General features: G+C 49.9%; 5 protein-coding genes and 2 long non-coding RNA genes across 13 annotated transcripts; 4 read left to right on the top strand and 3 right to left on the bottom strand.

Annotated features, from left to right (window-relative positions):
- Positions 1-9,461: 9,461 nt before the first annotated feature.
- On the bottom strand, positions 9,462-15,827 carry LSM4 (LSM4 homolog, U6 small nuclear RNA and mRNA degradation associated). The gene is made up of 5 exons (XM_081896058.1): positions 15,728-15,827; positions 14,023-14,064; positions 12,996-13,094; positions 11,081-11,264; positions 9,462-10,577 (listed from the first exon to the last, which is right to left on the bottom strand). The coding sequence occupies exons 1-5, from the start codon at positions 15,728-15,730 to the stop codon at positions 10,483-10,485; spliced, it is 423 nt and encodes a 140-aa protein (XP_081752184.1). The 5' UTR covers positions 15,731-15,827; the 3' UTR covers positions 9,462-10,482.
- A 4,836-nt stretch (positions 15,828-20,663) lies between these two features.
- Positions 20,664-37,350, top strand: PGPEP1 (pyroglutamyl-peptidase I). The gene is made up of 5 exons (XM_081895928.1): positions 20,664-20,769; positions 26,233-26,285; positions 30,969-31,085; positions 32,238-32,470; positions 33,811-37,350. Exons 1-5 carry the CDS (start codon positions 20,736-20,738, stop codon positions 34,001-34,003), a joined length of 630 nt encoding a protein of 209 aa, XP_081752054.1. The 5' UTR covers positions 20,664-20,735; the 3' UTR covers positions 34,004-37,350.
- A 2,548-nt stretch (positions 37,351-39,898) lies between these two features.
- Positions 39,899-48,943, top strand: REEP6 (receptor accessory protein 6). 2 transcript variants are annotated; one of them, XM_081896070.1, is made up of 6 exons: positions 39,899-40,033; positions 43,905-43,998; positions 44,864-45,002; positions 45,823-45,991; positions 46,357-46,430; positions 47,729-48,943. In XM_081896070.1, exons 1-5 carry the CDS (start codon positions 39,919-39,921, stop codon positions 46,380-46,382), a joined length of 543 nt encoding a protein of 180 aa, XP_081752196.1. In that variant the 5' UTR covers positions 39,899-39,918; the 3' UTR covers positions 46,383-46,430; positions 47,729-48,943. The 2 variants fall into 2 exon arrangements, with proteins under 2 accessions (XP_081752196.1, XP_081752195.1); XM_081896069.1 differs by lacking the exon at positions 46,357-46,430.
- Positions 48,944-52,982: 4,039 nt separating this feature from the next.
- On the bottom strand, positions 52,983-60,494 carry LOC309360923 (retinal homeobox protein Rx1). Its single transcript, XM_081895911.1, has 3 exons — positions 60,388-60,494; positions 54,853-55,108; positions 52,983-53,943 (listed from the first exon to the last, which is right to left on the bottom strand). Exons 2-3 carry the CDS (start codon positions 55,093-55,095, stop codon positions 53,500-53,502), a joined length of 687 nt encoding a protein of 228 aa, XP_081752037.1. The 5' UTR covers positions 55,096-55,108; positions 60,388-60,494; the 3' UTR covers positions 52,983-53,499.
- Positions 60,495-72,244: 11,750 nt separating this feature from the next.
- Positions 72,245-91,769, bottom strand: LOC309361092 (zinc finger RNA-binding protein 2-like). 5 transcript variants are annotated; one of them, XM_081896039.1, is made up of 19 exons: positions 91,705-91,769; positions 91,061-91,295; positions 87,424-87,538; positions 86,204-86,422; positions 85,553-85,830; positions 83,871-84,056; positions 83,340-83,577; positions 82,134-82,294; positions 81,701-81,820; positions 80,932-81,056; positions 79,734-79,875; positions 78,832-79,055; positions 78,347-78,518; positions 77,363-77,504; positions 75,593-75,690; positions 75,205-75,345; positions 74,310-74,421; positions 73,454-73,551; positions 72,245-72,568 (listed from the first exon to the last, which is right to left on the bottom strand). In XM_081896039.1, the coding sequence occupies exons 1-19, from the start codon at positions 91,749-91,751 to the stop codon at positions 72,392-72,394; spliced, it is 3,030 nt and encodes a 1,009-aa protein (XP_081752165.1). In that variant the 5' UTR covers positions 91,752-91,769; the 3' UTR covers positions 72,245-72,391. The 5 variants fall into 5 exon arrangements, with proteins under 5 accessions (XP_081752165.1, XP_081752168.1, XP_081752166.1 ...); XM_081896042.1 differs by having other exon boundaries at positions 75,205-75,300; XM_081896040.1 differs by having other exon boundaries at positions 77,363-77,501.
- A 273-nt stretch (positions 91,770-92,042) lies between these two features.
- LOC309361016 lies at positions 92,043-98,265 on the top strand. Of its 2 annotated transcripts, none has more exons than XR_014164296.1 (3): positions 92,043-92,072; positions 95,273-95,369; positions 97,840-98,265. It is a non-coding gene; the product is annotated as an uncharacterized lncRNA (long non-coding RNA). The 2 variants fall into 2 exon arrangements; XR_014164297.1 differs by lacking the exon at positions 92,043-92,072 and adding an exon at positions 92,672-92,728.
- A 5,751-nt stretch (positions 98,266-104,016) lies between these two features.
- Positions 104,017-104,331, top strand: LOC309361042. The gene is made up of 2 exons (XR_014164327.1): positions 104,017-104,146; positions 104,191-104,331. It is a non-coding gene; the product is annotated as an uncharacterized lncRNA (long non-coding RNA).
- The last annotated feature ends 17,565 nt before the right edge of the window (positions 104,332-121,896 follow it).

The raw sequence follows: 121,896 nt of genomic DNA, 5'->3' as shown, positions 1-121,896 counted from the left end.
TTGCTCCACAAACCCCTGCAGAGGCAGGGGATCAAAGGGAAGTCAGGCTGGGCTGGATTAGCCGCCCTTCCTCCGTCTGGCGCCCTGCGTAGTTCCCATCAGAGCCCGGGCGCCCGGCCACCTTTTACGCTACAGCTCCCATCACAGAACGGAATCACAGAACTGAAGGGACCTCCAGAGTCATCTAGTCCAACCCCCAGCCATGCAAAAATAAAATAAAATCCATGTGCAGTGCTTTCTTTTCTGGGGGCGACGCAGGGGTGCACGTACCCCTCAACATTTTGTGAATCTTTGTACTTTTGTTAATTTACTGTTTTGATTCCCCCGACTTGAACTATGAAATGGTGATTTTCTTGAGTCAAAATGAGACATTTTAAAAGAAAGACAAAAACACTGTCCATGTGATTTGAATCTTCACTCAGCCAGAGAGCTCACCAGGTGCGCTTTGGGCCAGTCCCTGTTTCGAACCAGACTTACATCATAGGAGCCGACACAACACAAAACACCGTTGCTGCAAATAGGTTTTATTTCATTTGTATTTTGGAAATGTACATCCAGGTTTTTTCCCTTTTAATTTTTTTGGGGCCCCCCCCAAGAGAGTGGGGCCCTAAACTAGAGCTTGTTGAGCTTAGACATCAATCCGGCCCTGGCTGCCACCCTTCTTCATAGAGGGAAAGATTTTTCTATGCTGGAGAAATCCCACAGGGAGTCACAGGGCAAAGCTCATTTCGGGGTCAGGAAGCCTGGAAAGGATGTTTTCATTCTTGGTGCCGTTGCAGCAGAGCAGAAAGGAAGGCGGGAACGAGAGAAAAGGGGAAATGGGCACATTTGGCGACTGATCCCTCCCCTTTCCTGCCTCTCCTGGCAAAGGGCTTCCTGTTGCCCACCCACCCACCCTCTGGGGAAACGGGCCCAGCAGGAACCCCCCCAATCCCCCCCCAAACCTGAACCCGAGAAAGTTGCTTATTACTGGCCCAGAGATAGAAAGAAGATAAAGTCCCGGCCAGAGATGAATGACTGACGAAGATGATGGATTACGCCAAAAGGGTGAAAAGGACCGTGAAAATCAGAAACTGGGAAGGAATAAATTTCACAATTTATTTAAGAGAACACGGTAAACAATTAAAAACTTTGGCAGGATTTGAGTAACGCTTGTAATATCTTAAAAACTTAGGTAAAAATGGACTATTTTTTAAAAATAGAGACATTACGTGATGCAGTAGGGAAACTATTCCTATTAGCTGCTGACAGGCTTGTCCTTCCTTGTGAACCTAGGCTTGTCCTTCCCCAGGAACTTAGGCTTGTTCTTCCCTCCAAGCTGACCAGATGCCCCTCCGAAACCCGCCAGGCTATCAGCCCAGCCCTGCATCTCCTTGGGGGAGCCCCTCACATTTCCCTCTCCTTTCTTGGGGGGGCTGCCCCTCCTGGGGAGTCAGACAGAGATTGTCATCTTTCTTTTTTTGCCGCATCTTTCCTCCGGCCTCGACTTGGCAGGGGAGAGGAGCTGGCAGAGGGCTCGGGCTGCTGCCTAAGAAAAACTATTTACACCAGGGGAGAGATTTAAACCGAAAGCAGTGCCAGCAGCGGCCTCCTCTGTGGCGCAGCCGGTTTTTGAAGCAGCTCGGCTTGGGTGCCTGTTAATCTTGGCCTGGTGCTGAGCGCTGAATCACCAGCTTGGCGCATAAATATATTTGCATGCTAGCTGGGAGGGAAGGCAGGCCTGCAGGAGCAGCTGGGAGGGGTGTGGGCTGCTAGCTATGAGCCTGGCCCCCCCTTGTCCCCCCCATTGAGGTCACCAGGGCCTCTGAGCCAAAAGGCCTTAACCCTTTGCGAGCCAGAGAGAAAGCAAACACGCACACACAGAGCTTCAGATCTCTCGCCTTTCTTTTCTAAAAAAATCCTTCCCCCTTTTCTTCCTCATGCAACCCTAATGTCTCAACAAATGAAACTGATCTGTCGAAAATGCAGCTGGAAAAAAGAGACATTGCACATACGTCTAAGCTAAACAGGCTCTAGCTTAGGGCCCCACTCTCTTGGGGCTCCCAAAAAATTTAAAGGCAAAAAAACCCTGGATGTACATTTCTAAAATATAAGATAAAAAATGAATAAAATAAAACCTACAGACAGCAAGTGTTTTGTGTTGTGTAGGCTCCTGTTTGTTATGTGCAAATGGCTTGAGATACCTATTCGGTCCATAAATTACCATATAGCATATATTTAACATAAAAAACAGCGACAGTTTGTTGTTGACAAAGGACAGCTGGACATAGAAAGGTCCCCATTACCTTCAGGAGCTGAGGGCCGCATCAAACCTAAATCCGGCCCTACACATACTTTTGTAAACCAATAAATCTTTAATAATAAAAGGGGGGATCCACAATGAGGTGGTCAGTTAAGCAGATGAAAACATTGGCAGGATTTTAATCTCATTTGCAGCGTAATACTACGGACAAGATGGGTAGACATTAAATACAGTACAGACGTTTTATTACCCTCACATCAACCCTGTGAGGTGGGCTGGGCTGAGAGGCAGTGACTGGTCCGGGTCTCTCTCCTGGGTCCTTGTCCCGCATGCCAACCACTGCTCCACACGGGATTTGGCAAGGATTTTGTGCATGTTACCAGCTGCTGTTCCACCCCAGTCTGCAAAAGACGGTCTTACAAAGTTCAGAGGTGCCCTTGGTGTAAGCGCAGAGGCACTCTTGTCAGGGCCATTGCCGCAGGCCAGTCTGCAGATTGAGTCCCGGCAGGAGGGACATTTCCCCTTTTTAAAAGTCAGCAATGCCTGAGGGGCAGGAAGGGAAAAGATAAAGAGGCCAGCCTGACATTCCTCCCCCTAACAGTCCTCCTGTGTCTTTGAAAGCTGGGTGACAGGCAGATATTCAAAGGGTGAAGTTCTTGCCCATCCACCATGCCGGAAAAAAGCTTCGCCTGGTAGATTTATTCCTTGCTGTTGTTGTTTCACAAATGCCTCAAGTGCATTGCAGCCTGAAGTCGTCAAAGAGGTCTACACAATATAAAAATAAGGTGGAATGAGTCAACATGATTACGGTATTTTCCCGTGTATAAGACTATATTTCCCCCCAAATTTTTTGAGTTAAAAATTAGGGGTGGTCTTATACATGGAATGTTGCAATTATTTGTTTCTTAATGTTGGGCTCAAAAAATAGGGGTTGTCTTATACATGGGGTGTCTTATACACAGAAAAATACAGTATTTATTTTTTAAAGTAGAAAAATCATTTCTAGTACTTTTACATCCTGGCACAGCCAGGCCAGAGGTGTATAAAGAGGGTGGCAAAAAACAAGGAGATGGAATCCAACAGGTGAAGCATTCAGCAGAGACTTCACCTGTTGAACTTCTGCAAACTTAAAAAAGAAGAAAGTAGAGGAGATTACAGTTTGGAAGGGGGCCGGAGGAGGGAAGGATCCTGCGACAGCTGGGGAGTGGTGGGAGATGATCTGTTTTTGCTTTCTTATTCCTCATCTTCCCAGTTTCAAGGAAAAAGAGAAATGACAAACGAAAGGGAGGCGACCGGGCAGGAAGGGGTTAAGGCGGCTGGGCGCGCGTCACGGGCGAGGGGGTGGGGGGAGCGCGTCAGCAGTGACGTCAGGGCCCGGGCTGGTGCGGGGGAGGCGCGCAAGTGAAAGTGTAGCATCGCCCCTTCCTCACTTGAAAGCCCCTTGCATTTCGGTTTCCTCCGCCTTCGGCATTTCGAGACCATCCCAGGCGGGTTCTACTCCCGAGTAAACCCATCCCGCCCCAATGGCTCACTTAGGCCCCCTTAAATTTGCAATGGGCTTCCTCTGGAGTAGCGCTTGATTGGAGGCATTAGCAAATTATTACAGATCTGTGCTTTTTTCCCTAAAAAAATATGGCTCCTCTCATTTTGACTCAAGAAAATCACCATTTTATAGTTCAAATCGGGAGAAATAAATCCAGTAAATGGACGAAAGATTCACCAAAGGTTTAGGGGTCTGCGTACCCCCAGAAAAAAGGCATTTTCCATCTTAGCCAATTATTATTATTATTACTGATTGCATTTATATCTCCCTTAATTTTCCCTGGTGAGTTTTCCCCCTCCTCCTTTAATCCCCACAACAACCTTGTGAGGTAGGCAAGGCTGAGAGTAGTGTTGGGTCTCTTCCAGTCCCAGCCCAGCACTGCTCACCCTGCAGTCCGCAAAAGCCTTTTTCTTTTGGCATAATATTAAAATAAGAACAATACTGCGATAGCTTTTCCAGGGGGCGTGTGATGGCAGTAGGCGGGGCAGCCATTCAAAACATTGCCTTGGGGACACTTCAGGCTTCTTTCTGGCCACATTTGCCAGCCCCTCGCTGTCCTCAGGCAGGCAAGCAAAGGGGGCTGGACTGGATGTCCCTTGGGGGTCCCAACTCTGCAATTCCACGGGGCGTGAGCAGAGCGCAAGGGCTGCCCGTTTGCAGCCAAGGAGAAGCAAGGAAGATGCGAAGGAGGGCTGGCGAGGCGGGTGGCCTGCGAGAGAGAAATTGGGGGGCAGCTTTTGGCCTCCCCACCCCTTTGCTGCATTGGGGGGCAGGTCCCTTCCTTCTAAAAAGTGGGGGCCCTGCAGTTGTGCCCCCAAAGCCCTGCCCTTTCACAGCACCGCTGCCTCGCTGGCTGCCCCTGCCATCCCAGGGGGCTCCTCGCCCACGCAGGAGCAAAGAGACCTGGCCTGCCCTCTGCCAGCCTCACCCCCTGCCAGCAGGGCAGGAACGCCCCACAGCTGGGTGGGGGCGAGAGATTGTATCGCAGTGGGGCTGGCTGGCCGGCCAGTCTGCAGCAGCAGCAGCAGCAGCAGAAACTGGCTTGTATCCCAAGCAGCACATGCCCAGGTTGGAGGGAGGGAAAAACCAGGCGCCAGATGGAAAACAGACCTGTGCCCACCCCAGGGTGAGAGCGGAGGGCAAACCCTCCTTGCGGTTTCACGTGTCACTTGTGAATGCCACCAGGGTAAGGGAAGCTGCCTTGGAAAGGGATTTATTATTATTCCTCTTGAGATCTCCTCTCTCCTCTCAGTCTCCTTTTTTCTGGACTAAACATCCCCAGCTCCTTCGACCGTTCCTCATCAGGCTTCCAGACCCTGGACCATCTCGGTCTCCCTCCTCTGCCCACCTTCCAGCTTCTCAACATCCTCCTTAAATTGTGGTGCCCAGAATTGGACACAGGACTGACCAAGGAAGCAGCTAGCGCCTCTCCTCAGATGGGGGAAGGAGAAACCTTCACCCCTCGCTCCCAGCATGTGTGGAAGCAACACTCGGAGGGTCACAGGTGTCCCCCACATGCCTCCTGTTTTGGGAAGAATTTGCCTGTTGTGGATCACATTTTGGGTTTTGTGAGCAGGCGCCTTGGGCAGCTTTGCTGGGCTCCCAGGAGTTCTCCATTTGCAGAGAGAATGGGGAAGGGAGGGAACCCCAGTCGCCAAAGATGAAGGCGAGGTTTGCTCAAGGCTGTGAGTCTGGGCGGGGCGCCTCGGGTGTTCTCCTCTGGGTCCTCCTTTGCTCCCTCCGCAGAAACCTTTCCCCTTGCAAATCAGATTGGAAACCCTCCCCCTTCCTTGTGGGTCTGGCAGGCCTCCCCCCAGTGAGGGTCTCTTGCAGGGGGTGCCCTCCTGTGGGGCACAAGGAGGGCGTCACGCCCAGCGCAGCCCCAGCCAGAGCCAAGGAGTCCCAGCTTCTAATTTGAGCTCTTTTCAAAGCCCTGCCCACGTTCCATGGAAGACTCCGCCAACCCCGTAATTAGTGGGACGGGACAGGTTTTGCGGCCGGACCGACTGGTTCAGACTTTCCGTGTTGGTGAGACGCTCCTTCTTCGGATTCCGAACCATCAAGCTATCTACGCAGCTTGTGAATTGAAAGGTGACTTTCCTCCACCACAGGCCGCCAACCTAGAAGGGGTCCTCTCTGCCAGACCCTCCAGGTGTCCCCATTTTCCAGGACAGTCCTGGATTTACAAGAGCCTTCCTGGTTCCTGATTTGATCCTGTTTTTCCTTAGGACGTCCCTGTTTTCACTGGAGAAAGGTTGGAGGTATAGGTTTGTCGTCAGCAAAGGTGCTGGATGCGATCCCCCTGCCCAAGGCACAGCAAAGTTGAGAAGATCCATAACTGGGGGAACCCAATTTTGGCCTCACACAGGGCACACCGTATTATGAAAGATGACCAAAGCCCGTCTGTCCCCCGTTAGCAATGTGTTTTGGGAAAGCTCTCTGTGCATGCTCAGAGGCAGGCGCCTTTGTTGTTGCACACTGCATTCAGCCAAAGGGGACAAACGGCTGTGCTTTAGAAATGATTGAAGCAATGGCAACTCTCACACACAGAACAACTCGAGGCTCCCAGCAGACACCCTGGGCCAGGCTTGGGTGGCACTGCGATGGCAGCATTGTCCCTGCGCGGTCAAAGCTAGCTCTGATTCCCAGCGCCCTCAAACTACAGTTCCCAGGATGCGTGGCTGGGCTGTGTGTGTGTCTGGTTCTGCTCAATTTGGTCACAGCCCCTGAAAAAGCCTTCAGCTGGGAGCCTCTCCCCCTTTTGAGTCCCCTCACCTGGCCTGGATCTGGCCCCCTCTTCTGGGGTTGCCCCCCATCTCTTTCCCAGCGGAGGAGGCTGCAAAATTAAAAGCAGCCTTCCAGGGCTTTCTAATCCATCCCAGGCCTCTCTCTGCCTTGGCGCTGTCCCAGGAGGGGGGAGCGAGGGAGAGCAGCCCTTCCCGGCTGGGGACGCAGCCAGAGCCAGCCTTGGCCTAACCCTGCTGGAGAGTGCAGAGGCACCTGGCAATTAAAGAAGGGGGGGGAGCACACACAGCACAGGCGCTCCCTCTCCGCTCCCCCCAGGTGCCCTTGGAAACCAGGGAAGGTGTCCTAGGCAACCGCAGGTTGTGACGCTGTGGCTTCACGCAGGTTTTGCACAGGGATGGAGGCCTCTGCGAATCTCATTTTTAAAAGTACATCGGAGAGGAACAAAACAGAGCAAAACCTGTCAAGGAAGGAAAAGCTTAGTACAGATTTGTTTTTTGGGGGGAAGATGAGGGTCAGGAGATGTCTTACACTTAAGGATGTCGAGTCGGAATCTCACTTGCAACTTGAAGCCACGCTTTGAGTCCAGCCCTCCAGAGCAGGAGAAAACCGACACATGCGCGTCTTCCGTGTGGCAGGACTTGAGATGTCTCTCCTCTCAGGCTCCTCTTTTCCAGGCTAAACACGCCCAGCTCCTTCAACCGTTCCTCATCAGGTTCCCAGACCCTTGATCATCTCGGTCGCTCTTCTCTGCCCACCTTCCAGCTTGTCAACATCCTTCTTAAATTGTGATGCCCAGAACTGGACACAGGATTCCAGATGTGGCCTGACCAGGGCAGAATAGAGGGAGGACTTCCCTTGATCTGGACCCCAGATGTTTAGTGTCCTCTTGATGCGGCCTAGAATAACATTGGCTTTTTTTACTGCTGCATCACACTGTGGACTCGTGTTCAGACCCCTAGATCCTTTTCACATGTCCTGCCAGGTGTCCCCCATCCTATATTTGCACACCTAAGTGCAGAACTTGACATTTGTCCCTATGGAAATCCAGTTTGTTAGCTTGAGCCTGGTTCTCCAATCTGTTAAAGTCATTTCAAATCCCGATTCTGTCTTCTGCGGCATTAGCTACCCCTCCCAGTTTGGTGTCGTCTGCAAATTATACTTGACCCCACCCAGGAACAGCTGTGTCGCAGGATTCCTCAGGGGTCCCTAACAAATGGGCAGATCTGTGGTTCTAGCCCTGACCACTGAGCCTGCTGGCTCTTGTGAGGGTTCAAGTCCACACCTGCAAAGCTACAAGGGAAGAGGAGCTGCCGCTTCTCTGTTTACTCCTGAACATGTCTCTCTTTCCATCCCCCAGTTTGGCCGCTACCATTTTTAATTTTATTTTTTTATTTCCCCCCCCCCAAATTGGGGGGGGGGAATCAGGTCTCCTTCCCTGCATCCCAGCCCAGATTCTTCCAGGGGCCCTCAGAAGCCGTTGACCGTGACATCTCAGGGGAAAAGGAAACCTTAATAAAAAGCATATATAAAGGAGAGGCAACGGTGGGGGGAGCACAGAGATTATTTTTATCCGCTGAGCAAAGGCCTGGAAGCATTTCTTCTGCTCCGCTTGGTGTGCAGCTATTCCGGAGTCGAGTGGCAGGGGCTGCCGTGACTCACGGCTCTGGAAGAGGAGAAGCGCGTCTCCCAGAGGGAGGGGGAGAGAGACACTTTGGCTCCCATGGGTGCTGGCATGAAACACCCGCTTCCACCCCACGGAAAAGGCCGTCTTGCCTGCTCACAAGGGCTGAGGGGAAAGAGCGTTCAGAGATAGTAGCGAGCGAGTTAGGGGGAGAGGGGCAGAGGGCTGTCCTGCCCTCCAGCCTGCAACCAGGAAAGACACGAGATCAAAGGAAAACGGTTCAGGAGGGAAGAGGAAATGCTCAAGCTCATCATGTTCCAGGCCTAGCTAGCTCTGTATTGTCCAGACAGGCAGCAGAGGCTCTCCAGGGTTTCAGGCAGGGATGGGACCCCCTGCATGCACAGCAGATTCTCTTTATCGGCTGCCGCAAGTGAGGAAAGATGCCCTGCATGGGGGATTCGCTTTGGGGGGGCCTGGCTGGCAACTGTGGGGCCACGATGATGGCCTGGGTGAGCCAGCTGCCGCAGGGCTCTTTGGATAATGATAATAATAATAATAATTTCTTATTTATACCCTGCTCATCTGGCTGGGTTTCCCCAGCCGCTCTGTGTGGTTCCCAACATAATATTACTACTGATAATAATAAAGCAATAAAACATCAAACATTAAAAGCTTCCCTAAACAGGGCTGCCTTCAGATGTCTTCTAAAAGTCAGATAGTTGCTTATTTCATTGACATCTGATGGGAGGGTGTTCCACAGGGTGGGAGCCACCACTGAGAAGGCCCTCTGGTTTCCTGTAACCTCACTTCTCGCAGGGAGGGAACCGCCAGAAGGCCCTCAGGAGAGGGACCCCGGTGTCCGGGCTGAATGATGGGAGTGGAGATGCTCCTTCAGGGATACTGGGCCGTTTGGGGCTTTTAAGGTCAGCACTGACCCTTTGAATTGTGCTCAGAAACGTCCTGGGATGTCCTCATCCACTTAAGAAATGTTTCAAAAACAAGCTTTGCCTGGGAATCCAAGCGCCACACCCGCCTCTGGATCCGGCCAGCTTCCAGAACCAAATTTCGCAAAGGGCAAAGTGTTCCAGGGCAGGAGCTGCCTGTGGGTGGAGGGGGCCGAGACAGGCCACTTCCACTAGCAGACTGGCCGCTCCTTGAGCCTGCCAGCCCAGGCGGGGCACTGCCATGATACGGACTTCTGGCAAGATTGTGAAACAGCAAAAGCAGATTGGCAAGCTGTGTTTTGAGAACCGAAGGGGAACGGGAGCTCTCTGGGGCCCCTCCGGCAGAAACGCAGACACCAAACAGCTGATTCCATGTTTATTCTGCTCGTAAACTTAAAACTGGGTTACAAAGCACGTTTTTTTTATTTAAAAAAAAGGAGGAAAGGAAAGAATGGTTGCAGCTCGTTTTTTCTGGCTCCGACCAACTGCTGGTGATATCATGGAGGCGGCTGATGCAGCCTCACGAGAGATTCTCAGAAGGGTCACACAAACGGGATGCTTTAGATCTGAGGCTGAGGCAACAAATTCCACCTGGGAGGGAAATGGGTGTGTGGAGAATTTGGAAGCAGAGATTAGCCCGACTCCCTCCAGATGCTGCTGGATTGGAGTTCCCATCAGCATCCCAGAATATTGGCTGTGCGGATGGGAGTCGGAGTCCGGTAACATCCTGGGGGATGAATGGACGCAGATCACCTCCTGCTCACCAAACATCCCTGGGAAATATCTGGGGGGCAATGGGCTGGGGGGAAGGCTGAACAAGAGAGACAGGAGCAGAGGGAGGCTGGGAGACTAAACTCACAGGTGTGATGAGAGCCCAGGTGGAAGCAGCAGAATTCCCTGGCCCTTTTCATCCAACCCCGCTCCCCAAAAACTGAACCCGGAGCTGAAGTTGCCTTCGACAAGTCCCATTTCCTAATAAAAAGAAAGCTACATCGTTTAATCCTGACACTCTGAGCGGAGAGCCTCGCTCGCCCTCTCCGTTACTGTCGTTCCAAAGTCTGGCAAGGCGTTTCTCTTGCCAAAACGATTCCAAAGAACAAAAAAGGGAAGAGGCGAAGTCGAATCGCCCCTCCAAAAGGTTACCTGGATTCTCAAATTAAGAGCTAAACTGTGTGTATGCGCTCGGGGGAAATGCTTTAAACACTCATTTCTAATAACTGGAACTTAAAAGCAAAAAGAGACCAAAACTTGAGGCCAGTGGCTTCCGTCTCCCCCGAGGCGCATGGAAACAGAGGGACCTAAGAGTTTCTTTTGTGGGTGAAGAGGGACGGCAGACCAGCCTTCCTGGCATGGCACTTGAGTCCGGGGCGCCATCTTCGGCTCCTCACTGCTTGGCTGCCTGACGCCCGGGCTTCTTCTCCTGCTGTCCTCCTCGGCCGCTGCCTGGGATCCCCCCTCGTCCACGGCCACCAAACACACCTGGGGCGGGGGAGAAGAAAAGAGGAAGGGGCTGAGCTCAGGAGAATCCCTTTGCCACTCACCCAGCCACTCTGGGCGGCTCCCAACCGAATATTAAAAACAGCATTAAACCTTAAAAACTCCCCAACACAGGGCTGCCTTCAGATGTCTGCCACGGGGGCCGGATTAAATTGACCGGGGGGCCAGATTAGGCCCCCGATACGGAGTTTGGACAAGACTGTGGCCTCTTTATTCTCTTAGGAGGGATTCAAGGGGTTTTACCAGGAAAATATTAGAAGGCATTTCAGTCGGAAGAAGCCAGACTGAATTGTGTATTTTCTGAAGAAACCCACACGAGTTTGCAACGGGTTTTCTGCTGCGTAAGAAGGGGGATGCACTCTGCAAAGTGGGGAAACTTGCTAGCACGAGTTGGGAAGGATATTAATAAACCACATCTCAAGGCCGGGAGCCCCCTGAAGTGGGAGATTCCCCTGCCGCCCCCCGAGCTCCGGAGAGGGGCTCACCCCTGCCAGTGCCGCCGACTCCACGCCCCTTCTGCTGCTTCTGCTGCGGCATCCCGCCGCGGCCTCTCCCCTTGGACACCACCTCCTCCTTGACCATGTCGATGATCTCGTCCGGGATGCGAAGGTACTTGATGGTGCTTCCGCGGATGTAGCACTCCGGCATCCGCCAGAACTTGTCTCCGTCCTGCTCGAGGGAAAAGGAAGAACGGGGGAAACCAGGACCAAAACAGGTTAAAAAAGAAGAAGACTCAAGACAGAAATAGAATGAAAAGAGCGAGTTCAATAATACAGTGGTATCTTGGTTCCCAAACGCCTTGGTTCTCAAACTCCAAAAACATGGAAGTGTCCTGTTTTTCAAGCGATTTTCAGAAACTGAATGTCCAATGTGGCCGTCAGCTATTGTTTCTGCACCAATCAGAAGCCGCGCCTTGGTTTTCGAACTTTTCGGAAGTCACACAGACTTCCGGAATGGATTAAGTTTGGTGCTTTTGTTTTTGCTCTTTATTTTGTCTTTTTGTTTTTGAGGTGTTTTCGGTTCATTTGTTTTTGTGACTGTGCAGAACCCAGTTCAGCTACTGATTGATTGATTGTGTGACTGTGGAAATGGATAAAAGCCCCCCGCTCCAAACAATGACTGTCATCAGTGCAGGTAAGAAAAAAATAATAATTTTAATTTTTATCATCTACAATACTGTCCTATTTATTTTATAGTACAGTGCATTGATTATTGCTTTCACTTTATGGATCAATGGTCACGTTAAATGGTTGTTTTAGGAGTTGTTTTTTAAAGTCTGGAACGGATTGATCTGTTTTGCATTACTTTCTATGGGAAAGAAGCGCACCTTGGCTTTGGAACGCTTTGGAACGGACTTCCGGAACGGATTAAGTCTGAGACCCAAGGGACCAATGTACTGCTCTCTCCCTATCTTTCTTCCTTTGAACGTTTTCCTGCCCAGCTGGAGGCAATCTCAGGCCGGCTGCCTACAGCCCCTTTGTTTTGGAAGCTTCGTGCTTCTTGTTGCAAAACCGGCTGACACAAACGCTGTCTTTTTAAAGCTGAAGGGGAAACCCCATTTCTAATCCTGCCCCCAGTGTGGTTTCTGCCAACCTGCTTAGCTCTGCGCTAACATTTACCTCCCTCTCTTCCGGAGGAGACTTGAGTTTTGTGCAAAAATGGCTCCTCCCCTGCTGAGCTGAAAAATAAAAGGAGTTTTCCCCGCCCGCTTGCGACTGAAGTCTCGCCAACGCCAGAGCCCGGCCCTCCCATCTCCGAGAAGGTTGGGCTGGAAGGCAGCGCCACCTAATGGACAGCGGGCAAACAGCACCCCACCAAAAGGCAGAAAAGGGATGCTGGTTTGCAAGGCAGTGTGGCACAGGGGTTAGAGAGGGGTTCCCAAATTTGTGAGAGCGCTCCCTGGGATGGCGGGATTATGCTAAGAGGCCCCTAATGGGCTGGCGCCAAAGGTTTGGATGACCCTCAGACTGGGGTTTTTTCTGCTTTTAACTTACTTTATTGAACTTTAAAAAATAACAACACAAAATGAAAATTATCCATAACATCCATTGCCTGCTCTCAAACTTCTGCACCACACTTTGGGAATAAAAATCTGCTTGTGCCACAGTCATTCTCAAAATCATTATTATGGATAAGAAATACATTGGAAAACAAAAGGAGCAGCTCCTAGCTCTGCTTGATTTACAACGTAGAGCACAACTGCGTTATAAAATGGCCATTTGGAAAGTATTAAGCAGTGCAGTGCATCAGTCCCAAAATAAAATTATAAACGAGCCTCTTACATGTGTACCTTAAGGAGGTACACAAGCACAGGGAGAAGTGTGAGCTTGCAGTATCGCTTGAAGCTCTCATTTTGAAGATAATAGTAATAATAATAATAAAAATAGTAATAATGCTCACCCTGGACGTGCAGATGACTTCGCGCAGGTTGATGTTCATCCAGTTGTCACAGCTGACCAGGTGACCATTGTAGGTCTCCCCATTCTTCAGCTCCACCAGCTGGAAAGAGAAGGCGGGAGATTAGATGAAGGAACTGGGCTCCCAGAGCACCAAGATATTGGGGAGGAGGGATGGGGGAAACACCTGGGGCCCTCCAGGGGTCGGGCAACAATCCCCCTCCACATTCCAAAAACACCTCTCCAATCTAAAGAAGCATTTCCCTCCCTCTCTCTCACAGCCCTGGAGGCCTTTTGGGCAGCATTTGACACCCTCACAGCCCTTGCTTTGCCTTCCCAAAGCCCAGGACAGTGGGACCTTGGTTCCTAAATGCCTAAAAAACCCGGAAGTGTTCTGGTTCCTCAACGTTTTTCAGAAGCGGAACATCTGGTGTCAACGATTGTTTCCGAGGCACCTGCGCCAATCAGAACCCGTGCCTTGGTTTCCGAACGGTTTCCGAAAACAAAAATGCAAAATAAAGAGCAAAAACAAAAGTGCCAAACTTAATCCGTTCTGGAAGTCCGTTTGACTTCCAAAATGTTCAAAAACCAAGGTGCGGCTTCTGATTGTTGCAGGCGTCCCGGAAACAAGAGCTGACAGCCGCATCGGATGTTCGGCTTCCAAATTTTTATCAAAAACTGGAAAACTTACTTCTGGGTTTTTGGAGTTTGAGAACCAAGGTCCCACTGTATACCCCGCCTTTCCCTCCCAGGAGTTCAAGGCAGCACTGATAGTTCTCCCCCCTTACAAGGAAGACTAGACCAAGAGGTTTCCCAGGTTTCAGTTCAACACTCTAACGCTACACATCGCTGGCTCTGGTTTGGTTCTAGATTAGTCTCTTCCCCCCAAAAGCCAGTTTTCTGTATGCAGGGATTTAAAAATGAATAAAACTGGAGGCGCATCCAGCCCCAGTCTGAAATTGTACAGCTCAGCAGCCGGTCAGCCTCCTCCTCTGCAGTTTGACTGAAGGCTAGACGCGACCCGGACTCACCATGGGGTGGTTCTGCGCCGTCTTCAGCAAGGAGAGCGGAAGCTGCAAGAGGGGGGCAAATTGGGCAGGTTGAGAAACACACCTGGCAGGTAAAGGAGTCTTCACAGTCGAGCAGACCTTAATTGTTGCCATGCTTTTCAGAACCTAAGCAGAGCCCTGCTGGATCAAACCAAGGGGTCCTGCCCTCACACTGCCCACACAGACACCCCAAAGGGAAGCCCCCCATCAGGACTTGAGCATGCAGCCGCAACTCTCCCCGCTCGAACCGCCCTGAGACCTCCGGGTATAGGGCAGAATATAAATTCAATAAATAAGAATAATTGTGATTCCCAGCTGAACCTAACCCTCAGCTTACCGGGCATCTAGGGAGTGCAGCAGCCCCCCCTTGGAGGGAGGGAAATAAGCCCCCCTTCCATTGCCTTCCTCTAGCAATCTTACCCCAGTAAAATCCACTGAACTCAATGGGGCCGACTGCTGAGCGAATACCTGGAAGATGTGGGGAGCGAACCACCTTGACTGTATCCAAGGGGGAGGCGCACAACCCCCCCCTTCATTGCTTCACACTAATGGCGCAATCTGGTAAATGCTCAATGGGTCTCATCCCTAAAGGAACCGGCTTACCTGGGAGGCGGGGAGGAGCGAACCCCTTTTGCTTGACCCAAGCCCCCTCCCCACGTGAAACCCCCACCTCCTGGTTTGACATTTGCACCGCCATCCGAAGCACATGCCTACTTGGGGCACACTCCATTGAGCTGAATGGGTCCTGCCCCTGAGCAACTCGGCTTGCCTGGGCAGGGGCAGCAAGAGGGAGCCCCCATTGCCTTATCTGGGGCGGGGAGAGAGAGGCTGCTCCATTGCCTTCCTCTGGCCCCCCAGGCACCCACGTCACCCCCTCCCAGGACACTCCATTGAACTGAGTGGGTCCTGCCCCTGAGCGACTCGGCTTGCCTGGGCAGGGGCAGCAAGAGGGAGCCCCCATTGCCTTACCTGGGGCGGGGAGAGAGAGGCTGCTCCATTGCCTTCCTCTGGCCCCCCAGGCACCCACGTCGCCCCCTCCCAGGACACTCCATTGAGCTGAATGGGTCCTGCCCCTGAGCGACTCGGCTCACCTGGGCAGGGGCAGCAAGAGGGAGCCCCCATTGCCTTACCAGCGGTGGGTGGAGAGAGGCCGCTCCATTGCCTTCCTCTAGCCACCCCAGGCTAGAGGATTCCCGCTTTCCCCTTCCCAGGATACTCCATTGAGCTGAGTGGGTCCTGCCTCTGAGTGACTCGGCTCACCTGGGCAGGGGCAGCAAGAGGGAGCCCCCATTGCCTTACCTGGGGCGGGGAGAGAGAGGCTGCTCCATTGCCTTCCTCTGGCCCCCCAGGCTAGAGGATTCCCGCTTTCCCCTTCCCAGGATACTCCATTGAGCTGAGTGGGTCCTGCCTCTGAGTGACTCGGCTCACCTGGGCAGGGGCAGCAAGAGGGAGACCCCATTGCCTTATCTGGGGCGGGGAGAGAGAGGCCGCTCCATTGCCTTCCTCTGGCCCCCCAGGCACCCACGTCGCCCCCTCCCAGGACACTCCATTGAGCTGAGTGGGTCCTGCCCCATAGCCAATCCCCGTGTGAGCCCCCCCTGGTTTGTCCTGGGGCGGAAAGCGCTTCCCCCCCCGGCCTACTCCCGAGTAGACCCTCCCGAGCCCCTCCCCCTTTGCCCGGCCTCACCATCTTCCTTCCCGCTCACGCTGCTGCTCCTGCTGCTGCTGCTCCGCCGCCCCAGCAACGTCGACTTCCGGCTTCCGCCCGCCGAAGGCTTCGGCCTCAGCGCCCGTCCAATGGGGAGCCTCCTGAGCCGCGGCCGTAAAGCGACGTCGGGAGCGGCGGGCGCGACAGTGTCGCAAAAACGCCGCTTTACCCAGCAGGCCCCGCGGCGGAGCAAGGGGCGCCTGGCCCACAATGCAGCGCGGCGGCTGCTTCTGCCTCTGGCAAAGAGGAGAAAATATTAAAGAAATATTCGCCTCCTTTGATTTTGTGGTGCGGGGTTTCTTTAGTAAAAACACAACTAAAATACAAAATAATAAGCAATTTTTTTGTGAGCTCCTACTTGGCATGAGCTCAGCTCATTTTCTTTTCTAAATACTTTTAAACTAAAACCACAATTTCACTTTTTAGTGTGTTGCAAAATGGAAAAAAAATATGCACTACTGCATCATTGTGTGTGTGATTTTCATAGTTGTTTGGCTTTTTTGCAAGCGGCTTCCCATTGTTTTCTGCAGAAAAAGCAGGAAAATCATCATCATTTCTCATTTGTATACCGCCTTTCTATCTTGCAATACTCAAGGCGGTTTACAAGCTGAAGAAACAGAAAATGCACATCTTATCACAATCTAATGCAATACAAAAATGTGATAAAACACCTTTAAAATAGGCAGCCTACATCAAAAAAGTAACATTCATCAATTAGAATAGTATAAAATAATAATATCAACATATAAAAGTGAAACAGAAATCCACTCAACAGTTACAATAATATCTAAACTAGAATCAATAAAACAAGGGCAAGCCGCCCACATGTACATAAAACAATACAATACTCATGGAGAAGCGGGGGGGGGGGGGCAAGGCAGGTGGAAGGAGGCCTTGCCTGAGGGAGTCTCACAAATCACAATATGTATTGAATGTATCTCCCCCTCCTGTTTCAGTAGCAAACAGTGGCTGGCAGGGATGACCTGGGCTTGAGTTCAAGGAAGGCAGCGCAGAATAGACGGAGCGATATCCATCGGCCTTGAGCAGCAAGCAGGCGAGGGAGAGAGGAAAAGGACAAGGCTGACTCATGCTGTCAACAAAAAAAATGCCCTTTTTCCTTATGGGGTTATCCCAGAGCCCATATAGAGTCCTTACATAGGTTCCCTATTGGTAGGAGAAGATAACAGAGGCCAACCAGAGAATATTGAGAAGCAAAGCAGCTAGTAAGCCTGATCTTTATTGATCTGTTGCAACAGGGTGCTCCCCTCACCCGCAGGAGAGAGGAGGAACCCTGAAAAAGGGCGAAAAATGACTTTTGAAATTGCCACCTTGTAGATCAAACCACCCCCAGAAACATCATACGTACATCACAGAAGGGATGTAACCTAAGACCACCCCTCAGATACATGACACCTACATCACAGAAAAGGTGGTCTTAAAACAGAAATTTGAACATTGTTTTTCTCCTGTTGTTGTTTATCTAGAAGGTTACTTGATTGGATTTCCTGGGTAGCCTGGCCAGTCTTTTGTAATGATAAATACTTAGTTCCTGGGCCAGGTCACAGGCTCACACCCTATATATATCTTAAATGTATCCTTAAGACAGGATTTGTGAGGAAAGAGAAAACATTTGCTCAGTTTAGGAATCAAAATGGTTCCAGGTTGGTCTTCCTGTGCTGATCTATGTACGTGCTCGGTTGGTATACTTATGAACATTACCGTATATCTAAGACCATAAAATTCCTATCACACTCACGCCGATTTAATGGCACCCAGAAAAGAACCCCACCTTTGCCGTGGGGCCTGGCACCTGCTGCCTGTCCTCTGCCAAACTGACTCCGCTGCCCTTTCGACTTAAGCAGCTCAGATAGTGGGCAGCAAAGGTCTGCTGCCCTTGTGGTTGAATTATAATATTGACTGGATGAGAACTCTGGCAGCTCCCCTCAGCGGAAGGATGGAAATAATTCTGGATTGGCGTTCTTGTATAGTGGCAGAGGTACCAGCCATAGCTGTCAAGCGTCCCTTATTTGGTGGGACAGTTCCTTATTCCAGGGCCATGTCCCGCTGCTGTCCCTTATTGATGATGTCCCTTAAATAAGCTACTGAAGGTAATGGGGCCCTTTCTATGTCCTGCTGTGCTTTGTCAACAACAAATTGTTGCTGTTTTTTTTCTGTTGAATATATTTTTGCTTGCTTGCTTAGTCGTTTAGTCGTGTCCGACTCTTCGTGACCCCCTGGACCAGAGCACGCCAGGCCCTCTTGTCTTCCACTGCCTCCCGCATTTTGGTCAGACTCATGCTGGTAGCTTCGAGAACACTGTCCCACCATCTCATCCTCCGTCGTCCCCTTCTCCTTGTGCCCTCCATCTTTCCCAACATCAGGGTCTTCTCCAGGGAGTCTTCTCTTCTCATGAGGTGGCCAAAGTCTTGGAGCCTCAGCTTCACAATCTGTCCTTCCAGTGAGCACTCAGGGCTGCTTTCCTTCAGAATGGAGAGGTTGGATCTTCTTGCAGTCCATGGGAGACTCTTGAGTCTCCTCCAGCACCAGAATTCAAAAGCCTCCATTCTTCGGCGATCAGCCTTCTTGATGGTCCAGCTCTCACTTCCACACAGCACTACTGGGAAAACCAGAGCTTTAACTACACGGACCTTTGTTGGCAAGGTGATGTCTCTGCTTTTTAAGATGCTGTCTAGGTTTGCCATCGCCTTTCTCCCAAGGAGCAGGCGTCTCTTAATTTTGTGACTGCTGTCACCATCTGCAGTGATCATGGAGCCCAAGAAAGTAAAATCTGTCACTGCCTCCATTTATTCCCCTTCTATTTGCCAGGAGGTGATGGGACCAGTGGCCATGATCTTCGTTTTTTTGATGTTGAGCTTCAGACCATATTTTGCTCTCTCCTCTTTCACCCTCATTAAAAGGTTCTTTAATTCCTCCTCACTTTCTGCCATCAAGGTTGTGTCATCTGCATATCTGAGGTTGTTGATATTTGTTCCAGCAATCTTAATTCTGGCTAGGGATTCATCCAGCCCAGCCTTTCGCATGATGAATTCTGCATATAAGTTAAATAAGCAGGGAAACAAAATACAGCCTTGCCGTACTCCTTTCCCAATTTTGAACCACCTTTCCCAATTTTGAACCAGTTGAATATATGCTATATGGTAATTTATGGACCTAATAGGTATCTCAAGCCATTTGCACGCAACAAAATATGTATTTTATAAAAGTAATTGTTGATCCCTTATTTTGGCTGCTGATCCCTAATTTTTGAGGCTTCTGGTCTCTTATTTTCAAATCTGTAAGTTGACAGCGATGGACGCAAGGGAGAGGGAGACATGAAAAGGGAAGAGTGACACACGAATGCACACGCCCTCAGACGTAAATAGTGATGGGTTCTGGGTAGGGAAAGGGCTGTAAGGGAGGATAGAGGTAGGAAAAGGGTAGAGGGGTCTCTAATGTAGGAAAGGGGTAGAGCTCTGTGGCCCCTCTGCCCCTTTTCTACTTCTGAGGCCGCTCTACCCTTTTCATAGTTCTGTGGCCCCTCTACCCCTTTCCTGCCTCTGAGGCTCCTCTACCCTTTTCATAGCTCTGTGGCTCCTCTACCCCTCTACGATTTTCATAGCTCTGTGGCCCCTCTACCCCTTTTCTACCTCTGAGACGCCTCTACACTTTCCATAGCTCTGTGGCCCCTCTACCCCATTTCTACCTCTGAAACACCTCTACTCTTTCATAGCTCTGTGGCTCCTCTACCCTTTTCTACCTCTGAGATGCCTCTACACTTTTCATAGCTCTGAGTCCCCTTTACCCCATTCTACCTCTGTGGCCCCTCTACCCTTTTCATAGCTCTATAGCCCCCATTCCTACCTCTGAGACCCCTCTACGCTTTTCATAGCTCTATGGCCCCCCTCTACCCCCATTCTTACCTCTGAGACCCCTCTACCCTTTTCATAGCTCTATGTTCCCCTCCAACCCCATTCTACCTCTGAGACCCCTCTACCCTTTTCATAGCTCTATGCCCCCACCCTGTTCGACCTCTGAGACACCTCTACACTTTTCATAGCTCTATGGCCCCCTTTACCCAATTCGACCTCTGAGATACCTCTACACTTTTCCTAGCTCTATGGCCCCCTTTACCCAATTCGACCTCTGAGATACCTCTACACTTTTCCTAGCTCTATGGCCCCCTTTACCCAATTCGACCTCTGAGATACCTCTATACTTTTCATAGCTCTATGGCCCCCTTTACCTAATTCGACCTCTGAGATACCTCTATACTTTTCATAGCTCTATGGGTAGAGGGGGCCATAGAGCTAGGAAAAGTGTAGAGGTATCTCAGAGGTAGAATTAGGTAAAGGGGGCCATAGAGCTAGGAAAAGTGTAGAGGTATCTCAGAGGTAGAATTGGGGCCATAGAGCTATGAAAAGGGTAGAGGTGTCTCAGAGGTAGAATAGGGTTGGAGAGGAACATAGAGCTATGAAAAGGGTAGAGGGGTCTCAGAGGTAGGAATGGGGGTGGAGGGGCCATAGAGCTAGGAAAAGGGTAGAGAGGTCTCAGAGGAAGAATGGGGGTAGAGAGGCCACAGAGCTATGAAAATGCAGAGGGGCTTCAGAGGTAGGAAAGGGGTAGAGGGGCCATAGAGCTAGGAAAAGGGTAGAGGGGTCTCAGAGGTAGGAGTGGGGGTAGAGGGGCCACAGAGCTATGAAAAGATAATTACAATAAGGCATAAATTTAAAAAGGAAAGATGTCTGGGAGTTGCCGGGAGCCGCTCTGGCCCTCCCCTCTCTATGGCGAGGCCGGAAAGAGGACGCTGGAGGGGAGAGCATCGAGAGGGCGCTCGGGTGCCGCTCTAGGCTTCCCTCTCGCCGCCTCCTCCTTGCGGGGGGCGGTCACGTGCGGGGGCGGGGCCTGGCCCGGGGGCGGGGCTCGCTGGCTGGCTGGCTCAGTCGCCTCAAGTTGGCCGGGCAGGAGGGAGGCCGGCGGGGCAGGAGCCATGGAGAAGCCGCGGCGGCTGGTGGTGGTGACGGGTAAGGGCGGCGGCCTGGAGCCAGAGGAGGGGGCCGGGTTGGGGTTTTATGGGGGGGGCCGAATTCCTGAGGGGGGGAAGCATTTCAGGGCCGAACTTTGTCCCGCCTGGAAATGCGCCCCCCCACCTCCCGCGACCCCCGCCTCTGGTTCCCCCCGCCTCTGGTTCCCCCCCTTCCCAATAAACGAAAGTTCGGACTTGTCACTAACTTGCAACTTGTTTCTGTTTCTCTTCCTCCCCTCCACTTTTTTTAAAAAATTTAAAAAATCCACTCTTGCCTCGTTTAATTAATGCTCAATAATTGGCCCCTCCCTCTTCAGATCCTTCCTCTCTTTTTCCTGGTTTTTTTTTATTATAAACTTGTCTCTTCGGAAAATTCTAAAGAAATGAATAAATGGTGCGCTTTCCCGTTATGTGATTGAAGAAGCAACAGTTTAATTAATGCTAATTAACTGGCCCCTCCCTCTTTTGATCCTTCCTCTCTCTCCTGTTTTTTTAAACTTAACTCTTCTCAAAATCAATAATAAATAAACGCTGTGGTTTCCCGTTATGTGACTGCAGAAGCAAGAGTCAGCCGCACCCAACAGAGCCCTCTAGGATTAAACTCTTCCTTTTCTTCCATCCCCCTTTCTTTCTGCTGCTGCTCCAGCCCTTTTAACTCCCCTCCCCTGAATCATCTCCCTGAAATCATCTCTCCTTCCCTCTTGCTCATTTTCTTTTGACCCTTCCCCTCAATGCCTCCTTCTCTCCTTCCAGCCTTTCCAAAGCTCCTCCTCCTTAACTCCCCCCAATAACTATATTTATCATCGCCTCATTCAAATTGTTACCTACTGAAATTTTAAACCAGATCTTATGGGAAAGTGGCGTGAAGGGTGGTTTTGGGGGGGCAGGAGAAGAAGGTTCCTAGTTGTGCTTTTGTGAAAGGAATCCCTGGGCAATTTAGGGCGATTGTGTGAGAATTATGTTGCATGTGTGGTTGAGCAAAGCTCTTTTCGTTGTGTGTTATTGAGGGGGGGTGTCCTCTTGGCTAACACTCATAAATTATTATTTTTATTAACAATAAAGGCGCAGTGTTACTGACACCATTTTAAGGTGGCATATAAACAGTCAGGTTTTTTTGTTTGTGTGTTGGAAGAAAATCAGATTCCCGTTGTCATGCTCTGTGTTTCAAGGCTAGCTTAACTTGCCCTGGGAAAGTCCCATGGAAATTGGCTCACGGTCTGTTGTTGTGTCTCTTGTCTGAGATGTGGGGGGGGGGGAGGCTGGCTTCTTCGCCAACTCCCCCTCTCTCCGCTTTCTGGGGGCGGACTCCTTTTTCCCTGCAGCTGCAGCTGGAGACCTTGGAATCATATGCAAACTCCGACAAGTGGTTGAATGCACAGCCTCCTCTTAATTCCCCAGATTCTCCCCCCCCCCAAAAAAAACCCAGCTCTGAAATCACGCCTAGGGGAAGACGGGTTGGGGGTGGGGAAGCCAGTGGAGTTGACTTACAAGAAAAGAGTCCAAAAATGTTGCTCCCGGGAGTTTTCCTGCAGTGGGTTATTCGAAACAGCAGAGTTGTGTCAGAGAGGGAGGAGGGGCCGGAGAAAGCTGGGGGGGGTGAGGCACAAAAGGGGGTGGGATCTGGGGGGGGGGGTGAGCAGAGAGATGGGAACGGCCTCTGGACTGGGGGATGGGGCTCAGAGGAGTGACACGCTTCTTCCCACCTGCGCTTCCCCGTCATGGGAGTCAGAGCAGCACCCTCTGGATTCTGTGGCCTGAATTCGAACCCGAGACGCACCCACTTGGCTCCTGGCAGCGAAAGAGGTGCTGGACTTTGGAGCCCCATTGCTGAGATCTCCAGCCGAGCCTGTGAAGCTGTTCTTGCACACCTGTGGAGCACGACTGCCTTGCAGACGTGTTGAAAGTAAAATTGGATTTATTTTTTATTTTTTTGCAGAGGAGACCTTCCTTTTCTTGCCGCAAGAGGAGAGCACTGAGTGCCACAGGCGTCATGTCCACAAGTGCGCTCTCTCTCTCTCTCTCTCTGTGTGTCAAGATAATCTGGCATTTGGGAGCAGCTGGCTTCACGCTAATTAGCCAAGGAGGCCTCTGGTGAGCCCAAGCACCCAGAAGGACTCTGAAACACTCTATTGAATTCTTATCTGATGGCAGGCCTCTCTCCTTGGCTGTGGAAGGAAGAATGGAACACAAAAGGAGCCCTCTGTCTGGGGGGGGGGGAGAAGAGGGAGGGCGGCTGTCTCCCCTGCGCACACAAACACACTCTCTGCAGCTATGTAGCAGGCCGGCACCTGTAGGATTACCAAGCTGAAATTGTGCTCTCGGAGTTATGGCTGTCAGTTTCCTTATTTCTGTAATGAAAAAGGGAGAGGAAAGGTTGACGATGCTTTTCTTGGAACAAATAGGCCCGGTTTTTAGGTTCCCTGTAGGATGACCTTTGGGTGACCGGACTTGGAAATGTTGCTTAAAGTTTGGCTGTCTTTCTCCCTCGTTCTGGGTCAAAAATGGTGGGCAGGCAGATTAGAGCCATGGAACTTCCTGCAGGTCCCTTTTTATGAGTCTGGGGCTGCGTAGGAACTGCCAGTATGAATTGCCTTCCTTGTATCTTAGGTTTCTGAAGAAGTGTGCATGCACACGAAAGCTCATACCAAGAACTAACTTACTTGGTCTCTAAGGTGCTACGGGACAATTTTTTAAACTTTTTTTTATTTCTACTGCGTCAGACCAACACGGCTACCTACCTGAATCTAGGTTTTTTTTATTTTTATTTGGGATATCTCACTCCAGGAAACTGACACTCACCTTAATATCTAGCATCCCTTTCTCCTAAGGGTGCCCAGACCCCCCCCCCCAATTTAATGCTTTCTGTAAATGGGTAGCTGGTCTCCCCTAAACTCAAGATCTTTGTGGGGGATAGGCAAATTCTGGCACTTATGGGCGCACAAAGGAGGCATGCATGTCAACAGAAGCTTACTGCCCGATCTGTGCGGTTTTACCAGCCTTGCAAATAGCAGCTCGCCTATGGTGAGTAGAAACAGGCCTCCAGATGACCAGGTACCAATACTTTGTGCTTGTAATAAAAAATTATTGCCATGTCAGCAAGCTCCTCCAGTACAGTAAGGAAAAATCTGACCTCTCACGGGCCCTGGGCGACTTAACCATTAGCTGGAGTGCAGAATCCAAGACGTTCTCATTCAGTAATTACAATTATGGGTTGCTAGTTAACTGAAGTTACTCATTACTGAGCCAAAGGAGCATTCTTCGCAGAATGCTGTTGTAACCTTTGCGTCTTGGGCCAATTCTTACGTAACGCAGCTTTGTCAAAGGAAATGTTTACTAAGTAAAAAATCTGGTCTGGAGGAAAGAGCGTTGGACTTAAGACCCCATCGACTTGAGTTCAGATTCCACCGGGGGGTAAGAGGTTAGCTGAGAAAGCCAGTCTCTGCCTGCCTGTCCTACCTTCTAGGGTTCTTGTGAAGCCAGAGTGCAGGTGGGCGTTTGCATTCTTGTGTGTGGATTTGAGTGGCAACTGGTACACTCATGCCTGGGCTGGCAGAGCTTGACCACAGCAGCTGCTGACTTCAGGGTTTGATGACTGCAGTCCACTCTCTGTGAGGGTTTGATCCAGAACCTGCAGTTAGTGCAGAATGCTGCAGCATAGTTGCTGACAAGTCCCTGTCTGCAGGAACACCTCTGCATAGGTGTTAATTTTAAGACTGTATATAAAAGTCCATAGCTGCTTATTGCCTTGATCTCTTTGATCTGCTGAGTTGGCAAAGACTTGCTTTTGCAATTCATCATCATCATCACTTTTAATTTGTATGCCGTCTTTCTATCTTGCAATACTCGAGGTGGTTTGCAAGCTGAAGAAACAAAGAATGTACACCGGGGGTCAGCAAACCTTTTCAGCAGGGGGCCAGTCCACTGTCCCTCAAACCATGTGGGGGGCCGGACTATATTTTTTTGGGGGGGGAATGAACGAATTTCTATGCCCCACAAATAACCCAGAGATGCATTTTAAATAAAAGGACACATTCTACTCATGTAAAAACACGCTGATTCCTGGACCTTCCACGGGTCAGATTGAGAAGGCGATGGGGTCAGATCCGGCCCCCAGGCCTTAGTTTGCCTACTGATGCCTTCTAACAATCTAATGCAATATAAAAAAGGAGAATAAAGCATAACTTTAAAATGAGCAACCTACATCAAGAAAGTAACATTCAGCAGTCATTAGAATCATAATATCAGCATATAAAAAGTAAACATAAAATCACTCTTGACAATTACAATAAACAATTTCTAAACTACCATCAATAAAACAACGGCAAGCCACTGTGCATAAAATAATACAATACAAATTGAGAAGCAGAGACTGGAGGGTGGGGCAAGGCAGGTGGAAGAAGGCCCTGCCTGATGAAGTCTCTCCCCTCTTGAAAGAAGTGAATCCCTTGGCGTGGCAGGACCCACACTTTGACTCAGAGGACCATGGAGTTGAGCCGGAAAGGGACCCTGAGGACCATCCAGCCCCTGCAATGCAGCTGTCCCTGACGGGGACCAGACCTGCAACCTGGGCGTCATCAGAACTCCCTGCTTAAAACAGTTTTTCTTTTGGCAAAGACACTCCAGAGCATGTAGAAGTTGAGTTTTCTCTCTTTCAGGACAAAGGTGCTTCTGCTGGTACAATTAACAGTGTTTGTGTCCCCATCACTTGCAAGAGGGAGGGGGGAAGTTAAATCTCTCAACCAGTTTTGAGGGGGTATTTTTGTTTCGTTTGGGGGGGGGCCTGGGGAGGTGGCAGGAAATGTATTTCCAAATAGCGGTGGAAAGTAGTGTGTCCCAGGAGAATATCGAGGTCAACAGTATCAAAAACAATCCAGTGGATCTTACTTCAGAGTAGACCTGCATAGGATGGAGAATTTTAGCATGGTTTAGTGGTTAGGGTGTCACACTAGAGACCAGGGTTCCAATACCCCCATCACTGTCTCCTCTCTCAGTCTAGTCCTCCCTCCAAGGACTGTTGTGAGAATAAAATGGGGAGAATTCTGCTGACTGCCTTGAACTCCTTGAAGTTATGGGTGAGAGATGGGGAGTGGCAGCGCATGATTGGGGGAGACAATCGGTGGCTCTGCCCATGTTGCTGGACTCCAAATCCCAGCAGCCATCACGGCTTGGCGGTGGGATGGTGGGAGTTGGAGTCGTCAAAGATTTGGCACGCCCAGATCCAGGCTGCCAGCCGTGCTGGGATGTGGCCAGTGTGGTCTCGGACCTGGGAGAGACCCGAGTTCAGATCCCCACTCAGCTGTGAGGTGGCCAGGTACCCGGCCAAGCCTCCCTGGCAGGGCTGTTCTGAGGATGGCAGTGGGAAAGGCTGGGGGGAGAGGGGAGTCAGCCTTGCTTGGGGGCGCTCAGACCCGCCAGCGAGCCCAGAGCCACGTCGGTGAAACCTCTGCTTGTGTCGTTCCAGGGTTTGGCCCGTTCGGGGAGCATTCGGTCAATGCCAGCTGGATCGCAGTTCAGGTAAACGGCGCGAGTTCTCAAGTTCTTTGTTCCATAGAAAGTAATGCAAAATGGATCAATCCATTCCAGGCTTTTATAAGCAACTCCTAAAACAAGAATTTAACGTGAATTTTTCTATCCAACGAGACCGTTGACCCATAAAATGAAAGTAATAAACAATGTACTGCAGTCACGCAATCAACCAACCAACCAGTACCTGAACTGGGTTCCGCACAGTCGCAAAAACAAAACAAAAAGAGCCGCAAAAACAAAAACACAAAATAAATAGCAAAAACAGACAGACCTCAGCGTAACGCTCAAAACGGAAGTGTGGCACTCAAATTGGACGCCTAACACTCAAAACGAAGCACATTCGTCCAAGCCCTGGGCCACATAGCAACTGAGATTCTAAGTGAGGCGAATTGCAAAATTGCGCCTGAAAGCCTGGCTCCGAATTTAAGGCACAGCCGACCTGCTGAACGGGAAGTTGGTGCCCCCCCCCACTCCATCCCGGTTGCAGGGTCCCCTCCCCTTCTAAGTCAGGAGCTCTGGGAATATTCCTTTTTCCGAATGCTTTCAAATTAAACTCTGAGCCCGTAATCAATTGCAGCCGACTAATGGACAGCCAGCCAGATGTCTGGGCCATGACTGTGTTCGCATCTCTCTCTCTCCCCCCTCTCCTATTCTGCCCCCTCCCCTCCTTCAAAACCAGCTTCTTGTATTTGGCAAGGCCCTGGGCTGCAGGCGAGACGGATCCTGGCTCCCGGCCTCTGGTGCAGAATGCCTGGGGAAAGGTGTTTTGACACCTGAACTTTGCCTCCTAGCTAGATGTCCAACAATAAGGGGTGGGTGGCCTGGTGGGGGGGCGCGCCAAGAAGAGAACAAATGGTGTTGGGGGGGGCGTTGTTCTTAATCAAGCCTTTGCCATACTGGACATGCGTCCTAGAACTATTCTTTAATGGAATACATCTTGACTTTCGTTTAGAAAAATGGACTTGGAGAGGGCCATCTAGTTAACCCCCCCAGCCTTGCAGGAATCCACCTTTTGCCCAGTGTGGGGCTCAAAGCCATGGCCCCCAGATTAAGAGCCGCCTGCTCTTCCCCAACTGAGTTGCGCCAGCCGGCAGTTCCACAGAAGGGACCAAGGTCTGCCCTCTTAAGGTGATTCAGGCCCTCTGCCTGGTTCCCTGTTCCTGCAGTGAAGGAACCCCCAGAAGGCCCTTGGGAGAGGGACCCCGGTGTCCGGGGTGGAGACGCTCCTTCAGGTCTACTGGGCCAGCTAAAGAGGCGGATTGGCATTTGAGAGTGTGAGCTTGCAAAAGTGGCTCCCTTGAATCCCAGGAAATGGTCTCCAGTGGGAGTGAGTTCCACAGTTCAACTGCGCATGAAGGAGGACTTTCTTTTCTCTCCTCAGTGCCGCAACTTCTGGTGTTAGTTGCGGTGTTAGCCCATGTTCCCCCATTGTCTGCTTTTTAAAATACAGAGCTCAATTTTATCAGCCTAGTTTCTTTGCCCTTGGGGAAACTCTGACAAGTTTTATATTTCAGTAGCGGACACCAATCCTCATGTAGCCAAGTTCCTCGCTGTGTCCTTCAAAACGAGGACATGTTTGTTAAAAGGAAAGGTAAGGAGTCTGTATTTTGAAACTCCTTTTTTATTGTGGATTTGGTTACACACTTGCCTTAAAAGTCACCGTCTGTGTGCATGCAAAGAGGGAGGGTGTCCCCTCTGCTGTGGTTGCCTTAATAATCGGAGAGAAATTGGGTTCAGCTCCCATTGAAAGGCGCCCCTTCCTCATTCCTGCTTCCCAGGTGAACTCAGATGAAGCCATTCTTCGAAATTTGCGCTTCTCAAACATTTTGCAACACAGTTCTTCCCCCCTGTGTTAAGGGGAAGGAAAAACTTGCGTGCCTTGGTATGGTTTACCGTGAAACGTGTGCGTTCGGGAGACAAGAGCGTTCAAAAATGAGCTTCGTTAGGGAAAATTGCTTTGGGAAAAGGGTGCAGACAAACATGTTACCATACTTTTCTGTGTATAAGACTAGAGTTTTTTTACTCCAAAATGATGTTAAAAAAGAGGGGTCGTCTTACACCTGGGGGGGGGTCATCTTCCTCCATTTTCATAAATTTGAGTCCCCAAAAATGTACACACGGAAAAATGTGGTAATTTGGAGGAATCAGCAGTAAAATGTTGACGAATTTTTGGGAGGGCGGTTAATTTTTTAAGCTGAATTTAAGCCTGGGAAAACGAGAAACAGAAACGGAATGCCTGTCCCCCCCATCCCTAAATGTTTATGGCCCCCCCACGGAGAAAAATCCCTGGCTGGTCTTGAGTCTCCAGCACCATCTCAGCCGAAAGTTTTCCCCTGCGTTGAGCTGCGAGGTGGGGGTTTCTTTTGCCTCTTCCCTGTCCCAGCCTGGAGGGGCCCCTGCAAAAAAGAGGCAGCCCACCCCAGGCGGCTTTTGAGCACGTGCAAAGTGGACCTTTGTGTCTGTCTCAGACAGGACTTCATGGAGCTGACTGGACACAAAGACCTGTGTCTGAGTTTCTGAGTTCCAGACGGTGTGATCTGCATTTTAATAGACACAAAAATCAATTAAACAATCTTTGTAAATCCTCCCCCGGCTTTCGGGGGGGGGCATGCTAAGCAGGTTCCTGCTTTAATAAGACTTGGGCGTCCTGCATCCGAAAGCTTTTGAAGGAAAAAAGAACGGAGGGGCGGGGGGGAGAAAGACCCCCCCTCCAATTCCTTTTCTCCTGTTTAAGGGATTTATTTTCCCCCTCCAGGGTTGAATGTGTGTCTCTCACCCCCCCAACCCAGCCTAGAACTGTCCCAACTTGAAAGTGCTCAGTGGATCTTGGGGAGACCCTCAAAGCCCCCCTGCCCCGCCTTGACAGTATTATGATTATGATTGTTTTATAGAATATTTCTGTTGCATTTCCATTTTTTAATATTAAAACACACTTTTATTGTTCACCCTACTTTTTGCTCATATGAGCTTATTGACTTCCCGCCTTCTGGCTTTCAAAACTCATCTTTATATCATAGCAATCGCACACCCTCCCTTTTCCATTTTTTCTGCTTCTGCTGCTCTCAATTTTAAATAAGCGTAAAAAGGTGTCAGTCTTTAACATTGGCAAGACTTCTTACAACCCTGCTAGTGCTGACGGAATTATTAGGAAGCGCCCAGAGCCTGCTTGCTCCTCCAGGCTCTTTTGCCCCATTGAAGACGGATCTTTGCAGAGCGAAGGCGCACAGCTCGCCGTTTGCAAAATCAAAATTCACAAAGGCTTTCACTTTCCCAAGCCGAATCTGCTCTTTTTTGCAGGGACACGCTTTTTGGCAAGCGGGCCGTTTCTTTTAATCTAAAAAGTTGGCCTGTGGTCCAGCAGGTTGCCGGGGGCCCAGGTGTGTCCTGCGGACTGTGAAGATGAGGGGGGGCTCCTGCTCCTCTCATTTTCCAAATCCCTCAGAGGAGGGAGGTCAGAGCAGTGAGTCTCCCCCTCCCTCCTAGACAATCACTGTCAGGACGTCTAGACAGACCAGATAAGGATATTAGATTCGCACAAAGCGGCCCATTGTGGAGAGGTCAGGGAATCGGTCACACACGTGGTTCCCCCTTTCTGCATTTGTCAGGTATGCCCAAGGCAGCGGGGAAGAATGTTTGGTGGCGGGGAATGTGGTCTCTCTCTTTCTCCCCCCTTTTAATAATCCACGCGTGGTTTTAAAAAATAAAATACAAGTGTTGTTCCTTCCAGATTTTGCAGAAAAAAACAGCAGCAACCCAAACCCAGTATATCTTTCAGCAAGGAGTTAGTAAAGTGCACTGGAGAGGAAGCCAAGTGTTCAAACCTGAAGGAGAGACAGAGAGAGGGGGGGAAGGGGGTTGAACTCTAAGCACCCCAGATGGGCTGGTGTTTAAAAAGGAGATCCCCCCCAAAAGATCCAGTTTATTTGATTTCACGAAATTCATATCCCGCTTGTAAAACGCACACCAAAGCAGTTCATGAAAATGCTGAAACAATATAATGATCCCTTAGTAAAGCTTTCCCCAAAAGTTAACGGAGGCTAGGAACAGAACAAATGTCCCGCCAGCTTTCTGAGCATCTGGGAAGAGTTGTCCAAACAGAAATCTGTTCCGTAATCCTGTCCTCACCGTGGCCGACCAGAATTCCCAACGGGAAATTTGCAAGCAGGATTTTGCAGAAGAGCACGTCCCTCTCCTGTGCTTCCCAGCACCTGGGATTCAGCAGCCTTGCTGCCTCCGTGGGGGGGTTGGGGCCCCCTCCTCCTCCATGGACTGGGCTGGCCCTCTCTCAGAGCCAAAGAGCTGCCTCCTGCAGCAGGGAGTTCCATAGTTTAACTCTGCTGTGCAAAGAAGTCCTTTGTCTTTTGTTGTTGTTGTTTAGTCCTTTAGTCACGTCCGACTTGCCTGCCCTGAATTTTCTGGTGTTCGGCTTCAAGTCCCAGCCTCCAAATGTGTTTGGGAGAGGACTGTGTTGACCTTCAGGCAGGGGAGGGCATTCTTGAGGTGCCCCCTCCCCATTTCATCTCCCCACTTGGCACCCTCCTTAAGCCGTGCCTCTTCTTCCCGATAGTGAGTCCTCGGCGTTCCATCTTCCTCGGCAAACAAGCCACGTTTGAGTTTGTTTTTTTCTCTGCTTAAAAATTGCCCCCCCCCCCACGTTGTTCTCCTTTCCAGGAGCTGGAGAAGCTGGGCCTTGGAGACGACGTCGACCTCCACGTCTGCGAAATCCCAGTGGAATACCAGGCTGTGGAGCGGCTCATCCCTGCCTTGTGGAAGAAGCACAGCCCGCAAGTGAGTGAGTGAATGGCCGGGGGGGGAAGAGACGACACAGCAGCCGGGTGCCCACAGGAAGCTGCCTTACAGAGAGTCGTCATCATCATCATCATTTATTATTTATACCCCACACCACTCTGGGCGGCTTCCAACAAGAGATTAAAAATACATTAAAACATCAGTCATTAGAAACTTCCCTAAACAGGGCTGCCTTCAGATGTCTTCTAAAAGTCAGGTAGTTGTTGATTTCTTTGGCATCTTGTGGGAGGGTGTTTCGCAAGGCAGGCGCCACCACCGAGAAGGCCCTCTGCCTGGTTCCCTGTAACCTCGCTTCTTGCAGTGAGGGAACCACCAGAAGGCCCTCGGGAGAGGGACCCTGGTGTCCGGGGTGGAGACGCTCCTTCAGGGATGCTGGGCCATTTAGGACTTTCAAAGTCAGCACCAACCCTTTGAATTGTGCTTGGAAACGTCCTGGGAGCCCAAGCAGGTCTTTCAGGACTGGTGTTATGTGGTCTCCACTCCCAGTCCCCAGTCTGGCTGCCGCATTCTGGATTAGTTGTAGTTTCCGGGTCACCTTCAAAGGGAGCCCCACGGAGAGCACGCTGTAGTAAACCATTGGGCCCACACTGGCTGGCAGCAGTGACTCTCCGTAGGTCCTGACAGGACATCTCTCCAAACCCTGCCGGAAGGTGCTGGAACCCTTTTCCCGTTGTCATGAAGTGTCCTGGGTGCTTTAGCTGAGATTCCAGCATTGCAGAGGGTTGTTGGGGCTCTACAATTTCATAATTCATAACACAGCACCCATTTAAATAAGAATATAGGACGCTGTCTTCTTTGGCCCATCTAGCTCAGACCTGGCAACAGTTCTCTCTCTTTTTCAAATAAGATTTTTCATAATACAGTAAGGTAAAAGAAACTAATCTAAATCAAAACCCAAAGAGAGAAAGAGAGAGAGAGAGAGAGGGAAAACACCAAAGGGAAGGAAAACCAAAAATAGAAAATAAATTTTAAAAGGACATCCAGTTTTCTGCCTGTCAGTTACGTAAAATAAAATATTTGCTGTATGAAAGCCCCCCCCCTTTTCCTTGCATCGGGGGAGGGAGGGATATTCCAAGCCCTGCTGCTGGAGAGGCGGACGATTGGCACAGCGCAGCTCCTGTTCCCTTGCAGCTGGTGGTGCACGTGGGCCTGTCGGGCATGGCCACCACGGTGACGCTGGAAAAGTGCGGCCACAACATCGGCTACCGCGGCCTGGACAACTGCCGCTTCTGCCCGGGCTCCCAGTGCTGCATCGAGGGGGGCCCCGAGTGCATCGACTCCGTCATCGACATGGACGCCGTCTGCAAGAGGGTCTCCACCCTGGGGCTGGACGTCGCCGTGACGATATCGAAGGATGCCGGCAGGTAGGCGGGGCAGAATCCCCGGCTGGCGACAGAAGGAAGCCCCCCTGGCTCAGTGGTAAGGCTGAGCCCCAAACCCTGGAGAGCCTCTGCCCCCCAGGGCAGGTGGAGGGAAGGGTCTGCTCCTTTCGAAAGCAGGTCTCCCTGGTCCTCTGTTGCGGCAGGGAGTTCCGTAGTTGAACAATTAAAATCAGTTAAGCAAAGGCCAAAGCAGCTCAGGACCTCAATGTCTTATGGACCGCCTCTCCCCATGCGAACCGATGCTGACCCTGTGCTTGTCATCCCGGGACGCAGGTGGCACTGGGGTCTCAACCACTGAGCCTCTTGGGCTTGCTGACTGGAAGGTCGGCAGTTCAAATCCCTGCAACGGGGTGAGCTCCCATTGCTCAGTCCCTGCTCCTGCCAACCTACCAGTTCGAAAGCATGCCAGTGCAAGTAAATAAATAGGTACCGCTGCGGTGGGAAGGTAAACGGCGTTTCCGTGCGCTCTGGTTTCCAACACAGTGTCCCGTTGCGCCAGAAGCGGTTTAGTCCTGCTGGCCACATGACCTGGAAAGCCGTCTGCGGACAAAGGCCGGCTCCCTCAGCCTGAAAGTGAGACAAGCGCTGCAACCCCATAGTCGCCTTTGACTGGACTTAACCACCCAGGGGTCCTTTACCCCTTACCCATGCCCCCCACTCCCTGAGAGGTCCAGAGGGCAGCAACACGAGAACAGGGTCTTCTCTGCGTTGGCTCCCCGTCTGTGAGATGCTCTCCCCAGAAAGGCTCACCTGGTTGCCACCATTGCATGTCCTTAGGCAAAACCAGTCCTCTTTACCCATGAAATAATCTATTGCCTATTAAAGCTGGGGGGGGGCTGTTACTATGATTATTTTATTATGCTTTTTGTTGTGTTTTTACTGCTATGAATTCTTAATGTTGCACCCGCCCCCTTGGATCTCTGAATAGAGGGCAGTACGGTCATCCCTTGGTACTCAAACACTGCAAACCTGGAAGGAAGTGTTCCAGTTTGTGAACTTTTTTTGGAAGCCGAACGTGCTCCGCTTTGAGTGCCACACTTCCGTTTTGAGACTGCAGTACATTGTTCACTGCTTTCATTTTATGGATCGATGTAAAATTCATGTTAAATGGCCGTTTTAGGGGTTGTTTTTAAAAGTCTGGAATGGGTTAATCCGTTTTGCATGACTTCCTATGGGAAAGCAGCGCGCCTTGGTTTTGGAACGGACTTCTGGGACCACTGTAAATCAAATTAACGCTAGCGAAGCGAGAAAGCCGTCTCTGCAGAGAGCCAAGTTCTGCCGTTTAGCTCCGAGTTCTAATCCCCGGCTTCTCCTCCCTGCAGGTACCTCTGCGACTTCACCTACTACACCTCGCTGTACCACAGCCACGGCCGCTCGGCCTTCGTCCACGTTCCCCCGCTGGGGAGGCCCTACAGCGCCGAGCAGCTGGGGCGAGCCCTGCAGGCCATCATCGCGGCGATGCTCAGCGACTTGAAACACTCGGACAGCAACATCAATTGCCACAACGAGCACTGAGGCACGAGCCCCGGGTCCCGCCTGCTCCCTCGCTCTTGCACTTCCGGGAAAAAAGAAACTTTTCTCACAGTACCTTGGGGGCGGGGGGGGCGGGTTTTCCTTCCTGATTTTGAGCCGCAGGGCCCTCTCTGTCTGGTGATCAACGATAACTCCCCGAGAACGATTTTGCACCCTCTTTCAATTCTCCAGGTCCCCCCTTTCCAGACACAACTGGAGCAGTTTTTATTTTTGGATCGCCGCGGAGGAGTCGAAGCGTTTGGTTTTTTTTAATTGTGTGTCTAGGATTTTGGAGGGGAGGGGCCTCCTGTGATATCCAAGAATCCAAGCCCCAATTTGTATGAAAATTTTTGAGTCCTCTCTCAACTTGGGTTTTTCAAAAAGGGCGCATACAAAAACGTTGTAGCTTAAAGCAGAGGGCAGCAGAACGTACTCCTGCCCGGGGGAATTTTCTAACCCCTCGTCAAGTGGAGCTTTCCACTCTGCCAGCCCCCAAACGTCTCTGATGCCCTCTTGGCAAATGCTTTGGGGCACGAAAGGGGGAGGGGTGGAGAGAGGCCTCCTTTGCTCTGACCTAGTTTTTTTTGGGGGGGGGGGTTGTTGGAGCAGATGCCTCTTGGGGTCCCCTCCTGTTATTTTTTTAAAGAAAGAACGGACCTCTTTGCATTACTGCCTTTTTCAAACCTGGCAACTACATACCTCTGCATCCGAAGCACATACCTTCTCTTCGGCTGGGTCTTGCTCCAGGAACTGGGGGCTGCCTTCTCCCCCCCCCCCAACACACCCCTGGCCCTCTTTTCCAGTGCCTCAAAAGCTAGATGCTGCTCAGACCCCACCCCAAACACCACTTTGTACCTTAGAATCTCAGCGTGGTACTAGATCCCTTTTCTGAACTTTTTTTGCTGTGTCCTGGGGGGGCCTCTGGAGTAAAACTGGAATGGTGCCGCCTCCTTGATGACACTTCCTAAGAAGATTTTTTTTGGGGGGGGGAGACACCTGAGACTCGCCCAGACTCCTTTTCTTGCCCGGCAGAGCTGTTTCTCTGTGGTTGGGGCAGAAGATCCAACGGCCCCTGTCTGAAAAACATTCTGGATTCTGGCAAAGAAGGGCTGCCCTTACAAGTATTGCAGGAAAAAAAATGCTTATTTCCTCGTTTGAACATGGCAGGATGAGGCCGCCATGCTCAGCAGAGCTCAAAGAGTCTCGTTTTCAAAACCAGCGCGCCAACTTCGCTCTAAAAAAGTCACGCAGACTTAAAAGGAGACGAACCTGAGTGCTTAAAAATCCTGAATGGAGTTGGCTCCATTCCCGTCGCAGGCTCTCCCGTCAAAATAGAGCTACATGACTAATGTCTTGGCTTAGAAGGAGGAGGAAAGTGGAAATATGTGGATCCTTCTCTTCCCCCTCCCCTTTCTTTTTGTAAAAGAAAAGTTGATTGCTATTTGAATCTCTTAAAATCTTTAATTGGTTCTGCCTTCTCTAGTAACTCTCAGTGAGAGTTCCCCAAGGGCCCGCCTGCTTAGCCCAGTGGAACTGTCTTTGCGAGCGAGAGCCACGGGGTTCGGAGCCGCTTTCTGGCCTCGCCAAGGGGACAAGTGGCGGTGGGCGGCTTTGTGGACTGTGAAAACCCTTGGGTATCTGAAGTGTCTTGACTCTCAGCTCGTAGAGTCTACAATGGCTCCTGTTTTTGTTCAGTACAGGGTTTTGGGTGGGGGGGCGCGATCTGTGGCTGGCCAAATGTCGTTGGAGCCCATCTCCCCTCGTCAATATTGCCCCTGACTGCTGCCTGTCCAGCTCTCCAGTCCTGCATGGTGTGACCAGGAAGTTCGGTGAAGGGTCACAGAAATCGGACAGTGAGAAATATTTGAACATACATGCCTTACCGGTCTTCAAAGTAGCCCCCTCATGGTCCAAATTGTAGCTCAGTGAGAGAAGACGGGGCCAGTTTCAAGCCCTGGCTTCTCCAGGCAGAGCTGGGAATTCCCACTTTCCCAAAATCCTGCCAGTCAGTGTAGAACTGAGCTTGATCGACCCAGGAATCCACCATGGAGCTTCTTCCTGGCTTCCACTGAGCCACAAATTTGGGAGCATGCTGTTGCCACTTGGGTCCTCCTTTTGGGCTCTCCTGGAGAGAGGAGGCTGGGCTGAGTGGGCGTGATCCGGCATGCTCTTCTTAGTTTCCTTGTGGAACCTCCATAGACAGAGCCAGCTTAGCCTTAGGACAGTGGAGAAGAAGAGCAGAAGGCAGCTGCTGCGCTCTCATCCTGAGGACAGGGTGCTGGGCCTAATCCAGCAGTTCATGGCTGTCCTCCCACAAACAGGGCAGTCCGCATTCTCTCTGGCCTGCGCAGTGTGCTCTTCCTGTGTCTGCCCATTTTAGTCCTGTGGGCTCTGGGTTTCCCGGAGAATTCCCAGTCTGCCACCTGTCTCCCTTTATCCAGTGCCCTCAATCGCCCCCTTCAAACTTGAGCGTGCCAGATATTCAGGAATCCCACCTCCCATCATCGCCAGTCAGTCGGTCAACCCGTCTCCTTTAGTGGAATATGCCTACGATTGTTCAGTAGAAAGGAAACCCTGGAGAAGTCGGTGTCATTTAATCTTGCTTTCAAGCATGAGGTTTAAATATTTCTTGTGGACTTTTGCAGTAAAACGAGACATGTGCAATGGGTTTTGATCTGTTTCATAGCATATTCCAGCTGGCAATTTCGCAGAGGGCATTTCTTGTAAGGGAAAAAGCTCTCAATCCTGAAAGTCCCGCCATTTCATTCTGTTCCTTCCATTTCTGGGCCGCTTTTCACTCGCGCATGTCACAAAGTGACTTGCAAACAAGGACAGAACATCACGACGACAGCGTAAATCACATAGAATAATTACCAATCGTCAGTAAAACAACTCTTTTCTGTAAAGCACTATTAACAAAACAACAATAAAAATGAAGCCAAACAGCAGCTACACCCTTCCTGTTCTGGCTGAGAGCAGAGGATCCAAAATGCAGTGTTGGGAATGTCTCCCTTTTGCAAACCCTGGAGAACAGCTGCCCATTAGTCAGAAGCGCTGAGCCCGACTTCTACAGACGCCTTCCTCTGTTTTTATGAAGTTGCTTCTGTTTTTCCATCTCAGGAATCCCACAAAAGCTCCACACTGCCCCCGCCTCACTTTTACATTGCTAGCTAGAATATGTAATTTATTTTATAATCTTACAGTTTTCACAAATAATTTGATTTGGGGTGGAGGGGGGAGGGAGAGGGAGGGGCCCACCGCTGTTTCTCCGAGGAACCTTCACTTGGGTGCTGATTTGTTTTTAAAGTTGCATTAAAAGTCATTTTTATTTAAGTCGTTACAGAATTAAATGCGTGTGTTGGTGTTATTATTTTCCCTTTCTCTCTCCTGTCCTGTTAAGTTTGCAGACTCATAAAGTATCCCCGTCTGAACGGAAATAAAAAAGCTTCTGATAATTCTTCCGTTCTCCAACCTGAAAAATGTGTCTACTGCTGGAAAAGCATGTGTGAAAACGCATATATTGGTGAAAAAAAATACTACTGATAATACAGTGGTTCCTGAACTTAATACGTTCCGGGAGTCAGTCTGACTCCTAAAACAGTTCAAAAACCAAGGGACGGCTTCCGACTGGCTGCAGGAAGCCGCACTGGGTGTTCGGCTTCCAAAAAACATTTGAAAACCGGAACAATCACTTCCGATTTGTTTGGCTCCCGAGACATTCAGGAACCGAAAATTATTGGGGAAACACAGCCAGATGGGCAGGGTACAAATATATTATTATTATAAAGCCCATTCAGAAAACCAAGGGACGGCTTCTGACTGGCTGCAGGAAGCCACACTGGGTGTTCGGCTTCCAAAAAACGTTCAAAAACTGGATCAATCACTTCTGGTTTTTGATCGTTCAGGAGCCGATTTGTTTGGCTCCAGAGACATTCAGGAACCAGTGCATTTCTGTTGTATTGCAGAGGGTTGGACTTGATCGATACCTTCCAACTCTGATTCTATGATATAAAAATAAATAGAGGAAAATTGCTTGCGAAAATGTACTCTGGAAGGCATATGAAAATTAATGGGGAAATACAGCCAGCTGGGCGGGGTACATTTATTAATTTTTTATTATTATCAATTATTATTATTATTATTATTATTATTATTAAAGCCCATTCAGAAAATTTGCCAGCCTTTTAGAGTGGATTTATCCTAAATCTCCATACAAAAATGTATATTTAGGAGGAATCTGTGCTGAAGCACTGTTGCATTTTGTGTGTCTGTGTGGACACTTAAAATAATAATAAAACAATAGTAAAAGTGATGCTGGGATGTGGGAGCGGAGCTGAAGAGTGGAGAAACGAGAAGTTGAGAGGGACAGAGACTTGATTCAGACATGTTTGCCCGCTGCTACGTAATATATGCCTGGGAGCAGCCCTGGGAGGCTGGCAACCCCATTCGTGGGGTGCAGGCAGCCCAGAATCACGGGTGACTGGGAAGGAGACCTTCCCCTTTGTGTCTTTCTCATCCCCCTCAGCCTCCCCCCAAAATATTGATGGTGCAATGTGACCTTTGGGGGGGGGGAAGACCCCCCCCTGCGCTTCTGCAAACAGGGCCAGGAAGGATGCCAACCATTTCTGCGCATTCTTGCAGGACTTGTTCCCCACGCTCGGGGGCAAAAGATGTTTTCTTTTTTCCCTTTAAAATTGAGGCCGGAGGGCTTGATCCCTGACGGAGTAGTTCGCGGTATGAGCTTTCGTGTGTGCACACGAAAGCTCATACCAAGAACTGACTTAGCTGGTCTTTAAGGTGCTACTGGAAGGAATTTTTTTTGTTTTGACTATGGCAGACCAACACGGCTACCTATCTGCAATCACAGCTATCTGCCCATCACCCATTCCCACCCCCCTTCTGAGTAATACCCCTCCCCACCTTCTCACTATATAGAAGGGTCTGGAAACTTCTGTTTCAGTGTATCTGAAGAAGTGTGCATGCACACGAAAGCTCATACCAAGAACTGACTTAGTTGGTCTTTAAGGTGCTACTGGAAGGAATTTTTTTTTTGTTTTGACTATGGCAGACCAACACGGCTACCTATCTGTAACTGGAGTAGTTCGCATCAGGGGGCGCTGCATTTTAACACCACCAGGTGGTGCTGCGCGACAGGCCATCCTCGCTTGGAACTTGGGCCCAGAGAAGCGAACTCTGCACCTGCTCAGGAGCCTCCCTTCCCTCCTCGCAAGCAACCCGGAAAGCAGGAGGGGTCCAAAGCGGGGTCCAAAGAACCCAGGCCCCCGTCCCCTCCCCGCTCTCGACAGGGGAGGCAGAAGAACAACGCAAAAAAATGTTCTTTTGGGGGGGGGGGGAAGACACACAATTAAAATCAAAACAAAATAAAAAATTCCTTCCAGTAGCACCTTAAAGACCAACTAAGTCAGTTCTTGGTCTGAGCTTTCGTGTGCATGCACTATCTGTAATTAAAATCAATTCATTTTCCAAAGACAAAAACAAAAACGCCATGCAAAAAAGAGATTTGTTTCTAAATTCATTTTTAAAACAAAAACGCCATGCGTAAACTTTCTCTTTCAAAATAAATTCTCGACTTTTTAAGCCAAACTAATGTCTTTAGGCGTTTAGATCCAGTGCCCACCAGTGGAAGAAAATCCAAGTTACGGGGGAGGATTAAAGATACATAAACGCAAAAACAAAATCAGAACGGACGGGGCGCCCAGATTATTATATGATGGTTCTACACAAAGCAGCAAAGAAGAGGCGCGCTCCCTTGCCCCCCCCTGCGCCCTTTCCGCGCCCCTGCGCGCCTCCGCCCACCTGTCGGCCCCGCCCTCGCCCCCCATTGGCCCAGCCTGCAGGGGGCGGGCCCCGCGCCCCAGCCGCGTCTCCCGGGCGCCCAGGTGCGCTTCTCCTCCGCGATGGGCTCCGCGCAGCTCCGCTTCCAGGCCTTCCTGCGCCGGCCGGGCTTCGTGGGCGACCTGCTGGGCCGCCTGGAGGCGCAGACGGGCGTCAGGAGGGACTACCTGGCCGCAGGTGAGCCCGGGGAGACGCGCAGGAGAGGCGCCAGGCTCGCCAAGGGGAGGACTCTGTCCATGCTCAGAAGCACCCCTGGGAAAAAGGGCCTGGGAGGGAGGGACCCCCTCCGAAGGCAGGCTTGTTTCACTTGGTGTCTTCTTCTTATTAAATTTCCATTTTATAGTATTTAAGTACATCCTTCTTTCTTATCTCTTTGCTCATAGGAGCTAATCGACTTCCCTCCCTCCCCGTTTTCATCATTCTTTCTGTATCATCGCATTTCTACCTCTTCCAATTGACATTTCACTTATTATAATTGTCCCATATTTTAAAAAAGTTTTAAAAATTCATTAACATTTCAAGTCTGTTTAAATCAACCCTGCTGGTGTTGTTCATTGTTTACAATTGTCCTTCAAATATTGTTTAACTTGCTGTCTTTTAGTACATACAGTACTTAATATTCTCTCCCCCCCTTTTTTTTAAAATCCCCGACATTGTTGTTAAAGTTCATTGCTTTCCAAACGTTGTTTGTCTCCTAGGTGAGTGGTCAGGAAACCCAGCCAGATGGGCGGGGTATAAATAATAAATTACTATTACTATTAATTACTATTATCATAGGCCCCCCAGAAGGCATGTAATTTCTGTAACCCAAAAATTCCTCAACAACTTGTCCAGAGGCTCAAGTTAGATATTGAACTGGGATAGAGCATTTTTAAATGAAATCATGCAACCCCTCTTAAACATGCCAGTGTTGGGGTGTCTGTGTGACGGTTTTGTCCTGTAGAGGATTGTGGGCCTAAGCGTGCCATGTCATTGCATCTCAGTAGGTCTACTCTGAGTAGGTAGTGACTGGCCCAAGGTCAGCCAGTGAACTTTGTGGCTGAGTGGGGATTTAAACCCGTCTCCCAGGTCCTAGTGCAACGCCCTGATCTCTGCCCCCACACGAGGACTGGAGGGCAAAGAGCTGGCAATAAAGCAATGAAATATATTGCAATAATGAATGTTTAAGCCCCTGGAGAAGGCTGCTCTGCCCCCAAACAAAGCCCTCCTTTGCCACGTTCCACCCCCCTTTCTGCAGGTGGCTCTTTAACTGATGGCTTAAACTGGGGTCCCCCATCTCCCAAATTCAGTAATTAATTCCACAAGGTTAGTATTGCATACATGGGAATAAGCTGGCGGGTGGAGTCCTGGCTCTAACCTTTAATAATGGGAGGCGATAAGAAACTCTGTAATTGCAAATTACGACAGAAAGCTTTTCAGCACAGAGGCTCAGGTGTTGCTTCCAGGTATGGGGATATTGTGGGGTGTTTTGCAGTCCCTCCATCCTCCCGAAATTGGCAAGAGCCGACTTTTCGCTCCTTCCACGTGCCGAAGTTAATCTCCTTAGCATGTGATGCAGGGGGATAAATCTTGGGAGATCTTTCCCTGCCGCTGACCTACTGAGAGTTGTTTGGAGACCTGTATTCCCCTCCCAAGAATCTGTTTCTTTTTCCCGGGAAGAGGGGTTGATTGTTAAGCCACTCTGGGAATTCTAACTCTGCTGGGGGAATAAGGGTCTCTTGACAACTCTCAGCCCCCTCAAAGGAACGGCAGTTCCCAGAATCATTTGGGAAACGCTACTGCTTTAAACATATCGTGCAGATGAGACAGCAAGTCACACTGAAATTACCACATCCCTTTATCAGAGCATCTTGCAATCTTCCCTTCCCTAGAGAAACCCATAAAAATGGTCCTTTTCATGTCTAATACATGCCAAGTGTGTGTGTGATTGTTTGCATCTCTGTTCCTTTTCTGACACATCGCACTAAACAGACACCCACCATCGCTTGTTAAAACTGACCCAAGAAGTCCCAGATCTGTCCAAATTAGCGCATGGACAATCTTTTGGACACTTTCCAAAAATGCATTAAATTTTATTTAGTCCCTGAGGACACAGGTGCCTTTAGCCGCAGAGCTGGATCCAGCATCACCCCCCCCCCCAAGATGCACTTGCTCTGCCAGGGATCATGGCCCCATCTGGGGGTCAGGTGGCCCACTGCTCTGCCCAGGAATGCCACCCCCTGGTTCTTGGGGGCGGGGCTTTTCCTGAGCTCCAGATTAGTGCAAGGAAAATCACAAGCCCCCCCCCCCGTTCAAAACTGACCAAGCTCTGCTAAGATACCCAAACGGTTCTTGCCGCTCACGACTGAGGAATAGCCAGGGGGGGGAACGGGAGAATCTTAAACCGGAATATCAGGTTTGTCACAGAGCAGAGTCCTGTTGCAATGGCGGGGGTTTGTGCAGGGCCGTTTCGTAAATGGAGACTTTACAGAAGCCTGCAGCCATTGCGATTGTGGGAGGAAAGTGGCCTGTTCTGGCCCCGGTTTGGAAACAGCCTCATCAGGTGGATTATGGCTGCACACAAACACACGCTATACATTTAAAGCTTGTTGCCTCCAGCAGAAAGAGAATCCTGGGAACTCTGGGCTTTTTTAAAAAAGCATGTTGGGAATTGTAGTTTTCTGAGGGATAAACTACAGTTCCCATGATTCTTTAGAGGAAGGGGGGATGTGCTGTAAATGTGTAGTGTGTATGTAGCCCTGGTGGTGGTGTGCTAAGTGTGCCCCCCCTTTATTTTATTGCATTCTCTTTTCCCCATACATTCTAAGCAAGTGAAAGGAACAAATAAATTCTCAGCATTTCAGCTGCCTGTTCCTGGCTCTTCTTCTGCCATGGAGAGTCGCTGGCTTTTGGTTTAAAATATTTTAAGCTCCTTGCCACTACAAACTGAATGGCTTTTATTTGCTCTTCTATTTAGCTTCATTGTTTACTTTCTAAAAATGGTTTTATGGTTGCTTTATTATTAATATTAGTCATTCTGGCCCAATAGAGGCTTCTTGTACAGAGGCAGGAGGAGGCCAAAGAGGTGCAATTTTTGTAGGAGAATGAAGATCTGCGACCCATGTATGTGTGGGTTAGTTATCAAAAGAAACAACAGGACACCTGCATTCAAAACATGGGCCGTTCTACCCTCTCCAGCAGGAGAAAGCCCCCCAGCAAAGTTTAAAACAGGCAGAGGGCAAAGCAGTCCTGAACCCCCAGCTTACCTGGCGCCCAGTCCTGCTGGCATCGACTGTATGTCAAGTCCAAAGTGCAGCAGTCGGGAAACACCGTCGGAGGGTCAATCCATGTAGCCAAAGTCCAGCAGTCGGGAGACACACTCCAGAGACAAACTCCAAGCCAAGCCCCACAGCAGCCCCTCTGCTTCCTTTTATGCCTTGCCTGCTTGTTGCAGCATCTGGTCCTGACGACCAGGCGAGCCTCACCTGCCCTGAGCCTCCAGCTGAGAAAGAGAGAGCCAGTGCTCCTGGTTAGGGAGAGGGGGCTGATTTAAAGAGAAACAGGGAGGGCTGCCTTACTTGGAGTCGCCCAGTGAAAAAGTGAGCAGCAGCCGCCGAATTCCTGGCCTTCACGGAACATTACGATAATGGTCATAACATAGCATGTTTATTAAGCTCCTTTGTTTTCTTCTGCATGTGTTGCTTTGCCCTCCTTCCCCTTTTCGAAAGGGACCGAGGCAGCGGCTCCCACCTTGGCCTGGAGGTGCTGGGACCGGAACCCAGGACCGCCTGCGCCCAAGGCAGATGCTGTGGTTCTTCCCCAATTATTAATAAAGATTATATCCTCATAAGTGTGAATAAAGGGCGGATTAGACTGTTGTGGGTGCCGGACGCTTCTAGAGTTCAGGAACAGAACTGGACATAACATGAACGGAACATAATACAAATACTTTTTGTAAAGAGGCAAGAATGAAGGGGAATTAATTCCTTTCTAGGAAATATTGGAGTGGAACGAATTCCTTTTGTAAAATGAACTTGCCAGGCTCTGAGTATGGCTTTCCTCCATTTAGGTGTAATTGCCTTTCTGGGACTCTACCTGATGTTTGGCTATGGCGCCTCGTTGCTCTGCAATCTCATCGGTTTTGTCTACCCTGCTTATGTCTCGTGAGTACCCATCTTGAGAGCCTGCCGCTCATCTTCTCGTCTCCCTCCCTCCCTCCCTCCCTCCCTCCCTCCCTCCCTCCCTCCCTCCCTCTCTGGGCGTACTTTTGCTGGCTGGCGCTGGCGCTGTTCTGCAGAGCTGCTGCCCCAAAGCAGCAACCAATATTGAGGTGCAGAGTGAGGCCCCCCTGCACCTGACACCCAAAGCAGTCCCAGACCACCTCAAGAGTCGTGGCAGCCCTGAAAATCCTCGGAGTTGGGCTGGGAGTTCCCAGGAGACCCCTATTTTTCTCATGGAGCTACAATTCCCAGAGTTTTTAGCCGTCAATCCCTCTTCCCAGTTGTAGGAGCAGTAGGGGGTCTCCGAACAACACTCAGCATCCTTAACAAGGTCCAGTTCTCAGGATTATTTTGGGGAAGCCATGACTGTTGAAGTGGGGCTGTACTTTAGAAGTATAGTGCGGAGATGGCAACATGCAGCTTGGCTCGCTTGCTGGAGATGAATTCATAGAAGCTGAGAGTCCAGATCGCCAGGATGATTGATTGTGTTCTGTTCTACGCTGCATCTGGGCTCCACCGTTGCAGAAGGGCATTGCCAAAAAGGGGTGTTCAGGAGAGGAGAAGCAGGCCTTAGAAACCTGAAGAAGAGCCGTTGGAAGAGCTGGGCATGTTTAGAAGATGATAAGGAAGCCGTCTCTTGAGGACCCTTCCAGCTCTGAAAGGCTCCCCTTGGCTCAGTCGCCCAGCCCTCCGGCCCCTAGCTGCGTCTTGCGGGTGAACGTGGTTGGGACCAGAAGGGATGGGGGTTCCTGGGGTGGACCCAAAGTGCTGCATAAACGAGGGACGTTCTCCTTGCCGTTCTTTTCAGCATCAAAGCCATTGAGAGCTCCACGAAGGACGACGACACGACATGGCTGACCTACTGGGTCGTCTATGGGCTCTTCAGCGTGGCGGAGTTCTTCTCGGACACCTTCCTTTACTGGTTTCCCTTTTATTATGCCGGCAAGGTAACGTCGTTCATTTTTTAAAAGTATCTGTATCCTGCTGTTCTTAAAAAAATAAAAAATAAATCAAAGTTATATATGGTTATTGCACATCACTTTGATTTCTTTTTTAAGAACAGCAGGATAGAGATACAAACACATATACAGTACAAACATATGCACACAAACCACTTAAATGTCTAAAATTGAAGAGCAATTATTTATCATAAGATTTATCTGCTACTTGACTGTAAAAAAACCCCAAAACCCTCAAAGCAGTTTGCAGAAAGATAAACTGGGAAAAATTTACAGCTGTAAATTTTCCCCAATTTTCCTTATTTGTCTTTTTGCAAATTGCTTTGAAGGTTGCTGGTTTTTTTACAGTAGCAGATATAACAAACAAAAAAATTAAAGTGCTGTCAGGGGCTCTGTGAGGGCTGGCTCTGACAAGTGCCATTTGGGTTTCTAACACTGGTGCGATCCTGAGCCGTTTAAGGGTGGGTCACACACACACACACACACACACACACACACACAGAGCCTTGTTAGGGAAGTTTTTAATGTTTGGTGTTTTATTGTGTTTTCAATATCCTGTTGGGAGCTGCCCAGAGTGGCTGGGGAGGCCGGCCAGATGGTCGGGGAATAATAATAATAATAATATCATCTCGGATGCCCACGTTCCCAGGTAAAGCAGTGGGAATGGGAATGGAGTATCCTGGGAAAGTGTATATGTGGCTGGGCCCCTCCAAATGCACGCCTGTGGCTGGTGGTGATGCGCTGCGCCCCCTTGTTGCAGCGCCCTTCTTTTTGATGCTGAGCTGCCCTCTTTCCTCCCGCCCCGCAGTGTCTCTTCCTGCTGTGGTGCATGGCTCCCGTCTCGTGGAACGGCTCCCAGGTCCTCTACTGCAACGTCATCCGCCCCTGGTTTCTGAAGCACCACCAGACCGTCGACAGCGTCCTCAGCGACCTCGGCGGCCGAGCCGCTCACGTCGCGTCCACCGTCTCCAGGGAAGGTAATTGTGTCAATTATGGCTATGCATTTGATATCTGGGGTTGCATCGTGTTTGAATTCCGGAAGCTGCTTAGAGAGAGAGGGTTTGGCCCTTTTGAAAAAACGACAGCCCTGAAAGCCTTTTAAACAGGCAAGATGAATGACGGCAGCTGAGCTGCAGCCGTGCCTTTAAGGGTTTGAAATATTCCCAGGGCGTAAAAGCTGTTCTGGGCAAACTCTGAAAAGCAACCATCCTGGAAATTTGTCACTCTGCTCTTGTGTGTAAGCAGTCAAAGGCCTGGCCTCCTTTTTCTTTCGCAATCTCTCGCTCTTTCTTCTGCACCTTTTCATTCGCTCTGCTCTCTTCCCCGTCTTTTGTCTTCTTAGTTCTGCAATCTCTGGCTGACAGCTGACCTCCACCTGTGCGCCAGGCAGCTTTCCACCACCGTCTTTACTCGCGAGTAGGTCACCCTCCCCAAAGGACAACATCAGCCGTCATCGGTCAAGAAACCATGTCTCTCAAGTGGCTTTTAAGGGGCTCAAGGCAGGGAAGATACGATGAGCGTTTATTAAGATTTCCTTAAAGCTTTCTGTCCACAATGCAACAAAATAAGAGAAACCAATCTAAATAAAAACTACAGCAAAGAGAGAGGAGAAAAGAAAAAGACCCAAGGAAGAGAAGAGAAATAAAAATGACTTGTGATTTTCCATCTCTCAGTTACATAAAAGACTCTAGAATGAAACCCAACAGATCTATTTTCGATTAGGCGATCTTTTCCCAATCTTCTGACCCCAATATAATTAACTTTCCTTTTTATTTCTTATTAATAAATGTCAGCAATAGTTTTCCTACTCCCAGATCGGCTTGATGAGCGTAATATGCCACTCACTTTCCTCTGCAATGGGGATCACGTGCTCCTGTCTCCAAAGATAAATCCAGATTCCACCGCTACCTGGTGACAGGGAAATGGGCTCCCCAGCTGCCAGCTAAGTTTAGATGTGGCTTAGCCCATCTCTCCACCTTTGCACAAAGTGGATTAGAGGATGGTGGAGCTCTTGGCTGCCAGCAAGAGCTGGAGGCTGGGATTTCCTGGTGGGGAAAGAGGCTATTTTTAAGTCTCCCCGCTGCAGAAAATCTCAGCTCTTTGCCTGCTCTTGGTTGGCAGTGAAACCTCTTGCTCTGATTCCAGTGGATATTTTATGGGGAATATCTGTGGCTCCGAGGGAGAACATTTGCCACATCCAGAGGGCTAGGAGAGAAGCCCTTTCTGGATTCCTGGAGAGCTGCTGTCAGACGATACTGAGCTTTATGGACCAGGGTCTGACTCTGCATGAGACAGCCACACCATTAAAATTCAACAAAAGAAAGAAAGACAATACCCAAATATAAGACACTCCCTTAAAATTCCACAGGCACGCACACAAGTGAATGACAAATGTAGAAGAAAATCCGACAGCGATATCCTAAAAGCCCATTTTTGTAAGGTTGCAAATTTAAGCTGCACTCGGAATTTGGGGGAAAGTGCGGCTTCTATTCAGGCCAATATGGTAATGCCTAGGACTACATTAGGGGAAACGGTTGGCAAAAATGCATGTATTGGACAAAATTACCTACAAACCTGCATGTGAACTTTCAAGGAAGGTTTTAAAGGAACCCACAAGGTCTTCTTGGAACGGGGAGATCTGAGCTTAAGGACATAAAACAGTCCCTTGTTGTCTTGCTCTCATGAGACGCCCTTTTCTCTCGGTTTATTTTCAGCCTCCAAAGAAGCCATGAGAACAGCCCTACGGACAGAGGACTGAGGAACAGACCTTTTAAACTTCCAAGCAAAAGAAAAGATGCCCACATTCTGGAATATCCCTGGAAGTTTGGGAAAGACTTTGGGGTTTTTTCTGCGCATCTACGAAAATATAATTCCTTTGGCTCCCCTCCCTCCTTGCCGCCACCAAATTCTGGAAATGTGTGGCAGTGCCACCAATGTGATTAGATTGCCTGTTCCCTGAGCGCCCCAAGATATCCTTGTTTCCTTTCTGAACTCCAGCAGAGGGTGCTGTGACTTCAGAGGTTGCCTGGATTAATCCCCATCTGACACTCCAACCACCTTCTTATTTCTTTGGTCCCACAACGTGTGATCAGTTCCAGAGCAAAGAGATCCTTCCATCTCTGAATAGTCTCCCTGGCAATTGCAGTTGGCTATTCTTGGGTGGAGAGAGACCTGACGAGGCTGCCCCCCCCCATTTGGATCTCAGGCTGTGCAAAAAAAGCTTTTAGAGGCTGCTGCTTCTGAGCTTTGGGAGAGCAGATGCCAGGAACCAGCTGGTTAACAGCTTCCCTACTTCCTAGTACGGCCTGGATGCAGATCTGTGTGTGAAAACCTGTAACCACAAAAAGGTGGGCTCTTTCATCTGGAGCTTTGGGGGTCTTGGCCTTCTGGTTTGGGTCTACATGGGGAAGCAGCACCTAGCAATCCAGATTTGATCCCCCCCCCCACCACGATAGCATCCTAAATGCGTCTCTTGTCCTCCTCTACATTTGAGTCCTGAGCTCACATCTTGCAGTGCATTAAAAAAGCAGTGCAAGGCCTGGTGTCCTCTCCATCTTCTTAATACACAGCTTGGGAAAATGCCAAGACTTGCAAATAAAAGCCAATGTTCGACCTCCAGTATCGATGGCGAGCTTAATGGGTTCTTCAGACAATCCTAAGCTGCTACTTCCTTAATGTGTCGCTGGTGGGATGAGGTGGGTGGGAGCAGTGATGGGAAACAGGCCCTGACAAATTCCAGAAACTCTCAAGTTGGTACGACTCTCGTTTCTTGCTCTGAACTTCAGTCCCAGGAAGATCTGCCAAGAAAACAAATCGCCCTGAAACACCTGCGCAACACTCCTGGCGATTTTCTACGTGGTGAACTTGAGAGATTGCGAGCTTTGTACTTTCTGCTGATAAAGTTGGAGTGATCCAGTGTTCTCCCCCCATTTGTGTCTGGCTGCTTTTTATTTTTTAAGAGATAGATGCTTGCCAAGTCATTTGGCACACTTTTCGGTTCTGTACAATCACTTAGGATTATAGAAAGCAAAACGACATTATGGAAATCTCTCTACAAATCACTGAATGCATATTGCAATGCGGCTGTGGATATTGGGCGGGGGGACGGGCCACACAGGTGTGATTCCTGCAATGACTGGCTTAGCTGTCTCCGGAGGGACCTCTGGCTGCCACGGCTGAGTGCAGGTGTGGTGGAAGAAGCAATGGTTGGGCATTGCACCCGCCTCCGCTTTTCCACAATGGGAAGGTGTTCTGAGCAGTCTGCTCCATCTTGCGTGCTTGTTTCTGTGTCTGTGTGTAGAACCATTCAACTCTTGTGTGACTGAAATGCAGCCTGCCAGGCAAGACTTGCGCCCACGGCAACTGCTGAGGCTCAGATAGGCTTGTCTCAGCTGCACTGGGACCCTGAGCTGCTTCTCTCACTCCCCCCAACCCGGCCATTCCTGCTCTGCGCTGACAGGCCACAACCCCTCCAAGGTTTCAGACAAGATACCTGAAGGAGCGTCTCCACCCCCATCATTCAGCCCGGATACCGGGGTCCGTCTCCGAGGGCCTCCCTCCCTGCGAGAAGTGAGGTTACAGAGGACCTGCTAGGTGGTGGCTCCCGCCCTGTCGAATGCCCTCCAATCAGATGTCAATCAGATCACAACTATCAGACTTTTAGAAGACATCTGAAGGCAGCCCTGTTTAGGGAAGTTTTTAATGTTTGATTGAATTTGTAATATTTTGATGGGAGTCACCCAGAGTGGCTGGGGAAACCCAGCCAGATGAGAGCAGTATGAATGAATAAATAAAATTATTATTATTTATTAGTTTTTCCCAGCCCATTTTGGACCCAGGGACCTCCTGCATGCAAAACGGCCCCCCTGCCCTGAAATATAGAGCCTGTTTCAATCTGCCCCCCCCCCTGGAAAAAGAAAAGGTGTGCCAGAGGTTCCAGCCCTGAAGGAGTGCAGGCTGCTTCCCAAACTCCTGAGTCTGGGCCTGGCCCAAGCAAAGCCGTGACCTAATTAAGGTGCCGTTAATTGGGGAAGGGCCAGCTGTTGAGGGGACACGCCACCGAGCCGTCTCTTTTGACGAGGTCTTGACAGGCTGGACTCTGGCGCCAGATGTACAAAGGCCCTCCCACCCCCTTTTCATGCCGAACCCGGGAGCCCGCTCTTGCTGTCAGCAATCAAACCCCATTAGTGCCGCTGGGGTGGGCGGGGGTTCCTCTCTTCTGCCCCCGCTTCCCAGGCACGTATCCCACAGCAACCGGGGAAGGGAAGAGCTACCTTGCTGGCCAGCCTGGACAGGGTGTGGCAAAGGGCGGAAGGAGAGGGCATTGAATTGCTGTGCCATTTAATTGTCTTGTCATCTAACGGGGCCAGGGAGAACTACCAGCCTTTCAGGAAATCGAGGAAATGATTTTTGTCACGGTGGTGTTACTGGGAAGGCAGGCAACTGCAAGTAGATATGTTGGTCACAGAACTTTTTTATTATAAAGTCCATAAGAAGAGCCCCACCCGGACCCTGAGACCATCTTCTGAGGCCCTCCTTCGTGTGTCTCCTCTTCGAGAGGTCCCGATGGTGGCAACACGAGAACGGGGCCTTCTCTGCAGTGGCTCCCCATCTGCGGAATGCTCTCCCCAGGGAAGTTTGCCTGGCCCCTTCATTATACACCTTCAGGCGCCAGGCAAAAACATTCCCTTTGGTTGATCCGATTTACATCCTATGCCCTTTTAAAATGTGGTTTTTTTTGGGGGGGGGCTATTGGGTTGTTCTTTTTAGCTTTATTAGGTATTTTGTGGTTTTATATCTTGCTTTTATTCTGTGAGCCGCCCTGAGACCCCCAGGTATAGGGCGGTATATCAATTCAATAAATGATCAAAATGATACCGCTGGTTTAGGCAAGGCCCCTTCTACTCCAAATGACCCAATGGGAAACCAGGAAGCAGGAAAACTCTCTCCCCCCCCCCCGGCAGTTTCAGCAGCTGTTCTCAGAAGTGTGTCTCCCTCTGGAAGCCGCTGAGAGCCTCCTACTTCTCAGTCTCTGCCTCTTTTACGCCTCACAGGTGGGTGGTGTATCTATAGCCCCCCCTCGCCACCCTGGATCCCAGGCAGCCCCCACCCCTAAGCACTGGCTGCAGACCCAGCCCTGTTTCGCCGCACGGCTTTCCGGCCCCATCCCCTGCTGGGACCCTGCTGGTCTGCTCCCCATTGGGGCACCTGGTGCAAAGCGGGTCCAGGTGGGACTTGGGCCTGATCCAGCTGCTCTCTTCGAGTGAGGCAGGTCCACAGTCGGCTGCTGCCCCCTCCCACAAGGGACAGGGGAGCTGGGCAGCTTCCTCCGGGCCTTCAGAACACGTCACCAGAGCCTGTGGCCCATCCAGCCCAGTATCCTGCTCTCCCCGTGGTCCACCAGATCCCTGCCGGATCCCTGCCAGAAGGATCTGAGCCCAGGAGCACTCTCCCAGCCCCAGGTTCCCAGCCACCGGCATTCAGAAGTGGGAGCCCTTTGCAAGGAAAGTCGCAACCTGTTTGGTGTGACAGCCTGGCTGGCTGGGGCGGAGGGGCGTCCCTGCCCCACCTGGGAAACTCCGGCAGAGTGATGGGTGAGCAGATTCCCCCTAACGAGCGCACGCCGTGGGGCACCCCCCAGTCTCGCATCTGTTGCAAGACAACAATAGTGGCCCGTGGGGGTCGGTGGGGCTGGGGAGAAGCGGCCCTGGCCAGGCCCCTTTTGTTGGGGGGCAGCCAGGCGTGCAATATGGAATCGGGTCTGACGCCCCCCCCACCCGGTGAAGGGGAGACGAGGTGAGAGAGGAAGGACGGAGACTCGGCAAGGGCCGGGCTGAGAAACAGCAGAAGTGGGGGGCTTACAGGCATGAGGAACCCGCAGCCTTCCTGCTCCCAGCAACAACCAGCATGCCCAGTGGTCAAGGAGGGCCTGAGTTTGTCGTCCCCAGCTTCTGGAGCAACCACAATGCTTTGCTGCAGCCATAGACCCTTTCTTCAGTCGCAAATGTTTCCGGCGGAACGGGGGCAATTTTCATTAGGATTAATAACAGGGGAAAGGTTAAGTGGGATCGCACTCCTAATGATGTTTACAGCCCCCCCTCCATACTCTGCAATCTAAGGGGGTGGGGAGCTGCTAGAAGAGCAAAGATTGGAGCAGTTAGCATGTGCAAAGTGCAACTTTTTGGGGAAGCCCTACACCCCACCTTAAATGAGAAATGAGGGGGCTGAGGCAGCCTTTAATTCCCGCCCCCCAGCTCCCGTTCTTTTGGGGCAACAAGCACCAGTCGGCACCAGTGCTGCTAACTGCATATTGACAGATTGGGAATGTGAGCCTGGGGAGCAAACCGGTTGCTGAAGGCAGGGAAGGAGCGTCTCACTCCCTTCTTCGCTGCGAGTGGAGAGTCCCAGGGGTGGGTGAAGGCAACATGTGTGGAACAGCGGATGCCCCTGGTACCTTTGTACAGGAAGCGAGTTTCAAGACATGCACAAACCTCTCTGCCCCGCATTGAGACCAGCAAAAGGCGTCTGAGTAGCAGACTGAGCAGACACCGGTCTTTCTCACTAGGCTGAGATGGATTGAAAGAAGTGAGAGAGTGAGAAATTATTAAAGAAAATATTTTCCCCTCCTTCATTCTGTTGGCTGAACTCTGCTGCATAGAAATCACACCAAGTGTGGCAACACTGAGACAAACATCAGAGAGAAATGTCTACCCAAGAAAAAGCAGAGCAAACAGAAAGTGGTGTGCCCACTTTGGAATGCAATCTGCTTTGGAGTAGAAACAAAGGGGCTGTCCATCTGGCCTGGAGGGATTTACGACTGATGGGTGCCAGTCGGGATAGTTCATAGTCATTTTGTTCTCCTGCAATCAATACAAATCAGTTGCTCCAAGACTGAACCTGCCCTCTATGAGGACTAGTGACTTGGTGCAATGTCACAGCCTTGCCAAGGGCATCTGGTTCTGTTTTCTTGTTCTTGATATCCCCTTTCCAGGGGTGCAGGAATCACTGAATCCAACCAGTCCAATCCACAACTCAGAATATCCCCCAAATATCTGCTAGAAGAGGAATATGGCAGAGCCCAAACTGCCAGACTTCTGTGGAGAGATGTCCTTCATCCCTGTAACATCTGGAACTGCCTCCATGCAAGGAGAAGATTCCCTGTGGGGAAATCCCTCCTCCTAATCCCACTGCCCCAACCAGAGTCAGAGGGAAAGTGGGGAGAGCAAGAACTTCAGTATTTGAGTCCCAAATTCTCTCATTCGAGGCAACGCCCGACTATGACAGCAAAACCATCGCCATTAGCCAGCGTAAACCCAGCTGGCTCGAAGCGGAAACGGCGTCTGCAGGGCCCAAGAGGCCACGTCATAGTCACTGGCCGCGATGGAAGAAGCTGAGAGCTGCCTGGCGAGAGACCACGCGGTGTCGATTCCTTCCTCTGTCCCCCTTCCTGGCCAGTGCTTGGCACGGTGGGTCACCTGCCCCGCCATCAAATGGGCTGCCACGTTTTGTCAATGGTCTGGATGTGCTCCTTGGCCTTCATCCGCAGCGAAGCGATGCTGGAGCTGCGCTGGTCCACGTCCTCCAGAGGGTACTTGTCCACAAACGTGGTGGCGCACTGGTAGGCGGCCGGCGCCATGGGCTGCATGCTCTGGGGCATGGCGGGTGGGCTGTTGAGGAAGGAGTGCCCTGTGTAGGCCGGCTGGAGGCCTTGCGTGGGGCCCATGAAGCCCGGGATGCTGTGGACGGCCGTGGCGCTGGAGATGGGCGAGGTCAGCCAGGGGTCCAAGGGGAGGGAGTTGCCGATGGGCCCCACGTTGGGGGCCATGGGGGGCCTGTTGAACGACAGCATGGGGGCATCGTGGAGCTTCATGGAGTTGGCCTCCATCTTCTCTTGCCGGCGCCACTTGGCCCTCCGATTCTGGAACCAGACCTGCGAAAAGGAGAAGCACCTTCTCAAAGCATCTAATGCATCATAATCACCACCATCATCGTTGTTATTCTATATTTATTGGCACCCTGCCTTTTCCCCTGATGGCGCTCAAGGCAGCTTACATTACAGATAAAAACAAGAATTGCTAAAAACAGAAAAACAATATATATATTAAAAATAAACATTGATAATTGCAACAAATTCAGCGGGCAGAATTCAGCGGCCAGGTTGCTCACCGCAGCAAGACGGTTTGAGCAGCTTGCACCAATCCTGGTCCGACTGCACTGGCTACCAATTAGTTTCTGAGCCCAATTCAAAGTGCTGGTTCTGACCAATAAAGCCTTAAATGGCTCAGGACCACAATATCTCAAGGACTGCCTCTTCCCATATAAACCTACCCAGACCCTGAGATCATCTTCCGAGGCCCTCCTTCGTGTGCCTCCTCCTCGAGAGGTGCGGAGGGTGGCAACACAAGAACAGGGCCTTCTCTGCAGTGGCTCCCCGTCTGTGGGAATGCTCTTCCCAGGGAAGTTCACTATACATTTTTAGGCGCCAGGCAAAAACGTTCCTTTTTAACCAGGCCTTTGGTTGATCTGATTTACATCCTATGCCCTTTTAAAATGTGTTTTTTTTGGGGGGGGGAGAAGCTATTGGGTTGATGTTATTTTTATTATGCATTTTGTGGTTTTATATCTTGATTTCATTCCGAGACCCCCGGGTGGTATATAAAGTCAAAGAAGAAGAGGAAGAAACAGCCCAGCCCCCTTATTAAAAGCACCCAGTTCCCCTAACACCTGGAGACCCACGGTTGAGAGAGGCTGCTGTCGATGGACCAGTGGTGGACTCCATCATGGCAGCGCCATCTGCTCCACCGCTTTGTCCCCAGAGCTCCTCGTTGTTCTTGCTCACCTGAACCCGGACCTCTGGCAAGTTGACTTTCATGGCCAGTTCCTCGCGGCTGTAGACGTCCGGGTAGTGAGACTTCTCGAAGGCCCTCTCCAGCTCGTGCAGCTGGTAGGTGGTGAAGGTGGTCCGGTTCCGCCGGTGCTTCTTCTTGGGCTGTTCCTCGTCCAGGTTCTCCGGCGTGGTCCCCTCGCTGTCCACGCTCTTCGGCAGCTCCCCCAGCTCCCCCTCGCACTTGCTGAGGAACATCTCGCCCGCCGATCTGCGCAGAAAAGGCAGAGAACTCCGGATGGTTCTGAGCAGCGTACTTTTCAGGGGCAGATATAGTGGGTCACAGAGCGGTGGCCAGGAATCCCCGGCAGGCAATTAGGAGAGGAGATGGGTAGAGGAGCGATGGGTTGCTTGGAGGAGATGGGTAGAGGAGCAATGGGTTGCTTGGAGGAGATGGGTAGAGGAGCAATGGGTTGCTTGGTTCCTCCTTTGCTGGTCAGTGGGGGCTGCAGGGCCAGTGCCGAAATTTAAAGGGCCCGCCAGGGGCCAGTCCGCTTTGTATATGAAAGATTGCAATTAGCCAAGAGGTTTAGTAAACCCAAATTTTGCAATGCAATGCAGGAGCCAAGCAAGCTGTACTAAAATGTTTGCACTGAGCTAAAAGTGTGTCTCAGAAATTCACAAACTAGTGAAAATAACCCACGAAACCCATAGTCAAAACAAAAAAAATTCCTTCCAGTAGCACCTTAAAGACCAACTAAGTCAGTTCTTGGTATGAGCTTTCGTGTGCATGCACACTTCTTCAGATACACTCACACGAAAGCTCATACCAAGAACTGACTTAGTTGGTCTTTAAGGTGCTACTGGAAGGAATTTTTTTTGTTTTGACTATGGCAGACCAACACGGCTACCTATCTGTAGCCACAAAACCCATGTGATATCAAAAGAAATCACTTTGCAAAAATATGTGTGGGTGCCTGGGGGAATTGCATACAGAAATGGGCATATTAGGATGCATTTGCCATGAAATGTTGATGGATTTTCATGAAGACTCGCTTTAAACAATATTTTTGCAAACTGAGGTGGAAACAAGGAGAACTGAGCTTGAGATTGGAAAATGAGAAACCAAGAGAAATCGCAATTAACACATTAATGCGCGCCACATTCTGTGTGCAAAGCAAAGGTTCTAGCTCTGAGCTAGTGATCTTTGCCTAAAAATGAAATAGTCCTCATAACTCTGTTGCCCACACTGACTGGCAGCAGGGCTCTGGTTTGACAGGACCTCATGGTGCTTGGAGATGCCAAGGGTGAAACTTAGAGCATGTGTCTCCCTTCTGCATCCCGACCCCAACCTGAAATGTCATCTATGACTTTATGCTAAAGATGCATTTGATGCATTGAAAGAGGAATCTATCAAATTTGCAATTTCCAAAGCTGTATGAGATCCACAACACCCTATTTTTTATGCAGTTCTCCAACCAACCAACCTTTTTAAAAAATGAACATATTACAGGAAAGTGTGCATAAAATTGAATATATGCATATGAAAATAACATTCAATGATACATTACGTTAGGGTACATTTCTTTCAAAAATGTGTTTGTTAAGTAAAAACTGCATACCAAAATATGATTATTAGCATAAATTTGCATTAGATTGCCAGGGAATTTTCATGAGGATTAATTTTTCTCTCTTACAAGCTGTGGCAGAAATGTGGAAAGCTGAATTTAAAATGGGAAAGGGTCTTTCCATCCCTCCTTTAGGGCTGCAATAAGGGAATCCTTAGTCCCCTAAGGAGAGGGCAAAAGAAAAAAAATGCGCCTTTTGCAGATAATAATTAACAACAATAAAATATCAACAGTTTGGGAGTAAAATCCCAGACCAGCTCATTGCCTCGGGTACAGTTGAGTGCAATTTAATTATTCCCAAAAGTTGATTGCAGCTGTTTAAAAGCAGGAGGTGGGGTGCTAGTACCTCAGGTTTGAAATCTTTCGGTGAAGAAAATGAAGAAGGCAGGGGAGCAAGCCATACCTGTCCCTTTTCCTGAGATGTCAGGTCCAAGGGGGATGCCAGCAGGTGGAAGCGGGCCGAGGCTCCTGGTCTGCCTGCTGCCTTCCAAGTTGGCACAACGCTGTGTCTGCCAAGCTCCACTACAGGAGCCCTGATCCTGGCTAAATCCCTGGATCAGGCGGACGAGGAGACACCTGTCTCGTGCCACTACTTCCTCCCCCCCCCCTCACACACATCTAGGGTAACCTTCTTCCAAGCAAGGGATGGTCCTGCCCCCAAGGGCAAAGATTCTAGACCTCATGGCCTGGAGTGAGGCAATTGTTTCAAAGAGGAACTGAGGAAGTGGCCATGAGTCCCTCTCACTCTGTGGGGCAACAGGGGCTGCAGGGCTGCAGACAGGGAGTCAGGATTGAAGCTCCCACTGGGAGTCCCCTTCTCCTGCCTCCTTCTGAGTTCTGCAAGGGGGACGCTGAGCCCATGGGGCAGCAGGAAGCTGGCAGGCTTGCAAGGCAGGAAAGGGGGGGCTGGCAAGGCAATGTCCCATTTACCTGAATGGACCAGCCTGCCAGTTTGTGCCCTTGTAACAATGTCCCCCAAACTGTTAGGGAGAGGGTTACATAGCAACACAAACGGGACCTGCCATCCGATGTCCTGTTCCAGCCAGCCAGAGATGTTCTCCTTTTAAAATGAGTTCCTGCCCACTGGCAGAATGAGCTGTTAAGGATTTCGAGCCTCAGTTTCCCAATGGGATGCTGTGGATTGTTCTTTCCCTTCTGCGGTTTCCCCCAACTTAATTATGGTGATAGGAGGGTGAGGTATACAAGGAGAGAGGGAGGGAGGGTTGTGGGAGAGTAGCAATCATTGCAGTTTTGAGATACAGAGAAAGGGGGGGCAGGATTGGGTCCCCCTGTGCCGTACGAAGAGCAGGCTCAGTGGTGCATTGATTTCACCGGGACTTCTCCTGTCACAGTGTGGGAAGGGACATGAATCTCCCACTCCCCACATCTAGATGGGAAGCCCCAGTCCCAGGGGCCAAATGCCTCCTCCAATAATTCTGTGGGGCCCTCAGGGCTCTCCCCTTCCTCTCTGGCCTGGCCCTGCAGCGTCCTCTGAGGCTGTCTCTCCCTGGCTTGGATGGAGAATGGTGTGTGTGTGTGTGAACCTTTGTGCGGCTGGGATGTAGCTGTTTGTGCAGAAGAGTCACCCAGTTTTTCATCTGAGCCCCTCCGCAGCATCATGTGTCCTGCTGTTCCAAAGACTGACTACGATGACATTGCGGCTCACTGACTGAAAACTGTCCCAGCTGCACAGCAAATGATTTTGGGAAGGGGGAAGCTTTTCTAAAGTGGCCTGAAATGAACGCTGCTTGGGGGGGGGGAGGCTGGGGGGCGTGTTTGTGTTTCTGAGCCATCATTTTTGCTCCCTGCAAAACTGGCCTTGCACACCTTATTGTGGCATAAGCATTTGTGGCCTCCTGGGATTATATTGTTTCGGGAGGTGGCGAGTAATTTGCATGGGCCCTGATCCAACAGGAAATTCTCCTGTGCAACCCGCAAGTGTCGCTCTCACCAGCTGCCACTTAGCGACCTCCTGGGCTAAGTTCAAGGTGTAAAAGGCCCTATAGGGTGTGGGATCAGGAGACCTGACAGGCTGTCTCCCCCGCTATAGTCCCATTTACTCTGTAGGTGATGCCACCTTTTCAGGAGTCTCCTTCTGCACAATGTAGGCCCTTTGGAATTCCCTTTCCCTTAAATGTCTTTGGGCACCTCCTCTTGCAACAAGCCTTTGAAGTAGAGATCTTCCCAATCTGCATCTTCATCAGAATTGCTTTTTGCAATTCTCTTAAAGACTGCTTGATCACTGTCCCCCCCCCCCCCGCCTGACCCCGCTCCTTAGGAAGGAAGGGTGGGATATAAACATAATTGCAAAAAATAAATGTATAGCCCTGTTGTTTGTGCAGGAGAAGTCCCTGTTGGGTCTGCTATGCCTTTCCCCACTCCCTGGGCTGGATCCATCACCCTCAGCGATGCTCTGGATCCTGCCCTCAGGCCAAGCTACCTCTGGATCCCCTACACAAAATTAGAAGAGGGAAGGAATCTAATTTGGTTCATGTTTAAAGACAAAGCTGCCTAAGTCACACTCCCTAAAACGAAACAATATTTGCTCCGCCCAGCCACAAACTGGAAATCTGGAGAATCAAACTTAAGAATGGAAATGGCGCAACCCCCCCCCCCGCGCAAAATCTGAGAAACTGAAATTAATGGATGTTCCCCCTCCCTGTACAAAATTTCACACTGCAACAGAAAGTTTGTCTCTTAGGCATCTTCCCTTCTCCGCCCCCCCCAACAAAATTCTTCTGACACCCTCTTGCATTTCCATCTGTGGCCCCCCGCCCTGCAGGATTTGTGCCCAGGTCCAGTCCACAAGTGACTTCCTGGGAGAAGAAACGGAGTCAGTTTCAGCTCTCTTTGCCCAACACCTCCTTCCCCAGTTCAGCCTCTTGGCCTTCCCAGTACTCAAGAAGGCAGAGGGGATGTCAAAAGATGTGCTGAATTTATTTATTTATTTTCAAACTCTTAACAAAAGGCCTTCGCTAAAATTTATGTAGTTAGAAAAATAGAGAGTTTATTTGTCCACTTTTTCCTGCCCGATTGTCCTAGCCAGGCTCAGTATGTCTTTACCCCCTCATATCTTTTTTTCTTTTTGAAACAATCAACTCCACCTTATCCACAGCAGGTTTTTTTTTTCCTTTTTGGCTTTAAGTTCTTAAGCTCGAAGATTGAAAGGAAAAGCATCGCCGAGACGCACAATCTCTTGGGGATTTAGTTGCTATCCGAATGTTGATTTATTCTTAAAAGACACTTTTGCTTTCCGGAAATGTTACAGCGACTGGAAAGGGGATGGGGGGGGGCAGAAAGGGCATTTTGCTGGGCCCACTTGTGGCAAGGGGGGAATATTGGGGGGCGGATTCCCCATGCCCTCCTAATATGGTCTAATATTGGGAGGAAAGTAATAAAAGTCCCCAGCTGTAGAATTCAAGGAAGCCAGCCCTCCTGGGAAGGAGAGAGACACTTGCTGGAATGTAGATATCAGGTCAACTGGGGCTGGGTGTTATATTCTTGCTTCAGCTGATCAGCTTGAACTGCCTATTGATGACCTTAATTTGTATTATTGTTCACATCTATGTTGGGATTCTGTGATTTCAGTGGCAATTTTATTTAGGTGGGGTCGAGGGGGTTAAGGTTGGGCCCCTTTGCAACTGACTGCTATGCTCTCCTTCCTCCCTTTCAAATTGTTAAAATAAAAAAAAGCAATTATCCTCTATATTTGCAGCCCCTGCTCCAGGGGTTGGGAGTCACAGCAAACCTCTAGCACTCTCTGGAACGGAGAGGAAAACAATCTACTTGTCTCAATTTTCTGTCAGGATTTGGTATGAATCTTCGGCAAAATCCCCCAGGGCAGCAACATTAACAAGCGATGGATATAATAATATTGAAAGGAAACAAGAGAAAATAAAGATGGTTACGAAGGCTCTGTTACCTGCTCCCGGCCCTACTTGGATTTGCTCAGAAGTATTTAACTTTGACGGTCCCCTTCAGGAAGCCAAACAAGCGGCTAACTCGCTCACAATCTTCTCGCTTGGCAGCCAAGATGCTCAGTGGTCGCCTTAGCTGTCACGGAGCCCACCTCGCCTAAAGCCCCAAGGAGATTCTTTATTTAGTCTTGCAGATGTCACTGGACCCTTGCAGATTGGAAATGAGTCCAGCGGATTAGGACGAGGTTATTAATTGGAGGCCTTCCCCTTTAAGAATGATTGACAGTTACTTTCTGGCTAAGTAATTGCTCTAAGTGTCCCCTTGGTTCAGCCACTGGGCTGGGCTGGGCTGGGGGCGGCTGGCGGGGCGGAGGGGACACCGAGGGCCAAGCGGCGCCCCCCCTCCCCACTTGGATTGTCTTCCACACAAAAGCCCCCCGCTGCAGTTTCCCCTCCTAATCCCCTCATTACAGGAGAGGGAAAGAATGATTAGACACAGAGAGAAGAAAAGAAGGGGCACCACAGAAATGGAGGGAGGGTTTCCGGAAACAATGGCCTTTGTCTTTGGGCAGCAGGCTGAAGGGATGGATCCCAGGGCCGGGGGGGGGGGGCAACTTCCTAACTTGGACTCCTTGCACGGCAGCCAAGGGATGTGTGAACTGGCGTGGCAGAGCCTGGAAGCACAACAAGGACGCTTTGGGGGGTCAGGTGCAAAGCTGAATGTGGCCCTTGGCGTAGTGCCACTAATGGAGCCTGGGCACAATCGGGCAGGAGGTTCAGCAGCCCTAATGCGTGTCGAGGTGTAGGGAGACGCTGCTTGAAGGGAGAGAAGCTTCTGGCAGGATCATGACCCCCAGGCCTCCCCCTCCGCCCCCGTTCCGCCCTCCAAAATGCAAGTGACCAGGCCTCATGGTGGGCCTCCCCCTGACACCCCCCCCAACCTGGGCAGCTTGCCTGATGGCTGGCTGTGTGTGGCCAGGATGGAGAAACTATTGTGGCCCTTGGATTGGAGTCCGTTCTCTGGAAAGCACCTCTTTGCATTTGACACCAGGCATGGCAACCACGGCCTCCAAAATGTCCTGAGATACTTTGACCATTGTGAAGAGCCCGGCTGGGTGAGAGGCCGGTATCCTGCTCCCAAACATGCATCTGTGGGAAGCCCGCAAGCCAGGGTCTGGCCCACGTTTTGTCCCTCAGGAGAGAGAGGGGGGGGTCACATCCACAGGAGACATTTGAAGCCCCTTGAGAGTACATGGCTTTCCCCAAAGACCCCTGGGCTCTGAGCTCCTGTTTGCAGGACCATTAACAAACTCCACTTCCCATGATTCTTTGGGGGGAGCCATGCGCTTTCAATGCAGGCTGTGGGTGGGAGCCCTGTCTCTCCCTGCGCAGCTCCCACTCACCTGCCATGACTAACAGGTGCTGACTATGGTGGGCCAGCTGAGTCTGTTTGGGCTTCTCTCGCTTTCTCACTTTTCCCAGTCTTAAGTTCGGTTCTTCAAATTTCTACATCAGTTTGCAATTATTGCTATTTCATCATGAAAATTCATGAGTGTTCTAGTGCAAATTCCTCCAAATGATACACAAGTTTTTATGCAGTTTTCCTAGTGGCCTTTTTCAGTGTGAGGGCCAAAATCTCTTCTGTGCAGGCTTCTGGGGGGGGGGGAAGGGGAGGGCTCTGAGATTTCCCAGCCTTGGTCTAGACTGGGGAAGTAAAGAATCTGATGGAACTCATAACATGATTGCTTTTTAGAATGTAAGCTTTGAAATGTTCTATTTTGTGTAAACTGTGAGCATAGGATTTAAAACGTAGTTACACTGGGTACACACACACACACACATCACGCTCAAAGCGGCTTACAACAAAGAAAACACAAACACATTTGCAAAAACAATTTAATTATTATGTAATGAAGGCAGCAAAACAACACAATAGCAAATATAAAGGTAAAGGTAGCCCTGCCCATACGGGCCAGTCTTGCCAGACTCTGGGGTTGTGCGCCCATCTCACTCAAGAGGCCGGGGGCCAGCGCTGTCCGAAGACACTTCCGGGTCACGTGGCCAGCGTGACATCGCTGCTCTGGCGAGCCAGAGCCGCACACGGAAACGCCGTTTACCTTCCCGCTAGAAAGCGGTCCCTGTTTATCTACTTGCACCCGAGGGTGCTTTCGAACTGCTAGGTTGGCAGGCGCTGGGACCGAGCAGCGGGAGCGCACCCCGCAGCAGGGATTCGAACCGCCGACCTTTCGATCAGCAAGTCCTAGGCGCTGAGGCTTTAACCCACAGCGCCACCCGCGTCCCAATAGCAAATATAGTCGCATGCAAAAGCCAACATTTTAGTGCAGCACTGTAAATAGAGCAAGAGTACATAAAGGGCCCCCAGCACCCCACAGCAAAAATAATAAGGTTTGGCCTGATCCCATAGGTTCTGATGTAAAATGTGCAAGAAGAACCCTGCCTCATTTTCTAATGCCGCTCATTGCACCTCCTTCTCTCACTCTGTGTTCCTGCTGGGACTAGCAGACTTTCTCTCTAATGTCCAGCTGGGGAACAGAGTGCTTTTGAGTTTGTACAGCGCCCCCCCCCCACTTAGCCAGCAACGGAGGCTGTCACCCCTAGAAGTGCAACGCTGGCATTCTTTCAACCAGAAGGCAATTTTGTCTTGATTTTACCACCCCTGAGCTTCCACCATCTGTCCCAAGTGGAGTCGGGCTCCTTTAAATTCATTTCATTAATTAAATGACATTTCAATTAAATCAACTATTTAGGCGTAATAAGCAGCCCACCCGCAAAGCTGAGAAAGAGAGCAAATGAGCCACTATTATTCACCAACTGCAACACAGGCATGTGCAAAACCATTTTTAAAGAAGAAAAGTTCTTTTAAAAATAATCGTTGTTTTATTCTATTTTCAAAGGGAAGCATTTAATGTCACAACAAAGAGAGACTCCAATCCAAGCTAGATGCTTCCTCCTTGTTCTGGGGGACTTGAGAGCCCCCCGGGCCAAGTCTTTCAGCATAAGGCTGACACCATTTACCGGGGGGGGGGGTGATGGGAGCCAACAACATGTGCAGGATGACCAGGGAAGATGAACCTTCCTTTCTCTCCGATTCTCATTTTCCCAGTCTTAAAATTCATTTCTCCATGTTTCTGCATTGGTTTGAGATTCATTAATTTGTAAAGTCCTCCTAAAAACCCACCTGCATTTTAATGTACATTTCCCCCAATATATAAATGGTTTTGCACATGCATGCGGCAGCTAGACTGGTGACTGGGAGCGGCCGCCGAGACCATATAACACCGGTCTTGAAAGACCTACATTGGCTCCCAGTACGTTTCCGAGCACGATTCAAAGTGTTGGTGCTGACCTTTAAAGCCCTAAACGGCCTCGGTCCAGTATACCTGAAGGAGCGTCTCCACCCCCATCATTCTGCCCGGACGCTGAGGTCCAGCGCCGAGGGCCTTCTGGCGGTTCCCTCATTGCGAGAAGCAAAGCTACAGGGAACCAGGCAGAGGGCCTTCTCGGTAGTGGTGCCCACCCTGTGGAACGCCCTTCCAGCAGATGTCAAAGCGATAAACAACTACCTGACATTCAGAAGACATCTTAAGGCAGCCCTGTTCAGGGAAGTTTTTAACGTGTGATATTTTACTGTATTTTTGGTTTCTATGGAAGCTGCCCAGAGTGGCTGGGGAGGCCCAGCCAGATGGGCGGGGTATAAATAAAAAATAAATTATTATATAAATGTTTTCAGATGCAATTTTGGCCAATATACTTTTTCTGCAAGGCGATATAAAGTTATTAGAATAACTTGTAACTAAGAACTTAAACCTGAGTTCACACATTTCCTCTTCCCTCCCAACCTACTTTGGAGTCATTCTTCTTAGATTGTAAGCTTGAGAGTCAGTTAAAAAAGAGAGGAAGGAGCTGTCCTTAGTGTCCCTGGAGACGGAAGGATGAGCTGGAAAGAGGCTTGCAAGTTGCCCTGCAGAAAATGCTGGTCTCCTAAGCAGCACTGCCTTTCCCCTGGCCAAAGCGGATACATCCACAGCCTGACCCAAGGTGGGTTCCAAATACATGGCAAAAGAGGAAGAAATCTCCTGCCCCCATGCATGTTTTGGTTAAAAGTGGGTTGTGGTTCTGAAAAGGTTGAAGATTGGACCATACTGGGGAAAGCAGAGGGCTTCCCAGGTTCCTGCCCATTCAGAATCATGAGGACTAGCACCTGACTTTGCTAGCACCACTAGGAAGCTCTGGGGAAGCGAGGCAAGCCCTCTGCTGGGGTGCAGGGCCTGTGAGGTGCTATGCAATGCCTCTCAAATTTCACCTGGGGGTGAATCTGCTGTGGATTGGGACCAGAAAGCACAGTGGTTGATCTCAGGGTAAAGGGAACTGTCCTGGAGCCACGGATCTCAGGGCTCCGTTTCTGGCAGGAAGGAAAGCGGCTAACCCAGCTGCCCTCTGCCAGCCTGAGCGGTGTGAGGATTTAGTTTTTCCACACCCTGCCAGGCTCCCCCTCCTTGCCCCCCCACCTAACCTCCTTAAGGTGTCGTCAAAGGAGGGTGTTGAGCAGAGAGGAGGAAGAAATCGGAGGGTGATTATTTGCCCAATGATGATAATTGCCTTCCCAAGACGCAGATAGCAAATTGATTTCCTTCCTAGGCCGGGTCCTGTAATCACTTCATCACTTTAAAATATTAATGCTACACTTCTTTCCTCGTTTCCCAATTACCCTAATTGAAGCCAAATTGGCTAAAGAGGTGCAAGGCAGGGGTATCAAGGGGGTTTAGTTCACTCAAATGACAGTTTTAAACTTGACTAAGCCTATTAGACACCAAAGCTGATAACACTTAGAGACGCTGTGTCAGCTTACTGGAGGGGGGACAAAGGATTGGGGAGATGGGGGGAGGACTAAGGCCAAGAGCTGGATGGCCGGGGGGGGGGGGGCGAGGTGGCCACGTGACCTGCTCTTAAAAGGACTTAGCACTTTTTCAGATCATTAAGAGAACTTTCCTGGATGGGGGCAAGAACAGGGTGGGGTGGAATGCAGAAGGGCCCCAAAACACCCAGGGGCAGTTTATTGGGCAGAAAGGTGAGCAGCAGGGAGAAAGAAACTAGTTAGAGGGGTTCAGAGGTCCTTCAAGGCTTCCTCCCACCACAATACTTCTGCCACTGCATTTAGAAATCATAAAAATGTGGAATGCAGTGAGGAATGCTCCGGTTTGGGGTGCCAGCCAGCCAGCTGCCCCTCTTGGGACTAGATGACCCTTGGGGTCCCTTCCAAGTCTACAATTCTGTGCCCTGGAAAGGGGGGGAGGTAGTGAGGGCCTAGGAAGAACCTGCTAGATCAGACTCAGGTCAGCCCCACACCGCACATTTAATTAACCCGTGGCACCAAGCCCTGTGTCAATTGAAACACCCTTGGACAAACATTGAAACACAAAAAGGAGATCTCAGCAGGCTGCTGTGGATCCCTCTCATAGTCACCAATTGCCCTCTGCTCTTTTTGATTAATAACTTTCCTGGATCAGACCAGAAATCCACTCTGCCCAGCACCCTCCTTCCAACAGTGGACAGCCAGGAAGCCCACAGCCAGCCCATCGTTCTGACCCCCGTCTCTGACCAGAGCACCCACCATTCTGAAGGGACTGTGCCCTTCTGAAGAAGGCCTGCCTAGGACTGTGGCTACAAAATCGTGCTCTCCATGTCTGTAGCATCAGAAGGGGAGACACAACTAGCTTTGATACCTCTGGCCAACTGCACCCAGAAGAAGTCTCTGTACCGCTCTTCTTCCTGACATGCACCTGGAACCCAAAGCCGCTAGTGTGGGGCATTCCCACATGACAATATGCCCAGTTTCCCTGAGTTATGTCTAAGCCCCGCGAGACTGCACTGGGAAACCAATCTGATTACGCGCACCCCAGCCCCATTTCCGCCACATCCAAGGCTAAGCTGGAGGTGACAGCTGCATGCTCCAAGCGCTGGCACGGCCCTGCGGCCGTCCTGGCACAGCTGTGTCCTGGAGAGGTGCAGGTCAGATGGTGAAGATGTGGGATTGTTGCATTGAGTCAAAGATCTCCCAGCCCACCCCCAACAAACTCACACAGACATGCAGACGACGTTCAGTTCCCCCGCTCCATACCCTCTCCTAGCACAGATGCTGAGTCCGGCCACAGCCGAAATAATCCCCAAACAGGTGCCCTTATTGGCTCCACGCGGCTGCTCTGGATGCAGGCCGAGTCCCAAAGCAAACCTGCAAGGCCTGAGCAGGTGGAGCTGGTCTTGCAGGTGTGGATTCTCCCTGCACTGCAGTCCCATCTCCGCAGCAGCCGGCCATCGTCCCCAGAGCCTGAGCTCCACTGCAGTCCAAAACCGTCGCGCAGTCTCCCCTTGCAGTGCTTGTGTTGTGAGGAAGTTAACTGGGCTTAGTCAATTAATTAATATATTGCTGACGTGCTTTTGGGACCTTTGGACGAAATGGGCTTGGGGGGGTGAGAATGTGTTATCATTCTCAGTAATCAATCCCATCAGGTCTTATTAACTAGCTCATTGTTTCATTACGATTCTTAATCTTGGGTTGTTTGGTGAAGAGAGAGAGACGGGCTGGCAAAAGGGAGGCCAGGGGCCCCTACGTTTGGATCGACAACCCAAGAAGGAGCAGGATCCTCCACTTACTTTGCAGAAACTAAGCGTAAGACACGGGCTGGCATTTTCTGAAAATGCAGTGAAATTGGGATTTGCAGAACCTGCCCTCCAATTTCCCCCAGTTGATACCAAGGAAAGTGCTCTTGGGCCCCGAGAGAAGAGGCAGTTACGTCCACGTGTGGCAATAGTTCATCCTACTAGCATCTACTGGCTTAATCATGAGACACAGCTACTTTCTTATCTTTCCTTCCATCCTGCTTCCTCCAGAGTTTTAGCAATAGCTCCTGCGCACATGTCCGTCTCTCCTGGTTGCAAACACAAAGTTCCTATTCCAGCCTTTGCTCTCTCAGCCCTTTCCTCACACATTTCAGTTTTCATTCAAGCTCTGGCAAGGTCCAGGTCCAGGTGTAATAGATCATAACGTTGTTACAAACATCCCATTTCTGCAAGCCAAGAGAGGTGGCCAAGGAGATGGATTTGTCTCAGAAGGGATCAGATCTGCCTTCCTGACTTGAGTGGCAATTGAAATTAGGGTTTGGCAAATCTATTAATTTTGTTTTCTCTCAGTTTCTCATTTTCCCATCCCTTAGTTCGGTTCTCCACATTCCCACATCCGTTTGCATTTTAAAGAAAAAAAATCATGAAAGTTCAGCAGCATTTTACTCCAGATTTCTAATACACGTTTGTGCATGCAATTTTGCACAATATGTACATCTTTGCAAAGCAATGTCCCCTAGTATAATGCATTTTTGCATGTTGTTTTCACTCATATATACAGTCTTATGTACATTTTGGGGTCTGTGGGGTGTTAGGGGAGGGGTGGTGCCTCTGGTGGGGGGCACATCCTGCTCCTTCTGGGGCAGTCTGCCCACCTTTGGTCCTGACCTGCACTCAGCTGTCACCTGCAGCAGCGCCTAGAAGCTGCCAGGATGCCACAGTGGCCACAATCCCCGGAATGGCTTCCACTGGTGAGTGTAGCCAATGGGTCTCAAACCCTTGGGGGGCTGGGGGCTTCTCCTGCATGCAAAGACAGGCTCTGGCAGATGGAGCAGACAAGACCAAGAGGGGGTGCAGGAAAACTCTGATCCTTTGCAATTCAACCATAAAACACTGCAGCAAACTGATAGCTTTTATATCCACTCATTCCATACCACTTCATTTTTGCCCCTTCAAGTTGCATTTAGAGCAGTTGATAGTCTTTTATAGAAACATGGCAGGGTTGTTGCCCATGGGGAGAGGGGTCTAGAATGAAATCCCACCCCCCACCTCCTTCCGGCCCAGTTCCACGCTCTTCTTCTGGAATCCCACAGTATATTTTAAAAGGGTTCAGCTGGCTTAGTCTGCTGGGGACAGAAGTTCCAGGCAGATTAGACCTCACAAAAATAGGCAGGCATTAAGCCATCTGAGTAGCTGGCAACCTCCTGTGAACGCTTACCTTTAAGCCTCACGGTACCTGCGGAGAGCGAACGTGTCAAGGGGACGCCTGGCTTCCCCGACAACAGGCAAGAGTCAGGGCTGCAGCAGGGCCTGCGCTAAGCGAAATGCCAAGCCCCTTCCCTGGAAAGTTTGGCATTATTAGTATTATTATTAGCTATCATTACATTGATCAGTCATTTTGCATCAAAAAGCAATTGAAACATTAAAAAGATATATAATACAATGGACAGTACAAAAAAATATGAAATGCCCTTCCAGCAGTGCCCCCCTAAAAGATGGGCCTCCGCTTGCATAGGAGGCAGTGAAAGGTCTGGGCAAACTGACACCTGAGGAAACTGTGTGGTGCAGTGGCTAGAGCGTGGGAAAAGGAACTGGGAGAGACCAGGGTTCAAATCCTGCTGTGATTCCTGCATTGCAAAGGCTTGGACGGCATGACCCTTGGATCCCTTCTAACTAACCTTTTCAGATGCTCATGAAGCTCCCTGGGTGACTTTGGGCCAGTCAGGGTCTCCTGGCCTGATTCACGTCACCAGGCTGTTGTGAGGATGAAAATGGAGAGGGTGAGAACCGTGTACACCTTGGAGATATAAACATAGTGATCCACCCATCCATCCTCTGGCTAATTATTACTGTATCAACAAGTATGTTTCTATTCCTCGTTACTTGCGGGCATGTCATGAAAAGTGCAGGTGCAGGATTCAACCCAACTGTCCAATAGAAGCAACCCTCTTGCTGCCTCCCAGTGTTTTGTCCAATGAATGCAAAGTCACCAGGGCTGGGGCGGTGAGGGGGGAGACAGACCCACGGGAGGCCTTTCTTCTTAACTGCTACAAGAATGCAGCTAGACAACTGGACATTGGTAGCATTAGCCTGGCCGCAAGGTTTGTGAGTCTTTCCCATCAGCTAAGCTGGATTCCCACTTCAGAATCCCCCCTCTCCCTCCATGGCATGTGCTGGCAACAGGAGCAGGAGCCAGAATACCTTGGGGTTACCAAGGTGCCGGAATCCAGCTCAGAGGGAGACACAAACAGATTAGGTCGAAAGACTTGATCAAGGATCGAAAGTCTGGATGGGAGACAAGACAGGGATTGGAAGAGAGGAGAGGCTGCTTCCAACAGACACACACACAGCTGCCTGGACTGATTTGCTAATCTTTGCTTGGCTGAGACCACAGGATTGTCAGCAAACGCCTTAGCTCAGTCTCCTACCAGGGAAGTAGAGGCAGCTCCTAGGATGATGGAACCTGGAAGTCAGGCTCTGGTTGCAGGAAGCCTGGATGCTGAGTCAGGACGTCAGGAGCATCTTGCTCAGTGCTGTCTTCACTGGCTGGCAGCATCTCTCCAGGCATCTTTCACGGTCCCTGCAGGAGACGCCAGGGATGCAGCCTGCAACCATCTGCATGCAAAGTGGGTGCTCCGCCATTGAGCTCGTCTGCCCCTAAAAATATTCTAGTCTTTGTGGTTTTGTAAAAAGGGGTAGCTTTTTTTAGATATATATTTTAAAAAAGAAGCTGCCAATGAAATATTTGAGCCCCCCCCTTAATGGACATTGCCATCCAAATGGTGTGCATGCACTGCATCATGGGATCAATTATGTGGGGCAGGGCTTACCTGCCCCCCCCCGCAATATTTTACTCAGGTTGCCAGCCCTACCTCAAAGAAGGAGTGCTTTGTTTCGATCTGAGAGGAACTGATGCTTTTTATGGATTTTGCAAGATAACACAGATTAGCTCATTGCCAAAAGCCAGGGTGAGATGCGCTGCTGACTGGATGGTGCTTGCAAAGCCCCCCAGAGCTTCATTCCATTGTGATGTCAGTGGGGCTGACAGGTGGGCGGCCCCTATCAAAGCTGGCCAGCTTGGAGTGGAGAACGGAAGGATCCAGTCAACAGGCCAGATTCAGTTTTCTACTAATGGCATGCAGAACATGCACACACATCAGTGCAAATGTAATGCAAAACTGCCTTATTTATAATATGGGAACATTTAGTTGTGAATCCTGCATTGGCCCTTGGGAGTCCCTTTCAGCTCTACAATTATATGATGCTATGAAACGATAGAAGCAGAAAATGACAGGCATGGGAAAGGATTGCTGGGAGAACACTAGTCCGAAGGTACCAGGACTACTAAGGCAATCATGAACAGCTTGGGCCCAGGATACCTTAGGAGCACCTGAGTTTCTCTGTCGTAGTCCAATCACTAAAATGATCCCGAGGACGGCTGAGGGCTGTCGGCTGTGTTGCACAGAGGCCCAGGATACCTCAACCAGAAGCTAGCCTTGCTGGCCCCATGTCACAGATGCTGCGGGCCCCACGTTGTGCAAACTCTCTTCTGTCACAGATTCTTTTGACTTTCATGCATCCCCTGAATACTGTTTTATGGCAACACATGAAACTATGCACTTCTTTAAAATTTCCTTGCACAACTACTGATTTTAATATTGCTCTGCATTGCTTTTAAAGTTTTCTTAGGCTGCTTTATGTCATCCTGAAGTTTTTATAGGGGACAGTACATAAATACTTTCTAAGTAAACAAACAAACTAGCAGTGTGTTTTTTCCAGATACTGGAAGTTGGGGGGGGGGAACATTTTGGATGGAAAGCGCTGTGTCCACAGGCATAAATTGAGGTGGCTGGGGGGGTTCAAGCCATATGCCCCCCTCTCTTTCTCATGCCTCTGTAGAGCTGGTGCGCCTGTTCCAGAATGAGATGGGATCAGCTGCTCCCACAAATTGGCTTAAACTTAAACCAGAGCAATAAAGGAGGCAGTGGGCCAATTTCTTTGATTTAATACGCAAAGAGCTAAATCCACCCCAAGCTTTCGACCTGCTTTACCAGTTCTGGCTTGGGGTCCCAAGCAGGTGGAGGGATAGGAGCAGTGCGGTTTGGGGGAGCAGAGCGCCCAAGGCACCATGACGGAGCCTGAATGAAGGGCCTGAAGGGTTTTCCAAGTCTGGGGAGGTGCTGTGTTCAGGGGTTGCAGGCAGGAGGTCCCACGTTCAGCCCCTGAAATCTGCAGCCAAGTCTAAAACCCAAGACTGCCTTTGCAGATGAGCTACACGGGCCAACAGCCTGTCTTCAGAAAAGTTTGGGAAAGACTCCCATCAGAAGTTTGGGAGCTCCACTACCTCTAAGACTTGACAATACTGAGCTAGACGGTCTGACTCTGTCTACAGCCATTTCTCATGAAGAACTTCCTTATTCTTCTCTGCAGGAAACAGCAACTCTCTGTGGAGGTGGTTTCAGTCCTTCCCCAGACATCCCAGCCACCAACCATTGTCTTGCTCCTCGGGGCCCATCCCCAACAGCTGCCTGCCCTGGCCCCTTTCCCTCTCCCCATGCTATGGGCAGCCCCATCTGAGGCTGGGCCATTTTAATTCCTACAATGTCTGCAACAAGGCGTCCCTCTGAAGCATTGTGAGAAACTAAAATGGCAACCCTCAGTGAATACCCACTGGCACAGCAGGGGACCCACTGAAGTAGAGATGTAGCCCTCAAAGCTGGAGCCAGCCCAAAGCACACAGCAAAGGGCTGCTTGCAGGATTATGGGGCAGGTTGCATCGCATGCTATGGAGCAACTGAAGTTTTCCAGTGGCAGATATGCCAGTTCAGCCCAGGGATCCCCTCCAACTCTGAACAATTAATCCTTAAGCCTGCAATTCCTGAATCATCATTTCACAAGATGCATTTTAAAGATAAGGGGGTGATAAGGGAGAGAAGGGTCAGAGGTTTGGCTGTTTTGGAAAGGTGGAAAGTGCATCTCCAGGCTGCAGAAACAAGACCACTCTTATGGAATGATGGAATCCCTTTAATGACTGGAGCACAGTATTAAAACAATCTACAGTATTATTTCTTTTTTAAAGGGGGGAACACACTAAAATTACCAAATTTTTAGACTAAACAAAAACCTTATTTTGCGACTGTGGAAGAGAGGTTAGGCCCCGCCCTCCTCCCCCTCTTTCTTGTCCTTCTTCCCCTCACCCTCGGTCTCCTCCTCGATGTCCCGCCGCCTCTTCCGGTTGTGTGGGCCGGGCCGGTTTTTCAGCAGAGGTAAGGGCTCCATGCCGAGGACTTTGTGGATCTGACGGAAAGCCAGCATCCTCAAGGCATGCTGCGGGGAGGGAGAAAGGCAAAGATGCACACAGGGTTAGGATTCTGAACCCTACATATCTTTAGGTGTCAGGCAGAATCATTCCCTTTCTAACCAGGCCTTAAGCTTTAAACTACTCCTGCTTTCCCAGTACACTGCGTTCCCACTTCATTCCTATTTTGAAAGAAGTGAATAGCGTTCCCATTTTAAGGATATCTATAAATGACTTCTTGAGGGTGGAGCAAACATTCCCCAATCAGCTTAGAGCAAAAAGTATATAGATCAACATTAATGAATGTTGGTGCTACATGAAAATGTTAATGTTTTCTATGGTTTCTCTTTTATGGTAAAATGTGTTTATGTTTTGTTTAGGTAACAAGCGACTCCTCCTCCTCCTCCTCCTGCTGCTACTAAACTACACTGTCCTAACTCAGAGGAATTTCTAGGTGAGTGCTCATAATTAAGGCTCCCTTGGCTGACAGAGGAAATTCCACATTTCTGGATCCTGGCGCTGGTTGACATCAAGAGAAGCGCCAAATTGCAGATCTGCCCTCGCGACAAAGGAAGGGCAGGACACCCTCTGGCTAGAGAGAGACGGCAAGCAGCCAACTATGGGCTATGACACACTGAAGAGAGAGAGAGCAAGAGCTGTAGCGAACCGAAGTCTCTCTTCCACGACACTTAAGTGCAAGTGAGCCAGGCGCCACTCGGGGAAGCAGGGGGGTCCTGGTGAAGCCTTTCACGATTCCTATAAGCTTAGTTTTAAGTTCACAAGCCCCACAGCAGAGATCGGGAACCTCTGGTCCTCCAGGAGCGCTGGGGCTCCCAGCTCCCCCCAGCCCCGGCCAGCACTGCCCATGGAGGGCTGCAGGTTCTCTCAGGCAAAGAGCCCAAGGCACCACCCACCTGGCTGCTGGCCGTGACGTCTTCTCGCTGCTGCCTGGCCATGCTCTGCAAGGCATCCACGGGCTCTTTCTCACAGGGGTCTTGGAGCCCTGGACCATCTGCAGGGAAGCAGAACATGGCAGGAAGGTTATGCTTAGGAAGGAGGCAAACTCTGATTTTTAGCAACCTGATTCCACTCCCAACCCAGATTCAAAATATTGAGGGGGCTGGAGCCCCTAGAGCCCCCTATCCTTGGAGCATTCCTAGTGGTTTGTTTCTCCACCAGTTCATTTCTGGGGATCAAGTCCTCCTTAGGGCAGGGATGGGGAAACCTAAGCCTTCCCCAAACCCTTGTTGTTTCAGATTGCAAATCTACGTTAGAGCTTTTCGAAAACTAAAATGAATGAGAAGCCACCAACCAGGGTTTTCTCGGCTGCTGAGCTGCATTGTGGGTGTTTGTGTGCTGACACCAAAGTACCAATTTCAAGCACTGCAGGTCTGCTCACCTGTTTTTGTGATTTCACTGTGTTGCTCACAGCCGTCAAGGCCAGATACTTGTTTTTAAATAGTAATAATAGAAAACAAATAGTTTTAGCACAAATCCAGAAAGTTGGAGCTAGTACCCAGTGGAAGTGGTTTTCCAGAACCTTCTTAGGGCTGCATTGAGAGGAATCTTGTGGGAGAAGGAGGGGAGGGGTGAACATGGTCTGGTCTAGGGACATCGCCCCCTGGTGGCCGCTGGCTCTCCAGGCTCCACTTGGGAGACGCTGGAGATGGGGGGTATTTAGCAGGGGAAGCATGTGCTCTGAGCCAGAAGCTGTGGTCCTGCCCCAAACCTGGGAGAAAGACTGCAGTTGGCGCAGCTTGCAGAGCTGACCTGCCAGGAGCATCCCGGTGGCAAGGCACTCCAGGACCCGCCGCATGGCCTCCCCAGGTCCCAAAGGGCCCGTGGCGCTGCTCAGAGCTCTTTCCACCAGCAGCTCCATCGCCTGGAAGAGAAGAAGAGCACAACTTCTTATAGGGAAAGTGCAGTTTATAAACATGCGAATATCTTGCTGAGAATGAAGTGCGCCTTTCGTAATGCCACTAAGCATTTCGCAATTTTTTTTTGCTTCAGACTATGGCCTGTCTGCACTACCCACTTAAAACAGTATCATGCCTTCCCCTAAAGCATCCTGGGAACTGTGGTTTGTTAAGGGTGCTGAGAGGAGGACACTCTTCAACCCAAAGAACTACAGTCCCCAGAGATCCGTGGGAAAAGGGGCTAAACCACTCTGGGAATTGCAGTTCTGCGAGAGGAATCCAATTGCGGAGCAGCAACAAGTGACCAATATGGATGCAAACCAACCTTCCCCCACATTCTCCTTTCCATTTGCTCTTGGACTTCAACTCCCAATGTCCCTGAACATTAGGCAAGCTCCTCCCACCATCCCTGAAGACAGCTAGTGGGATTGGGAGTCCAACAAGGTCAAGAGGGCACCGGGTTGCGGAAGGCACCTGTGGCACCAAGCAGGGAGGAGCTCCACTATTGGGGGCCATCACTGAAGAGGCCTCCTTTCCGAATACCGCCTCCCCCCCCCCACTTATACCCATGCAGAAGGGGCTCCTATGGTGACCTGAGTGAACTGAAGCCCAACATATACAGTCTACTTCACTTGCTAAAAACAAGACTCTGGGAACGGCCTAATCTTGTGATGTGCATCGTACTGTTGGTTCAAGCGTGTGCATGCGTGTGAATTCCCCAAAGGTGCTGTCTCTCCCCGCCTCCTTACCCAATCTGGAAGAGCACCCCATGTTGGCACACGCTGGCACAGGTCCCGCAAAACCCTGATGATGATCACACACGACTGCAGGCCGTTGGCTCGGGCCTTTGTGGAGAGGGAAAAAAAAACAAATTCATCTCGGATCCATGTCTTGAAAGAAAACAAGCATGAACTGTCCCCCTCCACAACAAGCAAATGTCAGGGCACAAGAAATTAAGAAAAAGGAAAACTGGTGATGCTCTAACAAAGCCGAGGGTTGTCTCTGAAATGGGTCACTGTGGATTTGAAATCCTAAGATTTAAAAAACACCAAGTTAAGCCTTGGTGGCTTAACTGGACCCTCCTTCTTGGGGGCCGGGGGGGCGGGCACAGTCCTTGGCCCAACTGGCCTCTCTTACCTGGAACCATTTGGCATGGCGAAGAGCAGCCAGGGACTCCAGGCACCTATCCTTGTTCAAGGTCTCTGCAGAGTGGAGCTGAGGTTCTGGTGATGTTGCTAAGAAGGAAGCAGAAAGGGAGGGAGGAGGTGGAAGAGGCAGGCTGCAGCCCAGTCAGCCAGAAGAGAAGGCAAACCATGTTGCCTAATGTGGCACAACAATCAGCATGTTGGACTAGGATCACCTGGGCGACCTGGGCTCCCTGGTCCCCTTGGGCCAGTTTCCCTCAGCTTGCTTCCCTAACCTCACAGGGCTGTTGGGAAGATAAAATGTGGGGGAGAGAACCACACACACACCTTGAGCATATTACACCTTGTAATAAACCATTTGAGCATCACATCTACAGGTAGCGGGGGATATTCCTAGTTCCACTATCAGTAAAAGTCTCCGAATACCAGGTTGCTGGAATCACCAGTGGGGAAGAGCTGCTCTTGTGCTCAAGGTCTACCTGTGGACATCCCATTGGGGCATCTGCTTGGCCAGCGTGAGAGCAGGATGAGGCCCAGAGAGGCCCTTGGCCTGGTCCAGCCAGGCTTTTCTTCCGTCCCCATGTTCCCCCTCCTCAACCCACAACACATGGGGGCACACGGCAGCACGCGAAAGGAGAGCCCCCTCCACACAGCGGAGATGCACCCACACCCCTCCTTTACAAGCCTGTGAGTTTCCTACAGGGAACACTGGCCAGACATGGGCGCACCCACGACCTTGTATGAAACGGCCCTGGCAAAGGAGGGGTTCCCTTGCCATTTGCATTCAAACCGCATTCCCTTTTTCTTCCTGCTTTAATGGGCAACCACAGCTGGGGGAGAGTTTTCTCGCGAGATCTGCCACTACAGTAAGGCTGCAAAAGCAATTTTCTTTGCCTTCTCTCCCCCCAACCCCCAGCAGCTCCTTCCAGCCGCCCATAAATGGGTGGGCTTCAGCACCATGACAAAAGAGCAGGCATGGAAGCAGAATGCTGAGCCAACCACAAGCATTGATTCTAGCTAGGAAGACTTCCACAAAACACCCCTGGTCAGTTCCAAGTTCCTTTGAGATGGTGATGTGGAAACTCGGTCAGAGCCAGAGCGGAAGGTCAGGTTATTTCTATTTTAAATGATACAAGGCCCAACCTTTTGATCAAACGATCTCCAGGGTGGCTTACAGCAAAGGCAGGAGCTCCTGGGGTCAAGGGGGTGACATCAAAGGCCGTCTCTGGCACCCAGGACTCCTGGGGCAGCATCCTCTGGGGAAACCGCCTTGCCTCCTGAGGGGGAAGCCAGATGCCAGCCGTCTCCCAGGGCAGAGAAGCAGGGAGGCTGGAGGGAGAGAGCCTCACCCTTCTTTCTGGGGTGGACCACAGATCTGCCCAGATGCCAACCCTTTCCCCTCTCCTGAAAGGGCGGGGGGGGGGGGAGGTAAAACAAGGCAACACAAACAGCACCAGCAGGATCTCCAGCTCCGCATGCTACGCTGATATACATTAATTTCAATGGGTCTACTAGCAAGTAAAATTTAGTTGAAGTGAATGCTGTCGAACGCTCTTCCAGGAGTGATTTGGCAAACACCCTCAAATTTGAATTTCAGGTGTCTCTTGAAGACTTTTTTTCATGCTGACAGGCCCACACACACTTACTGAAAACTTTCCTTGAGGACCCAAATGTTCTGCTCTGTTCTGCTTTTAAAGGTTTTTATGTTCCTATACAGAACTCTGAGGTTTAAACTTTTATAAATAAAGTTCTGAAGACTCACCTGCATCTGCAGCGGCCTCTTCTCTCATCAAGGGAGACGTCAACGAAACCGTCACCTGCATTTGGGGTTCTCTGCATGATGCAATTACAATATTGGCTTCCTCAGAGTTGGGCAGCACTTCGTAACTGTCGCTCGTCACCTTCTGGGACAGATGAGGAGAAAAAGAGAACGCCATCAGCCTTTGAGATATGCCCACCTGCCCAATACAGACTAGGACAGAGATGGCAAAACTCCCTGAGGACAATCAGCCAGGAGCTGCATGCCAGTGGTGCTGATGCTAGCCCAAGAGACACGACTGTCGCACAGGTGTGCAAGAGCCAGAGGTTTCTGCACACAGCTGCTCCATCTAGCAAGCAGGAGACAGCGGCGAGAGCTCCAAGGACACATTCCAGCCAGGCAGAGGCACTCAAGGAGGGTGCGGGGCAGGCTGGGGAGAGTCCCAAAGCCAGGAAGTGAGGCCCAAGAGGCCAGATCTTAGATTCACTGGGAGCAGGGACCTGCTTTTTCTGTGGAAACTGTGTCATGCCTCTTGTCATTTGTTATACTTAAGTATTTTTCTTAAACGCTCTTCCTCAAACGATTCCAAGGTGGTGTACAAAGTGCCACAATATAAAACTCAAATAAAAGGCAGACTAAAAAATAGCAACTGAAGAGCAGAGTGAGACAATTCCGACTCCACGTAAGATGCCAATGTGATCGTTAAGGTCCACTTGGCATCAGTAAGGAGTCATTCCTTTAGCTTAGTAGCAGCTGTCCTTTGGAACTCCCTGCCTATTGATGTCAGGTGGGCCCCACCACTGTTTTCTTTTTAGATCCCTGCTGGGAACCTTCTCTGTTTCAGCAGGCCCATCCAGACACAGGATTTGAATAGAATAGAATAGAAATTTAACAAACAAACAACAGCTAAAAGATATATAAATACACACATCCTCCTCTCCAAAGGTTGGCAAGTCTGACTGCGGAGCAGAGAGAGGCCTTCCTTACCTCCAGCTGCTGGGGCAGCTGCTCTGTGATGCTCTGGAGAAGAGCCAGGGTAGGTTTCTGGGCTGAAAGCAAGATCAGGCGAACATTCCTGTCTCCGCGGAGAAGCAGCCCTTTTGCCAAGACGCCAACTCTCATTACCCCTTTCAGAAGCCGGGGAGGGTCATCTGCCTTCCTGTTGAAAGGAGGGGGCAGGAAAGGAAGTGTGCTCATGAGGACTAGCTGCCTAGCACGGGTGATTAAATGCATCAGGAAGGGTTCCAGCAGGGATGTCCAAGGCACTTGTGTGCCGCTGCTGCTCCCCCCCCCCCCCAGTAAGGGGAGCAGGTTATTCCCCTGTTGGCAGCCTGGCCTCGTGGTTGGGAGTGGCTAGGAAGACTTGGTGACTTTGAGCCCGTCCCCCTCTTTCAGCCTGTTCTACCCCACAGGGTTGTTTGTGAGCATAATTCGAGTGAAGGTCAAGAACGGAGGCGGCCTGAAAGCATTACCCTTTGTCTTTACTGCCTTCCTCTTTTTCTGTTTCCTGCTCCGTCAGCCAATCGGAGACAAGCCTAAGGGCACGCTCAGAGTGAGAGACAACTTTCTGAATGGCCTGCAGCTCGTCTTCTGTTGGGTAGATGCTGGAGTGCTTTGTCATGATGTGGCGGTCATCAGAAGAGTCCGGTCGCCGGGTGGGCTGAGGGAGATAAAATGGACAGAAGGAGTCTGTCAACTAGAGCGGGCAAACGAGGTGAGGAAAAGGCACAGGTCAACTTCATGGTGAATCACAGCTCAGCGCGATATGACCGAGCCTTGCACTTTTACATGCCCCAGTTTTCTTCCAACAGTCAGGAAGAGAAACCAGAAGCACTCACTTCCTGGTTCACATGAACACAGTTTCTCATTATATCCAAACTGGGAACAGTGATATGTTTAAACTATTTTTCATTGAAGCAAGCCAGGAGCAGAAATCAGTTTTGATTCTGGCTTCTTTCAATAAATTTAGAGTTTGAGCCAAGAACATGGACCCTCCTGCCTGCAGCCCTAACTAGAACTAACACAGGTTCCTCCTCCACCCGCAATCCCCTGCCCCACCCCTGATGTCAGTGTTCAGCCCACTGTCAGTGCCAATACCCTGGCTGGTGCTGAATGTGAGCCTCACCTTTGCCAATGTCAGGGTGCCAAACTCCCGGTTTAGAATAAGCACAGTTCATGAGCAACAAGAAACTGGTCAGTTCAAACCAGTAAATGGATGCTTCCAGATCCCCCTGGCAGCCATGTGAAGAGCTGAAGAGCCAGGCTTCTTCAGGTCTAGAGTTACACTGGAATAGATTCACGGTGTGATTCAGCTGGCTGGCTTTGCAGGGAGCCTGGGGTTTGAAGGAAATGCCACCCAAATCCGGATACCCACCAAGAGAGGGGGGACTGGCACTCCAGGCCTGCCCATGAGGGGTGGCGGGGGCCAGTCTGCCGCCAGGTGCCGCCGCTGCTGCTCCTCCCAGTACAGCTGCTCCTCCTCCACCCGACGCCAGTACATTTCTTCTTCATAGCGCCTGGAGGGGAAAGGCGGGAGAAATGCTGCATTAGAAGAGCCTGGCTCTCTCACAGGAAGGAGGGGCAGCAGCAAGCAGGGACAGCAGCTGACCAGCCAGGACTATGGACCAACAGCAGGAAACCCTCTGGACTTGGAGTGAGGACTGTCTCTTTTTGTTCAGTCCATCCATCCTGGTCTGCCTCCAAGGCTTCTTCCTCCCGTGACACTGTACATTCACATTCTTCCTGCCCTGCCATTTCAGATGCTACACTAAACTGTGATTCCGCATTCTGAGCACCAGCCTCAAGCTCACGAATTTCATCCTGCCTCCCTGCCAACCGAGTTCTCCATTGCACCAAACTCAGACAAAACTGTGATGAGTTGGAACAATGGCTTCCTCAAAGTAATCAGGATCAAAATTGTGCTTCATGAAGCTGGCTTGTTTAAACAAACAGCGGTTTAACCAGACGTGTGCCCCCCCCGCCTCCCTTCCTACCTGCCTGGATGCAGCAAGGAACTGTGATTAGTTCAAAAAGCAAATTTCCAATCTCCTCCTCCTCTGACAGGAAAAGCGGGAAAACATGTGAGACCAGAACTCATGTGAGCAGAGCTAAACAACGGTGAGGGTTAGGCCTAAACTGGCCTCTGCGTCTCCTGGCTTCCCGTTGTTAATCCTACACTGCCCAGTTTAGACTGTAAGCTGCTCAGGAGAAGAGACTGTCTATATTTCCTCTGGGTTTCTGATGGTGCTGGATAATATTGATAATATAACAACAAGAACAGTCATAAGAAGGCTTCTTGCCCTCCCTCCCTCTTCTTCCACAGATAAGAGTACAGCCATCAACCTGCAAAAGGCCAGCCAGAGTTGGAACCTGACATTTAAGAGAGAGAAAGCAAACATGGATCCAGCACTTCAAGGCAGCTTTCCCAGTCTCCTGAGTCAGCCGACTCAGCTGAGCTATGTCTACACCGACTGAGCACATTTCTCCAAGGTTTCAGGCAGGGACTGAACCTGGGACCTGCTGTTGCACGCAAAGGGGACGCTCCGCCCCCCCAGCCCCTTCCCAGGACTCGCCTCATCTCTAGGTGCCAGCGCTGCTCTTCCTCTCGGCGCCTCTTCCCCAGGGACCGCAGCTGCTGCTTCTTCTGAGCTCGGCTGCTGGGCTTGATCTCGACTGGCAAGTCAGGGTTGACCTTCTTCTGCAAGAGGTTTGTTGCCATCAGGCTCAGAATAGAGCAGTTCAGTTACTGCTACAAGCTGTGTCCAGGGGCAAAGATCCAGAGGGACCAGGAACTGGGGCCCCAAATCGCTTCCCAGCTGCTCAATTCGGGAAGATCTATTGGCACCCATACCAAACACACTTCCCAGGGCTCTCTAGTGTGGGAATCCAGAAGAGCTAGCTGCGTTTCAAAAAGGGTGGCAGTAACAGAGGTCCCTTCCTATCTTGCAGTCCTGACCCAGTGTTGTGGAGGCTACAATTGCGGCCAATTTACAACTGGCAGAACTGACTTCCAGAAACAGGGCCTTGGCCCAAGGCCCCCCCAGCGCTCCCATCATTAATTTCTGCATTCCAGAACAAGATTACATCAAAGATATTGTTGGAAATCAAAATGGAAGCTTCAAGACTCACCAATCTGCCTCTAACTGGAATGCGGGATGATGGGGCCGCAGAGGATGCGTAGAAGAGAGGAGGGAAACCCCCCAGGCCCAGGGGCCAAAGACTGCTTCACCCATTGCTGTCATTGGCCCCACAGAAGCAAACAGGCTCCCTGCACCCCTCTCACAGACAGGGGCTCCCCCACTGGGCCTGCCAGCCCACACCAGGCCCTCCCAGCCCTCGCACCTTGTACTGCAGCCTGTGCCGGCGGCCCTTCAAGTGCATGTCTTTAGAGTTGGGGTCATTGAAGCTGCACTCACAAAGTTTGCAGTGGAAGCGAACCATCTTGCCTTTGTCATTGTGGACCTGAAGAGGTGCAAGATGCATCATCTCAGCCGGGCTAGAGGCAGGAAAGCGAAGATCTCCCCCGTGTGACAGAAACCGGGCCCTGAAAACCCCCACCTTGCCAGATCTTCCATAGGGAGAGATGCAGGGAGAGGCAGAGGGGAAAGCAGGATTGAGCCAAGGGAGCAACCTTGGAAGCCCGGCTCCAAAGAGCTCCCCTGCCCCATTTACACTGCCTTGGTGGAAAGGATATCGGAAGTAACTCAGTTAATATCCCTGACAGATGACCGGCAAATATTTCCGTGAAGGAGGCACGTCCTCCCTTTCCCTTTACCTCTTCGACATAATCGTGACCCACAGGCTGCACGTCCAGCAGGTCCCTCAGACCATCTCCGGAGCTGCTGAGGGGGGACTCGTCTGCTGGCCTCGCGGCTTTCGCGGACACCCCTTCTGCCCCTTCCTGCTTTGCGCTTGTCACCTGAGCTTTGCCTGCTCCTGATAAAACAGCCATGGAGGTTCTCAGATCTTGACCTGGCCACCATTTGCTTTTATGAAAGAACTTCCCCTTACAGTTACAGATAGGTAGCCGTGTTGGTCTGCCATAGTCAAAAAAAATTCCTTCCAGTAGCACCTTAAAGACCAACTAAGTTAGTTCTTGGTATGAGCTTTCGTGTGCATGCACACTTCTTCAGATACCTGAAGAAGTGTGCATGCACACGAAAGCTCATACCAAGAACTAACTTAGTTGGTCTTTAAGGTGCTACTGGAAGGAATTTTCCCCTTACAGGTCAACTTGGCCAGTGACCAAGGAGGCAGCCATGCATGCAGCGGAATGAGGTCCTAAGAATGGCCTGTACCACTTCAGGTTGCAGATCTGGGGTGTGTGTGTCAGATTTTGGAAGGCCCCGGGGTTTTTTTTAGAGACAAAACCAGTATTGCACTGTAGACTAGGGTAAAATGGCACACAACACATTTAAAGTGCACTTAATATACATGGTTTCCGTAAAACAATCCTGGGAGCTGTAGTTTACAGATCTATAATTCCCAACACCCTTAACAAATTACAGTTCCCATGGTTCTTTGGGGAAAGCCATGTGCTTTGAATGTATGGCGAGGAGGAGGCTTAGCCGTCCCTGGTGTGCTAGGCAGCCAATGATAAAGGAAATAAAAGGGAACCAGGCCTCATGGAGTTTGTCTTTGCCAATTTCACCCCCCCCCGAACCCCTTCCCTATGAATAAGACGCAATAATATGGAAGACTGCCTCTATTTGATATGGAGAAATGCCTTCTTAGATCAGGAACTGGTAGCCCTCCAGACACTGCAGAACTACAACTCCCAGCCTGCCTTGCCAATGGTCAGGGATGATGGGTGTTGTATGTCCAGCTACACCTGGAGGGCTGCAGACCCCCCCCCACCTGCAGTCAGAAACAGGGAGTCCCCTCGACCACCTCACCCCCCCGGCCGGCGCAGAGAGATCGCTCCCCAGAGAACGCCTCTCTGCCAAGCCTCTCGCCCAGCCCCCCTTGCCACGGTTCCTACCTGGAAACAAGAGCTTTGCCTGCCCTAGGGGCTTCTTGGCAGAAAGCGGCTTGCTCGGGCTGGGTGTGCTGTTGGCTGTGCCCACAGCCTGCTTTGCCAGCACGCTGGGCGTGGTGGAGACGGGGGGGTGCGGAGCTGGCTTGCTGGCGGAGCCATTGGCAGGACTCACAGAGACGCTGAGCATGATGGGCTGGACGGAAGGGATGGGCTTCCCCAACTTGGTGTGCAGCTTGAGGACCTGGAAGACACACGTCCTTCAGCGGAGGGGAGACGTGGCCCAGCACAGGCTCCCCAGTCCTTGGGCAGCGTCAGCTCACCACAGCTTGGCTCTGGGCAGGAGCAGCTGGCGCCCCTTGGGGAAGGCAGAAAGGCCCAAGGGAGTGGGAGCCAGAGGCAGTCAGCCAACGCTCGCTTTGTCCCCGCCCTCCGCCCCAGGAGACCTAAGGCGGAGGGGCCACGCCCTGGAGTGGACCAAAGTCTCCATTAGGTCCTCCCTCCCGGTGCCCCCCTGCGCTTCCCAGAACACTCGACCTTTTGGTGCTTGGCTCCTCGGATATGGGCCACGTAAGCATCTGCCCCGGTGCAAGAAACATCGCAGAGCTCGCAGTGCAGCTGGGTCTGGACCCCCCGTAGGCCGCTGCCCCCCGCCTGGCTCCCTGTCTTCAGTGCTGTCTCCTTCTTTTTGTGCTTTTGTCCTTCTAGGTGCTCCCGGTAAGTCTGCAGGGGGGTGGGAGGAAGGACATGGCAGGATCCTCTTGCCCCGAAACGTTTTTATGGCCTACGGCACGTCTAAGAAGTGGAGGGCGATCCAGGATGGGCCTTGTGTTGGTGCAGGGAGGTGAGCTGTGTCTGGAGGTGGTGCAAAGAGGCATTATGGCACTCTGGAGAGACATTCCGGCCCTGCAAAAGCAGTCGAGGAGAGGGCTGGTCAGGGTCAGTGAGGTGCGAGGCCTGTGGAGAAGGCACGGCTGGGGGAAGAGTCCCGAGGGCCGCGCAGAGAGGCCGCAAGAGCCGCATTCAACCCCCAGGCCTTGGGTTTCTCAGCCTTGCTCTAAAGGGAGAAGAGGAATGTCTTTTATGGAGAACAGCTCTGTCCACAATGATTCCCTGTCAGAGCTAAAGAGAATTGCTAAGTTCAAAGGATGTAGATCTCCGAACACCATCCTTTTGCCGAGTAAACAGGGGACAGCTGCTGTATTCAAGGACTGTTTGGGTGGGAGGGCTTTCCAAAAGCATCTGTTATCCTGATGAATACAGAACAAGGAGCTAGAGGAACCATTTGTACACTGCTTAGAAAATCTGAGGGGCTTCGTAAGCAACCAGGGCAAGACAAGCCAGCCTGGCACTGTAAAGCAGGGGCAGAAGCTCTGAGGAACCCTTTAGGCATTCTGAAGTCCTGGCATCAAAGCCAAGGCAGGGCTTGCAAAGAGCTTCCACGTGCCTGAGGCTTTGCCTTTACCTGTTTTCTGCAGGCATCGGCTGCGAGAAAGAGGATTCCCTTTCAGGGACACACTGGTGCAGCTGATCCAGCAGCTGTAGATCAGCCCAAACCTGCTTTCCCTTGCCCATGAGCCATCAGGACCACACTTTAAGGCTCCCAATGGGTACACTGATAGTCCCATCTCCACTACTGACATCAAGGGTGGCGCAGGTGCTTGTGGTTTGGGGGAAACAGCCTCACAGTTTGACCATCTTGTGGGTCAAGGTGGCCCTGCCTGGCCACGGGCTCCCTGAACCATATCTGCATAGACGCTGTACCTCTGGTTCCTGCCTAAGGTCTGCTCAAGAGACTCTGCTGCTGCCGGGGACCAGAGAAGGGCCTTCTGAGTGGGGGCATCTATAAGATGGAACTCTTTGTTCCATGAGGTTTGGGAGGACTCCTCTCAGAGTGTTTTGCCGTTTGCTGAAAACCTCTCCATTTCAGGCAGGTACTTCTTTTATCAGGAAAAAACTGATGCGTTCGTTGTATCTCAGCCGCACCATGAAGCACATGGCTTCCACCACAGAATCCTGGGAACCCATCACAATTCCCAACTCCCTTAAGAAACTACAGCTGCCAGGATTTTGGGGGAGGCAAGACATGAGTTTTTCATTTGCATTGTGGCCTATTTTTATGCTTGGCTTCAAATGATTGTTAAGGCGCCCTGCGTAGCTCATCAGGAGACAGCAGACAAACCTTGGCCAAAGAACCAAAAGGAAGAAGCCAGACTCACCTGGGGGCCTGCGCAGCTGATCTTGCAGATCTCACAGTAGTGAAGCTGAGGCTGCTTGGGGGGTCCCCTGGGCTTGAGCGGCTTGCTGGGGTACTGGGGCTTCTTGCTGTAGCTGCTGGTGGAGTTGCTGCTGCCTCCGTCGCTCCACAGTGAGCCCCCCAGGGGCTTGGGCTGCTGCTGCGTGGGAGGCAGGGGCTGTGGCGGCGGCTGGGGGGGCTGGTAGTAGGAAGCGCTGGCTGCCACGTACGCAGTGGCATCATAGCTGGAGTAGTTGGACCCTGGAGAAAGAAGACCTCCTGTTGATGCACGACGAGCAAAGCAGGGGCAGGCGACAGCCATTCCAACTCGCCTGAGTCCCAGCCAGCAGGTGAGCTGGAGCCCAGCAACCTCTGGAGGGCCACAGGTTCCCCACCCTGCTCTAAGAAGCAGCATTTCTTTACTGCCGGTACTTAGAAGAGACACTGTCTCCTGAGAAAGGGGATGTTTCCTAGAGCAGGGATGAGGAAACAGGTCAATGTTGTTGAGACTACCAACTCCCATCACTTGCAGCCGGCACAGTCAATGACAATGGGGATTGGGGCCACACAGGCTCTGCACCCTTGCGGTAAAGGAAGTGGGAAAGAGGAAGCAAGGCCTTTGAGAAGCTCTTACCAGAGTAGGACGCAGGAGAGGAGTTGTAGGTGGAAGAGGAAGGGGCGTACGACTGGAGGGAGGAGGCAGAGATGTTCTGCTGGCATGTCGTGGAGGCTGGGTAGGTGCTATAGGATGAGGCAGAAGTCACAGTCTGGATGGGCTTAATGGGGGTCACTTGTCTCTGGGGCTGGCTTGGACTGTACACGGCCGCAGGCTGGCTGTAGCTGCTCTGGGAGTCTACGAAGGACAGAGAGCAGTCGCTGAAGACCAGAGAGCAGCAGGCAACTCCTGCCCAGATTCTGCCTGCCTGAGCTCCTTGAGCTTTGTCCAGCTTCCATCCACCTAAATTCTCCTCAGAGGAGACCCAGTGAAACTGAAGGACATGACTAAGAGCCATTCATTTCAATGAGGCTAGAGAACAGCTAACATACAATCCTTCATTTCATTTGCCTGACCAGACTCCTCAGCAACAGGGAACAGCAACATATAGACCACCTTATTTTTTTTATTTTATTTCTATCCTCTCTTTCTCCCAATGCGGGACCCAAGGCAGCTCCCAGCACAAATCTAAACAAGCACACAAATATAAATATTAAAAAACGGTTAAATAAGCAACCCTTTAAAAATGCAGTGCTGAAACATTTAAAACCCTTTGAAAGCACAAAACCCCAACAACATTCAGCCTCAGAAGACCATCCACAACAGCCAGTTGGTGGCAAAAGGCATGGCAAAATAAAAGTCTTTGCCTGCTGGCAAAAGGAAAGCAGATGGAGACCTAGCCTAGCCAACTAGGCTGAAGTGAGTTCCACAGTCTGGGAGCAGCCACCAAGAAGGCCTTGTCTCATGTCCTCACCAAACATGCCTGTGAAGGTGGAGAAACTGGAACATGCCCCCCCCCCCAAGATCTCAAAGCCCAAGCAGGCTCATATTGGGAGAACCGCTCCTCCAGACACCTTCAAACCTGTATGGACTGTTTACAAAGGAGTAACTGCACTCATCTTTATTCCAACACAAAGTGACCTTCATGGTTTTATTAAACCAGCTTAAAAGCAGCGTGAGATTGCAGTGCAGGACAGCTCTAGTGGCTCAGGAAGGGGGCAGCTTAAGATGACCCCCATCGCCCAAACCTTCCCCGTTACCAAGACAGCTGTTACTGGAAACTACTTCACAAATGCTTCCACAAGCCTCTAGTATTCTGAACACGCCTGAACATTGTTTTTTTTTCTATGTGAACTCACTCGAGTGGTAGTACGAGTCCGTGGCCACGTGTTGGGGCTGCGTGACCACCGCTTGGTAATATGGTTTGGTCTCATAGCCGCCTGCTGTTGGGGATCGGCCGTAACTGTAGCCATCCTGCCAAAACAAAACTTGGCTGTCAATAAGCAGGTGAGGGCAACACAAGCCGACCGATGCCTTCCACAGGGCGACCCATAACCCAGAGCATCTTTTGGCTGATAGGAGCCTTTTCTGGGTGGCTTATTTAAGGTAGCTTAAATATTAGGGGGGGGCACAAAAGCCAGGGACACTTTTACACATCTTTAATTGATTCCTCCTAAGACAGGGATGGAGACGTTTGTATCCTCCCAGGTGTTGGAGCTCCCAATTTAGTGCAGCAACATCTGGGGAATGCTAGAGACATCACTGTGGCTCTCTCATTCCACTCAAGCAAAGGGGAGCAGTCCAGGATCTACATGGAGCCCCCAACCTCATTTGAAGGTGATGCCTGATGACTCCTGAAGCTGCCCTATTATTCCATCCTTCCTTTCTGTTTGTTTTCTCCATATTCCCCCTGCAATGCAGTTTCTGACCAGCTGGAGGAGACAGTATATTAATTGTAAAAAGAAATAGATGCTTGAAAAAAAAAGTTATCCCAGGTTGTACTGCTTGGGGAAAGATTCAGGTAGGTAGCTGTGTTGGTCTGACACAGTTGAAATATATAAAAAGAATTAAAAAAATTGTCCAGTATTGATTTCACTTGCTCTCCAAAACAGTTGCTGTATTGGTCCACTGGGTAAGCCGGCCAGAGTGGTTGAGGAAACCCAGCCAGATGGGTGGGGTATAAATAATAAAATAATCATCATCATTATTTTTAAGGTATTTATATGTTAGCAAAGGTGTATGAGGTCTTAGGGGAGGGGTAGTACCTTTGTGGGGGAGACATCATGCTCCTTTGGTGCCCCCCCTGCACTCAGCTCTCACCTGCGGCTCCTAGAAGCTGTCAGTATGTGACAATTCTGGGCACCACAATTTAAGAAGGATATTGACAAGCTGCAACGAGTGCAGAGGAGGGCAACCAAGATGACCAAGGGGTCTGGAAACCAGGCCTTATGAGGAACGGTTGAAGGAGTTGGGGATATTTAGCCTGGAAGAGAGGAGACAAGAAAGGAGATTCTGACTCAGTATCAGGAAGAGCTTTCTGACAGGAAGAGCTATTTGAGAGTGGAACGGACTCCCTTGGCAGGTAGTGGACTCTCCTTCCTTGGATATTTTTAAGCGGAGGCTGGATTGCCATCTGTCAGGGATGCTTTAGATGAGATTCCTGCATCGCAGTGGGTTGGGATACCTTCTCAGTCTACGATTCTATGACAACAGCCACACCCTGTGAAAGAGCCTTGACTGGCTGGTTAAACCAGGTGAGGGTAGCTAATGGGCCTCAACCCCCTGGCCAGTCAGGGCCTTCCCCTGCACGGCAAGACAGGCTCCAGCAGATTAAGTGGACAAGACCAAGAGGGGGTCAGATGGAGGTTGCAGAGGGAAGTGAAGGGCAGGTGGCGCTTGTACACCTGGGAACGGAGCCCATCTAGAAGAAGGAAAACTCTGATCCCAAAGCTCCACTGCCTGGAGGGATATCTTTGGGAGAAGTAAAACCCACACAACTCTGGAGTGGAGTCTCTAAGACAAGTGGACGGCACCTTGTCCACCTCCTTCCAGCAATGTATTGGTCTGCTTTCCTTTGGACCCCATCAGCGACAGCAAGAAGGGGGTCTTGTTGTCTGGGCAGCCCAGGACCCCCAGAACCACTGGCCAGGCTTGCGCCCCAGGGAGGTCACTTGGCTGCTGCTAACACAGCGTTCAGACTTCACCCCCAGAGTGGCAATCCATTGTCTCTCGAGACAGATGGATGCCAGTAACATATATTAGCACGACTAAGTTGTTTTCTTAAAAACCAACCATGTGAAGAATAAAACAAAAATTCTTCATAAAACCAAATAATCTGAAACACTACATCAAAATGCCTGCTGGAATACGGAAGTCTTTGCCATGTGCCTTAAGTTCAGCAAGGATGATGCCTATTTCATCTCAGGTGGGATGGAGTTCCACAGGCTTGGGCCCAAAACACTGAATTAATGGCTTCTGGTCAATGTATGCCATGCGGGATCACCAACAGAGACTCCTCCAAAGATCCCAGGGATCACTAATGGGTCCGCTGATCCTTAAAATAACCTGGACCCAAGTTGCTAAGGGCCTTGGAAATGAAGACAAGAACTAAACATTCTTTAGTTTGCCCGGTCCCAGCCAGCACAGCTCTTTGTCAAGCCTCGTTGAAACAAGGATACAGACTAGACGTGTTTAGAATGGTCAGATTCCAACTCACTATTCCCCCCTCCCACAATTATATGTCTATTAGACACATAAAACATGCACTGCAACAGCTTTGTAAAGAAGCCCAGAAAGTCTGAAAAAAATATTAGCCTCCAGGGGGCTGGATGAGCATGGAGGAGGTCTTCCTTCTTCCAGCAGACCACCAGATGAAGGACGGGTGTCCCCCCCCCCCTGCCAACCTGCTCACTAACCTGCATGGACTTTATTGACACCTATGGGAAGGGAGAAGAGAAGCTTCAGGAGTAAACCCGGCCCAAATCTGGAGTGGAGTCCCTAAGACAGTAGGATGGTGCCCTGTACAAGAGCTGGTGCCCAAGGTCTTGCTCTGCCGTCCTTTCGATCCCATCAGGGAAGCAAAAAGGGGGGGGCTTGTCATCTGGCCAGCCCAGACGCTCTGGCCAGGCTTGTGTGCGAGGGAAGTCACTTTGGTGCTGTTAACGCAGCAGTTTGCAAAGAGCTCCCCCCCCCCACCTTGTTCTCCTTGTACACACACAGTGGAGGAGCATATAAAGCGGTCTCTGTTGTCTGAAGTGGTGCAGCCCCTCCTCCCCCCTCATTCCACTCCACATATGGGATCCTGGGACAATGCACACCTTGGACCCCACAATGAAGGGTGATGGAAAGGCTCACTATTGCCAGTCCGTTCTCCTGAAAGTCAGCTGCTCGCTATGGCCAAACCTGACCACCCAGTGCCAGAGGCTCCTGCCACCAGTGGTAAGGATGCCCCGGTGGGAGACCTGCTGGAGGAGGTCCTACCGTCCTCAAGAACACTGGCACCCAAAGGTCCGGGCCAAAGAGCAGCAACAGAAGGTGGACTCACACAGTCTTCACACAGAACTGGAGGAATCAACCCAGGAACTTATTTGCCACCAGCAGCTGCAGTTAGGCTTTGGTCCGTGTGGTGGGGACTAGCTCATAAAATGTGTGCCTCTTGCAAGAAACCACACAGCTCTCTGGCTCCCGAATTTCCTTCCTGTGTTGCCCCTTGCCTGGACTTACAGCTGAACGATTCCCCGGACCTGACCATGGCTTGCTGAGGCAATGCTGCACTGTGAATCCCATTCTCTTGGGACTGAGACCCTAGACCCAGAGAAGACCCCACGGAGCAAAACACTTTTATTCCAGCCCCTCAAATATCTGGCAAGGGGCACCTGTGGCCATCCCTCCCCTCATTCCTAGATATTTGGAATGAATGTTGTAGCTTAGGGGTCTGGAGTCTAACAACATCTGCCTCCCCAACCCACCGATGGGAGGATCCTGATTAGCAGCTACCTGATAGTTCTGGGCGACAGTGGGCTGGGGGGTTGGCTCTGGTTGCCGCGTCCCATAACCGTAGCCTGGCGTTGACGGGGGCTGGTAGCCCCCATATGCTGCAGGGGCCACAGACCTGGCTGCCTGCAGAGCTGGAGGATAGGCGGGGGCCACAGCGTGCTCTATCGCAGGGCTCTGCTGGAGTGGGTAGCTGGCTGCTGTGGCGGGATGGCAGTAAGCTGGAGCAGGCTGGGCGCTGAAAAGGAAGACGAGAAGGGAGAGGCTGAGGAGGTTGGGGAAAAGGGGTGGCCGCTAAGGGGAAATGGCACTGCGATCGTCTGCAAGGGATTCCCGCACAACTTCCATACTCCTCCTTTTCCCTGCAATCTTGGGCTGATGGGATTTCTAGTCCCAAACATCTGGAGGGCACCAGGCTGGGCCAATCTCAGAGCTGTGGCTCTTTCTTGCCCTAACGGGAGGAGGGGCGCCCGCACCAGCCTCCTGGGCAGCTGAAGCGAGCGCCTGTCCGGCGAGCCTCCTTGCCCGCTTCTGGCCAGAACGGGGCGGGGAAGGGGCCTGCCAGGCCCCCTCCGCCTCTCGCCGGCCCCCCTCCCCCGCCCGCCCTCGCCCCTCCGGCGCCGGAGCCCCTGCCGCCCCCCACCCACCTGGACGGGGCTCCGGCCGCGAAGCCGTAGGAATTGCTGGCCGCCATCTTGGCGTCTCCGCTGGGCGAGCGCGAGGCACGCCGGGAAAGGGGCGACGCAAGAGCGTGCGTGTGACGTGGCTCCGCCTCTCTCCGCCCCAAGCCCCGCCCCTCCGCTCCGAGGAGGCGAAAGGGGCGCCTCGAGGACCAGGTCGCCTTGGGCAGCTGCTTCTCCCCAGCAGCCATGGCCTCCAAGGACAAGAGGGACGTCCCTGTAATGATAAGGAAGTGAAGGAAGTTCATGGGATGTTGCCGCCGGCGCCATTTTGGGAGAGGGAAGCACTCGCCGGAAGCGCTTCCGCTCTTTTCGTGGCTCTTGGCCAATCACAGGTCGGGTTGTGGGCGGGACCAGCACTTGGACCCGGGGTCAGAGGCCAGCACTTCCGTTTCCGGACTGCCCCCTTGCCCGTCTCCTGAGTCTCTTGCGGGGACCTTTTCCCTTTTACCAGGACTGTGGCCCCTGCACCCCAACAGCCCCCCTTGCGGGGCTCCCCCGGCCTCCCAGGCGCCTCTTCTGCTCTGGAAGCAGCGCTCAGGGAAACGCTGCGAGGAGGAGGAGAAAAAGGAGAAGCTAATAAGGAGGATAATCAATAATAATAATATAATGATGATGATGAGAAAGCAGAGGAAGGCCCAGGCCCCTCAGGCACTGTTGGGACTCCTCCCGGAGGGGATTTAGGGGGGGGCCCTCCGGCCTTCCTTCTCCGCAGAGACCCCCAACGAGGCGCCCACCTCACGAGGGAGACCAGCGCCCCCCAACGGCAGGCTAGGGCCCACTGCCCTCAACCAACATGGCGGCGGTGGCGCGCCTTCTGCCCTTTCTTCCCCCTCTTTCCCGTCATGCCCTGCTCCGCGCACGCGCCCAGCAGCCCCAGCAACAATCAAGATCTCGGCCGCGATAGGTCGGCCTTCTGGCCAATCGCAGGTCGGGCTTTTGGCGCCTTTTCTCCTCAGCGTCTCCCGCGCCCTTTTCGTGAAGGAAGCCGGTAAATTTTGTGGCCTTTTTCCTCCTGTATTCTCTTGGGAGGATTATCATCATTGAGTTTTAAATTATGACTTTTGTTATTAGTATCAAAGGCTTCGGGAAGTTTGTGATTATTATGTTGCGTCGTGTTTTTAATCTTCTGTTGGGAGCAGCCCGCAGGGGCGGGAAGGGGAAGAAATGAGGATGATCGTGAATTTTGTTACCAATTGTTACCATTATTATTAGAATTGCTCTTACTATAAAAGGCTTAGGGAAATTTGTAGTGTATTATGTTTTATCATCGTTTAAAATATTCTTTTGGTGGCTGGGAAATATTATCATGAAATGGTAAATTATTGAAGAAAGAATCCAGAGGGAAAGGAGCCAGCAGACGACTGAATGGGAGAAATGTGCTTTCTTCTTGATTTTTTCTGAGTCACTTTCCCCAGAATCATATAATGGTGCAACTAGCTGGAAGGGACCCCAAGGGTCATCCAGTCCAACCCGCTGCAAGGCAGGAATCTGCGAAGGAACCACAAGGAGACGGCATTCAATAAAAAGGGGAGGAATTGGGATCTGGAGGAATTAGCTGGTTACAAAACAACTGCTTCAAGCAGTGCTTCATCTGCGCAATACATTGTTCAGGTACAGTTTCCAATACATTAAGGGCGGCCTGAGGGGGAAAGAAATGGAGATTTGCACTTTTATTATATATAAAGAAGAATAATTATTCTTATCACAGCCAGCTCCTCTGGAGTTGCTGTAGCCAAGGGGAGCTCGCCCCCCCATTCAAATAAATAAAAATAGTATACTGTTAAGGCTTGGGGGGGGGGAGAGGCCACGTCCCACTTGGGTGGGTGTGACTAGTAATAACAACAACAACAATTTATTACTCTTTCCCAGCCACCAACAGAATATTTTTAAAAAACGATAAGACAATATACTACAAACTTTTCTCACCCTTCTAACAGAATAACCATTATAATAATGATAGCAACTTAGAAATGAAGGATAATCCCCATTTAAACGCGACAAAACATACTATATTGCAAACTTCCCTAAGCCTTTTCTAATAATAAAAATAATTGGAAAAGTACAGTGGTGCCTGCAAGACGGAAAACCCGCTAGACGAAAGGGTTTCCCCTTTTGGAGGCGCTTCGCAAAACAAATTTCCCTATGGGCTTGCTTCGCAAGACGAAAATGTCTTGCGAGTTCCTGCGGGTTTTTCCCCTTTCCCCCCCTTTTTCTAAGCAGCTAAGCCGCTTATCAGCTGATCCGCTAAGCTGATAAGCCGCTCAACCGCTAATAGCGCTAATCTGCTAAGCTGTCAATGGGCTTGCTTCGCAAGACGAAAAAACCGCTAGACGAAGAGCCTCACGGAAGGGATTAATTTGGTCTTGCGAGGCACCACTGTAATGCTAATAACCCCTGATTGCTGTTTCCCAGTAGGAAAAAGGCGCCCAAAGGGCGCGGGAAACAGCTGAGGAGAATCAGCTGAGAAACAGCTGGGAGGAGAAAACGGGGGAAACTGCTGGCCCCGCCCACCACCCGACCTGGGATTGGCCCAAAGGCCGACCTATCGCCGTCGAAGGCCCTCCACCAAAATGGTGGCGGTGGCGCCTCTTCTGCCCTTTCTTCCCCCCTCCGGCCCCTTTCCCTCTTTCCAGTCCCCTTGCCCTCGTCCAAAATGGCCGCCCGCTGCAGCATTAAGCTGGGCGGCAATAGGTCGGCCTTTGGGCCAATCCCAGGTCGGGCGGTGGGCGGGGCCAGGCCTGGGGCGCGTGTTCTCCTCAGCGTTTCCCTCGCCATTTTCGTGAAGGAGTTTGGTCGTGATTTTAAGACTCTTCTGTTGGGAGCGGGCGTGAAATAATAATAGGGAGATTTGTAGTATATTATGTTTTATCGCTTTTAAAATTTTCTGTGGGTGGCTGGGGAAGAGTAATTCATTATTATTAATAATAATGAGTTAAAGTTAAATTATTTGTATTATAAATTGCACCCACCCAAGTGGGACACGGCCTCTTCCCTCCTAAGCCTTAACATGATAGTATTTTTATTGGGGCAGGGAAGCTCCCCTTGGATGCAGCAACTCCAGAGGAACTGGCTGTGAGTGCAGATCTCCATTTCTTTCCCCCTCAGGCCACCTTTAATGTCTTGGAAACTGACTCCTGAACAGTGTCTTGTTCAGATGAAGCACTGCTTGAAGCCGTGCTTTTGTAACCAGCTAATTCCTCCAGATCCCAATTCCTCCACTTTTTATTGAATGCCGTCTCCTTGTGGTTCCTTCGCATATTCCTGTCTTGCAGCGGGTTGGACTGGAAGAGCCTTGGGGTCCCTTCCAGCTAGATGTACCATTATATGATTCTTGGGAAAGGGCTTCAGAAAGAAGAAACAAGAAGAAGACAAGAAGAAAAACACATTTCTTCCACTTAGTCGTCTGCTGGCTCCTTTCCCACTTGATGCTTTCTTCCACTGCAATCTGGGCTGGACATATTATATGTTTGCTTTGATGTCGACCCCTCTTTCCCTTCTTGTGAAAATAATTGACATTATTGATATTTCTTAGGTCTGCTCTGCTGAATTCCTGTTCTGAAAAGGAGGAGGAGGAGGAGGAAACTTCGTGTGATGAAGGGAGAACAGGAGATGGAGGAAAAGTCATGAAGGTAAAAGGGAAAAAATAGAAATACATATTAACATTTAACATATAAGAACATTTTTAAACAACCCCACTCCTGATATATCACACCCACCCTAACCACTTGGCTTGGCCTCACCCCCCCTAACCACCACAGTACAGTACAGTAAAAATACAGTAAAATAATTTTATTTATTTGATTGGGGTAGGCTAGCACCTCCTGGCTTCACCCGTGTTGGTGAGGTTTGTCTCCTATTCCTTTTCTTGTTAGGCTATCAAAAGGTGACAAAGCAATGTGTTGGAAACTTAATTTCTTCAGATGAACCATTGCTTTAACCAGGTAATTACTCAAGGCACCGATTCTTTCACTTACCGATTTATCCACATAATCCAAGCAGAGATTAATTAGCATCCAAAAGTGGTACACTTGCATGTTAAATCTTAAGATAAATGTTTTGGAAGAGGCATAAATTTAAAAAGATAATTAATTTGCAAGCAAGCCCAGTGAATTAGAGAGGCAGTGAACTGGCTGATTTGTCTAATGGAGCATCCAAAACCCAGTTTGGGTCTAGAAGACCCAGTTTGCCCCCTCCCTCCAGCCTTAATGGCAACCCGCCATTACTTTCTGTTTGATTTTTTGAGCAGAGACGCTGAATTGAACACCACAAGAATAAATGGGGATCAGCCCCTGCTGTAGTGGCCAGCACTAGAAGCCATTTGAGTAATTCAGATCAATAAAGTAGGAATATTTAATATTTACAAACCAGCAACTTGACACCCGTTTTGGACATTTGCAGCAGCTTGCCATGTTAAGAGAGGTGCTCTAAAGAAATGCACTTTCTACATTTATGAGCCTTCAGAGTAGGCTCATGGTTTTTCCTTTGCCCGGAGGTATAAATGTTGTTAGCATATGTGCAATCTCCCAAGAACTTCAGGCCTGCTCCTGACTGTCGAAATGCTCCTGGAGAGGCTGTAAGCAGCCCTTCCTCTGCTCTCAGTCAGCAAAAGGGGATGGCAAGGGGGGCTTCATGGCGTAACTTAACTTGCTGCTGCAGGAGAAGTGTGGATCCCTCAGCCATGCACAAATCCCTGCCTTGTATGTAGCAGGTTGGACTGGATGACCTTTGGGGTCCCTTCCCAATATATACTCACCCACTCATCCAACATCATATGATTCTTGGGAAAGTGCTTCAGAATACAGTTGGGGGGGTGTTTCTTTGTGTCAGCCCTTAAAAATCAACTGTGCAATGTGCTCCACAGCAGGGGCGAAGCAAAGATTTAAGACTGTCCCCCCGCTATGCACCTAGGCTGGGAGCCCCAATGGCACAAGACTAAGTGGGTTGAGCCCCTGCAGCAGGGGCCAAAACCAAATGCCAGTTGAATCGTTTACATTGACAAATACTGGCACGTATGTATGCATTTTGGAAATTGGCAGCAGCTTGTAATGTTAAGAGAGGTGTTCTAAAGAAAAGCACTTTATACGCTCATGAGCATTGCCTTAGAGCAGGCTCATGGTTGTTTCCTTTTCTGGAGGCATAAATGTTCTTAGCAGATGTACAATCCCCCCGAAGGCTTCAGGCCTCCTCCTGACTGCTTAAAAGTGCCATTTCGTAAGGCAACCTTGACAGCACAACCAAGGATAGTGGTTATTCTGCATATTCCTGCCTAGCAGCGCATAGGGCTGGATGACCCTTGAGGTCCCTTCCAGATATAGATATATACACCATCATATGATTCTTTGGAATGTGCTTCAGAAAGAAGAACCAGAAATAGTATTCCTTTAAGTTAGTTGTATGATGGCAAAGGTGCCTCACTTTAGGCTGTGACACCTAACAGTTAAATGCTTCCACCTTTTGGTACTGTGAACACCAAGCTGGCAGGGGGATCTCCATAAGGGACGCCTGCATATTCCTAAGAGCTGGAAACTGCCACACAAAGAAGAAACAGGGTGCCATTTAAGAGGGCAACATTTGCTGCATAACCAAGGTTGCAGGATTGTTCCCCGTAAGGGACTCCTGCATGTTCCTGCGATGCTGCGGGTTGGACTGGATGACCTTTGGGGTCCCTTCCAGAGGTTTATATACCATCCTTCTTTGGAAAGGGCTTCAGAAAGAAGAAAGAGAAAGAGCGTTCTTTACAGTTAGCTGTATGATGGGATAGTCACCTCGCTTCCTGTGAGCATCTTTATTATTCCTTGCACATTAATTTGAGCCTGGCAGATCCTGTGCCTGTTTTTACACGGACCCCTCTTTTAGTTCTCGAAATAATCCACCCCGCTGATATTTCTCAGGTCTCAAAGGGCTGTGCTGAATTCCTTCTCCCAAAAAGGTGGAGGACAAGGAAGAGGGAAGTTTCGCCGGATAGAGTGCGGGAGAAGAGGGGATCTTTTGAGACCAGATGCCAGTGCCCCAAAGATGCCAGTGCCAGGGCTCTCCTGCTGCTGTTGCCTTTTGGGGCGTGAGGGGGAAAGGGGATCTTTGGGCACAAGATCCAAACAGCTCCTTTAACCAAACACCTGATTCACCAGCAGCGTGGCAGCCAAAGGAAAGAGAAGAAAAAGAGGCAAGGCAGCTCCCAGACATCTCCATGAAGTTACAAAAGGCAGGTACATCTGCCTAAGTCCACTCCCATCCACTGGAAAAGATTCTTAGCAGCAAGGAGCAAAGGGAACGGTGGGCAATACCTAGCTATCTCTCTAAATCGGTAAGATTGCACAGTCGCTACACCTCCACAAGGCCTGGTCCTTTCCAGAGGCGCAGCCTGCCTTCTCCAAAGGTGGATTTGAGCTCAAACAGCTGGTTGAAGTGTCTCTTTTCCTATCCTCACGCCCGTAACCCTGGCAACCTCCCAGAGAACAGTCTCTATTCTTCGATGGTCAGGGAGATTGCATTTTCCCACGGTCTCTCCAAAAATAGAAACCCTATTATTTACAGTGGTGCCCCGCAAGAGGAATGCCTCACAAGTCGGAAAACTCGCTAGACCAAAGAGTTTTCCGTTTTGGAGGTGCTTCACAAAACAAATTTCCTATGGGCTTGCTTCGCAAGACGAAAATGTATTGCGAGTTCCTGCGGTTTCCCCCCCTTTTTCTAAGCCGCTTATCCGATAAGCTGCTAAAAGCCGCTAATAGCGCTAATCCGCTAAGCCATCAATGGGCTTGCTTCGCAAGACGAAAAAACCGCTAGACGAAGAGACTCGCAGAACGGATTCTTTTCGTCTTGCGAGGAACCACTGTAGTAATGTCTCAATACAGTTTGGGGGGTGTTTGTGTGTGTCAGTCCTTAAAAATCAACTCTGCAATGTGCCCCACAGCTGCCCCAATGGCACAAGACTAAGTGGGCTGAGCCCCTGCAACAGGGGCCACAACCAAAAGCCAATTGAATCATTTAGATTGACAAATACTGGCACGTATGTAAGCTTTTTGGAAATTTGCAAGTGCAAGGAGATAAATAGGTCCCGCCTCGCTAGGAAGGTAACCTGTGTTTCCGTGCGCTGCTCTGGTTTGCCAGAAGCGGCTTAGACATGCTGGCCACATGACCTGGAAGGTATATGCCAGCTTCCTTGGCCAATAAAGCGAGATGAGCGCCGCAACCCCAGAGTCTGCCACGACTGGACCTAATGGTCAGGGGTCCCTTTACCCTTACCTTTGACAAAGGTCACAAGTTGAAAGTCTGCTGTTGTGAGTCTCGGGGTTAGGGAGAGGGTTAGGCTTAGGGTTCAGGGTCAGGGTCAGGGCCTCCCGCTGACTGTTGAAATGCTCCCAGGGAGGATGTAAGCAGAACGTACTCTGTTTCCAGTCAATAATAGTGGATGGCCATGTTGGCTTCCTGGCTGACCTTGCAGCTGCAGGAGAGGTGTGCATCCCTGAAGTAGCCTTCAAAGGGCCATGTAAGATGGCAACTTTTGCTGCATAACCAAGCTTGCAGGATTGTTCCCCGTAAGGGACTCCTTTGATGCAGCGGGTCGGACTGGATGACCCTTGGGGTCCCTTCCAGAGGTTTATATACTGACGAGATCCTGCTCGCCATCAGTAAGAATCAGTCTCACACAGAGATGGGTTGAAGAAATCTGGCTGCCTTAGAGCTGCTGCAGCACAGCCTTTATTGTGTAAAGTCAGAAAGATACAAAATACAAGGAATGCAACTTTTTCTCAGCCAGCAGATAAGGGCCGTCGCACTAGACCACGCAGACGATCAGGCTATGTTATGTGGACCAATCATTTGGGACAGAACGAGCTATTCACGCGCTGTTCATGCTCCAAGGATGCTTTTAGTTATGAAATCACCCTGCAATAATAAGAACTTTGCTCATGCTCTTATGTACAAGCAGTCATTTCCCCACAATATACCATCATTATTATTTGCAAAGGGCTTCAGAAAGAAGAAAGAGAAATAGTGTTAAACGTTCTTAGCTTATGTACAATTACCCCGAAGGCTTCAGGCCTCCTCCTGACTGTTGAAATGCTCCTGGGGAGACTGTAAGCAGCACCTCCTCCGCTCCCAGTCAGGGGATGGCAAGGTGTGCTTCATGGCGCAACTTGCAGCTGCAGTTTAAAATGCCTGAAAAGTGCCATTTCATAGGGCAGCACTGACAGTACAAGCAAGGTTGGTGGTGGTTCTCCTGCATATTCCTGCCTTGCAGCGGGTTGGGCTGGATGACCCTTGGGGTCCCTTCCAGATATAGATATATATGCAGCATCATATCATTCTTTGGAATGTGCTTCAGAAAGAAAATATAAAAGTATATTGTATGATGGCAAGGTTGCCTCATTTGAGGCTGTGACACCTAACAGTTAAATGCTTCCACCTTTTGGTACTGTGAGCACCAAGCTTGCAGGGGGATCTCCATAAGGGACGCCTGCATATTCCTAAGAGCTGGAAAGTGCCACACAAAGAAGAAACAGAAAAACATACCTCCAGGTTAGTTGTACGATGGCCAACCGCTTCCCCTTCCCTGCCAGCTACTTCATTCTGTGTTGCATAGCAGTACAAATGGTGGATGCCCGTTTTATACTCCTCCTTAGATGTGATGGTGGACGGGATCAAGAGGAGGAGCTTAGTTCTTATTGGCTCATAAATAGGGCAGTAGAAAAAGAAATGTATGAAGTCCTCTACTTCATTCATTGTGCATGGACATAGACGCTGAGTAATAGGGGTAAATCCCCTGCAAGAAGGCTGTGGGTATAGAATGGAAACGGGCCATGGTAAACGCTCTTCTCAAATTGGGCTCCGTCAGGTCTATCAAGTAGTTGGCAAGTGATCTTACCACTTTCACTTTAGGGAGCCACATGGAGAGGCGAGCTGTGGTGGACTGTGCCCGGTCCATGGCCTCGTCTCTTGTAAGAATCCAGGCCCGGATTTTATGTTGGTCCCAAGATGACAGCGTGTCAAGATCTGGGAGGGAGTAGCATGCAGTAATAGTCTCCATGGCCTTGGACCATTTGTTGCTATGAGAACAAGTTAAAAAGGCTTGCCTGGCTAGTAGGGAATCTGGGGCTTTGATTAATTTACAATAAAAACTGATAATTCTAATGTGGGCTCTCGCAACCATGGAGGGGAGGCCCAGTTCTGTTCTTAACTGTGCAGCAACCGAGCCCTTGGGGAGACCCAGTAACGTCTGTGCAAAAGTGTTTTGTAGAATCTCGAGCCGTTGTAGTGTTTTTAAATTCCACCCCCAGATTTCAACCCCATACAGTAACATCGGGAGGACTTTGCTGATAAATGCTTTTCTGATTGGTGGAACCAACTGGCCGCCTTTTGCATAGAAGAATTTCTCCAAGGCTTTGATGGTTCTACGGGCAGCCAGGATGGTCATATTTAGGTGAGCTGACCAGCTAAGCCCATGCTGAAAAGTGATACCCAAATACTTGAATGCTGAACAATATTCAATAGAGTGGCCCTCGAAATTCCAAAATTGCTTCCGAATTTTCATGCCAAAAGTAAAAATTTTGGTTTTGGCAAAACTGATTTTGAGGGAGTTGGTATCACAATATGTCATGAGCCCTCTGAGCATGTTGTTTAAGCCCTGCTTGGTTAAAGTCAGTATCACCATGTCGTCCGCATAGAGTAATATGGGGATCTTGCGCTGTTGTAAAGAGGGGGCAGATTGGTTTAGGGCCTTCATGGTTGTAACAATGTCATTGATGTAAAAATTAAATAGCTATCTCTCTAAATCGGTAAGGCCACACAGTCCCTACACTTCCACAAGGCCTGGCTCTTTCCAGAGGTGCAGCCTGCCTTCTCCAAAGGTGGATTTCAGTTCAAACAGCTGGTTGAAGTGTTTCTTTTCCTATCATACCTGTAACCCTGGCAAACTCCCAGAGAACAGTCTCTATTCTTCGATGGTCAGGGAACCCACGGTTGCTAAAAAAATTGAAACCCTATTATTTAGTAATGTCTTAATACAGTATGGGGGGTGTTTGTGTGTGTCAGCCCTTAAAAATCAACGGTCACCGGCTATGCACCTAGGCTGGGAGGCCCAATGCCACCAGAGTAATGGGCTGAGCCCTTGCAACAGGGGCCACAACCCAAAGCCAGTTGAATCATTTACATTGACAAATACTGGCACGTACAGTGGTGCCCCGCAAGACGAATGCCTCGCAAGACGAAAAACCCGCAAGACGAAAGGGTTTTTCGGTTTTTGCGACGCTTCGCTAGACGATTTTCCCTATGGGCTTGCATCGCAAGACGAAAGCCCATAGGGAAATCTCGGGGAACTTTTTTTAAATGCTGGCGGTGGGGAGCAAAGCCTTTTCCCCCCCTCCGGACTTCAGAAGAGGTCCAGGAAGGCCGGCGGGGGCGAAAGGCTTTGCTCCCCACCGCCAGCATTTTAAAAGCGGTCTGGGATAGCAGGGAAGCGCTTCCCGCTATCCCGGACGGCTTTTGAAGGCAGGCAGGGGGGGCAAAGACTTATGCCCCCCGCCCGCCTTGGGAAGAGGTCCTGGACTTTGTCTTTGCCCCCCCTGCCTGCCTAACCGGGGGCTTTTAAATCGCCCCGGGACTGTCCGGGGCGATTTAAAAGCCCCTGGACGGCTTTTGAAGCCTCCCCCCGCCGCCCGGCTTCGGGGCATCATCCCGATGCCGGGCGGCGGGGCGAGAAAGCCTCCCCCCGCCGCCCGGCATCGGAACGATGTCCCGAAGCTGGGCGGCGGGGCGGGAAAGCCTCCCCCCGCCGTCCGGCTTCGGGGCATCGTCCCGATGCCGGGCGGCGGGGCGAGAAAGCCTCCCCCCGCCGCCCGGCTTCGGAACGATGTCCCGAAGCCGGGCGGCGGGGCCGCAAAGCCTGGGCGCGCTGGCAACTCTCCGCAAGGAGCGCTCCCGCTGCTTGCGGAGAGGTCCGCGAAGCCTGTCCTGGACCTCTTCTGAAGGCAGGCGGGGGGCAAAAGTCTTTGTCCCCCCTGCCTGCCTTCCCAGGGGCTTTTAAATCGCCCCGGACAGCGGAGAAGTCCTCCGCTGTCCCTGGCGATTTTAAAATGCCGCCCGCCAGAAGAGGTCGGGGGAAGGCGGTTTCCATAGGAACGCATTAATTGATTTTCAATGCATTCCTATGGAAAACCGTGCATCGCAAGGCGAAAAACTCGCAAGACGAAGAGACTTGCGGAACGAATTAATTTCGTCTTGCGAGGCACCACTGTATATGCATTTTGGAAAATTCCAGCAGTTTGTAATGCTAGGGACCTGTTCTAAAGAAAAGCACTTTATACACTTATGAGCATTCCCTTAGAGTAGGCTCATGGGTTTTTTTTTCCTTTTCTGGAGGTATAAATGTTACTAGCTTATGTACAATCACCCTGAAGGTGCCAGGCCTCCTCCTGACTGTTGAAATGCTCCTGGGGAGACTGTAAGCAGCACCTCCTCCGCTCCCAGTCAGGGGATGGCAAGGTGTGCTTCATGGCGCAACTTGCAGCTGCAGTTTAAATTGCCTTAAAAGTGCCATTTAATGGGGCAGCACTGACAGTACAAGCAAGGTTGGTGGTGGTTCTCCTCCATATTCCTGCCTTGCAGCGGGTTGGGCTGGATGACCCTTGAGGTCCCTTCCAGATATAGATATAAATGTAGTATCATTTGATTCTTTGGAATGTTCTTCAGAAGGAACAAGCAGAAATAGCATTCCTTTAAGTTACGGGACGTGGGTGGCACTGTGGGTTAAACCACAGAGCCTAGGACTTGCTGATCAGAAGGTCAGCGGTTCTAAACTCTGCAACGTTGCTGGGTCCCTGCTCCTGCCAACCTAGCAGTTGAAAAGCACGTCAGAGTGCAAGGAGATAAATAGGTCCCGCTCCGCCAGGAAGGTAACCGGTGTTGCCGTGTGCTGCTTTGGTTTGCCAGAAGTGGCTTAGTCATGCTGGCCACATGACCCGGAAGCTGTACACTGGCTCTGTTGGCCAATAAAGCGAGATGAGCACCGCAACCTCAGTCGGCCATGACTGGACCTAAGGGTCAGGGGTCCCCTTATCTTAAGCTTTATGATGGCAAAGTTGTTTCACTTTAGGCTGTGCCACCTAAGTGATGCCCTGCTGGAAAGTGCTATACAAAGAATTACCAGAAAAACATACCTCCCAGTTAGTTGTATGAGGGTCAATCACTTCCCCTTCCCTGCCAGCTACATTTTTTAGGGGTTTGGGGTTTAGGGTTAGGGGGTTATAGGGTTAGGGTCGGGGTAGGGTTAGGGATTTAGGGTTATGGTTTTAGGGTTGGGGTTTGGGGTTAGTGTTGCCGCTGCTTGACCAAAGTTTGTCTACTAGAATTTCCTAACTTCACTACAGGTCCCATTTCTGCATTTCAGGGGTCAGACTAGATGCCTCTTGGGGTCCCATCTCTACATTTCAGGGGTCAGACTAGATGCCTCTTGAGGTCCCATCTCTGCATTTCGGGGGTCAGACTAGATGCCTCTGAGGGTCCCATCTAGAAGCCATTTGAGTAATTTAGGTAGCAATAGTTAATATTTACAAACCAGCAACTTCACACCAGTTTTGGACACTTAGAGGTGCTCTACATTTATGAGCCTTCAGAGTAGGCTCTGAAAGTTTGAAAGGGGAAATAATTTTAAGGCCAAATTCCAATTCCTGCTTGAAATAACTTTCACCAAGAAATTATCATGAATTCTTTTCCAGTAATGACCACACGAGGTCACTGTTTATTTTCCTATTGACGTCTATTCCAGCCTACTAAGTCTAAGACGAATATATTGGCAACAGGGAAAAAGTCCGGGAGAAATGAGATAAATTAAAAGTTTGAAAGGGGAAATAATTTTAAAGCCAAATTCCTACTTGGAAATAACTTACAACTAGAAATTATCATGAATTCTTTTCCATCACTGGCCACACGGGGTCACTGTTTATTTTCCTATTGATGACTTTTCCAACACTGGCCACATGAAAATTACAAATATAAGACTTTGCAAGTCAAGTATGGATTAACCAGTGAAACGCAATGGCAATACATCCAATTGAAACATGTGCTGGAAAGGCAGTTTGGCTCTGACGCTGTAGCTGCACCAGAAACACCCAGGCTGCTACAAGATTTCATTTCTGCAAATAAAACCAAGAACTTCGGGCACGGCAGGGTGACGAAGCGACGCCTGGTGGATGGGAATGAAATGGGTCCTCATGATGCATCTAGTCTGACCCCTGAAATGCAGAAATGGGACCTCAGGAGGCATCTGGTTTGACCCCTGAAATGCAGAAATCTAGTCTAGACTCCGCTGCCCTCAACCAACATGGCGGCCCTGCTGCCTCTTCCGCCCTTTCTTTCCGCTCCCTCTTTCCAGTCCCCTTGCCCTCGCCCAAAATGGCCGCCCTAGCAGCCCTCTTGCTCAACGCACACGCGGCAATAGGTCAGCCTTTGGGCCAATCCCAGGCCGGGCTGTGGGCGGGGCCAGCCGTTTCCCACTTTTTCTCCTCCCAGCTGCTTCTCAGCTGTTTGCCACGCCTTTTGGGCGCCCTTTTCATAGCCACAAAATATTATTATTATTACTTTTTAAATCATTATTATTATTTTTATTAGAAAAGGATTAGGGAAGTTTGCAATATAGTCTGTTTTTTGCCTTTTTCATATTCTGTGGGGAGTGAAGGGGAATAAATGAGGATTATCCTTCATTTTTAAATTGTTATTATTACAATAAAAAAAGTTTATTAAATTTGTGAGGTCCATGCCTTTACACAAAATACCATAAAACATTATTAAAAGATAAACAATAAAATTATAAAAATAAGCTAAAATTCAAGCCATGCTGTCCCAGCAAGGAAACTACCCCAAAACCCCCCACCATTCAGGAAAGAAGATACAGCAACAGGTTAAGAGAGCAATGGGAGGGACCTCCCCTTTTCATCCAGGAACCCTACTCTAGTTTTCATAGCCTTCACCACAAAGACCGCTACCACGTGAGAAATCCGTGGATCAGCGCCCACCAGTAAAAACTTTACTTGGTCCTCAGAGTTGACTATTGATTTGGGAATGGTTTGTAACATCGCATCCCTGAAGGCCGAATAGATGGGACAATACAACATGTAATGTGTGAGATCCTCTTTGGTTCTCATATGACAAGGACATATACGCTGCTCTACTGGGATTTTTGCATATCTGCCTGACAGACAGGCCGTAGGAATGGTTTGAAAACGGGCCATGGTGAAAGCTCTCCGAAGGGTGGGATTGCTGATATTCGCCAAGTAATTGGCGCAGGTTTTGACTGTTTTCAGTCGGGGAAACCAGTGGGAGGACCCTGGGTTCTGTATTTTTGTGATATCTAACAGAGCGTCTCTCTCCAGGATCCATTCCCGAACTTTGTCCGGGCTCCACAGTTTGAGAATATTAAACTCCGGTAGGGTGGATCTAACCAGGATCTCAGATAGGTTTTGACACCAAGTGGTGTTCTTTTGAAGAGATACAAAGGCTTGTTTGGCCAATAAGATGTTTGAAGTGTTTGCAAGGTTGATGTAGAATCGTAGGAATCTTAAGTGGGCCCTGGCAGACACAGAGGGTAATCCAACCTCCACCCTCAAGAAAGCTGCTGGGGTTCCTTGAGGAAGGCCTAGAATCCTCTTGAGATAATAATTTTGCAAAATTTCAAGCCGTTCCAACAGCCTCTGGTTCCACCCCCAGAGTTCTATCCCATATAACATCTGGGGAATAGCTTTCCCAACAAAAGCTCTTAATGCCGGGATCACCGATTGACCTCCCCGGGTATGGAAGAAACTAAGCAGGACACCAATTGTTCTTCGTGTTAGGATGGTTACAGCCTTAAAGTGGGCTAACCAACTAGATGTAGCCTGGAATGTAACACCCAGATATTTTTAAAAAGGGCACTGTTCAATCACATGTTCGTCTAAAGACCATCTAAAGGCGTGGCGAGCTCTACTGAACACCACAATTTTTGTTTTGTCATAATTTATCTTTAGTGAGTTAAGGGAACAGTAGGCTGCGATCCCCTCCAGCATGCTGCGTAAGCCTCTTCGGGTGAGTGCCATTAAAGCCATGTCATCGGCAATATATTCAGACGTTTACCTTCAAGGGCTGGAGCCGATGACTTGTACTTTGCCATGTACTGGACAATGTTGTTTGTATAGAAGTTAAAAAGAAATGGGACTAGCAGGCATCCCTGTTTGACCCCTTTCCCCAATGGCAGTGGGTCCGTAAGAGTTCCCGATGGGCCAATTCTGATTTTGACTGTAGTATCTGTGTGTAACTCTCTGAGAATTTTTAAAAGCCGTCGATCAATGTCCGTTTCATATAATTTTTTCCATAGTCTATCTCTACAGATTGAGTCAAAGGCAGATGTCAAGTCAATGAAGGCCACAAAGAGTCTGCTCTTATACGCTTTTGCATATTTAGCTACCAAGGTCTGTAGTACCATACAGTGACCTATCGTATTGTGGCCCTTTCTAAATCCTGCCTGTTCCTGGTTGAACAGGTTAGAATGGTCCGCCCAGTCTACCAACTTGTTTAATAAGTACCGGGTATAAAGTTTGTATGCGATGTCCAGAAGGCTTACAGGGCGGTAGTTTGCTGGATCTTGAATATCTCCCTTCTTGTAGATAGGGCTACCACACTTAGTTTCCAGTTTGCTGGAATTTTACGTGTTGTTTATTGCCGTAAAAAGTTTGGCCAAAAAGATGGCCCACCATTGGGCATTTGATTTAAATACCTCAGGGGGGATCATATCCTCACCAGGAGCTTTGCCATTTTTTAAAGTTTTAATTAGCTGTAGGCACTCTGATTCCGTAACAGGATCCCAACTAGCTAGATGATCATTCTTCAATGGGAGGGACGGACTCGAATTAGCAGTATTTGAGGGTGTGTATAGCTGGGGAAAGTGTTGAAACCACACATCGGATGGAATACTGTTGTTTACCATTTTTCCTTTGGATGAGACTCCCTGTGCTACTATTGCCCAAAATCTTCTATCGTCTCACAATTTAATCGCCTTATCAAGTGCCTCCCATTGTTCCTTCCTATAAAGGGATTTCTTGAGTTTTAAGGTGTTTTTATAGTAAGAGCGCCATCTGTGGAAATTTACCATAGATGCCAGAGTCCTCTCCTGTTTTACCTTGTTTTGTTGTTTCCTAAGCAGGGATCTTAGTTTCCGGCAGTCTTTGTCAAACCAGACCCCCGATTTGTTATGTTGTTTGGGAGGCCTGGTGTTTATAAGTAATGGGAAAAGAGACTCTGAGACCCGCTGATATAGTGAAAAAGGATCAAAATTAGGTAAAAGACACTGGTCTCTCAGAACCAATAAGTCTGGAGAGTGCAGGTGTTGTTTAATTTTAAGCTCCAGCTCGCTGTTCCATTTACGCCTGCGTGGGGCCGGTGCTTGAGGAGGGACTGCACAATGTAGATGTTGTAATCCCCCTGATTCGAGGGGAGTTAGTGAGATTGCTCTAGGAAGATGGTCGCTCTCAGTTCTGTTAAAAGTGCTGAGACCCTGTGCCCTCTCCAAAATTGTTGGAGAGACCAGGATATGGTCAATCACACTTGCACCACGAGGGCCAATAAAAGAAAAGAAACCTCCTGACCTAGCCATGTAAGTACCATGCAGGTTGTACAAATTATGCTTAAAGGCAATCTCCAGTGATGTATTCCCTGCCTTATTCAGGACCTTTTCATCAGAATCCCAAGGGATAAACCAGTCTGCCTCTGGTAAAAACTGGGTTTTGGAGCCATACGAATTGATGTGGCTGCCTATCCTAGCATTCAAGTCACCTGCCAGCAGGATGTTCCAGTCCGGAAATTCTATTTTGGCCTTCTCCAAGCATGACTCCAAATCTTCCCAGATTTGTGTTGACTGAGAGGAAGTACCCACGGGGGGAATATAAACGTTGAAACATAATAGTTATTCCTATAAAAGGGTGAGGGAAGTTTGTAGTATATTATTTTTTATCATTTTTAAAATATTCTGTTGGTGGCTGGGAAAGAGTAAAATTTTTTTATCATTAAATAATAATAAAAATAAATAAATAAATGTTAAATTCTTATTCTATTCCATTCTATTCTATCCTGTTCTTATTCTATTCTATTATCCTATTCTATCATTCTTATTCTTAATATTATTATTCTGTTGGTGGCTGGGGAATTATCATAAATTATCATGATAAATTAATAAATTATCATCATTAAATTTTACATTATTCTTATTCTATTATCTATTATTCTTATCCTATCCTATTTTATTCTTATTCTTTTCTATCCTATTCTTATTCTATTCTATTATCCTATCCCATTCTATTCTTATTCTTAATATTATTATTATTATTAAAGGGTGAGGGAAGTTTGTAGCATATGTTTTATCATTTTTTATAATATGTTGGTGGCTGGGGAATGATAATAAATTATCATTATTTTTTAAATTATTATTATTCTTATTCTATTCTATCCTATTCTTAATCTATTCCATTCTATTCTTATTCTATCCTATCCTATCCTATATTATTATTCAATTATTATTATTATTCTAATTATCCTATGCTATTCTATTCTTATAGTATTCTATTATTATTCTTATTATTATTCTAATTCACCTTTTCTATTTTAATGCTATTCTATTCTATTCTATTATCCTATTCTATTCTATATTCTATATATTCTATATTCTTTTCTATTCTAATGCTATTCTATCCTATTCTATATTCTAACCCTAACCCCCTAAGCCTTAACAGTCTAGTATTTTTATTTATTCAAATTGTATCTTGGAAACTGTATCTGAAACAATGTATTTGTTGTGGAAATTACACACTACATGTTACAAATATTTTGCCTGAATGTATCCTTTCCACTTGACAGTGGAAGTTAAAAATAAAAATAAAAATAAATATATTTATAAATATAAATATAAAAAGAATATAAAAGCCACTCCTTTGCCACTTTCCTCCATTACTATTACTATTATTATTATTATTATTATTATTATTATTATTATTATTATAATAAAAGGGTGAGGGAAGTTTGGAGTATATGACGTTTTATCATTTTTTAAAAATATCCTGCTGGTGGCTGGGAAAGAGTAATAAATTGTTGTTGTTGTTGTTGTTATTACTAATCACACCCACCCAAGTGGGACACGGCCTCTTCCCCCCTAAGCCTTAACAGTCTACTATTTTTATTTATTTGAATTGGGGGGAGACGCAACTCCAGAGGAACTGGCTGTGATAAGAAGAATCATTTATTCTTTATATAAAATAAAGTGCAGATCTCCATTGCTTTCCCTCTCAGGCCACCTTTAATGTCTTGGAAACTACCTGAACAGTGTATTGTTCAGATGAAGCACTGCTTGAAGCAGTGGTTTTGAAACCAGCTAATTCCTCCAGATCCCAATTCCTCCACTTATTATTATTATTATGAAATCAACCCTTGTGGTTCATTCCCAGATTCCTGCCTTGCGGCAGGTTGGACTGGATGACCCTTGGGGTTCCTTCCAGCTAGATGCACCATTATATGATTCTGGGGAAAGGGCTTCAGAAAGGAGAAACGGGGGAAAGCACATTTCTTCCACTTAGTCGTCTGCTGGCTCCTTTCCCACTTGATTCTTTCTTCCACTGCTTGAAATATTATAGGCCTGCTTTGACATGGACCTCTTTCCCTTCTTGTGAAAATAATTGACATTATTGATATTTCTTAGGTCTGAATTCCTGCTCTGAAAAGGAGGAGGAGGAGGAGGAGGAAGCTTCGCCTGACGAAGGGAGAAGAGGAGGCGGAGGAAAAGTCAGCTGCAGGCATGAAGGTAAAAGAGAAAAAAGTAGAAATATATTGTTTAAAAATGTTCTTAAGTGTTATATGTATATCACACCGACCCCCCTAACCAGCACAGTAAAAATACAGTAAAGTGTGTTTTTTTTATTTGATTGGGGTGGGGCAGCACCTCCTGGCTTCCCCCATGTTGGTGAGGTTTGTCTCCTTTTTCCTGTTCTAAAGGGGACAAAGCAATGTGTTGAAAACTTAATTTCTTCCAAGGAACCATTGCTTGAACCAGATGATTGATTCTTTCACCTATAGATTTATCCACATAATCCAAGCGGAGATGAATTAGCATCCCAAAGGGGTACACTAGCACACAAATGATAATATTTGAATTCACTGGGCATTCAAATCCTTGAGGCAGGGAGCTGGCTGGTTTGTCTAATGGAGCATCCAAAACCCACTTTGGATCAGGAAGACCCCAGCCTTAATGGCAAGCCTCCATTGCTTTCTGTTTTGCCTGGAGGTATAAATGTTGTCAGCAGATGAGCAGTCACCCCAAGAACTTGAGGCAGCCAAAGGGGGTGGCAAGGGGGGCTTCATGGCAGAACTGAACTGGCAGCTGCAGGAGAAGGGTGGATCCCTCAGTGGATCCCTAAATCGCCTTTCAAAGCGGGTGAGGTGGCCAATTCCTGCCTGGTAACAGGTTGGACTGGCTGAGCCTTGAGGTCCCTTCCCGATATAGACTCAGAAAGAGAAAGAGCATTTCTTGAAGGGAGTTGTGGTTGTCGGCAGGCAGAGGGGAGCAAGACCCAGCAGGATCGTCTCCTTCCGGCCGTCCTGCTGCGAAGACCCACCTGCCTCTGCTCTGACATAAATCAGCGACCCAGGCTTCAAAGCCGAGCTAATGGCGCACACAGAGTGGTGTGAGGCTTGTGGAACCATGGATTTATTAAGCAAACTATGGATTTATTAATCATAAATCAGGACAAAAAACATGTCACCATACTCTTGTTGTGATGATAAAAGGAGGTAAAGCTCATTTGTATGCTTCAAAATCCAAATGAGATAAATTAAAAGTTTGACAGGGGAAATAATTTTAAAGCCAAGTTCAAATTCCTGTTTGGAAATACTCTTTGATGTCTTTTCCAGTAATGGCCACACGTGGTCACTGTTTATTTTCCTATCCATGTCTTTTCCACTATTGCAAGGGGTTGGGCTGGATGACCCTGGGGTCCCTTCCCGCTAGATGCACCATCATATGATTCTTGGGAAAGTGCTTCAGAAGGAAGAAATGGGGAAAAGAAATTTCTTCCCATTAGTCGTCTGCTGGCTCCTTTCCCACTTGATTCTTTCTTCCGCTGCAATCTGGGCTGGACATATTCTATGTCTGCGTGGACTTGGACTCTTCTTTCCCTTCTTGTGAAAATAATTGACATCCTTGATATTTCTTAGGTCTGAATTCCGGCTCTGAAAAGGAGGAAGAAGAAACTTACTGAATAAAAAAAAGGTAAGAAATAAAAAGGTACTGTATTTTGCACCCCATAGGACGCACCTAGTTTTTTGGGGGGGAAATAAGGGAAAAAAATTATTTCCCCCCCCAGGTGCAGGGCTGGAAGAACCAGGTCGGGGAACAGCGGGAAGGCGCGCTCTGCCTCCCTGCTGTCCCCCGAGCTTGTGGGGCTGGCGATGGGGAGAAGTGCGCTGAGCCCGGCACTGCAGGCAGCTCTGTGCACCAAGGGGAGCCGAGGGGGACTTCATGCCCCACTCCGGATGGACGCACAGAGCTGCGCTGACCCCGGGACTGCAGGCAGCTCTGCGCTGCCATGGGGAGCCGGGCGGGACTTCATGCCCCACTCCGGATGGACGCACAGAGCTGCGCTGAGCCCGGGACTGCAGGCAGCTCTGCGCTGCCATGGGGAGCCGGGCGGGACTTCATGCCCCACTCCTGATGGCCGCGCAGAGTTGCGCTGAGTCCGGGACTGCAGGCAGCTCTGCGCAGCCATGGGGAGCCGGGCGGGACTTCATGCCCCACTCCTGATGGCCGCGCAGAGTTGCGCTGAGTCCGGGACTGCAGGCAGCTCTGCGCAGCCATGGGGAGCCGGGCAGGACTTCATGCCCCACTCCCGATGGCCGCCCAGAGTTGCGCTGAGTCCGGGACTGCAGGCAGCTCTGCGCAGCCATCGGGAGCCGGGCAGGACTTCATGCCCCACTCCGGATGGACGCACAGAGCTGCGCTGAGCCCGGGACTGCAGGCAGCTCTGCGCAGCCATGGGGAGCCGGGCGGGACTTCATGCCCCACTCCCGATGGCCATGCAGAGCTGCGCTGAGCCCGGGACTGCAGGCAGCTCTGCGCAGCCATCGGGAGCCGGGCAGGACTTCATGCCCCACTCCGGATGGCCCCGCAGAGCCCGGGACTGCAGGCAGCTCTGTGCACCAAGGGGAGCCGAGGGGGACTTCATGCCCCACTTCCGATGGCCGCGCAGAGCTGCGCTGAGCCCGGGACTGCAGGCAGCTCTGCGCAGCCATGGGGAGCCGAGGGGGACTTCATGCTCCGCTTCCGATGGCCGCACAGAGCTGCGCTGAGCCTGGGACTGCAGGCAGCTCTGCGCAGCCATCGGGAGCTGGACGGGACTTTGCGCCCCACTCCGGATGGCCGCGCAGAGCTGCGCTGAGCCCAGGACTGCAGGCAGCTTTGTGCAGCCATGGGGAGCCGGGCAGGACTTCATTCCGCACTCCTGATGGCCGCACAGAGCCCCACACTGCAGGCAGCTCTGCGCTGCCACCGGGAGCCGGTCTCCCGAGGGTTGCGCAGAGCTTCCTGAAGCCTGGAGAGCGAGAGGGGTGGGTGCGCACCGACCCCTCTTGCTCTCCAGGCTTCAGCGAAAGCCTCCATTTGCCCCATAGGACGCACACACATTTCCCCTTCATTTTTGGAGGGGAAAATGTGCGTCCTATAGGGCGAAAAATACGGTATATTATGAGTAATGTAACAAACAGTATTTGTGCATGAATGTAGATAGACGATAAGAACTGCATATCTAGGAAGATTATTTGCTTACAGACCTTTTAGGGAGAAGAATGGAAGAAGAAATACGGAGAAAGACAATGCGAAAAGTTAGAGGGACATAAAGAAGCCTGAAAGAGGAAAGACAGCTCTCAAGATCAAGTGTAAATGTAAAGTGTAATATATTATGTGTATGTACAGTATGTAACTAAAAAAATAATAAAGATCTTTCATTATTTTATGCTCATATATTTATTCTTATCATATTACTGTATTTTTCACACCATAGGACACACTTTTTCCCCTTCAAAAATGAAGGGGGAATGTGTGTGCGTCCTATGGAGTGAAGACAGCATAGCCCCGTGACCCTCTGCTGGCTGGAGAGGTGGCGCGCGGCTATGGCAGGAGCCTCTATAGCCGTGCGCCACCTCTCCAGCCGGGAGAGTGTGGGGGGCTAAAGAAGCCCCGCTTGCCCTCTCCCAGGGGGAGAGGTGACACGCAGCTATGGCAGGAGCCTCTCTAGCCGCGCGCCACCTCTCTAGCCGGGAGAGCGCGCACAGGGCTCCCCCCGTGACCCTCTGCTGGCTGGAGAAGTGACATGCAGCTATGGCAGGAGCCTCTATAGCCGCGCGCCACCTCTCCAGCCGGGAGAGCGTGGGGGGCTAAAGAAGCCCCGCTTGCCCTCTCCCAGGGGGAGAGGTGACACGCAGCTATGGCAGGAGCCTCTATAGCCGTGCGCCACCTCTCCAGCCGGGAGAGCGTGGGGGGCTAAAGAAGCCCCGCTTGCCCTCTCCCAGGGGGAGAGGTGACACGCAGCTATGGCAGGAGCCTCTATAGCCGTGCGCCACCTCTCCAGCCAGCAGAGTGCACACGGGGTAAAGAAGCTCCCCCCCCCCCCGTGACCCTCTGCTGGCTGGAGAAGTGACACGCAGCTATGGCAGGAGCCTCTATAGCCGCGCGCCACCTCTCCAGCCGGGAGAGCGCGCTCGGGGTTAAAGAAGCCCCGCTTACCCTCTCCCAGCAGGAGAGGTGACACGCAGCTATGGCAGGAGCCTCTCTAGCCGCGCGCCTTTCCGCTGCTCCCCGACCTGCTCATTGGGGCTGGTGGTGGGCTTCCCCCCGCCAGCCCCAAAGAGCAGGTCGAAAGGAACCTGAAGCCTGGAGAGCGAGAGGGGTCGGGGCGCACCTGAAATGGCACCTTGTTTTAGAGGGGGAAAACAAGAGGGGGGAAATTCTCCCCCTCTCCGTGCAGCGCCTCCTGCCGCTTCGCTGAAGGGGCGCTGGGCAGAGAGGGAGAGAATTTTTTTCCCTTGTTCTCCCCCCTCTAAAACAAGGTGCGTCCTGTAAAAAGACAGCTGTAAAGACGAGTCTCTGGCAAGAGTACTTCTGGGATATTTCTGTATATATGAAAAAATAATCACAAATTAAAAACTATACTGAGATGCCAGGACAGTCACACTGACGCTCCTCACCTGCTCTGCGCCACAATGGCAGCCTTGGGCATTCCACTTGTGCCAGATGTAGAAGAGCCGATCTGGGAAGAATGCCTGATGCCTCTTGGGGTCCCATCTGGGAAGAAAAAAGAGAAGAAAATACAGCCTTGGTCTGTTCTTTCTATCTACGGTATATATACAAAAATACACACACACATACAGTACACACACACACACACACACACATATATACAATACACACATACACATATATATATATACACACGCACGCACGCACACACACACACACACCTACAGTACAAACACACACACACACACACACTATGCAGTACATAGACGAACACACACACACACACATATATACAGTACACACACATGCACGCACACATACATACACACACACCAGTACGCACACACATAGATATTTATATATACAGTACATATACATACACACATCTATATAGCACTTCCAATAGCACTTCACACAAGGCTCCCTGTTCCGAGGGGAAAGCAGCAACATACCAGAGGATTGTCTTGTCCAGATACTCATTCTTCAAGATGCAAACTTCACAGATATGAACTTCAACGAAGGAGCTGCTTCGATGGTGCCAAAATGACTTCCTACCAATAATAATAATAATAATAAAAATAAATTTTATTTATATCCCGCCCTCCCCAGCCGAAGCCGGGCTCAGGGCGGCTAAGAACAAGAAAATAATACAACATTCTAAAATCATTTCATTATACAATAAAATAAATAAAATCGAAATTGAAATAAAAGATTCTGCATCTAAGCAATGTCAAGTCTACACCCAGCTAAGAATGCGTTTCCCCTCCTGACTTTGAGAACTTAATAATAAAAGTTTCTTTTCACTATTTGGCACATTTGAGACTTTAATAGGCCTGTGGAGAGGCAAAGAGACTTATATTTATATTTATATTATAGCTCCTGATATCTCAGCTTAGAAACACCATTGGTTCCAAACTCTCTGCAGGAAACAGTCTGTTGTCAAGGCAGAGAGGGAATTTGCCTGTTGCAGCAACAGGTCGATCCCCGGGTGAGAGCGGCAGATTCCTGCCAGAATAAAATAAAAATAGAAATAAAAATAAAAATTCTGGGAGAAGATCGCAGTCCCTTGGGAGTTGGACGTCCCTGTATTGAAATGAAAACCTGGTTCTAGCCACAGTTGAGGCTACCAACCAAAAGAGAGATTATTGGGAGCCAATATGCAGTTTCGAATTTGGAAAAACAAGATTTTGAGCTGTCAGGAGTGTCAACTTGCATCCAACCTTGGGGAGGGGTGCAGCGAAGTTCGGAAATTAGAATCTCTTCACTTTGGTCAAGTGAAGAAAAGCACTGTGGGAAGACGAAAGGCCAAGGGATTGATGGGAAATGTGTCCTTGTTACTTTAAGCTGGAGACTAGCTGTCTCTGGGAGGGTGAATGCTTATCTCAGGCATCTGCAGGAAGGAAAAACCTCTAGCAATTTAACACCTGGTTTTTAAGCAACAAGGGTCCCAAGCTGAGATATTGCCCAACTAGCTGACCATTGGGGAATTGAAAATTAATCCAGAATTTGGATTGGATTGGAGGTCCGATTCCACGTGGGGTTTGAGAAAGGAAAGGAGTTTGTGGGCGCGATCCGCCCTTCTGTCAGTTGCCATCATGCTACATTTGTAGCGTGTCTTTGTCATATATTAATAATAATAATAATAATAATAATAATAATAATAATTTATTCTTTCTACCCCACCCATCTGGCTGAGTTTCCCCAGCCACTCTTGGCAGCTTCCCATCAAGTGTTAAAAACAAGACAGCATTAAATAGATTTCTTCATCTTGGGATGAAGATTTCTACTGTCTTTGAGATGCGGGGACCTTTGAACTACTCCAACCTTTGCTATTGTTCTCATGTTGTAAGTACGTTTAGCTAGCAATACTAGCTAAATATTCTTATTTTCTCTGTCTGAAACGTTATAAGAGATGGCCTGCTTTTAAGTAGGTTTAATCTTGTTTTTTAAATAAATTTTAAAAAGAGGATTTCCGATTTGTTCTGTGTGCCATTCTGGGGGGAAAGTCTGAATCCAGAGTCTGACCATTTAGCCGCCTACTGAACCTGTGGAATTTCTGCCTGCATTTTCTGGAAGCAACTTGCAGGGTGGGGCAGCCGGCAACTAGGAAGAATAACCTTCTCCCTTGGGTTAATCTTTTGGCTATCCCCGGGTACAAGAGAGTGGGGGCAGCAACTAACCCTTTGGATGTGTTTTGTCCTGTAAAAAGTGTATGTTCCAGACCCCGGTTCCTCTAAGCCTGGTCCCGCTGGGTTGTAGGACAGGTGAGGGAGGGGCGAGGGGCAGGAACATTACTACATGGGGTCAGCGTGGTGGGATTACACCCCCCGACATGACTACACCACCCCTGAGGGATGGAAACCAGAAAGGAGCACATTAGGATGCAAGAGGAAGTGGGACTTACAGGAGATCTCTCCAGGCTGTTGGAAAGATGATCCGGAGAAATGGTCAGAGCAACTGCAATCCTCCAGGACCAGCCAAGCCCCAAAACACATCAGGCCGGGAGAACCAAGGGAGGCAGCGCAAACGCCCATCGGACGCCTTCTATAGAAAGAGACAGGCTTCAGTTCATTTGTCTGGCATCCACATTTCATGAAGTAGGCGGTTGAGCAGTGTCAGAAACATGTTGGTTGAGGGCAGCAGGGCCTAGACTAGATTTCTGCATTTCAGGGGTCAGACTAGATGCCTCTGGGGTTCCCCTTCTCCATATTTCAGGGGTCAGACTAGATACCTCTTGTGGTCCCTGCGGAGAAGGAAGGCTGGAGGGACCCCCCCCCAAAAAAAATCCCTTCTGGGAGGTGTCCCAACAGTGCCTGAGGGGCCTGGTTAGGGTTAGACATAGATATAGGGTTAGACATAGACATAGATAGGAAAATAAACAGTGCCCTCGTGTGACCAATACTGGAATAGACCTCAATAGAAAAATAAACAGTGCCCTCGTGTGGCCAATACTGGAATAGACCTCAATAGAAAAATAAGCAGTGCCCTCGTGTGGCCTTTACTGGAATAGACCTCAATAGGAAAATAAACAGTGCCCTCGTGTGGCCAATACTGGAATAGACCTCAATAGAAAAATAAACAGCGACCTCGTGTGGCCTTTACTGGAATAGACCTCAATAGGAAAATAAACAGTGCCCTCGTGTGGCCAATACTGGAATAGACCTCAATAGGAAAATAAACAGTGCCCTTGTGTGGCCATTCCTGGAATAGACCTCAATAGAAAAATAAACAGTGCCCTCGTGTGGCCATTACTGGAATAGACATCAATTGGAAAATAAACAGTGCCCTCATGTGGCTATTACTGGAATAGACCTCTATAGGAAAATAAACAGTGCCCTCCTGTGGCTAATACTGGAATAGACCTCAATAGGAAAATAAACAGTGCCCTCGTGTGGCCAATACTGGAATAGACCTCAATAGGAAAATAAACAGTGCCCTCCTGTGACCAATACTGGAATAGACATCAATAGGAAAATAAACAGTGCCCTCGTGTGGCCAGTACTGGAATAGACCTCTATAGGAAAATAAACAGTGCCCTCCTGTGGCTAATACTGGAATAGACATCAATAGGAAAATAAACAGTGCCCTTGTGTGGCCATTACTGGAATAGGCATAAATTGGAAAATAAACAGTGCCCTCATGTGGCCATAACTGGAATAGACCTTTATAGGAAAATAAACAGTGCCCTCCTGTGGCTAATACTGGAATAGACCTCAATTGGAAAATAAATAGTGCCCTCGTGTGGCCAATACTGGAATAGACATCAATAGGAAAGTAAACATTACTACTGCCAGAGGAAGTGGGACTTACAGGAGATCTCTCCAGGCTGTTTGAAGGATGATCCGGAGATATGGCCAGAGCATGTGCAAGACTCCAGGACCAGCCAAGCTCCAAAACGCATCAGGCCGAGAGGACCAAGGGAGGCAGCGCAAACGCCCATCGGACGCCTTCTAGAGAAAGAGACAGGCTTCAGGGTTAACCACAAAGTTCATTTGTTTGGCACCCACATTTGATGAAGTATGCGGTTGAGCAGTGTCAGAAACTCAAGATTTATAAGCCCATTTTCATAGTTTTAGATGCCCCAAACGGATATTGTGTGCCCTGGCTCTGATTTACGTTGGAGCAGAGGTAGATAGGGCTACAATCTTAGTTTGTTTTTAAAGGGAACAGCTGTAACCTCAGTGGCCTTGCCTGCAGAACAGCACATGCTCAATCCCCGGCTTCTCCAGGCTCGAAACTCTGGCAAACTGCTGCCAGTCAGTGTTGAAATTACTAAGCTAGATGGAGTAGTGGGTCCGATTCCATATAAGGCAGCTTCCCATTGCAGGGGCAGTCTAGATGCCTCTGGGGGTCCCATCTCTGCATTTCAGGGGTCAGACTAGATACTTCTGGGGGTCCCATCTCTGCATTTCACGGGTCAGTCTAGATGCCTCTGGGGGTCCCATCTCTGCATTTCAGGGGTCAGTCTAGATGCCTCTGGGGTCCCATCTTTGCATTTCAGGGGTCAGACTAGATGCCTCTAGGTTCCCTATCTGCATTTCAGGGGTCAGTCTAGATGCCTCTGGGGGTCCCATCTCTGCATTTCTGGGGTCAGTCTAGATGCCTCTGCGGTCCCATCTTTGCATTTCAGGGGTCAGACTAGATGCCTCTGGGGTTCCCTATCTGCATTTCTGGGGTCAGACTAGATGCCTCTGGGGGTCCCATCTCTGTATTTCTAGACAAAGAGACAGGCTTCAGGGTTAACCACAAAGTTCATTTGTTTGGCATCCGCATTTGATTGAGTATGCGGCTGAGCAGTCAGAAACTCAAGATATATAAGCCCATTTTCATAGTATTAGATGCCCCATGCTCATATGTGCCCTGGGTCGCTGATTTACGTCAGAGCAGAGGCAGATGGGGCAGTGGGACGGCTGGAAGGGGACGATCCTGCTGGGTCTAGCCAGCTGGCCTCGCTCCCCTCTGCCTGCCGACAACCACACCTCCCTTCGAGGAAGGCTCTTTCCCTTTCTTCCTTATACATCAGGAAGGGACCCCAAGGGTCATCCAGTCCAACCTGCTACCAGGCAGGAATTGGCAACCTCACCCCCTTGGTGTCCCCAGCCCAGCTGGACGCTGCCCTCTTCAATGGCCCTTGGAAGGCGATTTAGGGATCCACTGAGGGATCCACCCTTCTCCTGCAGCTGCCAGTTCAGTCCCCCTTGCCATCCCCTTTGGCTGCCTGAGGTTCTCGGGGTGACTGCACATCTGCTGACAACATTTCTCCCTCCAGGCAAAGGGAAAACCATGTGCCTACTCTGAAGGCTCATCAATGTGGAAAGTGCTTTTCTTGAGAGCACCTCTCTGCTGCAAGTGTCCCAAACTGGGGTGAGGTTGCTGGTTTGTAAATATTAACTACTCCTACTTTATTGATCTGAATGACTCAAATGGCTTCTAGTGCTGGCCACTACAGCAGGGGCTGGTCCCCATTTCTTCTTGTGATGGTCAGTTCAGAGCATCTGCTCAAAAAAATCCAGCAGAAAGCAATGGAGGGTTGCCCTTAAGGCTGGGGTCTTCTAGACCCAAACCGGGTTTGGTGATGCTCCATTAGAAAACCAGCCAGCTCCCTGCCTCTCTAATTTGCAGTTTATTTTATATAAATAATAAATTAACTATTATTATTATCATCATCACCACCGCCAGTTACTCTGGTGTTGCTGTAGCCAAGGGGAGCTTCCCCACCCCAATTCCGATAAATAAAAATAGTATACTGTTAAGGCTGTGGCCATTACTGGAACAGACCTCAATAGGAAAATAAACAGTGCCCTCGTGTGGCCAGTACTGGAATAGGCATCAATTGGAAAATAAACAGTGCCCTCGTGTGGCCATTACTGGAATAAACCTCAATAGGAAAATAAACAGTGCCCTCGTGTGGCCATTACTGGAATAAACCTCAATAGGAAAATAAACAGTGCCCTCGTGTGGCCATTACTGGAAAAGACCTCAATAGGAAAATAAACAGTGCCCTCGTGTGGCCATTACTGGAATAGACCTCAATAGGAAAATAAACAGTGCCCTCGTGTGGCCAATACTGGAATAGGCATCAATTGGAAAATAAACAGTGCCCTCGTGTGGCCATTACTGGAATAGACCTCAATTGGAAAATAAACAGTGCCCTCGTGTGGCCATTACTGGAATACACCTCAATAGGAAAATAAACATTACTACTGTCAGAGGAAGTGGGACTTACAGGAGATCTCTCCATGCTGTTTGAAGGATGATCCGGAGATATGGCCAGAGCAACTGCAAGACTCCAGGACCAGCCAAGCCCCAAAACACATCAGGCCGAGAGGACCAAGGGAGGCAGCGCAAACGCCCATCGGACGCCTTCTAGAGAAAGAGACAGGCTTCAGGGTTAACCACAAAGTTCATTTGTTTGGCACCCACATCTGATGAAGTATGCGGTTGAGCAGTGTCAGAAACTCAAGATCTATAAGCCCATTTTCATAGTTTTAGATGCCCCAAACGGATATTGTTTACCCTGGCTCTGATTTACGTTGGAGCAGAGGTAGATAGGATTACAATCTTAGTTTGTTTTTAAAGGGAACAGCTGTAACCTCAGTGGCTTTGCCTGCAGAACATCACATGCTCAATCCCTGGCTTCTCCAGGCTCGAAACTCTGGCAAACTGCTGCCAGTCAGTGTTGAAATTACTAAGCTAGATGGAGTAATGGGTCCGATTCCATATAAGGCAGCTTCCCATTTCAGGGGTCAGTCTAGATGCCTTTGTGCTCCCATCTCTGCATTTCAGGGGTCAGATTAGATGCTTCTGGGGGTCCCATCTCTGCATTTCAGGGGTCAGTCGAGATGCCTCTGGGGTCCCATCTC

Source organism: Podarcis melisellensis (genome assembly GCF_964234715.1).
Source record: "Podarcis melisellensis genome assembly, chromosome: 18".
NCBI lineage: Eukaryota > Metazoa > Chordata > Lepidosauria > Squamata > Lacertidae > Podarcis > Podarcis melisellensis.
This window is presented reverse-complemented; position numbering and strand designations above follow the sequence as displayed.

What these genes read in the sequence shown, in the direction of transcription:
- LOC309361092 (XM_081896039.1), bottom strand. Translation starts at nt 91,751, where the DNA reads ATGGCGGCCAGCAATTCCTACGGCTTCGCGGCCGGAGCCCCGTCCAG. An exon ending in CTGTCGCCCAGAACTATCAG is followed by an intron (nt 87,539 to 91,060) that starts GTAGCTGCTAAT and finishes TTGTTTTGGCAG; the next exon opens with GATGGCTACAGTTACGGCCG. An exon ending in GTCACGATTATGTCGAAGAG is followed by an intron (nt 81,821 to 82,133) that starts GTAAAGGGAAAG and finishes GCACCTCTTCAG; the next exon opens with GTCCACAATGACAAAGGCAA.
- PGPEP1 (XM_081895928.1), top strand. Translation starts at nt 20,736, where the DNA reads ATGGAGAAGCCGCGGCGGCTGGTGGTGGTGACGG. An exon ending in GCGGCTGGTGGTGGTGACGG is followed by an intron (nt 20,770 to 26,232) that starts GTAAGGGCGGCG and finishes GTGTCGTTCCAG; the next exon opens with GGTTTGGCCCGTTCGGGGAG. An exon ending in ATATCGAAGGATGCCGGCAG is followed by an intron (nt 32,471 to 33,810) that starts GTAGGCGGGGCA and finishes TCCTCCCTGCAG; the next exon opens with GTACCTCTGCGACTTCACCT.
- LOC309360923 (XM_081895911.1), bottom strand. Translation starts at nt 55,095, where the DNA reads ATGTTCCTCAGCAAGTGCGAGGGGGAGCTGGGGGAGCTGCCGAAGAGC. An exon ending in TGCCAGAGGTCCGGGTTCAG is followed by an intron (nt 53,944 to 54,852) that starts GTGAGCAAGAAC and finishes TCCTTTTCGCAG; the next exon opens with GTCTGGTTCCAGAATCGGAG.
- LSM4 (XM_081896058.1), bottom strand. An exon ending in AAGTCATCTGCACGTCCAGG is followed by an intron (nt 11,265 to 12,995) that starts GTGAGCATTATT and finishes TCCCTCGAGCAG; the next exon opens with GACGGAGACAAGTTCTGGCG. An exon ending in AGTCGGCGGCACTGGCAGGG is followed by an intron (nt 10,578 to 11,080) that starts GTGAGCCCCTCT and finishes CCCCCGCCCCAG; the next exon opens with GTGTGTTTGGTGGCCGTGGA.
- REEP6 (XM_081896069.1), top strand. Translation starts at nt 39,919, where the DNA reads ATGGGCTCCGCGCAGCTCCGCTTCCAGGCCTTCCTGCGCCGGCCGGGC. An exon ending in GTCTACCCTGCTTATGTCTC is followed by an intron (nt 43,999 to 44,863) that starts GTGAGTACCCAT and finishes CGTTCTTTTCAG; the next exon opens with CATCAAAGCCATTGAGAGCT. An exon ending in CCTTTTATTATGCCGGCAAG is followed by an intron (nt 45,003 to 45,822) that starts GTAACGTCGTTC and finishes CCCGCCCCGCAG; the next exon opens with TGTCTCTTCCTGCTGTGGTG.